The sequence below is a fragment of the Petaurus breviceps genome, unplaced genomic scaffold, assembly GCF_028583685.1.
Source record: "Petaurus breviceps papuanus isolate PSGF00001 unplaced genomic scaffold, PetGlider_PUasm1.0 47, whole genome shotgun sequence".
Lineage (NCBI taxonomy): Eukaryota > Metazoa > Chordata > Mammalia > Diprotodontia > Petauridae > Petaurus > Petaurus breviceps.
The window spans coordinates 8,494,552-8,631,859 of record NW_027186349.1 but is presented as its reverse complement, the minus strand read 5'-3'; the positions used below and the strand labels follow the sequence as shown (position 1 = coordinate 8,631,859).

The 137,308-nt window shown below is 38.2% G+C and overlaps 1 protein-coding gene across 1 annotated transcript; it reads left to right on the top strand.

Moving 5' to 3' along the window:
- Positions 1 to 41,507: 41,507 nt before the first annotated feature.
- Positions 41,508 to 130,773, top strand: BASP1 (brain abundant membrane attached signal protein 1). Its single transcript, XM_069101405.1, has 2 exons — positions 41,508 to 41,721; positions 129,151 to 130,773. The coding sequence occupies exon 2, from the start codon at positions 129,161 to 129,163 to the stop codon at positions 129,869 to 129,871; it is 711 nt and encodes a 236-aa protein (XP_068957506.1). The 5' UTR covers positions 41,508 to 41,721; positions 129,151 to 129,160; the 3' UTR covers positions 129,872 to 130,773.
- Positions 130,774 to 137,308: the final 6,535 nt, after the last annotated feature.

The following is a 137,308-nucleotide window of genomic DNA, read 5'->3' as shown; positions in this document are numbered from 1 at the left end:
GAAATAAGATATACAGGCACTGGGGCATAGAGATCCACAGGAAAAGTTGAAAGGGGTATGGGAGAAAATATGGGAGAGAGCAGATTGGAGGAGGGGATATCCTGTGGGACTGCTATTTTGGGGTGGTGGGTAGGGGAAAAACGGGGAGAAAATTTGTAACTCAAAATCTGGTGGAAATGAATGATGTAAATCAGAAGTTAATAAAGCATTTAAAAAAAATGTAACTAGATTTCACTGAGATTTCAGGGATAGTCCAAATATCCATCTATTTTTGTACAGCTAGTAAGCTAAGAATGTTTTTTTTTATATTTTTACTGTATTTAAAAATGTAAAAACAGGGACAGCTAGGTAGAGCAGTGAATAGAGCATTGGCCCTGGAATCAGGAGGACCTGAGTTCAAATGTGACTTCAGACACTTGACATACTTACTAGCCATGTGATTTGGGCAAGTCACTTAACCCCAATTGCCGTCCAAAAAAAAAAAAGCAAAAAAAATGGAAAAAACAAAACGTTCTTACTCCATTTGCTGCACAAAAATAGGCTAAAGGCTGCAGGCAGGTTATACCATTTCCTAAAGTATTCTGGGGCTTAATACAATCAACAAAAGTAACCTTGACATAATGGAGGACCTCATGCTCCATAAGAGATTTCTTTTATATGAACTTGTCCAGACCATCCTCTATCTCAGTTTTATGTTTCACTTGATATTGATACTGAGAAGGTCATTGAATAACAAAGTTATCTCTGTGGTTGCAATTATCAAGGAACCTTGTGTGATATTAACTCAATTACATTTTTGGTAATCCATGATATATACAGAAGGATCTTGTATTTTCTATGCCTTTTATTAATTGTATGACTATTAATATGTGGTTTGAGTTCTTTTCTCACATTTTCATCAAGGCCACCTTCAATGCACCTGTAGTACAATAAAAATGAGTATTTTATGGCTTAACTTTTCACATGGTAATGTCTATATCCCCACTTAGATAAGAGACAACCTAAAGATGAGGAGTATAATTAATATATTTTTGTCATCTCTATAGTTGGTGTCAAATTAAAGATTCTTTGGTTTGATTTCACTGTGAAAGTAATGACAGGGGGAGCATATGTGTATAAGAGAAGCTGTATAACTCAGAATCTGTGACACCACAGGTTTTATTTGGAAACAGGACAAATTACATTAGTGGAAAAAAATATATCTCTGTTCAATTATGCCAATTTGAAGTGTGTTCTGATATGAAAATGCATAATTTTAGAAGCTTATTGTGAAGATGCAGAAGTTTCAGTACACAACTCTAACTTTCTGTTCTGATATGTATATGGGAGTACTCATTTTAATTGATTGCTGCCAAGTTCAGAACTTTAAAAATGGGGGAAAAAACCCACCAAAGCTTTTTACGGAAATTAGAACCATAATGAAAAGAAATACTGTGATACATCACTTTGAAAATGATTTCTTACTTGGCCAAATCTGTGGGGAAAGGGAGGTAACTCTAAAGTGACTACAATTTGATTTGGATGAAATTTGCATGTTAGAATTAAAACCATATGTCCAACATGGTGCATCTCATATAACCTCCTTCTTTAGGAAATCCAGAGGAAGGCATATTTTAATCTTGCTACCTCTCTCTTCCTTGGCAGACAGGTATCCTTTATTAGCAAAAGGAGGGTAAATGGAAAGTTGGTAAAGTTGGAGAAAGAAGCATTTTGATTTTTTGAGAAGACATTATATCAGGTCAGATGGTGGAGGCAATTTGGATTTGGAAGAAATCTCGGAGTAGTTGTTTTCAGCATAAATCCTAGCCTAACAAGCTCAAAATAAGGAAACGTGCCAACTTTAGAGTAATTAAAGTTAAATTAACAAGGGGACCAAAATATGACATAAAATAAAAACTTTATAGTTAATGTCAAAGTACAGAAATACTTCAAACTCCCACACTCAACCCACTCTCAGTTCATAGTATGGGCTGAGAACAGAGCAAACACTTTCAAAGTTTCCTATTTTAGGGTCTGTGATGGTCCCTACTTGTTCCCCTCAAGCTAGTGACTAATTTTGAACTTCCTACATCCATAAGGGGTGAAAAACACTGATCTTGTCCATCCACATGAAGGAAAGAGAGTACAACTGTGTAGTTGAGGTTGGGGCAGAAGAGGTAGTGGGCAAGAAATGGAGAGAAGAAAAGGGTCTTTTGAATGGGGTGTGTGCTGGAGCCGTCTCAGACCGGCTTGCATGAACCAGTTGTTAAAGTGCTTGATTATTTAGTTGATTGTCTAGACTTAATGATGGAGAGAAAGTTAATAAAGCGTATTGAATTTAAAAGTGTGTTGTGTGCATGTTTGGGGGGGGAGGTTAGTTATTTGTTAAGTTATTTGGAGAAGCTAGTTATTAAACACTTATCTGCACACTCTTGTTCTATATCCAAGAGGAAGGGAACTAGAATCCTAGCTGCCGGCAGTTGTGTCCTCCATGGGATATTTGGGTCAGAGACCCTGAGGTACCCCACAACTTGAGACATCTGAGGACAGTTGCTATCAGAAGCTCATGCAAGAGAAAAGGTGTGTGTTATAACAATGGAAAGTGAAGGGGCCAAGATGTGAGAAGGGGACTCACAGACAGGCTACTGGAAATACAAGGAAAGAGCTAAAAGACAAAATTTCAAGAGAGAAAGAGTTTGAGAGTTTAAGCCCAGCTCCTAAGCAGATCAGTCCATAGTGAGACTCAAAAAGATAGAAGGGAAAATAAAAGACACAAAATAAAATAAATATTATATTTTACAAGAAAGGGATGCCCCCCCTCCCAGGTTCTGAGGAACAGAATTCTATGGTTTCTTCTGAGATTATGATATAAATCAAGAAACTCCAGAATTTTTTAAAACAAAAATAAAACTTTTAAAATAAGACATTAAGCTAGAAATTAGACAAGGAATTTAAATTCTCAAAGTAAAAATAATGAATGCAAAGTAGAGAGTGATTAATTTTGAACATGTCAGACAATTTCTCCAAAGGAATACAGATTCTTTAAAAAAAAATTCTCGAAAATAAGAAAATGGAAACATTTGACAAAAGATAAGCAAAAAATAACAACTTTGAAAGAACATATAAATTCTATATAAGTTGGAGAGGCTGACCCTGAAGACAGGATGTGTAGAGATACTTTAATGATCATAGATCTCTTAGAAAAAAACATAGTAAGTTATAAAACCTAAAAATAATACTATAGGAAATAATATAAGAAAATCACTCAGAGCTTTTGAAGAAAAAGAAAAACAACAACAAAATACTGATTGTTTGAATCTACAGATCATTGTTCGAGAAATATCCCTCACTTAAAACCTTAAGGCTTAGAGTTAAATCCAGAACTCCAATGTTTCTACTCTGCCATCTTGACTCCGCCCCCCCCCCCCCCCCCCCCAGAACTTCAACGTTAAAAAGATTCACAAGCAGCCAGGAGAAAAGAATTCTTCTATAAAGGAACAAGAATTTGAATGGCTTAGGATTATTTCATATCCATGAAGAATCAGAGAAGATGTTTGGAGTAGACTGTTCCAAAAAGCAAAGGAGCTCAGTATGTAAACTGTTACCCACATTTTCCTCTCCCTACCTCCCACCAAATAACATATCCTACAAGGCTGAACCTATTCAGACATAAAAAAGAGGAACTTGCAACAGTAGAGAAGCATTTCTGTAAAAGGAGTCAGAGGTATGCAGATAATTCAACTTTTAAACAGCCCAAACAACAACAATAATAATAGCTAACATTTATATGGCACCTAGTATGTGCCAAGCACTGTGCTAAGTGCTGAGAATACAAAAAGAAGCCAGATTTAAACTCAAGTCTTCCTGACTCTAGGCCTGGCACTCTATCTATCCATTGCGCCAACCAACTTCCTCTAAATAAGAAAAACATAAGAAAGGAGAAAGAGTCTGAACTGTCTCAGCAAGAACTCCATATTAGAGAAGATAACTCACACCTTGTCAAAGCCTTCCTTTTTTCCAATGGAAGTCTTACCCATAGGGTTATTACTAGGGATTCCTTTTTTTTTCCTTTGCCACAGTCACAAGCCTAGAGTTAAAATACGAGCAAGAATAAAGGCGGATTTTTCAGTCTGTCATTTATAGTCCCTCACAGTGTGACTTCAGCCTACCTTTCTAGGCTTCTGTCATTTCTCTACATCACACACTCCTTGTTCCAGTCAAACTGGCCTTCTTGTTCCCTGAATTCGTCATTCCGTCTCCCACCCCCACGTTTTTACCTAGGCTGTTCCCCATGCTAGGTAGGAATTCTTTACTTATACTCCTTAGAACTCTTAGCTTCCTTCACAGTTCAGTTTCAATGCCTCTTCCTACAGAGAGCCTCTCCTGATCTTCTGAATTCTTAATGTCCCCTCTTTACTTAACTTTTATTTATCAGCTTAAGTGCTGTATGCTGCTCCTCCCTTCAGTGAAATGCAAACTCTTTGGGGTCAAAATTTCTTTCTTTCTGTATTTGTATCCAAAGCACCCAGTAGGCACTCATTAAATTCTAGCTTAAAATTGAAATAGAATATGGCATCAATTTAAAAATAAGAAAGCATGCTGAATTATTTTTTATGTTATGAAACAATATATTGATCATATAGAATAGTCTCCTCTTGGTGACAGGACCAGACTTTATCAGGTTTTATACCTTCCTGTAGTCTTTACATGAGTTAGTTTACCTAAAAGTGACAAAGTCAGAGAGGGGCAAGGCTCCTTTGACAACTCCTAGTACCCCCTTCCCCCACTCCCATGAGTTTTCCTGGCTACCCAGGGGCATCAAAGGTTTCACCCCCATGGAGCCTGTGCCCTTCCAACTAGGTGTATGCCTTTCCCCAATTATTCCATGAAGACATTGAATGAACAAGTACTTCATCCCTGGACATTGCTAGCAGAGGGCAAGAGACTATCCCACTCTGGTAGTTTAAAAGGTGCAGTCAGTTCCTTCTGTGTAGCTGATGGAAAGAGGTTGCTGTCACCCATGTGGTAGGCAAGCACAGAATGTCTTTTCCCAGAAGTAGGCCCCTGGCATTTTCCACATGGTTGCCTCTCTTGTAGGTGACTTGGGAATGCCTCAAAGCCCTGTTACAAAAATATTTTTAAAAATAAAACATGTAACTTGATTTTAGGGATAGAGAGACTCGAAAGGAGGGACCTGGGGGTGGCTAGGTGGTACAGTGAATAGAGCACCAGCCCTGGAGTGAGAACCTGAGTTCAGATCCAGCCTCAGACACTTAACACTTACTAGCTGTGTGACCTTGGGCAAGTCACTTAACCCCAAATGCCCTCCAAAAAGCAAAAAAAAAAAAGAAAGAAAGAAAGGAGAGACCTGACCATTAGACAGAGCCTTTATAGGGGGCTCACCGCTAAGGAACATGGACGTTGAACCACCAGGAAGAAGGAGAGATTGAAGTCATCATGAATGACAGGCAAAGGAAAGAGAACTGATTGCAAGGAGAATGCATAGCCATAGAGAACAGATACTGAAGTCTAGCCAGCATAAGAGCCAGTGACCACAGTGATCTCCTGCTAGGATGGATAGATCAAGAAACCCATGAGGCATTCCTACAGAGAGAAAGTCAAGTTACCCTCTGGGCTGTTTGCTTACTTTAACTTCTTTGCTTCCTTCTAGGCTGGGGAAACTTAGTCTTTGATTTTAAATGTATGCTTTGATAAAAAAAAATGTTGGCTGACATACCGAAGCTATTGTACTTATTACTCATTGCTCATGAGTACAGAGCAGTGATTCTTTTCTTTTGCATGTGCTATATAGACTCTTTTGGCAATCTGATGAAGCCTGTTAACCCTTGCTCAGAATAATGTGTTTAAAAAAATTAGTAATTGGAGGAAATGCTAAATTTCAGTTAAAGGTTAGTGAAAATAAAGGTGTATTTTTTTCTTCATCAAGTTCAAAGATTTCCTGAACTCTGTCCACAAATGCCTTGAAAGGGTTTGTGGATCTCAGGTTAAGAATCACTGGCATAGCGGAAGGAGAGAAAGAAAAAATATTCCTTATTTGGGTGCAATGGAGTATCTTGTCAGTGGATACTGGCTTGAACACCCCCTATAGGACATCCCAATCAAAATATCTAATTTAGAATCACTGGGTAACTTAGGGGAGGTTAGTATTATATTTTACAGGCCTGCCAAGAATTCAAAATCAATATACCCCTCATTTAAGACATATGAGCTGTTGCGGCAGCTAGGCAGCACAGTGAATAGAGTCCTGGAGTCAGGAGGACCTGAGTTCAAATCTGACCTCAGACACTTAACACTTACTAGCTGTGTGACCTTGGGCAAGTCACTTAACCCCAATTGCCCTACCTTCCCCCCTCCAAAAAACAAATAAAAAGAAAAGAAATTTGAGCTGTTAAATATATCACAGGCCATAAGAGAAGGGTTTTTCCTCTGTCTTTTTGTTGGACACTGACATCTTGGTCAAACAGTGATTTGAAAAAAAAAGTCATACTCCCATAAAAGGAAGGAAAATAAGTTGCTTGGGAGGGAAAAGCCATGTTTCTGAAGAAAAGTGAGCTGCTAGGGAAGCTCATTTTATATTGGGGGATTGGGAGCAAATTATTCAAGCATGTTCAGATAGGTCTGCTGGCTCCACATTTGATTTTTCTTTTGAATGGAAAAGGCATTTATTAAGCATTTACTGTGGTGGATAATTAATAATAACTGAGGAAATAATCTTAGTTATATGATTTATTAGCAAAACAGGCATAATAAATGGGTCAGTGGATTCCCCAGTCAGTCCAAAGACCCTGAACACAGAGTGAGACAGATTTTTATGTATTAAAAACATTTAATCAAATAAGACCATTTAATTAAAAGAACACAATTAACAGGATATAAACCAGGATAGAAAATTAGGTCATCTGATTTCTAATTGGAGAAAAGATTAGGGACTTTCTGAGTTGGGAGGGGGAGAGAAAAGAGATGCAGTTCCCTGAAATCAGAAAAAGAGATATCTCACTCCTCCCCAGTGTCTGTATTTAATCAAAGGAACATGGAAATAATAATTGTTCAGTGTGGGGCCAGTTTTTAAAGAAGACATATGGGCTGTTTCATATGTATAATTGTGAGAAAACTCCTTGCATCAATCTTCAGATCTGATTGGGTTTCTGGTCAGCATAACCTAAGTCTTTAGATGAAGGTCTCTAAGCAACAGGTGGATGTGATCTAGCTTGCCAGGCACACAAGAATAGGTTTGAACAATGCATTAACGTTTTCTCACAATTCTCATAATTGAATCAAGCTTTCTCATAAGACAGAAACTGGACTAGACCCATAACTGAATAAAAAGGGAGCTGAGCTTGATCCAGAAATGAGTCAGTGAAGTTCACTCAATTCCCAAAATTCCCTCATTACTATGTGCCAAATACTGTGTTAAGTTCTTAGGATATAAATTTTTTTTAATGAAATATTTCTTACTGTCAAGAAGCATATATTCTAATATGTCTGGGGAGATAATACGTTGCGAGGAGTAATATCCAGAAGGATATTTTAGTTTAGGAAGTAATGGGGTAGAGTGGCACCCCATTTCCAGTAGAAACAGTAGCATTGCTTGGTTGTCCTTGTTGTTGTTTGTCCTTTGTTCTTGAAGAGGACCATGATATGAGGGAGGTGATGCTATGACATGCAAGTGAATTGGATTTAAGTGAGGTAGTGCTGTGCAAAATCACCAGCCTCACTTTCTCCTCCAGAGTCATCTGGGTCCAGTGGCACGGTATAGATCAGGGTGACTGAAGTTGGGACTAGATACAGTGGGTGACTGTGGCCTTTTTCAGGATAGCTTTGATTATGATTCCAAATCTAGAAAACTTAGGGTGGGAGGCATGGCTAAGTCTAGGTAGATATAGAGGGCTACAGGTCCCATGTCAGGAGTATTGGAGATGAAAATGTTTAATCATCCCAAGTGTGGTCTCTGGTGCATGCATCAGGTGCAGCAGGCAAAAAGTGATCTGTGATATGGCTAAAATTCTGGCTCTGCTTCACTCACACAACTGAATTTTTTCTCTCAAAGGTTTCTCAATGGCTTCTTAATCACCAAATCCAATGCTCTCCCTCCTTTTTTTTTTTTTAAGTCCTTCTTGGCCATCCTGAAGCAGTAGAATTAGCTATGTCAGAGTAGAGAGGTCAGGAAGACCTGAATTCAAATCTCATGTCAGATACTCACCAGTTATGTGACCCTGGGCAAGTTACCCAACCTCTGTCTCAATTTCCTCAAATGCAAAGTGAGGACAACAATAGCATCTACCCTACTGGGTTGTTGTAAGAATCAAATGAGGAGATATTAAAAAAAAAAGAAAGAAAGAAAGAAAATGTGCCTAGCACAGTGCCTGACACACAGGTACTATGTAAATGTTTATTCCCCTTTCCCTTCCCTTCTTATTTGAAACTATTGAGTGCAATGGACTATTTGAATCTTGTTTTTCTGTGCATGTGGGTCTGTGAGTCCTTTACTTCTCATGTATTTTCTCTGGGAGCAAACTATAGGCTTTGCTATTTCAGATACTCAGCTCATACACTGAATACCTTTGTGGAAGGAAACTGTAACCCACAAATGGGGAAACCCTAGATACAAGCCATACCTAAGTTTTATTTTAAGGTAGGGGTACTTGAGGAAGTAGGAAATGATGGGATTAAGACTGTGGGTGACTTTAGGACATAACAGGGATACCTATGAGAAAGTAGGAAGAAGAGGAGAATAGGAGAAGATTCAGAGTATTTTAGAAGAATGGGAGAAGATGTAAGAGCCCTTCAGTGTGGGGACCAAGGGGAAGAGAGGCAAGGAGGTTAGATCATAGGACACTCCTTCAGTTGGAGAGATCAGGTACTATCTAAGGACAACCCACCAAGTATTTCCTTCTCTTGAGCTCAGTCTTTTTCTCTGATTTGGCAATGCCTTTTTTAGCCAAGGACCTCTGGCTTTTTGCTACATGAGCCCATTCTTATTCAAAATAGACTATTCTACTGAGAGATCTGTGCTCACATCTTTCTTTTTTCTATCAGAAGACCCCCATGTGTTGGGGCGGCTAGGTGGTGCAGTGAATAAAGTACTGGCCCGGAGTCAGGAGGACCTGAGTTCGGTTCCGGCTTCAGACACTTAATACAAAAAAACTAGCCGTGTAACCTTGGGCAAGTTACTTAACCCCAATTGCCCTCCAAAAGACCCCATGTGCTCCCAGCTCTAGCCACCACAAGATCTACTCCACCAGAACCTCCAGCAACCTGATCCTTACAATCTGTCATCAGCATAGCATTTCAAACTCTAAGGACTTGGAATCAGGGGACCTGGGTTGAACTCCCAATGCTTATTTATACCTTTATGACCCTAGAAAACTCACTTAACTTTTTTGGGACCCAGTGTCCTCATCTCTAAGAGTTGGGAGTTGGAGGCTCAGCATATTATGTGCAACTGTGTGCCTTGCTCATCCGGACCATAAAAAATACTCTGATTTTGGGGAGAAGGTACTAGCACCTGGAGGAATCAGAAAAGCACCTGTGAAACAAGTAACACCTGAACTGAACTTTGAATAAAACTAAGGATTCTCTGGCTAATTTTTTTTTTTTTTTTGCTTTTTGGAGGGCAATTGGGGTTAAGTGACTTGCCTAAGGTCACACGGTTAGTTTTTGTATTAAGTGTCTGATGCCATATTTGAACTCCAGTCCTCCTGACTCCAGGGCTGGTACTCTATTCACTGTGCCACCTAGCTGCTCCAAAACCAAGGATTCTAAGAGAAGGGAGTGGTGAGAGAATATTACAGAATCTTTCTGGGTTTTTGTGACACTTTCTTTTGGTTCTTCTCTACCTGAGAGCTCCTCAGTTTCCCTTGCTGTCCTATCATCCACATCCTACTCTCCCCACACTCTGCCTGGGGGGAGGTGGGGAGTGGCAAAGGATTGTGCTGCTGGGTGCTAGGAATACCAAAATGAAAAACAATATGGCACCTGCCTTCAAGAGAATCGAAATCTAAGAAGCCGGGGGCAGAAAGAACGCAAGATAGATGCATAAATAAATATGATGTCAGTGTAAAAGTTTCACAATTTGAAGGTGCAAAGTTTACTTTGTGTAATTTCCCACTGTTCTAAACCAGAATATATGGGAGAATCATTACCAGACACTACCCAGTGGATTTCCTGTGTAATCACATGATTTACAAAACTAAAGCAGGAGGGGCGGCCAGGTAGCACAGCGAGTAAGAGCACCGGCTCCAGTGTTGAGAACACCTGGAGATCGAATCCCGGGCTCAGACACTTAGCACCCACCCAGAAACACCTGGCCGTGTAACCTTGAGCAAGTTACTTAACCCCAATTGCTTAGGGGCGGCCAGGTGGCTCAGTGAGTAAGAGCACCGGCTCCAGTGTTGGGATGACCTGGATCAAATCAGGGCTCAGATACTCAGCACCGCACCCAAAAAAAAAAACTCGAAATGACACGGAGAACAATTTACAAAACCCAAATTGTTTTAAAAAAAAAAAAAACTAAAGCAGGAAACAAATTTATTGAAAAATTGAAAGAAAAGAATTCACAACATAATTTTTCAAAAGATAAAAAACACTAAAAATTTAAATTTACTTATAAATCTTCATCAGGTCTCCCAGTCATCTCCTGTATATGTGTGAAGCTCCCAGCAGGAGGCAGTGGGTATCACTCCCCCACAACAGCTCAGCAGCTCCTAGGCTGAGGTGGGGAATCTTCATCTTCCCCTCTAGCTGAGGGAAATGCCTTGGAGGTATTACTGGCTTGTTTGGGGGACCAGTCAATCCTCTTTATGTCACAACTTTAGTGATGCCAGAAAGAGATTAGGAATCATCTGTTCCTCAGGCTATGCCCTTTTGCTACAAACCCTCCTGAAACTGGAAACAAAACTCCCATCGCTCTCTGTCTCTAGGGGGAGTTCAAGTCAGCAAAATCAGTTTCAGGTATGGTGAGTCCAAATCTTAATAGTCTTTCTTCATCAAATACCTGGAAGGAATTTCCCCTTAGCCTAGAAAAGACTTCCTACTTGTTCAGAGTTGACAAAATACTGTAGTTTCTTGCAAAGCATTTCTCTCTAAGCATCAAAGAATCTTTTTTTTTTTTTTTACAACAGGGTAAAATTACTCAAATCACTTTTAAGGTTTTAACTATCCCTATTGATGATTGGAAGGGCAGCTAGGTGGCACAATGCATAGAGTGCCTGGTCTGGAGTCGGGAAGGCTCACCTTTGTGAGTTCAGATCTGGCCTCAGAATCTGTGTGACCCTGGCCAAGTCCCTTAACCTTGTTTGCATTAGTCTCCTCATAAGTAAATTGATCTGGAGAACGAAATGGCAAACTATTCCAGTATCTTTGCCAAGAAAACCTTAAAGGGGTCACAAAGAATTGGACATGAGTGAATAACAACAACAAAATGAGAGAGGGGAAAAAATACATATAGACTTTAGAGTCACTTGGATAAAGGATAAAGCAATAAGTAAAGATTGTAGATAGAAAGTGGGAAGAGTAGTAAGGATGGGAGGTTAAGAAGCACTCACATTTAAGAGGCAGCAGAAGGATGTACCAGGAAAGAAGACAAAAAAGGTAGTGATCAGACACATAGGAGATAAGTCAAGAGAGAGTTAAGGAAGAAAATGAGCAACTTCTAAGAAAAAGGAGTGGCCAGTTTGGCCAAATTCTGCGGAAAGGTCAAGGAGAATAAAGACTGAATAAAAAACAAGACTGGTAATCTGACAATTAAAAGATTATTGTCGAACTTGCAGAGAGTAGTTTCAGTAGAGTGCTGGGAACAAAAAGTGAATTACAAGAAATTAAGGAGGGTTAAGGAAAAAGTGGAGGGCAAATCAGAAGACAGTAAGTACAATAAAAATAGCTATAGTCTACCTAGTATCTTAAGGTTGGCAAAGCATTTCACATTCATTATCTTCACAACTACCTTATGTTGCACCTATGTTAGTGACTTCTCCAGGGATCACATAGCTAGGAAATATATGAGGCAGGATTCAAACTCATGTCTTCATGACTCAATGTCCTATACTCTACTACCCCATTTAACTGACTTGATTTTTTTTCTTAAATTTAGCATAAGGGGAAGAGAAATATGAGAGAATAGTTTGATGGGCTGGTAGGTTTAACGGAAGATTCTTTATAGATAGGAATGGTATTTGTATTGTAGCTAATTGTATTTGTTGGCAAAAAGGGGAAAACAAAGTTAGGGAGAAAGAAGAATGATAGTAAAAAAAACCAGAGAGGAAAAAGGAGAGTATGGGCTCAAGACCACTGCATATTAGTCATTTTTGTTCTTCTCTTCAAAATCTTCAGAGGATGGAAAGTCTTCTCAAAAAAGGACAGGTAGAAAGAAAATTAATCACAAACATAGAGAGAATTTAGTGGAAAGAGCCCTGATTTTGGAGTTAGGGAACTTGGCTTTGATGATTACTATTTGTGCAGCCTTTGACAAGTCAGTTAACCTCCCTGGACCTCAGTTTCCTCATCTGTAAAATGAATAAGTTATGTTAGCTGACCTCTGATGACATTGCCAGCGTTAGAGCTTTGATCTTAATGTGTGTGGGCTCCCCCCTTCCCCCCCCCCCCCAGGATTTATTAATTGAATGTTTTCTGGATAGAGGCCTTCCCCTTGTGGCTGACTGGGAAAATAGCCTGGCAACCAGAAATCATGCGACATTTTAACCTGTAATATTTAATTTTAGACTTAGGCTATTCCTCATTGTATAGGTTTGTTTATGATTCAAAATCAAATTGAGTTTCATGTAAATTAATGTAGCCTTTGGGGCACAGGTATGGGGATGCATTTTGGGTCACAGTCAGGAGTTTCCATTGAAAACCACAGTGTTTTGGAGAAGTATTTGCTTAGTGGACCAGAGTTCTCAACTAGCTGTGTGACCTCAGACAGGTCATTTAACCCTCTGCAGGCCACATGGTCCTGATTTAGTTGCTGTTCGTCCTTTGTTCTCAAAGAAGACCTAGACATCAGGAAGGTGATGCCATGACTTTACAAGTCAATTGGATTTAAGTGAGGGAGGGCTGTGCAAAGTTACCAGCTCCCCTCTCCCCTCTGGAGCCATCTGAGTCCAGGACGACCAGAGATGCCTCCACCTCCCTCATTTAGTAAGGGAATCCTGGACTGACTGATCCTTGCAGTCCCTTCTATTACTAAGTCTATGAGTTTTGAACCTTAGAACTTGAGAGTTTTCACTGAGTTTTGGGTTTGAATCTCTGGCTATTTGGATAGAGGGTCATCAGCCTCTTGAAATGGAAATACCTATCAAGTCCAACATCAAAACCACTAGCTGCAGTCACTGGAAAATAGACATCATTAAGGGCGGCCAGGTAGCACAGCGAGTAAGAGCACCAGCCCCAGAGTTGGGTTGACCTGGGCATCAAATCCAGGCTCAGACACTCAGCACCCACCCACAAATAACTGGCTGTGTAACCTTGGGCAAGTTACTTAACACCAATTTCTTTAAAAAAAAAAAAAAAGAAAATAGACATCATTTAAGGTTATCTTGTGGCTTGCATTTATTTATTTTTATTGATTCTCTTCTGGAATTCTACTTCTAAAATGAAAAGTATCTTTTATTATATATCAACCAACTCGATTACTTTCAAAATTTCAAGAAATGGTTATACCAATTCATTAAACATTTATTTTATTTTTGGAGGGGCAATTGGGGTCAAATGACTTGCCCAAGGTCAAACGGCTAGTTTGTGTGTGTGTGTGTGTGTGTGTGTGTGTGTGTATGTGTGTGTGTGTGTATGTCTGAGGCCGGATTTGAACTCAGGTCCTCCTGACTCCAGGGCCACTATTCACTGGGCCACCCAGCCACCCCCCTAGACATTTATTTTATGTAGTATTGTATTTCACAGATTCTATGAATCAGAATAGATCCCGGCAGCCTTCCTTCAAATAAGAGGCAGGGGACCAGCTGTCAGATCTTCACTTGCTGCTGGCTTTATTAGCCATTTTAGATCTCGTCTTCCAGATCTCTCAGCTTACTCTCTATTCTGGAGAATATAGGAAAGCTCTGACTTTATTTTATATTTTTATATTTTATATATCTGACTATTTACTTTTTTATACTTCTATGGGTAATGAAATATTCAATAGGAAGAATTTATAAGTTATGTGATTTTCCCTGCCAAATAAAGTTTGAACTCCTTAGATTGTCATTTAAAACTCTTTACAACTTGACTCCAAACCTATCTTTCCAACTTTTGTTTCCTCCCTCCAACCTATTTTTTAGGGACAACTAGGTCACTCAATAGATAGAGTGCTAGGCCTGGCATCAGGAAGACTTGAATTAAACTTGAACTCAGAACCCTTGGTAGCTCTGTGGTCACTTTACCAACTTTGTTTGCTTCAGTTTCTTCAACTATAGAATGAGGAAAGCAACAGTGCCTACCTCTCAAGATTGTTGTGAGATAAAAATTGTATTGATACGAGGTACAAAATTTGACCAATCAACCAACTCTCTGAAAATTAGAAGGGGCCAAATAAAAGCTAATGACTCCATGAGACAGGAAATATTAAAAGAAAATTAAAATGTTGAAAAAACTGAAGAAAATATAAGGCATATCATATCATAGTAAAAAAAAAAAAGAGAAAAGAAACAAATTACCTCAAGATAATTTGCATGACTTGGCACCTTTCTCCAGGAGAGAAAAGAGTTCAAATAAAAAGAAGTATACATTCTTATTTTATTTAGTCTGAGAAAACATCCACTGAGAGTGACTCACCATATTCTTAACCTGGGGGCAAGGGGGTGTCTATGAACTTGTTTTATATATATGTGTGTGTGTGTGTGTGTGTGTGTATGTGTTTGTGTGTGTGTATGTACAGAGAGAGACTAGCTATATGTCAATATATTTGGTTCCCTTTATAATCCTGTGTATATTATTTTGTACATTTAAAAATATTATTCCAAAATGAGGCTCATAGGACTTCACCAGACTGCTGAAGAAATCCATGAAGTTTCAAATCCAAAAAAGTTAAGAAACCTTATTATTATAGAGTTACTTAAAAGGGCATAAAGAGGAGTCAGGGAGCCATAAAAATGAAGAGGTTTCCCACTAAGAGGGTTAGGGTTGCTCTGGAGTCCCCAAAATACCAACACGCTGGGTCCTGCCGAATTAATTCGACTCAAGTCTTCTCTCAGCCAAAGAAAAGTAAAATTTATTAAAAGTTCACTTGTATTAGACAGAGTAAGCCTGTGCTAGGTCATTCTATGGTGCTCTCACACATGAAGACAGGATGGGGTCTTATATGCAGAAGGTTGTGGGAAGAATCTAGGGGTGGTCTAAGGGAGTTTGGGGAGGGTCTTCAGGAGGAGTTAATGAGGTCAGTGAGTGATTAAGGGTGGGAAGTTGCTGGAGGCCACCTGGAGACCACAAACAATGGTGGGCTAGGCCAGTTCTAGGGTGAATCGACACTTTGATTGGGAAGTCTACTAAAAGAGGCTTGGGCTCAGTCACTATGTAAGTCTTATTGCCTCATGCAAATGCCTCATCAAATGGGATGATTTAATCAAGAGTCCAAGGAAGTTCCCAGAGCCTGTACCTCAAGGACTCAAGGAGAGCTCGAGGGGGCTCCCAGAGCCCATACCTCATCAATCCCAGCCAGGGTTGTATTATAAGTCCGAGGTAACTATATAAATTCCTGGGGAAGAAATTCACTCTGTGAATGGATTGTGTGATTTCCCTCAGAACTGTGAGTTCCCTCCCCACTTGGGGTTTTGGGGTAGGGAGTCGGGGAGTGGAAATAATCCCAAGGTGGAGTCTAGGTCCTGGGGGAAGATCACAGAATTTTCTGTGACACAGTAAACATGTTTACTTAGCAAGTAACCCATGTGAGATTTGGAACACTGCACTAGTGTCCCATACTGATACTGGACTGCCTATAGAAATGCATCACTTTATTTTAAATGACCTAAAAAGAGAGTGCAATATCGGATTTGACCAGCAGGTGGTAGACTCAAGTCATCAGTCAATCGGCCAGTCAGAGTTATTTTGCAGTCTGAGTGTTAAGGGAATAGCCTTCCTCAAATAATGACTGCATCCTCCCCGCCCCCCAGCAGTAATCCATCAACAAAAATCCAGATCACCACCCCACACCCCCTTCGCTACCGGTGAGTTGCACATTTTCAAATACCAGCAAATGAGACAAGTAAAGTCCATGCTGACCATGTTATTTACAAATTTTAAAGTAAAATTTTAAAAAAGTACTTAAAAGCAGGAAAGCATTTATATCCCCACAGAACTTGAAAGAGGATTGTATGTGCACTGTGAATGTCTATTTCAATTGTTTGCTTATCTTTTTTTTAAGTATGTAATTCCACATTTTACTTTTTAAACTCTTGGTTGGTTATGCTTCCTTCTGATTTTTTTTTTCTGTTCCCTTCTAGGCATTTAAGCAAAATATCTCAATAGCCTTTATTTTTTGGCATCACTGTTGCTAACATGTCCCCTTCTTCCCTCATTAGACTGAGAGAATGGGGAAAAATAACCCTACTAACAAGTATAGTCAATAAAAACGAATACATATGGTAGCAATGTCCAAAAACGTGTTTCCTTCTTTACCTTGATTCCATCACCTCTTTGTTATGAGGTGGGGAATACATTTTGTCATCTCTCCTCTGAAAACATGGCTCTTTGTGGCACTGATCAAAGTTCTTAAGTCTTTCAGAGGGGTTATCTTTTTTAATATATAGTGTTGTTTTCCTTGAATCACTTGTTCTCCTAATTCTTCTCACTTCATACAAACAAGGATTTTCTGAAGTCATCTTTTGTTATTTCTCATGGTGCAATAATATACATTCCTCATTCATATGCCATAATTTGTTTAGCTACTCCTAATTAATTATATTTCTCTCTCCCTCTTCCACACATACAATCCTTTCAATCCTCCCTGTAGAATTTTGTTTTGCTTTCAGCTATTCCCTCCCACAGGACAGATAGGTGAGGCAATGGATACAGTACCAGGCCTGGAGTCAGGATGACTCATCTTTGTGAGTTCAAATCTGGCCTCTGATACTTACTGCTGTGTGACTCTGGGCAAGTCATTTAACCCAGTTTGCCTCAGTTTCCTCATCTTTAAGACGAGCTGAAGAAGGAAATGGCAAGCTACTCCAGTATCTTTGCCAAGAAAATCCCCAATAAGTCTTGAAGAATTGGATATGACTTGGCTAAACATAAGCATACCTTCCCCAGTATTATTATTCCTCCCCCAACCCCAGTCCCTGTTTATTTCTCTATTGAGTATGATTTATTTCTACATCAAATTGCGTGTGTTCAAGCTGACTTTGTCCTTATGAGATTGAGGTTTATCTGATGCCCATTTTCCCATATTTTCCTTCATGTTTTTTTACTCTTCTTCTCATATTAAATATCTACTTTCCTGTATGATTATACTTAGCTGGACAAGTTATTCTTGGCTGTAAATATTTCTTTTTGACTTATGAAATATTGTTTTCCAAGATCTCCTTTCATTTGTAGTAGGAGCTGCTAGGTCTGGTAGGATCCTGACTGAGTTTCCTTGGTACTTGAATTGCTTCTTTATGATATGTGCAGTATTTTTTTTTCTTTAATGTGGGAGCTCTGGATTTTGGCTATGACATTCCTAGGGCTTTTCTTTTAGGGATTTTTTTTCAGGAGGTAATCCTTCTCTCTTCATATTGCCCTCTGGTTCTAATATAATTGGGCAGTTTTCAGTTGTGATTTGTTGAAATTTAGTGTCCAGATTTTTTTAAAAAATTATGGTTTTCATGTACTCTAATGATTATTTAATTATTAATTTTTAATTTGTTCTCCAAATTAGTTGTCCTATGATTCTGATCCAGTAAAACTACCCAGAGACTAAGTTTAGCAGCAGTCTACTGGTAAGGAATTAGCAAACCTCAGACAAGGAGGGAAGAATTTAGGTTTTTCTTGAGTTAGACACTTTGAGAACACTGAAAACTTGCAGGTCCTCAGCCTGAGCTGTCTTTGAGGTCCTGAAATAACTCAATAATCAGTTTCTAAAGAAAGCAACCACAGGATCAGTCCAGATACTCCCCCTGGAAGTTCGAAGAACCTGATCCTAAGACAAAGTACAAAGGCAGAAAGTAGTCGGAAAAAAATGAGAAGACAAAAAAATGAGTCCCATCATAAAAACATTGAGTTAACCCAAAAGAAGAGAATGACTCCAAAATATCCAGAAGCAAAGACTTAAAGAGAAACATAGCTTGGGTACAAGTTCAACTAGAATTCCTGAAAGAGATGAAGCATGAGTTTTTAAATGAGCTAAAAATCTTTTTATAAATGAAATGAGAACTCTAGAGGAAAAAATTAGGAAAAAAAAGAGAACTGTGGAAGAAAGAACTGGAAATGGAATTAACAGCTTGACACAAGAGGTATAAAACCTTGCCTAAGCAAAAAGTTCCCTGAAAATTAGAATGAACTAAATAGAGGCTAATGACTTCATAAGACAATAAGAAATATTAAAACAAAATCAAAAGATTGAGAAAATTAGAAAGAATTTCATAGCAAAAACAAACAAAAAATTATTTGGGAAAGATCAAAGAGAGATGATTTAAGAATCATTGGCCTACCTGAATTCTGTGATCCAAAAAGATCCTAGACATTATATTTACAGAAATTTTTTTTAAATTGCCCAGATTTCTTAGAACCCCACAGCAAAATGAGTATTGAAAGAAACTATCAGTCATTTGCTGAAAGAAACTCCAAAATGAAAGTTCCCAGGAAGATTATAGCCAAAACCAAGAGTTTCCAGGTCAAAGAAAAAAATACTGCAAGTAGCCAGAAAGAATTCAAGTATAAAGGAACCAAAGTTAGTATTGGAGATGATTTAGCCAAGAATCACCAAAAGGTAAAAATGAGTGCTCAATCATAACAGACAAACAAAGATAAACTGTTTACATTCTAATATGGGGAGATGATACATATGTCCCCTAAGAATCCTTTCATGATTGGGGGTTATAGAAGAACCTATAGAATCATAGACAGAGGGTCTATGAATGGTTCTGTTATGTTTTGATGATATTAAAAGAAGAATGGAAAGGAAGAGAAAGAGGAATACACGGGAATGGGAGAGAGAAAAGGGATGTAGAAAATTTTCTTTCATGATCAGGGTACATAAGTAGAAATCTAAAATAAGGATCAAGGCATTTGGGAGAGAGATTGACACTTGAACCTTCTCATCTAAACTGGGCAAAGAGGACATAATACACATACATATACACACAGTTTATATTTTACTCCATAGGAAAAAGGAGGGAAAGAGGAGAAGGGACAGGTAGGAACAAAAAGGTAGGTTAGAGAGAGAGTAAGCAAAACAAACTCTAAAGATATACGAAACTATTTAAAGCAGCTCTTTTTGTAGAACTGGAAATTGAGAGGATGCCCATCAGTCAGGGAATGGTAGGGGCGGCCAGGTAGCACACCGAGTAAGAGCACTGGCTCCAGTGTCAGGATGACCTGGGGATCAAATCCGGGCTCTGATACTTAGCACCACACCCAGAAATAACTGGCTGTGTAACCTTGAGCAAGTTACTTAACCCCGATTGCTTAAAAAAAAAAATCAGGGAATGGTCAAGCAAGTTATGATATATGAATGTGATGGAATACAATTGTGCTTTGAGAAATGATGAAGGGGTTAGTTTCAGAAAAACCTTAAAAAGACTTATGTGATAATTATTGCAAAAAAAAATCTAACTATGGTAAGAAATATTATCAGCATAAGCACCATGATTTAGTTAAAAGAATAAATGGCATTGTAGAAAAAAATAATATGATTGGAAGAAAATATGTAAACATTTCAGTATACTCAGAAATATCTATACTATCGAATGAGAAAGATGAAGTTTTGTGGGTATAAGCCAGAATTTTGGTTTCATCCTTCCACCCCTCTTTTCTACTGCCACATCAGCATTAGGTCCCTTCAGAGGTTTTCGACCTCCACCCTTGTTTGCAACCTTTTTCCCTCCCTTGCTTTAAGGTCTACCAAATAAGGACATGAACAATACCTTGGCTCCCTGTCCCACCTCCCAGCCAATAGGAGATAGTGGTGGGCTTCTTTGTTATCCGCCATTGGGTTAGATTTCACGCCAAGACTGAAAGCCCTCCTCCCAGCTAATGGGAAAGGGAGGGGGGAGAGGGGGATGGAGGGGGCTTGACTGCCTTGTTAAATAAATGCTTGTTCTGTCTTTTGTAATATGCCTCATTCTGCTGGTTCATACTGGTGGAAGGGACCCATTCTTCTCACGAGAACTGAATAAACTTCCTGTTCCTTCCTTAAGATACCTCTGACTTTTAATTTTTCTGGGTAGGGGATTTTTGGCGTCCCTGTACCCCACACACTATTAAAAGAATTTTATGTTGATTTAGAATTTTTTTTCCATAAAAGCTTTTTGTGATTGAAAAAACAAGACTCTAGTATATATATCAAAGTTTTATAAACTTAAGTTGGATGTCAGTGTGGAATGTTATATATACTGTCAAATACACTGTGTCCATTGATTTGGCTTCATGTTTTATTTGTGACAAGGGATAGTTATATGAAGGGGATGCTATATCAGGAAATGTCTGTGGGGAGAAATGGCATATTTTATTAATACTTTTGTTGAAAATATGACAATAAAAGCCATATAAAACGTCATAAGCATAAAAATGTTGTAATGCAGGATTATAATTATGAAAAGAGTGCTTGAGGCAGATAGAGCAAGTAAGATGATATGAGATAAGATACAGAGTGTGACCAGCTTGAAAAGTGATCAAAGAAGACTATGCCTTGAAGCCTCTCACCGTAGACTTATCTGTGTGCTTTCACAAAGCTCCCCAATTCCAGAACAACTCTTCCCCTCCTCTGTCCAATTCTCTCTGATTATCTGTATGATAAAGGTACCTCCAGGTGCCTGATATCCCAGGCATTTTGGAGCTTGCTCCTCACCTTCTCTTGTCCCCTTCCCCCTATTCCATAAAATTGTATTTTTATTTTTAGGCATCTAACCCCAATAACAGCCTTTGCCTCCTATGGGGAGCTGGGCCTGCCGCCTATGCTCTGACTCCCAAATGGAATAGAGCCTGTGGGGGCTCTGCCTCATGGGGAGCAGGCCCACTTGGGTGCATCACCCCAGTAAATGCCTTTTTTTAACTTGGAGACTGTCCAAGCGAATTCTTTCAGGACTATAGGACCCTCATGTCTATTCATCATCATTTCAGGTGGCACCCCAACATTCTTGGGGTGCACTTTGAACTTGTCACTACTATCACAGGACTATAACACAGTGCTTTAGATTATTTATACTGCCAGTGGATGATGAAAATGATGTTTATATGGTGTTTTAAGACATATACATTTCTATAGACATCATTCTTCTTATTTTTCAGACTTAAAAACCATATGGAAGCTGCAATCTCACCCTAGAATCTCCTTCAGTGCCTGGAACCTCCTCACCTTGGAACAACAATCTTTCCCTGTAGGCTTCTCAACACCAAATATCCTTTTCCCACATCAGACCCCTTTTCCCATTAGTGAGTTCCTTCAGGGCCTCCCTTTTGGTGAGGGGCCCAGACCTGCCAAACTTCATTCCTCTTCCAGCTGTGTTTCTGAGTTTCTGAACTTTAATGTGATAATATCTGGTCAGCCTCAAGCAATCCATGGGTCTGGGAACTTCGACAAAGTCTCAATCTACTTCCTTCCCCAATTTTCAGCTCCTTTTTCAGTGTTTTCTTCCTCCATTGAATTTAAGCTCCTTGAGGACAAGAACTGTCAGACTTTTATCTGAGATAGTGAATGCAGAAAATTTCCCCAGTCAATAGTTTCCTTTCTTCTAGTTTCATTTATTTTGTTTATGTAATGAATTCATCTTTAAAATACCTCTGCAAGGTGTTTCCTTTAATTACTCTTTAACTTCTTCATTGTATGACCTTTTATATGTAGACCAGTTATCCATTTGGTAATTATCCTGGTGTAAAGTTTAAGATATTAATCTAAACCCTTGTTTTCCAGCAAACTACTTCATAGTTTTCCACAATTTCTTGTCAAATATGGAGCTTTTCCTTTAGAAAATTTGTATAACATCAAACCATAGTACTCATGTGATTCTAGGTCCTACCAGGGGTGGGGAGTTTGCCTGAAGTAGGTCCTACCAGGGGTGGGGAGCTTGCCTGAAGGCACATGTGACCTTCTAGATCTTCGGCCTTTTGACTGAATCCAAATTTTACAGAACGAATCTTTGTGGCCTCAAGGCCATGAGTTCCCCACCCCTGTGGCCCATTCTGATCACTAATCTACCTTTTTATGTTTTGAACCAGAAATTCAATTCAATTCATAAAACATTTATTAAATGCCTACCATGAAGCATGCTTATATGTGTGTGTATAAATATAAAAACAATAACAGAAGAAAATAGTCTGCTCTCAAGGAGTTTATATTTTCCTGGGGTGAGGAATAACATGGACAGAGATAAACATGATGGGGTTGATGAAGCACAGGCTCTGGGAGCCCCCTTGAGCTCTCCTTGAATCTTTGAAGTACAGGCTCTGGGAACTCCCCTTGAGCTCTGATTAAATCGTCCCATTTGATGAGGCATTTGCATGAGGCCATAAGCCTTACATAGAGGCTGGGCCCAGACCTCAGTTACCAGCCTAGCCCTCCATTGTTCATCTACTTCCCACCCTTGAGCCTGTCAAAATATCAATCCACCCTTGACTGGCCTAGCCCGACATAGTCTGTTGGCTCCAGGTAGCCTCCTGCCACTTCCCACCCTTAATCACTCATTGACCTCATCTGTCTTCTCCTGAAGACCTTCCCCAAACTCCTCCTGTAGACCACCCCTAGATTCCTCCCACAACTTTCTGGATGTAAATTCCCATCTTCCCTCCATGTGATGTGAGAGCACCATAGAATTTGCTTGCACAGACTTACTCTGTATCTTATCTGTATACAAGCGAACTTCTAATAAACTTTACTTTTCTTTGGCTGAGAAGACTTGAGTCGAATTCATTGGGCAGGACCCATCGTATTGGTATTTTGGGGTCTCCAGAGCAATCCTAACCCTCTTTATGGGTAGCCTCTTCAGGGTGATGGGACCTGGATCCCTACAAGGAAAAGACCATGCCTTTGAAAGCAACCGAGTTCCTGAATTTTCCCATACATTCAAGAAGCTCTGATCACTGGTCCACCCCAGACTATTTGATCACCTGATTAGCTAACTTGACAGTTTCACTATAGGTCTGGGCCCACCCCAGACTACCTGCATATACAGACCACTCCTTAATCCCATCTAGATTACCTAATTAGCCTAGTGGACATTCCTTTCACTGTGGCACCAGGTGTACCTCAAACTACTTGCCAGTTCTTAATCTCATCCACATCCTTGTACCTTTTTGTATAGAAGCGTCTGTCTCACCTCCATTAAATTGCAGATTCATTAGGAACTCTGCCTAATTTGTATAGGCTTTACAATAAATTGCTCCTTAACTGGAAGAAGGTTTGAGTGTGTGAATGTAGCCCTGTACCCTGACATTTCAGGGTTCCCAGCAACCTCAAACCACATCAAATAGACGCAAAATTTATATAAACAAAATCTAATTTTAGGTGAATGGAGTTTGATTCAGGACCTTTTATTTTCACAACATTTCATCATTTCCTTTGAAATTCTTTACCTTTTCTTCAATTGTCTATTATTTTTGTCTAATTCTATAAAGTGGCCCTTTGGTAACTTGATTATTTTAACACTAAATTTGAAAATTATAAAAGTATCATTTTTTTAATGTATTGTCATGGCTCAGGCATGAAAAATGAACCTTTCTCTATTTCCAGTATTTATTTCTGTGAAGACTGCTTGGGAGGTGTATTTATACAGTATGACTTGAATGTGTCTTGGTAGGCCAAGTCCCAGACATTTAATTCATTTTGTACTTACTTTAAATGGAATCTCCTCTCCTCCCCTCCCCTCCCCTTTCCTCTTCTCTCCTCTCCTCTGATTTTATCCTGTGTGATAAAACCAGCTGTTTCTCCCTCAAATTCTTTTGCTCCTGCTGAAACAATACCTAGTTATGGTTTTGCTGTTGTCATTATAAAAACCTGTCCAATTTAGAGTTTATTCCCAAGAGTCTGCCTTATTCCTGGTTGTGTGGTGTTTTAAGTATTTATACAGGAAACTCTAGATTTGCAGACTCTAAAGTCTTGATTTCAAATATTCTTGGTGCACCTTGACACAGACTCAACCAGCTCGTGCTCCCCAGTAGTCCTCTCTGGCTCCAACCTTATTCCCCTACCCCCTCCTCCCCACACCAACATTTGACTGGCTGACAATTGCTTTCACAAAACTGTCTTCTTAAATGTTGCAGTTATATTAACAGGCACTCTCACAGTTGTAAGCACAAGACTTTTAATGACACTGAAAAAAGGAGAGCTTTGAAGAGAAAGAAAATAGCTGTTTGCCACATTTGGTGGGAAGCCTCTCTTGACTTTGTCTTTTCCCAGGTATTGCTAGGATTTTTTCTTATGGGAAATGGAGAATGCATTCATCCTAGCTTCAGGCAGCAAATCACAACTGGTTCAGTTTAGTAGCATGTGAATTTTAAAGCAAAAAGCTTATTTTTGATAGTGTTTGTAGACTAAAGAATTAGAATACAATAGATCTAAAAGATTATACACACATATAAATCAACATTATTCACCAACAGCCTTATGTTCCAGGGGAAGGCATTATGTCGTCAGTCAGTCAAGCATTTATTAGTCACCTACTATGTGCCAGGGGACACAAAGACAAAAGGCTTTTTGTTCCTGCCATCAAGGGGCCCGTGGGTAACACAGAAACAACTGAATGGATGGCACTTTCGATGGCATAGCTGCCCTCATCTGGCAAGGCCTGGCTAGCACTGCTCACTCTAAGGCAGGAGGGGCATTCCAACTAACTGAACTGAACAAATTTCTCCTTGGCTGCTAATACTCACTATAAACCTGCTTTGGATCAACATGCTTACCTTTATTCATCCATTACTCAGTACTGCCTGAATGACCTCTTCCTTCACCCCTTCTGGACATGGTTAGCCAAGCTGATATTGAGCTGACTCCTATGCCTGACTAATAAGCCTTTGGCTCTCATACTCAGACATAGGGCCTGTGAACCATGGCTCCACATACAGATAAATCCTTGAGTAAGTGCCTGTCATCATTAGCCAGACATATGCCTCTCCCTTCCCAGGCACTGAGCAGGTCAAGACAATGAGATGCAGACAACCTATAAATTCCTCTTGCATAAAGAGTAAAAGGTAGGCTAGCTTGTTAACTCTAACAACTCAGCTCATTTAATTTCAAGATCTGTATCTACAGAAATCTGCTCATTCATATAGTTGAGAAAATAGCTATTTCCACTTGGAGGTCTGATAGAATAACTCTTTTTAAAAAATTTTTTTAAAGCAATTGGGGTTAAGTAACTTGCTCAAGGTTACATGGCCAGGTGTTTCTGGGTGGGTGCTAAGTATCTGAGCCCGGATTCAATCTCCCTGGTCATCCCGACACTGGGGCCTATACTCTTACTCACTCTGCTACCTGGCCGGCCCTAGAATAACTCTTAACCCTTGTCCACATTGACATCCTCAAAAAATAAAATAAACTATAGATATCTGGGGACAAAACTAAAAACCAGGTCTTTAATCATAAAGAAATGTAGTTATTTAAAAACAATTCATATTAGGCAGAGTAACTAGATACAGTATTCCTTTAAAAAACTTGTTAGAATGACTGTTGTAACACCAGAGTAGATAGAGTGTCATTTATAAAGTCAACAATTGTCTGTTCAGTGAATTGCAGGTATACCCCATATGGCATCATCAATACCTTATACTCCAAACCTGGAGAGGCAGTTTTCTATAGCTAATAGCTTCAAAGTCAGAGGAACCTGGTCTCCAGCCTCACCTCTGACATAGAAAGGCTTTGTGACCTAGGGTTGAATCCACTGTTACCTCTCAGAATGCTCCCCACCCTCACCCCCAGTAATTCTCTGAGACTAAGTTACAGAGCAGGTGACTCATTTGTAGAGGGAATTTCTTCATCAGGAATGTATTATACAATGAAATGGCCAGTCCAGTCCCACACAAAACGAAAACAAAATTCCAGATAAATCAACCCTAATTCCACCCGGTTAAGAAAACCTTTATAATGTGACTCTGACCTGAGGCTGCTAGGGTTCCCTCAGGTGCCAATTTTAGTCTTTGTTCTTTGCCCCTACCACTCTTACCTGCAAGGTCACAGCTTCTAATTTCTACAAACACTTACTAAAACAAACACCCCTACACTACTCCTTCCCACCTGAGAAAAAAAAAATCACCCAGGATTCAGCCAAGTCAAAAACTACATCAGGGTGGCTAGGTGGTTCAGTGAATAGAGTGCTGGCCCTGGAGTCAGGAGGCCCTGAGTTCAAATTCGGCCTCAGACACTTAACACTTACTAGCTGTGTGACCTTGGGCAAGTCACTTAACCCCAATTGCCCTACCTTCCCCCCTCCAAAAAGCAAAAAAAAAAAAAGGAAATAAATAAAACTAAAGAGAGCCATAATGATGGGGTTGTTTAAAAATCACAAAGAGTTTGAAAAGGAGGAAGGGAAATTTGTCTTCTGAACCCAGACCCCAATTCTAATCAGTTTACCTCCCTCAGCCGCCACCACGTTGGATGGATTGAGCCTAAAGACTTTTGCTTTGGTCTGTTTGTCTGAGGAATAGATTTTTCTCTTCTGGCTGTGGAAATAGCTTAAAAAATTGTTGTTGCTGTTATTGTTTTGTTTTGTTTTTTTTTAAAGAAAAACAACAGGCTCATGTAAGAATTGCCATCTATACTTAGATCTTAAACTAGAGGCTACCAGATTCCTGAAGAGGAAACAATTAGCTCCTCTATCTATCTCCCTTTCAGGATGTAGTGAATTATTTAGCTCTCCATTCAGTCTGGGAACCGTCTTCTACTAGCCCCCAGGGAAGCTCCATTCACTTCTGCTTTTCCTCCAGTAGGTCCACACCTCCCCCGCCCCACCCTCTGGCTAATTTTTTATAACCTATATAGTTGTTGGTCTTTCCATTCCATCTTTGCAGACTCCATCATTCAGATGGACTCTGACTCTTTGGCCCTTTTCTATTGGCTGCTTATCAGCTGAAAACCTGGGGGAGAAGGGGTGGCGGGTGGGGGTGGGGGTGGGGTGTTACATGTTTACTTTGACTTAAATTGGTCAGACCTTGGAACTGTTAATGTATTCTAGCGTATTCCCCATGAATACTCATCATACTCTCAGGTCTGTGTAAAGACAGATTTCAAGGGTTTTTTTCTTCTATCAATAAGGTTATCAACAAAGGTCAAAAATACAATTTTTTATCATTTTTGTTAAAAAACCTAACTGCACTACCTCCTCTCCCCAGGTATTTCACCTAAAGTTGTGTATTTGAGGAATCATTTAAAATTAATGGAGTTATTCCTGTATGAACATTCTAGGTTCACTTAGCATAAATATCCTCACATGATCACATTAAGAAAAAAACAAATTAGCAATCACACATCTGAGACTTTTGCTTCTGTGTGTTTATTTTTTCTGGCCTTTGGGGATTTTTTATCAAGGGAAAAAGTTAAGGCCTTTCCACCTGTTCTGTTATGAAAAGATTGCTTAAGGCCAGTATACAGTCCATGGTCATAACCATTTCACCAGGGTCAAGAACATTCAGAAAGTCCCTCAAAAGCAGCAATCAAAAGTCAGAGTCAGGCTATCAAGATTAAGTTGGAAGCAAAGAGTGTGAAGGATTTTAGGAAAACATATTCAGTAAATGGAATTAAAGTCAAGAACAGCTGCTAAGCTCATTAGTGTTTAGGAAAGTGAAATAAAGTTGCTAAAATAAAGTTTTAAACACTAAAGGTCATAGATAGGAAAACTTGGAGCCAGGTACCATCTCTAATTGGCTCAGAAGTAAATATCTAACTATCTTGTTCATCTTACCCCAGGTCACAAACTCTTACCCAATTGACCTCCTTCATGATTAGTGATCTAATGGCTTCAAACTGGGGACAGAGCAGAGTTGGGAGAAAAGTACTTGAATAAGAATAGAGACTGGGTCCAGAACTGAAGTTCTACAGAGATGTACTTCCTGCAGTCTCTTCACCATGGGTCCACTGCCCAACCATCTCCACCCCATCAGAAACTAGGACTCCACTCCTAACCTGCCTTGTGCCTCCTCACCATTTCCTGCATCCTCCCTGCCTTACCCCACCTCCCTTTTCCCTTTTCCTCCATTTTAGTGCTTCTTTATAGGCTATTTTCTTCCATTAGAACATAAGCTCCATGAGGACAGGGATATGGGTACATGTCTGGACCCTCAGTGCACAAGAGTGCCTGACACATAATAAGTTTGATAAACTATATATCTATACATCTATCCACTGTCTATCCATCAATCTACTGTGTATCTCTCATCTGTCTGTCTACCTATCTTCTATCTGTCTATCATTTGTCCATCTATCCATCTATCTTAAATGGACTTGAGAATTGAATGAGAACAGAGGAAGAAATTAGGCCTGGAGTTGGAATTACAGAATACCTATGAGTCTCATATTGAGACTGTGTTTAAGCACAGGTGATATGGATATATGGCAATCAGCATGGTAAGAATGCTCTATTTACAGCCAGAAGTACTGGGTTTAAATTTTAGCAATTCTATTTACTAACTGTGTGACCCTGAGGGAATCATTTTGCTTTTCTGGCATTCATTTTTTATAAAATTAGGGAGTTGGACTAGAAAATCTTGGAAGTCCTTTCTCTGGTACTCTCAGGTTTTGATGGAATCCTAATAAAGCTACCCCCAGCCCCAACATTCTAACTTCCTTTTAGGCCCCACTGAACAGCAGGCCCACTCACTCCCCCTCCTCTGCCCCCACTCAATGTCCTAATTTCTTCACAGAGGCCTCACTGCTCACTAGAACAATTGGTGAGTTCACAAATTCATATTTCTCGCAGAAACAGCAATTATGTCTATGTGATGGGATCCAGGCCACTGCCTCTAGTTAGTCACTGACTCCAGACCCATCCCTCATATTTCCTATAGAAACAGCAGGTGCATCCATGCTCCCAACCACAACTACATCATCTAGTCTCAGACAGGACCATAATACTCAGCCAATCAGAAAGCAGCACCACCGAGATGCCCAAGCAGGATGTGGACTCCAAAACAATAGAAGGGACTTTCCCTAAGTAGGCACCTGTGCAGTAATAGCAAAAACTGTCCTTTAGGTGAACTTGTGATGTAGAGAGGCTTATTATGATATCATTATCATACATTACCACCCCCCATGGGTTTTTCTGTATGCATTGCAGTAATCAGGGCATAGTTCCATTGTGACTGGAACCCCTCCCCTATTACCTAATCCTTTAATAAACTCCTCCTGCCTTTTTAATATTCATAATTTTTGTTACATAATTACATCTTTACTCTATAAAAATCCATCTTGCTTTCTCTGAAGTTGCTTGTTCCTCTTGGAACTTAGAATGCTCCATGAGAGGCGTCAATCTCAATAAATGCCTATACTTGGATTAAAGATGGTCTGACTCTGAATTCTTTGAGATGATTCCACTACAACACATCATCATGAAACTGCAACAGTTCTATGGTTCAATCAATGATAATTATTTATAGAAAATGGTGAAATTAATCCTGAAGTAAGACCATCATTTAAGTGCCTAAAGACACTGGTAATGAATAAAGCCTATATATACCCCAGCTAGTTTGAAGTATAGGAGTGTGTATGCATATGTGTGTATTTGCTACAAACAAAAACTATCTTATAAATACTATCTTATATATACATATTCAGATATTTGTAAATGGTAATTTGTGACAGGTCAGAGATAAACAGAGGAAAAAGGATAGAAGAAAAAATATAGTGGTTTATAAATAGTAAGGAAGCAAGCATTTATCAAGTGCCTTACAAATATTATCTTATTTGAGACTCATAACAACTCTGGGAGATATGTGCTGTTATTCCCATTTTACAGTTGAGAAAACTGAGGCAGATCGAGGTTAAATGATTTGTCCAGGGTCACAAATCTAGTAGGTATCTGATACCAAATCTGAACTAAGATATTCCTCAGTCTAGACCCAGGGTTCAGACTTCTGTGCTACTTAGCTGTATATAGAAAATAGAAAGATAGGAATATGAACAGAAGAAACTTACTGGGGGGTGGGGGAAGAGAAGCATAATAAGATAAATAAAGGACAGGGCTAAGTTAATCAACACAAGATCTGGAGGACAGCAGAGTAAAAGATATAACTAGGTGAGGTTTCTTGGTAAAAGACCTAAGGCCAGTAGGAATTGTAGAGAGCATAATGCATATAAGTAAATCCATAACTTTTCTTTATTTTGGAATTGAAAAGAGGGGTGAAGAGAGAAGATCATGGTATTGGAGGGGCTGAAAACACCATGATAGTGCCCACGAGGAGATGAGTGGATCATTGGTAATAGCAGGTTAAAAAAAAAAAAAAAAAAAAGCCTGCCATTGAATATTTGCCTTTCACATAGTATAAATATTCCTTTGGTAAGACAAAGTTGGGATGCGTTTTTCATTTAATTTTTGAGACTTATGTTTACTTAGGCTTTTTTAGATACCCTTTTCTAGCAGAGAGGCTCCCAAAACAGGGAACTAGGATTAAGGAATTTCCAAAAGCCACATACTAGGTAAAAACAGGGGTTTGAGTTTAGATAGTGCATGATTTTTTTGGACTTTGCTTTGTCTTCTCAGAAATTGCCTAGATATCAAGTTTTAGATATTTGGTCAAGCGTGGGCCCTGATTAAAAGAAACATGCAGGGATTTCAGCTCTGTTTTTGAACAACAAAGTCATGGATAGGGTAGAAAAAGTCCCCGGATTTCTGTCTTCTCATTTGTTAACAGAAAGTAATTGTGTAATGGAGCCATGTAACAGAAGGAGAAGCCTTTATGACTTGGACATCTCAATATGTGTGTAAAAAAATGTTACTTGACTTCAGTGTATGAATAGTATACTTTTAATAGTAGTGAAACCAATCTGAAATGAAATAAATACAGCATTCTATTTGACCTTTTTGAATTCATAAACATGTTTGAGGTAAGCAGGAAACATGCACATTTACATGCTATACGAATAATGTGTCCTTGAACTATGCAACATATGGCTTGTAGTCTAGGTTTTGTTGAAAAAATACTTTCTTCCAGGCAGCAGTTCCAACTTTATCTTGCCTGTAGCAGATGGGATGGCCTCCTCCAACCCTCTTAATGGTTCTGCATATGTAATTCTTGAGGACAGAGTGTTTGGGATCATGCTATGTCCTAGAAAGAAAGGCAGGAACTCCATAAGAATTTAGGAAAAGGAATTGGAGGTAGGAGAAATAATTTAGGGGAAGACTGTGAAGGTGAACTTGAACTATTTTGCTACTCCTCTTCTCTGTCTTAGTTCTTTTCTCTCTACTTTTTCTTCCAGACCCTTTTAAAATTTGCTTGAATGTGTGTGTGTGTGTGTGTGTGTGTGTGTGTGTACAAATGTTTCAAATGCCATTCTTTCTTTGAACATTCCTTTACTTAACATTTTGGGTTGCATCTTGAGCTCCTTTGCTTTTCTGAACACATTATTATTCCATTCCCTTCTACGTTTTGTGATGGGTGCAGAATAGTCTTGTGTTATTTGAATTTCCTCTCCTTTATATTTGAAGAGCTTGCTGTCTTGCAAAATGTGTTTCTCATTGGAATTATTGACTTTAACCACTATATAAAGTTTGAAGTGTAGAATTTTTTTTTCTTCTGGAGAACATCTATAGATTCTTTCCATTGGCACTTCATTTTTTTGTCTTCTGAAGTTCCCAGAAGTTTTCTTATATTGCATCTTGCATTGTGGTGATCAGGTTTTTAACCTGTCATATTCTTCTGGGAGGTCTATGATTTTTAAGGTGTTTTTACACATCCTGTTTTCTAGATCAATGCATTTTGCTTATATAAACAACATGGGCTTGTCAACATTTATTGCATTTTGCTTCTCTTCTTTTAGATTGTCCTTTATTTCAATATATTTGTATTCCCAATCAATTGTTCTCTCTTTGCATTCTTGAAAATACTTGCCACTGTGAGCCAGTCAGTGAACTAATAAACATTTATTAAGCATGTACTATGTGCTTACCAAGGCACTGTGCTAAGTGTTGGGAATACAAAGAAAGATAAAATACAGTCCTTGCCCTCTAATAATATAATGGGGGAGACAATGGGTAAAAACAATCTATATACAGGATATATAGGAAATAATCATCAGAGAAAAAGCCTTCCTGTAGAAGATGAGATTTTAATGGGGACGTGAAGGAAGCCAGGGAAGCCAGGAAGCAGCGATAAGGGAGAAGAGCATTTCAGGCATGGGGAAAGCCAGTGAAACCAACCAGAGTCAAGAGGTGGAGTGTTTTGTGAGAGGAACAACAAAGAGGCCAGTGTCACTGGACAGAAGAGTATACAGTAGCAGTAGGAAGCCAATGTGTATGTAAGGTTTAAGAATGGAAAGGTGGGGTTGGGGAGAGAGGAGCAGACTGGGTTATGAAAAGCCTTTAACACCATAAAGAGGATTTAAAATTTGATCCTGGAGGTGATAGGGAGCCATTGGAGTTCATTGAGTAGGGGTGTGACATGATTGGACCTTGTAGCAGCAAGCACCCCAGCATTCCCAGGGTGGCTGCCAGCACAGGTTCTTGGATCTGCTTTCATAAAGGAAAGCAACTCAAAATGGGTTAACAAGCTTACTTTAATCAGTCAAATATGTATCGTTTACCTAGTTCAGGGGAAAAAAGTCAGCACCCCGAACTTCAAAGTATACAGGCAGAATTATCAAGACAGAAACAAATCAAGTATACAGCTTTCCAAACTGTCCAGCCATTACATCCATACCAAATCAACATCTGGGTTTCAACATCTGGGTTTTTTTCAAAGCCGGGGGGCTCTGGACAACAGCTAGCCCAGAGTTTCATCAAATCACAGAACACTTCTCAAAGTGAGCCCCAAAACAAAGCTACACATCAGGGCTTATGTAGCCTTCTCCTGGCTCAGAGAATGTAACAACCTTATTGACTCACTGGCCAATCAAGAAGTATCTACTGAAAAACAAGCCTCCCACCCCAGGCTCCAGGTGCACTTTAGCCTAGGGGCAGGGAAGATCTTCAAATTTACATTCCCATTACAGACCTGAACTTCAGGAAAATCACTTTGGCAACTGAGTAGAAGGAGGACTTCAGTGAAGAAAAACTTTCAGCAGGCGGAACAACTGGTACTTTATTGCAATAGTCCAGGTATGAGAAGATGAAGGCCTATACCAGGGCAGATAACAGTATCAGAGGAGAGAAGGAGGAATATTCAAGAGATGCTACGAAGGTACAATTGACTAATTTGGACAAGGGGCAGGGAGTTAAAACATCATGAGGAGTCAAGGATGATACATACGTAGGTTATGAGCCTGGGCGACTAGGAGGATAATGTGTGTTAGTGAAGTAATGGTTGGTTGGTTGCTGCCCTTTTTTATCAAAGAGGACCAAATTATATCACTATGCTAGAGTCAAGTTTCAACGTGTCCAACTGTGGCTGATCAGACCAATACGAGCTTAGAATGCTCTACCGTAGGTGGGGCACAAATAGTCTGTATGAACCTTTGGGGTGGATTCTCCAAATTTGCACATCCTACATTTCCTTTAAGCTGTTTCAATTTTGCTTTGCTCGTAGAACACAGCACCTTCTCTGATGTGGGCGTGTCACGCTGAGTGATCCCGTACCAGAGTCTCCCATGTCACACAAGCAATTCCAGAGTTCTTAAGAGAGATCTTGAGTTTTTGCATTCAAACCACAGTAGCCAGCCCGTTGGAACTGCGTTTTCCAAAGCAGAGTTTGAGTGCTTGGCAGTTTAGTTCGAGTGAGGACCTCAGGTGATCTTCAGAATCTTCCTAAGACAATCCAGATGGAAGCGATTCAGTTTCCTGACATGGTGCTGGTAGACTATCCAGGTTTCAAAGGTACACAACAATGAGGTCAGCACCAGGACTCAGTAGACCTTCAGTTTGGTAGTCAGTCTAATACCTCTTCTCTCCCACACTTTCCTTAGGAGCCTCCCAAACACTGAGCCAGCTCTGGCACTGCTTGTGTCAGACTCATTATTATCAATGTGTACATCTCTGGAAAGTACACTACCAAGGTAAGTGAACTTATCCACAGCATTCAAAGCTTCTCCATTTGCTGTAGCTGATGGAGCACCTGTGTTTTTTTGGTGTTAATTGTTAGGCCAAAATTAGAACAAGCAGCAGAGAACTGATCCATGCTTTGTTGCATCTCAGCTTCAGAGGCTGCACAATTATCTCCAAAGAGAAAATCATGCACCAACACTCCCTCCATTTTGGTCTTGGCTTGTAGCCTTTTCAAGTTGGAGAATTTTAGTAGCTGACCTTTTCATCGTCATTGAAAGCATTTGACAACAAGGCTGAAAATATCATGCTAAAAATTAGCACAGGAGCAAGCACACAGCCTTGTTTCACTCCATTGGTGACTAGGATGGCATGAGAACATTGCCCATTATCTAGAACCCGAGCAAGCATGCCATCATGAAATTGATGTGCAATGCTGATGAACTCCGGGCAACCAAATTTTGACATAATTTTCCATAAGCCCTCACAACTAACAATATCAAAGGCCTCAGTCAGATCTATGAATGTTGTGTTTTCTCTGTTTTGCTCCTGGCATTTCTCCTGGAGTTATCAGGCAGCAAACACTATATCGATTTTTCTTTGGCCCTTTCTGAAGACACACTGATTCTCAGGTAGATAACCATCTTCCAGGTGAAGGATCAGCCTATTATGGAGGACTCTGGCAAGAATCTTGCCAGCAATGACTAAAAGAGAGACTCCCCTGTGATTGTCACAGGACAATCTATTTCCTTTGCCTTTATAGAGACAGACAATGGAGACATCCTTGAACCCCTGGGGTAAACATCCTCTTGCCATATAACCTGAAAAATTTCAGTCACCATTTGTATGAGCAATGGACCTGTTACCTTTTAAATCTGAGCTGGACAAACTCAGGATAGTGTGTGTTAGTATAGTAATAGTTTGGAAGAAGGAAGAGTTTGGGGAAATGATAATGAATTCCGTTTTGTACATGTTGAGTTTAAGGGATCTCCAGGCTATCCAGTTTGAGATGTTAAATAGAGATATGGTTGGTTGGTTGGTTGTTAGAGATATGCAACTGGAGATGAACAGAGAGGTTAAAACAGGATAAGTAGAGTTGAGAATCATAAACAAATAGATGATAACTGAATCCATGGGAGCAAATGAGATCACCAAGTATTACAGAGGAGAAAAAAGAAGAGGGCCCAGGACAGAACCCTGTGGGATGCCCAAAACTAAGAGGTATGAGTTGTATAAAGATTTAGCAAAGGAGATTGAGGAGTGGTCAGATAGATATCAAGAGAACATGAGAGAGTAGTATTTCAAAAACCTAGAGAGAAGAAAGTATCAAGAAGAGGGTGATCAAGAGTGGCAAAGGCTGTACAGAGGTCAAGGAAGATGAGGACTGAGAAAAGGTCATTGGATTTGTCAATTAAGAGATCACTGGTAACTTTGGCCAGAACAGTTTCAGTGGAATGATGAGGTTTGGAAGTGAGATGGTAGGAGGAAGTTTCTTTTTTTTAATTTTGCTAATTATTTCTGCTGTGCAGGCCATAAATGCTACCGTTTGTTTCCTTGTAGCTTTTGCTTCCACATTTCTCATTTTTTTTTTCTTGAATTAGCTGGAAACTTCTCTGTGATTCCATACTTTCTTGGGAATCCATGTTTCTCTATATCATCAGGTATTGGTTCAGTTTTTAACTGAAGTCTCCTGAAATCTTTGGTGATTCTAGTACTTTACTGGTTTTATTTTCTTATTACTTAATATTTGAATTCTTTTCCTATGATGGTAGATTCCTCCAGGGGCAGGGCCTCAAAACTATAGCAACTTCCTTTCGTGCTAGGGAATTAACTTTTTACCACAGTTCCTTCCCCAAGTGACTTGAAAAGTTGGGGACAGGAGGGAGAAGACTTGACTTAAGCTGAATTTTAGTCCCCTTTCCTTCAGGTGTGGTGCAACTTATCACATATGTGCTTGTGTCCTAATCTACTTCCTTTTGTTTTTTAGTTCTCTGAGTGATGATACAGGACAGAGCATGTTCTGCCTTCCTGTACTACCCTGAAAGTGAGTGGGTAGATTGGAGATCTGTTGCTTTTTATCATAGAATGGTGGGGTGAGGTTAGCAGTAGAAATATATTGGCAAAAACTGCAGCAACAAAGAATTTGCTGAGTGCACCTCAGAACATAAGCTGATGGGCTGCGTTGTGTGCTTTTTCTTTTTTTTTGCTTTTTGGAGGGGGAAAGGCAGGGCAATTGGGGTTAAGTGACTTGCCCAAGACTACACGGCTAATAAGTGTTAAGTGTCTGAGACCAGATTTGAACTCAGGTCCTCCTGACTCCAGAGCTGGTATTCTATTCACTAGGCCACCTAGCCTCCCCGTGTGCTTTTTCAAAGTATGGTGGATGGTGTGGGGAGGGTTGCTAAGTGAGAGTATTAGGAATTATCCTTCTCTGAGGTTAGTTCACAAGGCTTTTATTGCCTTGGTAGGGTCCTTGGTGTCTTGGCCTGTGGAGAGTCCAATTGCTTTAACTCTTGTGTATGATTCCTATTTTGGGGAGCTTTTAAGAGTTTGTAAGGATTGAAAAAATGTCTAATTTTCCATACCATTCCTTCCAGGCACTTGCTTTGTCACTATCATTCTTCAACAAGCTCTTTTTGGAATCTTTTTTCCATTAAATTATATCATCTCATCCAAATTACTGTTGGCGTCAGATACCAGTCTTTAGGAAGCCATTTTATATTCTTCAATGACTTTAACCCCAGTTTCACAGTGTTCTTTAAGATGAACTATCCTACTTTTAAGATCCAGGATTCTAAAGGCACCTTCTCTGTGATCAGTCTCTTTTCTCCCAACCTCTTCCACTGAACTGATTCTTCATCTTGAGCATGACCTCTGTCCCCTCAATCCCTTCCATTCCTTCTCTTCTCTGACTTCACTTCCCACATATTGTTGTATTGGGTCTAGGTGGATGCTAGGATTGTGTGCTGGGAATGAGTGTTTCACTAAATAATCCAACAAAACTTAAGTTGCTACTATGTACAATATGGCGTAATGGTGCTTCAGAAAATACAAAAATAAGGGGAATTTCATTTCTTCCCTCAGAGTAGATTTCATTAAATATCTTGATCAACTGATCTAGTTAATATGGCTGTTCCATCCAAATATTTAGATCCATCAAGTTTGCCTATACTGTTTGACTCTCATCTATGTCATTCTGCAAAGTTGCCAGTGGGAGTCTGCCCCAGTGTGCTAGGGGCTTTCTTTGATTTTTCTTGTTATCAAGAGGATATCAATGGATCACATAAGCCTTTGGTCAACTCTTACTTTCACCATGCTATTGAGGTTTAGGGATGCTGGGACCCAGAAATGATGACACACAGGTCCTGCCTGAATGAATTCAACCTAAGCCTTCTTTCAGCCAAAGAAAAACAAGGTTTATTAAAGATCTGCCATGTTGGTCAGACTCTTAAGGAATCTGAATATTTATATCACTAATGCAAGCAGACCAGATTGTATCTGAGCACTTTCATAGAAACAAGATGGATCTTACATACAGAAAGATGGGGGAGGGATCTAAGAGTGGCCAAATAGTCTGGGGTGACTAGAAGAGGGCTCTAGAGAGGATGATCATGGGAATGGCCCCAACCAGCTAGGGTGACTGTGAGGTAGCAGAGAAGGACTGGGAACACCAGGGACCTAGACCACTGTGACCAAGGGAAAATGAGGTCTAGAAAGAATCAGGGGTGGGATGGTACCAGGAGCAGAAAATAAAAAGCCAGTTGACTGGGATGGGTAGATACCAGATCAAGGGAGAAGATTCAAGGAGAGTTCCTGGGGGTTTTCAGAGCCTGTGCTCTGTCAATGTGACCAGCCATTTAGCTGCAACTTCCTTCTGCATTCTAGTTTTCTTTATAACAAGAATGGTAAAATTGGTACCATTCAATTCCTTAAATTCTATGTCTATTAATTGGTAATAGCTAACTTATGAAAATTGTGTGATTCTTAATGCCCCCTGCCACCTACACAGGGCAGAATGCCATTTTGTATATTTTTATTTATTTCATGGGTTGCCATGGTCCAGTTGAGCAGCCCACTGGTGACAATCTCAATAACTGTAAAAAATCAACTGTTAGAATGATTCCTCTCCTCCTTCCATTGAATAATATTTTAAATACCCTGGAAAAACTTTCAATTAAAAACTTTGTCATGGATTCTTTAGTATAATTTTTTTGGTCATAAATTTATATTTGTGCATATTGGTTATATTTAAAACAAGGCATACCAGCATTTTAAAAGGACAGATTTCAGTGTAAAGGAGTCCAAAGTCCGGGGCTGAGTCACACCTTTGCCTCTTTCATTGTGAGGCAAATCAATTCACTTTAATGAAACTTCCATTTTCTCCATTTCCAAAATGAGGATAATACTTACGCTAACACATTTGGCTCAAAGGACACAAAGTGAATAAAGTACTTTGTAAATGTAAACAATCATTGTCATTTTAAATGATAAAGAACTTCACACAGAGTTTAGGTTTGGTCTAAGAAAATATTTGAACCATTTGTAAGATAAGAAAAGTTCTCATGAAGGTTAAGTTTTTGAACTTAGGTTAAGTCAAGGTTTGGCAATAAACACAGGCAAAATACATTCTTAAGTATTTTGTTGTAGGATTTGTTGTTTGATTTTTAGCAAATAGAGAACCTCAATAAAACATTATTAGCTTTGAAACTTGGGGTGGTGGTGGTGCATATAGGGAATATGTTGTTTGACTATGCAATTTTTCAACCTAGGTTTAGTTTTTCTTGTTTCCTCAGGGTAAGGAGGGAGGTGTGGTGTGAGAAAGAGAAGGCAAATCTTCATGAAAAATAAAATAAACTTTAATTTAAAAAGGAAATCATCAATCTTCCTAAACATAGAAGTTTCAAATTCATTCCTCTGCATTCTCTAAATCAAACCTTTTCAGCTTTTCTGCACCCCCATAAAAGAAACCAGGATTCATTAATTTGTCTAGATGTGTGATTGGAAACTGTACTAAATGAGGATTTTAAAGCTATGAAGTTGTTGAATTCAGACAGCCTCTTGCATGGGAGTTCAAGGAAAAGCTTCCACTCAGGATTAGTTATGCTGTTAGACCATTATTCCATAAAAGCAGAGACCCCTTTTCAAGCTTCAGGAGGAGAGCTGAACATGACAGAAAATGAATTTCAGTGGACCAGTCGTTCTCATTGTTGGTTTAAGGATTTCCCCCCCCTCTAGTTTCTATGGCAACAGAGGATCTGTATTCCAATCACATGCTCAGAAAGGGTTGTTTTCCTCATCATGAAAAATGAACCTCTACAAAAGATTGTACTTAATAAGAATTTCATAATGTTAAAAACAACATACACATCTGAAGGATATCAGGAATCTTTCACTAAATGTGAAATCTAACATAATGAGTTGCTTTTGTTGTTTTGCCATATTTTAATAAATAAAATACCTCACACTGACTTAGGCACAGAATTGAAAAAATGTGGTGTCCAAAATAAACAAAAAATAACTTACCTACTAAGACGAGAAATCAAGAAACCAAGGCTTAAAATGACGAATAAGATTGACTAGTGTTAAGAAAATGGGATGCTTTGCAGGGAGGTGTATATGATTTACCTTCCTACACTCCAATAACATTGATTTTTCTGCTGCTTTGCTCAAAAAACCCGAAAATTTCATTCCCTGGACATAGTGGAGAAAACTGTTGCCAAATTGCATACAGTGATAGTCTAATTTAACTGTAAATAAATTACCGACACAGTAAATAAATGTTAACATTAGAAGCATCTAAGGTATCACAATGCAATCGTAGAACTATTTACATGGTCACGATTGAGGTATATTAATGTATTTTGTTTTTATCCTTTTCTTTTTTTAAATGAAGGACCCTTTCTTCCCCCTTCAAATTATGCAGCCAACCTACTTAGAAACTATTTTCCACGTCAATAAAAGGACTTACCTTTTCCCAACCTAAATGCGGATATTTATATCCTTCATGTCTACTTCCTCCTAATTTTAATTACATTTTATTGCACAGACTCTGGATGGAGACGGCCACTTCTGAGATACAAATTCCTGTCTAAAACCCCGCTCCAATTTTGCAATTAATCAATAATCCAGTTCTTCCTAGAATTTGAGGGAAATAGAAACGTTTCGGCAGTGCAGGAAGGGGGCGCCAAAATGCCGCAAATGTAAGTTCAAGTCCAGGACTATGAAGCCTTTTACCCCGAAGTAAATTTCCCTTTAATCAAATCTAACAGATGTTAATTGAAAATTTTCCTCCCTTTCCTTTTTTATTTCCTTCTTTCCAAAACGGAAGCCAGGTGTGCAGTACTTCCCAACATGCTGTATTTAGGGGATTAATTGGTGTGTAGGTTTTTACATACTCGTGGCAGCTTTTTGCCAACATTAACTTGCCACAATTAGTCAGAGGTTGAAAACGTGCGGTTCTTAGCTGGACAGCTGCTAGATGCCTAGAAATAATCCCTTTATTTAAGGCGTGGCTGCTTATCCCTCTTTTTTTCTTTTTACCAGGACAGACTCGCTTGCTTAGCTTTTTTCTTCTTTCCTAATTCCCCGTGCCACTTGTCTTTGGGGGCTCCGGGGGCTAAGCAGAAGCACTCTCTTTCCAAGTCACAATCCAGACACTTGTCCGCATTTAGCCAACCTATTCCTCGACCTCTCTTTATCTTCCCCGAAGTTGGAAGAGCCACGCTGCCGAGCCTCTGGCCTTCTGGGTGGTTCGGGGTTAAGTCCATCTCATCTACAGAAGAGAAGAAAAAGAGCGATGTTTGCGGCCGTAGTGGTCTCAATTTCGTGGACTTAAGTTCCTCGGTCTGAGAGAACAATAACCTTCCAGTAGCCCCCCAAACACCAGTGTCTTCCCACGCAGAGGATTTCTGGGCAATAGCTAGGGAGAAGAAGCTTCTTTTCCCGAATGCTAGGATCCCCGCTAACTGGTAGCACTGTTGAAAAGGTTAGCTGTTGCAAGCAAGGTAGTAATGGACCTTGCGTCCCAGAGCTCTTAGCACCTCTCTTTAAAACGTTGGGTCTCGACGCCCCCTTAAGACTGGGTGGGAGCGGGAGCGGAGTCTTTCCAATAAATAAAGCAATTGGGGGGGGGGGCGCAAACACACTCAGAGCTGGCGTGGCTTTTGAACTACCCATAGACTGTTACCAAGAGGCGAAGGGGGAGGGGAGGCAGGCGGGGAAGAGGGAGGGAACGAGGGAGGGGGGAAGGGAAGGAGGGAGGCAGGCGAGGGGAGGGAGAATGAGAAATGCAGAGGCAGCAGCGGCGGCGGCAGTAGCAGCGGCGGCATAGCTCCAATAGGCTTCCCTCACTCCAGTCTCCGCTCTCGAGCCCGGGAGAGACATCGCGCCACCCAGCCCTAGTAGAGCGGACCCTAGGCTCCTCTAGTCTCTCTTGGTGACACCAGGGCTCACCACACACACACCGAGGGGGCGGAAAAGAGAACAAATCCAGGTAAGGAGGAGCATCTCCTTTCTACCATTTACACATTGCATACATGGGGAAGCATTGCTTTGGAGCCCCTTTGCCTCCTGCCTCCCTTCCTCTTCTTCCTCTGCCCCCGAACCCCTTCTTTCTTCCCCCGGAGCGGGAAGGTGGGGGGCTGAATTTGAAGGAGTGGAATGGGGGAAACGCCTCCACATTCAAACAGAGGAGTCGTCTGGCTGGGCTCAGAGTGAGCCTCTGGTTTCTGTAAGGAGAGAGCTATCAATTAATGCGAGGGTTCCAATCGGATAGAAATAATTGCTCAAAGTTTACACTATTTGTAAAGAAAGGGAGGCAAGGATTGGGATGGGAGTGATTAAAGGGGGGGGGGTGGGGGGCCTTAGTGGGTTGGAGAGCATAGCCAAAGAGGGAAGCTATTGAATATAAAAAAATAGACACACACACGCCTTAACTTGGGTGGAAAACAGTTTTTTGAGGGTTTAAAAGAAACGTGTAATTGGAGCGAATTACAATTTGAAGAAAATGCTTCATGCTAGGGGCATGGCAGAGAGAAAAGATGGAGGGGCTCGAGGGGGGGTGGGGGTAGGGAGGGGGTGGGGGGGGGGGGGGGGGGGGGGGGGGGGGGGAGGAGGGGAGAAGAAATGGGTGATCTTTTGGGAGACAGGAATAGGGTGCTGCTTTTAGAAATTGGCTATATTTACCTGTGGCAATTTTGGGATCTTTGACTTTGGAGAGCCAGGATATCAAGGTATATAGGCAATAAAACATGAATCTGAAAACGTGCTTAGCCCATAGCTCTATCCTTCAGCATGGCAATATATTATTTCCACTAACCTATTGTGATTGTTGGACAATTAATATATCCTTCCTGGTGTTCAGTAAAGGCGCTCCGTGTTTTTAATTCTGTGACTGGTCAATGTGTATCTGCTTGGAATTGACAGCATGCTAGCTGCACGGAAACGGGGTTTAATCCCACTGTGGTCAACGCTTTATGCAAATGTTTGAGGTTTAGCGGCTTGCGCCTAAACCGAGCTAACGCTGCAACCAGACTCCGGTTCCCGCCCTCCTCACCCTCACTTCATTTTCTCCCACCAAACCGGCCCTCCTTCCCCCCCCTTCCCCCCAACCAAATTCGCCGAGCCGGTTGACTATCGCGTTTCTTAATTGCTAGCAAACTGCCTGGCTCCGAAGCGCAGTTTTCCCATGAATATTCATCGAATGCTATGCTGGGATCCTTATCCCTTTCCTACCATAAAGATTTCAGCCTTGAAACTACATGGACTCCGCCTGTCCATGTAATTTTTTCCTGCACTGAAGTAAACAGCATCTATACATTTTTAGAATAATCTGTATGAATACTATGACCCTATTTCCCCTGAAGCTTCTTCCCAGATGTTTAGTTTGTTGAGTGAACACTCAAAAATCCATGTCTTTCTTGTATGTCGGGTTGAATCTACCCCAAGATACTGCTGCTCTTGCTAATAGACCAGTACTGCGGTGAAAATGAATGAAACTGGACTGTAATTACCTATTCCTTTGTCTTTGCCTCACGCATGCGCCAGAGAGCTGGGTGTGGAGAGGGACATAGGCGGCTTGATCTCTCCATCACTAACCGAGCTCATATCAGAATCGGTGGAACAAAGGCCTAAATGTTGCATTAGATCCAGCGATGTAATGGCAGGTCTTTGGGGGAAGGAGGGAAACGTTCTTTTGATACAGGATGTCATCTCTTGCTTTCTTAATGATGAATGTGAAAATGTTAATTTTTTGTAAATCCAACTGTATCCCTAAAATATTAAAGGTGGGATTTACTGTATTCTAATTTTTCTATGCTTATTAATAATGACAGCTTCCCAACCCCCAGTACTTTATTACAAGTAAAGGTACTATTTATTAGTATCTCTTCATCCTTTGTCCTCCACACGTGATTCTCTATTGGATTATTTGATTAAATCAGATCTGCTGACCAAGAAGTGATCTGGGTGTTGCCTCTGGCATCACTGCTCTGGGAAGTTTACTACTGGAAATCACACAAACAAGATGGCCTTCAAAATCTAGTGAAGAGAAAATGGTTACCTTCCCAAACATGTAGTTTAAACCTTCCTATGTTATTTTCATTTCCACATTATTGATAGGCTGGGTCCTTAAAGAATAGCAAAACGGAAATGCTAATTGACTGTGGAGACATTTGGAGTGAGGGTAATTGTTCCTATATGGTTTCATAATGTCAACAAGGAGCATGGCCCAAATCAAATCACGTTGATTGCTGGGTGCTCACCCTTCACCAGATTCTTAAAATTTATTCTAGCTTTAGGCTTATAGATTTTTGTGGTCTTAAATACATGCCTCTTAGTGTGCTTACAAATTTACAAAGAAAGATTGCAATTTTATATAATGGTTGTATCTTGATTATGTAGCTGAATGGGTTAAGATAGAACTTGCTTATGGTAGTTGATTATATGGTTCCTTTGACCCAAAATTTCTGCATTCACCAGAAGTTTCATATGGAATGTCAGGTCACATGTCTTAAATTCTGAGAAGGAGAAAAAGAAGCCCAATAGTTCCACCACTTTGCAGTCAGATGTTTAGGAGGGCCATCCAGGATTGGAAGGGCAGGGTGCATTTTGTTTTTTGTTCTTTTATACAGTCCTAAATTCAGTGAATCTTGGATTTTAAAATAATCTTTTTGTTCAGTATAATTGACCAATTGCTTTATTTTCCCTTTCCATGTCTGGATTACTTCTTGTAGTTTTTACTATTCCTTTGCAAGAAAATAGGTGAGGAAAAGGAGTTAAAGTGGAGACAATTGCCTGCATATATTGATAGCCAATTAACATTTTGCTAGTGATATAAGATTGAAAGATTTATTCTTGTGCTTTTGCTATGGAGTTGAAATAGACAATCGTTTTCCAGATACACCTGAATTTGAAAAGTTCAATTGAAGAAAATATGAACACCAAGGTTTGTTTAGGCAGTTTTGCCTATCTAACCAAGATGACTTGTGTTCAAATCCAACCTCTGACACATTGGCTATGGGGAGGACACTGGGCAAATCACATAACTTCTCAGTGCCTTAGGAAACCCTTTAAGACTAAATTCAAAGAAGGCACTGACCTGCATTGGTGGATGGAGATTACTCAATCAGTCCTATACCAAATGAAATCACTGGTCTAATTTCTAAGTTTTTGTGATTGCTCTCAAAGTTGAGACTTGGCTCTGTATCAAAGGCACTTAACTTTAAATCGAAAGGCTTGGGGGTGGTGATGTGGTGGTCTTGATTATTTTACAGAACAAACATAATGTCTAAAAATGATGTATTTGTCTCTCCAGTTTTTATTTCAGATAAACCACAATTCATGGTCAAGATAAAGTGTGCCAATACTGGGGACAAGTATGACTTTTGGGAAGGAGAGATTTATCTCTGTAAACCAAAAAGATTTTTTTGTAATGTATAGTATTTGTGTTTGTATCTAACTGCATGATCCAATTTGTATCAACTTGAACTTATGATTCAGTAATTAAATTTTGTTAAAATAAAATTTATTTTATGACATAAATCCAATCTACCCTAGGATGTTGTGTTGCAGTATTTTCATGCTGCGTTTGGAACTTGATTGTTTTTTTTTTAAGTTTTTTTTCCTCTTATCTTAAAAAAAGGGACTATCCAGGTTGCTAATGTGCCAGTCCCCCATGGGACCCACTGAAAATTACCAACCTAATTCCCATTTTAAAAACATGTTTCTTTTAGAAACTTAAGAAAAAGGGATTCATAAGAACTGCTATTAAACTAGGCTTATCAGTGGGATAAGTAACAGGATTTAAAAAATTGGCCATGACATTCAGATATAAATAATGTACACATATGTGTTACATACATATAGAATATGTTATACATTTTACACACATGTGTGTCTATATATACACACATCAACTAAAAGAAATTGCTTACATATATGATGACCTAGACTAGCCCCATATTCTTCTCGGAAGGACTGTGTTGATCTAAGTTCTTTCTGGGACCCTCTAATCTTGTGGTACAAACTTATTAATTTACCTCCCTGTCTAACAAGATTACTATTTACTTAATGGTAGCCTCACCTGGTGAAACTAGAGTGCAAACAGTTCAGAAATAATCTTAAGTATGTGGATGAGCTTGTATTGCCTTTGGGCACCCAAAAGATTATCTTTGATCTTGGTTGTGAGTGGTTGGTAAACCTCTGACTTTATTAAGTCAAACTCAGGGCACAGCTTGCTTGCTGGGCCTTAGCTAGGGAAAATAGGGTGTCTCTGAATCGTATCTTGACTAGTCTCAGTAGCTTTTTTTATTGTGTCTTTATGAATTTAGGCAAGGTAATATGCATTCTCCTTTGGCTCAGTTATGGCAAACTTCTGTAAATGTGTAGCTGGGAAATGGTCTTTTCTTATTCTAATTCTGTTTGTTGGAGACTTCCTTGGTAAGTTTCTTTGACACATTTGTTCTGTTAAGGTATCACTCTGGAAATTCTATTTGTCGGTTACAAGTTATGGAGTAACACATTTCATAGTTACTGTATGCTCAGGAAGTATTCTATTTTATGTTTCGTTCTCCGTACTTGAAGAAAAATTTTAAAGTTTCTCCACACAAGTTGGAAAGCTGGGAAGGTGCTTTGATGATTCTGTCTATTTTCTGGCATGGTTCTGTGCATCCAAGGTGCTTAATGAATGTGTGTCAAGGATGTGACTTGGAGAATAAATGTAGATAGAGTGTCTTGAAGGGGCACAGTTCACATGGAGTAAAGAATTTATGACATCTATGTTACTGGTTTTTCTTCACTGGGAGCCCTAATGAATAGAAATTTTATGCAAAATGACTCCCCTTTCAAAGCCCTGAAGATTCGACTGACTTTAGCCTAAAGCCACTACTTTCTTGAACACAGGCTATAGAAACAGAAGAAACTGATCCTGACAAGCCAAAGCAATCAGTGGCAATGGGATTGGAACGAGGAGAGAAATCTAGGAATAAATTCCTGAAAACATTAGAAATGGAAACCATCTGCAACACAACAGGGGCTCAGCGCATAAAGAAACATTTTTCAAGATAATATCAGAAAATGGTGTTTTGTTGTGAATGAAAAGCACTTATGGAGCATATGTCCCATATCATTTTAGAATTTCATAGATTTGCTCTTTGATTTTTGGTCCTTGTTTGGACTAGTAAGGCACAGAAATTCATTGTATTTACTGGATTCCAGTGGTTTTATGAATGTCTACTCTTTTAAGAATGACTTGTTCTTTAGAGAATATTGCTGTAATTTTTTGGATAAAGTGATATTGGGGGTGGAAAAGGGTAAAAGGCCTGTGATTTATGAGTGTAGACATCCTATAACTGAATTCTATAGTTCTAATGTCACCTTTTCACCAACTGTGCAAAAGTTAGGCATATTTATTTGTTTACCCATAATAGATACCTTAACTCATTTTCCTTTTGGGTGTAGGCTCACACATCTCTGAATGCAATCCTTGCACTTACTGGGAAATAGAAATAGATCATTCTAAAGAGTGGCAATGTGGTCTAATCGATAGAAAACCCTTTTAAGCCCTTGTCTTGCTGTGGAGGTGACTTTGAAAAATATAGGTAGGTGATCTCTTCAGTAGTTTCTTTATCTCTAAATTAGGGGAATCTGATGTAGCTCATAGAATGGCATGTGGATTTGGGGAACAAGCTATTTGCCCAAAACTTAAAGAGTATGTGAAGGATTATAATGTGAAATTAGCCTGGAAAATTTCAGTGTGGAGCTAGTGGGGTGAGGGCTTTAAATTCCAGGCTGAGGGTCTTTCATTTTAAGGGATCACTGAAGGTTTTTGAGGAGGGAGACAGGGTCAGATCTTTTCTTTAGAGCAGATTATTTTGTTATCAATATTGGAATGGAGCAGGAGACCAGAGGCAAGGAAATTTGTCAGGAGGCCATTAGCATTTACAACTCTTGAGATCCTACTTATCAGTATGAAGGGAAACCCATATTACATTAATAACTGATTTGAGTATTTAATTTACTTAAGCCCCTGAAATGAATTGGTTAACTTCATTGCTAAGGGAGTCAGTGCCATAAGCATTTGTAAGAAGCACTCTAGTATTGTCAATAAGAGTTGATAAATCAATCTAGATTAAAACATTCTACTTAAATTGACACATTTCTGGCCCCATCCACAACTATGAATAATTTGGGGATGATTTTTTTCTCGGATTTCTTCCTTGAATTTATGCTTCTACCTACCTAGCACTTTCATTCTGTATTACTGTTTGCATTTTTATCAACTTAGTAATGGTACAAAAATATTATGCCTGTTGCTTCACAGTGGTTTCTACCTAGAGAGATAGTGGTTCCTTTTACTGTCCAGAGGAAAGATCCTTTGGGTCTGATATAGAAAATGAACAAGACTCTTGAGTACAATTCTTAAAATTTGGTTCATGCTTTAATTCCTTATTCCTTTGCTTTATATTTTTCAGTTTGGGTAAGGTGTTTGAAGGTGGGTGGGTTCCACTTTTTGGCACCTAAGGCTATTGTTACTAGAATTCCACTTCTTACATAGAATGTTGGGTGCAAGGAAATTTATATTTATAGATAGCTTGTAGCTAATAAATTGTAGGCTCCGGATTAAAATTAGGGTGTGGTATCCTGGCTAAGTCCCTAGCTTTCCCACATCACTATGCTCTTTCATTAGCAGTTCTTTCCTTTTTTACTCTTGGTGGTAGGTGTTTAAAAAATTCTTATTGAATGACTAGCCCCCACTGACAATCTGGGTGGGAGCAAAGAGAGTACTTAACTCTTCTTTAAACCAAAACCTAACCACTAGTATAAAAGCTCTGAGCCTTGGCTCTTTCTTGTGTAGTCTTTGTCTAAGTAGATCTTTGTCTTACAGTTCCTTAGTGACAATTATCATCTTCCCAGCTTTGTGGATAAAGAGAGGAAAAGTTGAGCCAGTCTTAGGAATTTCAAATATTTTGGGTGGGTCTGTCTTTTGGAATTGGTCTTCACATTTTTGGCATTTGAGGGCTGGGGATGTTAAGTACAGACTGACCCAATAATTACCCAGTTACTTGTTTTTCTGACGTGAAGCAAAAAGGTTTTTGTCACCAGCATGTTTTGGGAACTCCAGCAAATTATCCAGAAAGGTTTAGATGCTGAAGTTGTACTTGTTAAATATTGCTAATTTACTTCTTTTCCATAGAGGTTCATCAGCCATGTGAAAAGTCTTGAGGTTGTGTTGGAGGTGATTTTGCATTTCTGAAGCTCTCAGCTTTTTAAATTTCAGAGGAAAATAGAGTTTTTAGGAGTTGAACTGTTTAAAGAGGGGAAACAAACTACTTTTGTCTTATTTAATGTGCACTCCAAGTGAGACTAATTTTTAGTCGTGCTGACTTGTAACCTATATCCCTTTACATATATAATCTCATCTAAGTGAATATTGTTCATTATAAAATTGAAACAGTATTAAGTATCCATATATAAAATATATTTCAGACAATTAGTAGCTCTGTGACTCAACCTCCCAGCCTCAGTTTCCTCATCTAATAGCACGTACCTCATAGAGTTGTAAAGATCAAATGAGTTCACTTGTAAAGTGATTTGTAGATCTTAAAGCACCATAAAATGTGCTCTAAGAGTGTGTATAATAGTGTACATGTTGTATAAATTGGGTTGAAAGAAGTTAAATAAATGCATTAAAGTGGCAGTAGATGATTATGAAACCAGGTACTCCATTTTCCATACAAAAAATAGCAAATACCAGTTTTGACCCAATATCCTCTTCCATTTTTCTCTTAGAACAGGAGGAGATGAATCTGTTTTAGATGCTTGCATTCTTTTTTCTTAAACTCCCAGTTACTCTTAAGTGGTGTGATGTGCTGGGAATTCTCCAAATAAGCACATGGTAGTTAACGTAAAAAGAATGTCCTCTATGTAATGCTGACTGCTTTTGAAGAATGTCATAAAGACCAGCAGGGGCACTTCTTGCTGTTGAGTCAGATTAGAAAAGATCCAGGTATTGAATTACTGAGAAAATGTTTATTTTTTTTTTCTTTTTTGGAGGGGGGAAGGCAGGGCAATTGGGGTTAAGTGACTTGCCCAAGGTCACATGGCTAGTGTGTCAAGTGTCTGAGGCAGTATTTGAACTAAGCTCCTCCTGACTCCAGGGCTGGTGCTCTTTTTTCACTGTATCACCTAGCTGCCCCTAATCCCTTCATTTTAAAGATTAGAAAACTGAAGACCTAAGAAATGAATTTAAGGTCATACAGCTATGATAACATTGGATCATACATTTAGAACTCATCCAATGTGACCTCATTTTATAAATCTATAAACTGAGTCTCACAGTTTAAGTGCCTTGCCTAAGATCACACATGTGCATTTATCTTTGCCATTAGTTTGACATTTATCCCTTAATGTTCTCTATTGAAGTTATTTTCCCCACATTCATGTCCCTTACTAAATCCTTAATTTCTAATTTACAATGTATATCGACTATACAGGAGTTTGTGTGTGTATTTTTTGGTTCTATCTTCTTTCCTTTTAAAAATAAGAGCAAAGATGAAAAGATGGAGAGTTTGAGGAATGGGGCTAGCTAGATGATAGAGTTGAAATAAGGGCAGTGAATAGTTTCTTGGAATATGAGACATTCATGTTTGAAAACATTAAGCTCCATTTTCCTTGGGCCTGGTGCAGGAGTGAAATTCTTAGGTTCTAGAATTATTAGGATGGAAAGAGCATCTGAGGTCTTCCAGTCCAGCCTTCTCCAGCATGAGACCACCTCTGGTATAGTTCTGGGGTTGTTATGGAAATATTTGGGATAGATGTCTTTTTACTCTGAATGCCATTTGTTATCAGGGTTCATGTGTTAATGCTGACATTCTTAAATTTTCCTCAGCTTGGAATTGTGACCTATAAAAAACCCTTCAGTTTAACTTGGTCATGGAATTTGGAGCTGGAGGAAATGTTAAAATTCAGTTAACCCAATTCTCTCATTTCCAGATGATGTAACTGAAGTCCAGAGAGGGGAAGTCATGTAGGTAATAAGTAAGCAGAACTAGGATTTGAACCAAGATCTTTTGATTTCAGCTCTTTTCAAAATACTATGCTACAGATATATAATCACAAACGTAGATTTAGAAGAGATTCCTAGACACCATCTAGTGTAGATAGCTCTCTTATTTTACAGATGAGGAAACTGAGATCCCATGGACATTAACTGACTTCCCCAAATCCACAGTGGCACTAGGTAGTGCCAGAGGCAGCGTTGGAACACAAGCCAGCTAACTCATTCGTTATATCAGGTATAATAGTTTAATCATAAGGATGCTGAAGTAAACTTACTTAAGTAGACCCCTGGATTTTAGACAAACTAAAATACCATTTAGGTTAAATTTTAAAATAACCTTAAAATTTTCTAATGATTCTCACTCTGAATAACCTTAATTTTAAAGGTTATAGATTTTTGCTTCATATTTTGAAAGCACCCATTTTCCCATTTAACTTTAGTGGTGGTAACCACACAAGCTCTGTGGCTTCATCATGGTCTGGAAATTTGGGTTTTCAAAGGCTATGCTACATGCTGGGATAGATACTTCCAAACTGGAAATGCTTTTAATTAACTATAAAACTGAAAGGCTAGCAGGTTGGCAGCTAGGCAATGAATAATTTGGCCTTGGGAGAACATAAAAGCTTAGATAAGAGAAAACTTTGTTCAAGCAAATTATTTTTAGATAAATATTCCACTAAATAGCTGTTTCCATAAAACAATTGTTCATTTTATTGTGAAGCTCTGGGATCAGAATAGGAGTTGAGTAAGATTGTATCCACAAGAATTAAGACAAATTTTGGGGGGAATTATATTAACATAAAATAAATTAATTCTAAGACACCAAAGTAACCCTTATGCACATACAGTAAATGATTGTTACATTTTTGGACCAAACCAGGTGCTCATTTTGATTTGAAAACCAGTACAGTTTATTGAACAGACTGAGAACCAACCTTTTTAAAGACTTGAGGAGAAATATAAATCAGCTGTTCATTGGATTAAGAAAGTGAAATAAATCCCAGTTCTTCTCTGAACTCAAGTTTCCTGTATTGCTTCAAGAAAAGAAAAAAAGGAAGGAATGAGCTAACTTGGACTCTGGGTACAGTTTGCTGAAACTCTTTTCCATTAAGGAAGCATAATGCTCTACACAAATCCTAAACCATTTTTGGGAAAAAAAAAAGTCAAAAAAAATCCTGTGAAATCCTCCACAAATCAAGGAAACTTCTACAGATTGCTAGCCTTCTACAAAGGCAATTTGTGTGTAGACAGCTCTCATTGTATTGTATTTAACATATATGTTTATATAATATAAACACTTCTGCAGTTTAAATTGACCTTGTTTGCTCGAACTTGGGTTCATGCACATTCATGGACTCTTTAGCCAAAAGTGTAAAGAAAAGGTCAAGTGTCCAGTTTGCAAAAACACTTGGTACAAAATGTCTAAAATTTAAGCCTACAGCTTCTAAAATGTTAAAGTGGTAAAAATGGTCAGTTCATATATCATTCCATATGTATTCTCAAAGATTGCTTTTTAGTTTTAGTTTTTAGTTTTGCTTTTAGTTTAGTTTAGCTTTTAGTTTTGAGAAGTTTCTTAACCTGGTGCCTGTGAATTTATTATATAATTTAGTATGTGTATTTAAAAACATTCTAAGAAGGGCTTTACCAGATTGCCAAAATACTCCATAACACACACGTTAAGAACTTTTGCTTTACAGTATTCTTGCTTACTGAAGAAAACAGGTGGGTTATGGGAGTTAGGGAGGTCAGTGAACCAAGATTAGGAGATATTTTACCTTTTTTGACTTGGGGTAGGTTGGGTGACCTCCAGGCTGTTTATCAAATCCTCCAAACCTGCCCTGATAATACTTTTCTTGAATCTTCCCAGAATGACTCATTTTTCTGTGGCCAAAAAAAAAAAATCTTAACAATTAATGATAACAATAGGTCCTGGGGCTCCTCTTAGTTACCAAACCTCAGTGAATAATGCCCTATTGATGGAGATTTATTGTGGCCTTGCGATTTCCTCAGTAGCCAGGGAGATCTTTTGTTCAAATCTCCTCCTTTGATACATTAGTGCTCCTACAACGTGGCTTCAAAAACAATTTACTTGCGTGAAGCATGCTCTTTGCTTCTCTTAAAGAAGCACGATGACTTGTATTTTATACTAGTGTAATCTTGTTCTGTAGATAAAAGATTAACACAAGTTTCTTTTTTCAGTGTGACTCAGCCCTTAAGGGGAAATTATTTACTGTAAATAGGCTACCTCACTCAACTGAAAGACTGACCTAGCTAAAAATCCAGCTGAAATAATTTTTATTTAGTGGAATGGTTGGGAAGACATATTAGTGAGGTATTTATTTAAGATAAGGTAATAGTGTCCTCTGCAATTTTGCCCAATAGTGGTCATACAAACAGTAGTCCTTTGGCGACAGACTTGGGAGTGCAGGCAATGGAGTTCATAGCTGGACTGCCACTGAAGAAAGAGAAAGGTACTCTATATTCTGGTGAGGAAATGAGATCTCATAAATCTCAACAATATAGACTTAGGGTTGGAAGAGGTCTTCTAGTCTTTTTTTGCCATACAGGACATTTATGCCTCAGGGAGGGGAAGTATCTAACCCAGTTCATACCTGTAGTAACATCCAAATCACTATGGTGTCTCTGTTATATTCAGTGTATAATTTAGCAATGGGCTAAATGTCGAAGACCTTCTTTGTGCATAATTCAGTTACCATCTTTCTAAATCAATAGAAGGAACCTCAAATGATCGATCTAGTTTAGTAAGTCTCATTTTACAGTCAAGGAATAAGAGGACCAGAGAAGTTAAATGTAAGACCACATAATAACAATAACAATAATAATAGCTAATATAGCACTTAACATGATAGACACTGTACTTTATAATTATTATCTCAATTGATCCTCACAACAACTGTGAGAAATAGATTATTGTTAAGCCCATTTTACTGATGAGGAAACTGAAGGAAACAAGAAGGGTCACATAGTGTCTTGACATCAGATTTGAGTCCTGATCTTCCTGAATTCAGACCCAGCACTCTATCCACTGTACCTCCTAATGTTAGTAGCAATTTTATAACATAGTGGATAGACTATTGGACTTAAGTGTTAGGAAATGTCGAGTCGTTTCAGTTGTGTCTGACTCTTTGTGACCTCATTTGGAGTTTTCTTGGCAAAGATAGTGGACTGGTTTGCTATTTTCTTCTCCAGCTCATTTTTACAGATAACAGAAACTGAGGCAAACAGGGCTGAGTGACTTGTCCAGGGTCACACAGCTAGTGTCTGAGGTCAAATTTTAACTCGGGTCTTCCTCATTCCAGGGCTGGTGCTTTATCTAGTTGCTCAAGAATCAGGAAAACAGTGAGTTTATATTCTACCTCTGACACTTAGCCATGTGACCCAGGTTAAATTAGTTAAACTTTTTCTGTTTTCCTCTATAAAATGGGAATAATAATAGCACCTTGTTGTGAGGTTCAAATGAGATAATATGTAAATTACTTAATCTTAAAGCACCATAAAAATTTTAGCTGTTATTACATAGAGGTCCTCTTAATCCAAATCTATGGCCTTTACTCTTTTACTATGCTGGATACCATGAAAGGAACAGGTAAATTGAACTACTAATTTTTTTTTAAAAAAGGATGATTTTTGTTATGGAATTAAAAAAAAATAACATTAATGATTTTGGGCTTTGAATACTACATTCTTCCAAAATATGTCTGTTCTTCACAAGAGTAACATAAGGGATTCTGGATCGGATTGCAGTTGCACAAATGGTCACTGGTTTCATCTGCTCTCTTAAGAGCTCTTATAATTTTGAACTGCCCCCTTTTTCCCCCACCCCATTCCCCAATCAGGTTAGAATTCAAGCAAGTATTGACAATGGCTATGCAAATGAAATGCCTATCACCCTTCGTGGGCTGGACCAAGTAAACTCAGGATAATTTTACAGCAAAAATATTTCCAGAATCACTGAAAGAAATGTGGTTAGTTTTGAAAAACAGTCACAACTAAGGGAGAAAAGTACACATATTTCCCCCCTCTAGTATTAAGTAGGTTGGCAGCAAATTACACAGTGGTAAATAGGTTGCATGCCCCAACAAGTTGGCTATCTATTCTGCATAGCATACCTGGTGGAGAAATATCTGGCAAACAGCAAAAATATTTTTGAATAATTTGTAAACTTGGTGATGCTGGTATGTGACTTTGGGGTGGAGTGAAATTTAAATTTGATTCTGGTATTCACCTATCTTTCTAGTCAGTTAACTTTATGCAGCATTTCTTGTTAAATATCAAGTTTCTTTTTTTGAAAATGGCCTTGCTCAACCCAACCTTCAGTACAATATTAGTTAGCATTGAAATTTTTCAAACCCTTGTTTTACTAACAAGCATGAAACATCAGATAGATTTGAATAAAAATATTCTTCATTTTCCCATGTTTTTACTTTTCCTCTCTGATTTGAAATTAAATATACTGAGCAAGAGTTGGTGAGGTGTAGTGGAAGTGGGTCTTGGAGTCAAGATCTGGTTTTGAGTGCCTGATCTGAGGCTTTAGTAGTAGTGCAACCTTGGTAGATCTCCTATCATTTAACTGCAGAAACTCAGGTTCCTCTGTAAAAGTTCTTTTTCTTTCTGGAAAATGTGGGTATTGTGGTTGTTCAGTTGTGTCTGACTTTTAGTGACCCCACTTGGGGTTTTCTAGGCAAAGATACTGGAGTGTTTTGCCATTTCCTTCTCCAGCCCATTTTATAGATGAGAAAACTGAGTCAAATAATGTTAAGTAAGTGACTTGCCTAGGGTCACACAGCTAGTGATTATCTGAAACTGGATTTGACCTCATGTCCCCTTGACTCCAGGGCCGACTCCAGGGCCAGCACACTAATCCACTGTGCCACCTAAGCTGCCCCTAAAATGGGGATGATGTTTATACTCCATTAGGTTGTGAGGAAAGCAATTTTTCCTTGAAACACAATATAAGTGTGAATGTTGTTTGGATAATTGCTCCACCCCAGGGGTGGGGAATCTGTGGCCTCCAGGCCCTCAAGTGTTGCCCTTTGACTGAATCCAAGCTTCACAGAACAAATCCACTTAACAAAAGGATTTGTTCTGTAAAACTTGAGAAGAGCACACCCAAGGACCTAGGAGGCCACACTTGGCCTGAGCTGCAGATTCCCCACCTCTACTGCTGAGATCCTTCTATGGGGTAACTTCTCCCACCTTCATCCTCTTCCTATCTTCATCCATTTGACTGGAGTTCTGGAAGTCTGGAGGCTATATAATAAAGAGGTTAGTTAGTATTAGCTAATGGGCAATTGCCCCTTGGCTAGCAATTCACTGGACAAAGGGAGACATATTTGGGGCAGCCTTAGGTCTGGCAACTGAAGAAGCATTTCTGGTGAGGCAGCAGGGCCACTTGCTTTATTTGGGAGGTTCAGTAATAGGGGTAGACTGTCTGGTTTTTGGGGTGGGGACCTGCTCCTACCTGGGGGCTGTTAACTTGTTAGCCTTAGTGTATCAGGAATTGCCAAAGATCCTGGTGGGATTGTTCCTTCTGTAGTTAATCTCATCAGAATGTCCAGGTGGGGGGAGGGGATCTCAAAGATATTGGAGGCCTCCCTCTAGGTAGAATCAGGGTGCTTATCTTTTTTTTTTTTAAAGCAATTGGGGTTAAGTAACTAGCTCAAGGTTTCATGGCCAGTTATTTTGTGTGGGTGCTAAGTATCTGAGGCCAGAACCGATCCTGGGTCTCCCAACTCCAGGCCGGTGCTCTTTTACTCACTGCCACACCTGGCCGTCCCATAGGGTGCTTATCCTGTTGAATAAAACCCTTTTTTACTATTAACTTTCTTTGGCCTGCAAGTTAACTGTTTCTTCTGGAGACGTTTTCCTCAAACTCAACACACAGGTTTTATTCATTTCCTCCACAATACTAATAGTAATATAGTTGCAGGTCATGTGAACAAGTTTTTTTTCTTTTTGGCCTAAAGAACCACCACCAGTAGAGCATTTTCTGAGGTAGGGCCAAGGGTGGGGAGTGGCAAAAAGTGGAGAGGAAAAAGAAAGTAGAAGAAGCAGAAGAGTTAAAGGGAGGACAGATAAGAGAAAGGGAAAAGTGAATGAGGGCTACCAGGGCTTCACAGTCCTAGGTAAAATATTAATAGATATTTGATCTTTTTTTGTGGACTTGAGTAACATTTTAAAACCTTAAAATTAATAAAAAAGAAGTAAAAGAATGGTGCTTCTCTGTTTATTCCTGGGCTGTAAAAATCATTCTGATGGTATTATAGTGGCATTCAAGGGATTCTAGCGTGAGAGGCATTTCAGTTAGGGAAATTGGGATTCTTAGTGACTTTGTGGATGTGTCTACATAAAACGCTTGATTTGGGAAGTTATTTTTTTTTTTTGAGGGGGAAAGGCAAGGCAATTGGGGTTAAGTGACTTGCCCAAAGTCACACAGCTAGATCTCACAGCTAGTCTCACGAGTGTGAGACCTGATTTGGACTCTCTGTGCTCTATTTACTGCCCCACCTAGCTGCCCCGGGGAAGCTGCAGTCAACTTTTAAAAAAGATTTTTTACAAATTTGTGTGTATTCTTAATAATTCAATAATTCACCCTTAGCTCTAGATTTCAGATCCCTTTGTAATTTGCTGATGCCTATTACAATAAGATATCAGTTAATCAATAAACATTTATTAAGTGCCTGCTATGTGTCAGGCACTGTGCTAAGGACTAGTGGTTCAAAAAAGGCAAAAGACAGTCCCCTGGGCTCAAGGATCTTATAATCTTAGTAAGGGAGACGACATGCAAACAAATATATACCAAGCAAGCTATATATAGGATAAATAGGAAATAATAGAGGGAAGGCAATAGAATTAAGAGGTTCTGGTAAAGGCCTGCACCAAAAGATGGGATTTTAGTTGGAATTTTTAATGTAAGCTAAAGAAATCAGTGGATAGAATTGAGGAAAGAAGGCATTCCAGGTATGAGGGCTAGCCAGAGAAAATGCCCTGGACTGGGAGGATTATCTTGTTTGTGGAAGAGTAAGGGGGCCAGTCAGTGCCTCTTGATTGAAGAGGGTGTGGTGGGGAGTAAGGTGTTCTGAATACCTGGAATACCTAGAAGGTTCTAGTCTTACAGACTAGAATGGTAGGTTATGAAGGGCTTTGAATGCCAGAGCATTTTATGTTTGATCTTGGAGGCAAAAGGGAAACCATTGTTATTTATTTAGTAGCTGGATGACAGACCTGAGCTTGAGGAAAATCACTTTGGGGGTCAAATGGAGGATGGACTGGAGCAGGGAGAGACTTGAGGCAGGCAGACCCACCAGCAAGTTATAGTAATAGCCTAGGTGTCCGAGGGCATTCTTGAGAGATGTTGAAAGGTGAAGTCATCAGTCTTTGGTTACAGATTAGATCTTGGGGAGATGGAGTGAGGGAGATTGACCAGTCAAGGGTAACTAGGTTTTGAGCCTAAGGGGCAGGAAGATGGTGTTGTTGTTCTTCATGGTATAGGGAAGGCTGGAGAATGGCAGAGATTATGGGAAAGAATGAATTTCTTTTTGGACAAGTTGAATTTCAGATGTCTATTGGACATCCAGTTCCAGATGTTTGAAAGGCAGTTGGAGATGGGAGATTGAAGGTCAGCAGAGAGGTTAGGGCAGGATAAGTAGATGAGAATCATCAGTATAGACATGATAACTAAATTAAAGGAAGCTGATTCAGATCACCCAGTAAAGTACTGTAGAGGGTGAAGAGAAGAGGACAGAAAACCCTGAAGGGACACTGACAGTTAGGAGGAGTGATCTGAATTAGGATCCAGCATAGGAGTTTGTTGGGCAGCTGGGTGTTACTGTGGATAGGGCACCAGACCTGGAGACAAAGAAGACTAAACTTCCCGAATTTAAATGTGGCCTCACACCTTTTAACCCTTTTGATCTCAGTTTCCTCATCTATAAAATGAGCTGGAGAAAGTAATGGCAACCACTCCACTATGTTTGCCAAGAAAAACCCAAATAGGGTCACAAAGAGTCTGACACAACCGTAGTGACTGAACAACAAAGGAGAAAGAGGAGTGGGTCAAATGGGTAGAAGAATCAGGAGAGTGGTGTCCCCCAAACCCAGAACATAGTAGATCAAGGAGGAGAGGGTGATCAAACAATGCCAAAGGCTGCAGAGAAGTCAAAGAGAGTGATGATTGAGAATAAGCCATTAGGTTTGTCAAGTAAAGAGATCATTGGTAATTCTGGAAAATTATAAGGTCAAAAGACAGAACATAAGAGAGTAAACATTAAGAGAGAAAAAGGAGAGAAAATAGATACACCTATTGTAAACTGCCTTTTCAAGCAGTTTAGCTACAAAGGACAGAAGAGATAAAGGATGGTAGCAGGGATGGAAGGATCAAGTAAGAGTCCTCTCCCCACCCCCCCAGGATTGGGAAAACAGACATGTTTGTAGGCAGTAGGGAATTAGTAGACAGAGAGAGATTTGAAAATAAGTGATAGAGTACGGATGACAGAGAGGGCAATTTATTGGAAAAGACTGGGTGTGCTTGGACCACTGGAACAAGTAAAGGGGTTAGTTAGCCTTGCTAAGGAGGAGGGCCACTTTATCTTCTGAGACAAGGATGAAGCAGGAGAGAGAGTGGTGATGAGAGATGAGGAAGAGGAAGCTCATGTTGATTGGATTCAATTATTTTCTGTAGAAAAAGTTCTCAGTGGGGAGATTTGGGGAGAGGGAGCCATGAAACATTTGAGGAAGGATGGAAAGGAGGAAGGGTTTAGAAGAGCCTCTTTGGAAAGTGGGATGGTAAGTTGATAGGGAAGGCATAGTAGAATTGCCTAGCAGCAGATACTCAGAATTTTGAATATTTTAATGAATAATAAGATAATCTTTTATTCACAATGAATTTCTTTAACAAGCAATACATTTATAACCTTAACTAAACTACTCTTGTTCTAAGTGAATTTAAACTGTATTGTCATTAGGATTTAAATTCTAAGTTCAAGGGACAAGGACCTGTCACTATTGGAGTGAAATTCATAGTGCTTATGGGCACTGAAGGGAGGGAAGGCTGGCCACCAGGCATTGAGTGGTATTTATTGCTGCTCACTGACATTGAGGTCATAGGTTACACACCTCAGGGCCAGCTTACCCTTGAGAAACAACCTGAGGTAAAAGGGCTACCTTCCCTTCAGCTGAAAAAATTATGAGCCAAGGATTTAGAGAATCAGGGTTTGCATTCTGATTCTTGTCACTCTGTGACCATAGGCCAGTCGCTAACTCTCTGGGGCCTCACTTTCTTCATTCATCTGTGAAATGAAGGGGTTGCATTAGATGATATCTAAGGTTTCCTTCAGCTCCAAATTTATGATTCTGTGATAATAAAAACATCACACCTCCACTCTTTGAAAGGACAGTAAAATAGACTACTTTGGAAAGTTAAGTTAGACAAGAAGTAATCTGAGTCATTAGATAGCTAATGGAACTACTAAAAACTCCAGACCTTAACTTAGCATGAGCCTCTGCCCATCTCACAGAAATGTAGGAATGATGAACTAACATTTGGGTATTATTTCATCTGACCCTCCTCTCCCCCCCTTTACAATAAACTACAAATAGGGAAAATGGTTTTCTTTAGCTTAGCTACATAGGAATAGTGGTTTCTTTTCAGAGTCACAAAATGTTTTCTGGCTTTTTCCCTCTTTTTTGAAAGAATTTTATTGATGTGTTTTGTTTTTACATTACAGATATCTACAGATTTCATGAGAAGTCTCATAACAGAGTGAAACCGGTTTATGTAAAACCAATGTCACCAAAGTGACTTCATCTGAGAATACTATGCAATGTTTCACGTCTGTAAGCACTCTCTCTTCCCCTCTCACCTCTTAAAAAAATTGAACAGAAAATTGATTTTTTTTCTTTCCTTTCTACCTCTTACCACATTAGGGGAAAAAAAAGAAAATTTCTTGCGAAAAATATTGACAAATGCTCTCATTGGCTTTATGTATCATAGTTCTTACAGCTCTCAAAATTTGTATTTATAATATAAATTGTTCTCCTGGTTCTGCTAATTTCATTCTTCATTGGTTTAGAAAAATCCTCCAAATCATTCATTTTTATAAAATTAATATATTGTAAATTATTCTGGTTCTGTAACCTGCAATCTGTATCAGTTCATCTAAATCTTCTCCTGTCTTCTTGAAATCATCTACTTCCTCTTTCTGTATAGAACATTAGTACTCTATTGTATTCATATGCCACAGCTTATTTAGGCATTCCTTAATTGATGGGCATCTTCCTTCCTAGTTTCTTGGGTTTCTCTCTCTCTTTCCCACCACAAAAAGAGCTGCTATAAATATTTTTACACAAAAAGGGTCATTTTTCATTCTGATTTCTTTTTTTTTTTGGGGGGGGGGGGGTTTACAGGTTTCCCATAACTTAGTAGAATTTTAAGGTTTTATAGTTTAAAACTACACTAAAACTTTTGGAACACAGAGTATTTCTTGAAAATGAGACCTACCAGATCCTCTCTGTTCTTTGATCATAAACTTCTCTTATCCATAAATCTGACAGCTAAGTTTTTTCCTTGTTTCTGTGAAGATTCAGTCAAGCTAACAAGAGTAAGTACCTGTGAGTAGGGTTCTATTACCCAGGGTTCCTTAGAGGACTGGCAGGCTCCTTCCTGTCACTCATAATTAAAGTACGTTTATTTTGTTTGTTTGTTTTTTGCTTTTTGGAGGGGACAAGACAGGGCAATTGGGGTTAAATGACTTGCTGAAGGTCAAATTTGAGCTCAGGTCCTCCTGACTCCAGGGCCAGTGCTCTATACATTTCAGAGGCTGAGGAGCACAGTGCCCCACCCTTATCCTAGCTGCCCAAGCAAAAGTTGACTGATTGCTCCTATGACCAACAAAACAATGATCCATTCAGTTCATCTACTCCTCCCTAAAAATCCTTACCTGTTTCTTCTTAAGCCAAAAACCTGTGCTTTGACCTACAGCATATGCTTATTTCCATCCAGGTTTTAAAAGTGGAAATTCACACACACACACATAACTTCTGACTATCCAACCTAATAAAAACATCCTATTGGTAGAAATGTGAAGAAAACTAGTTACATAGCATTAGTTAAGGGGTTTATTTGTTTATGATGTGATCATTTATATCTAGGTCACCTATAGATTTGGAGCACATCTTTGTATAAAATATAAGGTGTTGAAATTTATTAAATTTAAATTTAAGATACTAAATTTTTATTAAATATTAAGTTTGTTAATTAAAAAATCAACCACCCTGATCGTCTTGTAGGGAAACTTACATTATACCTATTGTGGAGTAGGATGTACTGTAACTTGTTTGCAGTGAGAAGAGCCTTAGACAGGATGACTTTCCATATATGACCAGGATTTTCCCTCTCTTGTAGGGTGCTTAATGGATAGATGAGGAACTGATGAACTCCAATTAGTATAAACTTTCGGTTTCCAGGCAGTAACTCTACTAGTAATTGCTTCAGTTCTGAGACATTAACAAGCAATTAGTACTAATGACTCCCACACTGTTCTTCCTTCCCAAGGTTGTGGCTCCAAAGAAAAATTAAATCCTGTATTCTTTGTTGGGAACTAAAATGTATTACATTGTAGATCTCAGTTTCTGCAGTACACTGCTATGAGTGAGGAGTCAGGAATAAATTGTGGAAATGTTTCTTTCCCCTAAGTCTGCAGACCTAGCAATAAAATAGGGTTGATAAATCAAATAAATACTTAAAAAAAATATGCTCACTCCATCACCACAGACTTTGTAAAGTTAGGCTAATAATGCTGTTAGCTATTAAAGTGCCCTGCAGTTGACCATATTAGGAAAATGGGGAAAAAAATCATTTAGTCCCTGCTCTGTGCAGTGGTAATGGCATGGTTTGCATGTACCAGATGCTACCTGAACTTGAAACAAATAAATGAAGCTTTTAACACGACTGTCCTCTGGCATGCATGTATGTAGCAGCAAGCACCCCAAGCGTCCTCAGGGTTTGCTGCCAATATAGGTTCTTGGATCTGCTTTGATAAAGGAAAGCAACTCAAAATGGGTTAACAAGCTTACTTTAATCAGTCAAACATGTGTCATTTACCTAGTTCAGGGGAAAGAGGTCAGCACCCCGAACTTCAGAATATACAGACAGAATTATCAAGACAGAAACAGATCAAGTAGACAGCTTTCCAAACTGTCCAACCATTACATCCATACCCAATCAACATCTGGGTTTTTCAAAGCCAGGGGGGGCTCTGGACAACCAGAATCCAGATCAAATCACAGAACACTTCTCAAAGTGAGCCCCAAAACAAAGCTACACTTCAGGGCTTATATAGCCTTCTCCTGGCTCAGAAAATGTAACAACCTTATTGACTCACTGGCCAATTAAGAAGTATCTATTGAAAAACAAGCCTCCCACCCCAGGCTCCAGGTGCACTTTAGCCTAGGGGCAGGGAAGATCTTCAAATTTACATTCCCATTACAATGTATAACCAAATTAAGGAGTATCATGAACCCAAAACCTATTTGAAATGGGAAATTGAGTTCATGGATGTGATGAAATTTTGGCCAAATTCTTATGGGTTTGATTTGGCAAAGTAAATGTCTGCAGTGATTTTCCACATTTCCATTTTGACTGTGATGGGAAGGGTTGACCTTTCAGCTCCTCTCTCATAACTTAGTATCATTGTCCTTAGTTTGAACCAAGATTATAGTGGAGAAATATTTTAATGCAAATGCTGAAATTTTCATCAAGACTAAATGTAGTTTACTCAGGCTGATCCTTAGAGGTTGAATAATTTCTGCTAAATTGTACCTTTAAATATATGTGCAATTCTTTAGTAGGGGACTATAATTTTTTGGGGAAAAAATCATTATGGGGAAGCTTAATTTGGTCAGTTTAAAATAAAAATGTTACACTTAATCTGCATTGTAGAGTAGGTAAATATTTGCATATGACTGCTTAAGAATGAATTTTAAAAATATTTAATAAGGGTGTCTTCATTAAGATCATGGGGGGATAGTGCCATGTAATTTTTATGCTCTAATAGAATAGTGTTCTGAAATGCATTTAACATGACTATTTTTGTATTGGAAAATTAGTTACAGATAAGGAAACAGGTCTAGAGAGATCTGGTGATTTGCTTGGTGCTACAGTGGTAGAACTAGGATTAGAACCTGTCAACCCAGCTCTTTCCAAAGCTACCTAAACTCCTCTCCTTTTGTGAATACAGCTTTCCTTAAATCCCTTAACTAATGTTATATAACTTAAGTTTCTTCTCATTTCTACCAATAGGACGTTTTTATTAGGTTGGATAGTCAGGGGGTGTGTGTGTGTGTGTGTATGTGTGTGTGTTTGTGTGTATGTGTGTGTTGTGTGGGTGTGTGAGTGAATTTCCACTTTTGAAACTTGGATAGAAGCAAACATGTTGTAGATCAAAGGACAGGTTTTTTGGCTTAAGAAGTAACATTAAGGTTTTTTGGGAGGGCTTAGATGAAATGAATAGATTGTTGTTTTGTTGGTCATAGGAGCAATCAACCATCCTTTGCAAGGGCTGCTAGGATAACGATGGGGCACTGTGCTCCTGGGAGTTTGCCTTGAAAGTGCTTTAATTAAGAGTGGCAGTCTTGGAAGGAGTCTGTGACAGTTCTCTAGGAAACCCTGGGTGGTGGAACCCCTGCTGGTGAAACCCTGCTAGCAGGTATTTACTCATGTTAGCTTGACTGAATCTTCCCAGAATAGGGGTGTTTGTGATAGTGAACAAAAAGTAGAATAGTCCTGGTTGGAGATTTGTTACATAGAAATGTCAAGGGTTTCAACATTGCAATGGAAGTTGCTTCTTACCTGTTATCTCTTATTTTTTAAAAGAATGACTGATCTGTGGGGAGAAATGGCTGTGATAGTAATGGAATGTGGAGATTCCCCTGTCTTGGGCTTGGTTTTCAAGTTGATTGTGTTAAAACCCAGAGCTTGTTGATCCCACCTGTGGGATGGACTTGTTGATGTGAAAAGAGGGTCCTGAACTGGGCGGAGCTGGTGGTAGATTTGGAGAGACAAGAGAGAGGCGGAAGACCTTTTTTGGAAGCAGCACCCACGAGGAGGCAGGGAGAGAGACTAAGAGAATTGCTGGTGGCCGCTTTGAATTGCCCCTGACTTTTGAGACCTGCCCCCTGAGCTGCCAAGGACTGAGGAGACATGGCTGTTTTGCTGGTACTTTGTCTGTCTGTTTTGATGTTCTTTTGCCAGATTTGTCCACTGGTGAAAGACAGTCCTGTTGTTGAAGAAGTCCTGGAACCTGGCTGTTCGCTAAGAAGGCCTGAGATTGTCCTGCAGACAGAGAGTGAATACTGTCCACTGGTGAGGGACAGTGCTGTTGTTGCAGGGGTCTGGAGACTGTCCTGCAGACAGAATGAATACTGTCCACTGGTGAAGGACAGTGCTGTTGTTGCAGGGGTCTGGGAGCCTTTCTGTTGGTTCAGAAGCCCTGAAGAAGGATTTTCTTGTTGTATGTTTACAGAAATCCTGGGAGAGGGCTTTGCTAATGTGTTCAGGGGTTCTAGGACTGTTCTACAGACAGAGGATGAATTCATGAAGGGACTGGCAATGTATCTTATGGCCTTGCTAAGCCTTGTCTCCCCAGGAACTAAGATTGCTGAGAACTTGCCTCCTGTCAAGATGAAGAAAAGACCTCCATTTGGGTATTAAGTGCTGTGTTTAAACTTGATGTAACTCTGGGGTAGATTCAATTGTGATCCAGGGGTGGGGAACTTTTGACCTTTTTGTGCTTTGTGATGGACCAAATGAAGGTACAGCCTAAGGGTGGAGAAGTATTTAGAACAGAGACTTTGTAATTGATTGAATGATTGGAAGGTCCTGGGGTGGGGTAGTGCTTGGAGATTATTTAATCACACTTAGTAAATGCTGAATTTTGAATGATGTTATGTTTTGATCTTCTCTGTTCTTGGTTTGTCACTGAATAAAATGGAGAGCACCTATGCTGGTATTTTGAACCTTGGGAAGTTGCCTTTCCTTGGCATTATATTACAATGGCATAGATAAGTTGCAGTAATATTGACTACTTTACAAAAATTATTATAACATAAGGTGAGCAAACTTGACTCAGTTTACTGGCAGTCATGTTTTGGTAAACATGTTAGACATGTTCTCATCCATATGTAATATTACATTTGTGTGTGAAATATTTTACCTTAATGCAATATATTTTTTCTTAAATTAAAAAGCCTTCTAGGAAAGTGTCTGAATGTTGTCAGACCCAGTGAAATGAATCCACCTTAAAAACTTTTATTAGCTGTTTGGTCCAGTCTCCCTCCAGTAGGTTTGTATTCAAGTCCCCAGTACTTTTCTTGCTAGCATTGTATAAACTGGGCAAATTATTCTATGCCCCTGAGCTGTAGTTTCTTGTCAGCAAAATGAGGATATTAGTACTATTTGGTAAGAACTTACTAATGGTCTTCTACTACCCAGTTACTTAGAGAACTGACCAGTAGCTTGTGGTGCCATCACTGTAATTAAAACACTTTCAAAGGAAATTGCCAGCAGCCCAGAATCTGTTTTTACTCTGGATGCCCATGTAAAGGATAGCTGATTATGCCCATGACCAACAACACAATGATCCTATTCTTTTCAGCTACATATAATCTATAATACTTTCTTGGCCAATAGTTCTGACCTTTGATCTATACTGTGCTTGGTGATTCTACTTGCCAAAGTGAAGAACTGCCTCATTTATACACATGAAGTCATAACACTACTTTTCTTTTTTGCTTTTTGGAGGGCCAATCACAATTGGGGTTAAGTGACTTGCCCAAAGTCACATGGCTAGTAAGTGTGTCAAGTGTTTGAGGCTGGATTACTATAGTTTTCTTAATGTCATAATCACATTAGCTTTTTGTTTTGCTACAGAATCGTAGGTTTAGCGCTGGAAGGGGTCTTGGAGGTCATTTCATCCAGTCCCCTCATTTTACAGATGAGGAAACTGAGGCCCCTCCACCCCCAAGGTGAGAAAAGGAAGGGTAGGAATTAGAAATTTGGATATCATTCCATTAATAGAGGCAATGAATAAATTCTAGGCAGGATATGAAAAAGATGGAAAGAGGAGCAGTTCTAAGTTGACCATCGTTGAAATAGCAAGTTGGGAGAACTGGGTTTTAATCTAAGGGGAAAAATCATTCTATCTCTTGTCCTAGATAGTAAAATGGAAGATACTGTTAGGGTACAGTGGTGATTCACTTATTTTCTCCTGTAGTTTGGGTATGAGGGTGTAATGTAATATCAAGCAAAGGCAACTTCCCAGGTTCAAAATACCAGCATAGGTGCTCTCTATTTTATTCAGTAACAAACCCAGAACAGAGAAGATCAAAACATGACATCATTCAAAATACAGCATTTACTAAGTGTGATTAAATAATTTCCAAGGCCTACCCCACCCCAGGACTTTCCAATCATTCAATCAATTACAAAGTCTCTGTTCCAAATACTTCTCCACCCCTAGGCTATACCTTAATTAAGTCCACCACAAAGCCCCTCTTCTCAAATGGAGATTAGTTTCCAAACATAAGTAAAATACATTCATTTGCTCAACCATAGAACACAAAAAGGTCAAAAGTTCCCCACCCCTGGATCACAATTGAATCTACCCCAGAGTTACATCAAGTTTAAACACAGCACTTAATACCCAAATGGAGGTCTTTTCTTCATCTTGACACGAGGCAAGTTCTCAATCTTAGTTCCTGGAGAGACAAGGCTTAGCAAGGCCATAAGATACATTGCCAGTCCCTTCATGAATTTATCCTCTGTCTGTAGAACAGTCCTAGAACCCCTGAACACATTAGCAAAGCCCTCTCCCAGGATTTCTGTAAACATACAACAAGAAAATCCTTCTTCAGGGCTTCTGAACCAACAGAAAGGCTCCCAGACCCCTGCAACAACAGCACTGTCCTTCACCAGTGGACAGTATTCATTCTGTCTGCCGGACAGTCTCCAGACCCCTGCAACAACAGTACTGTCCCTCACCAGTGGACAGTATTCACTCTCAGTACTGTCCCTCACCAGTGGACAGTATTCACTCTCTGTCTGCAGGACAGTCTCAGGCCTTCTTAACCAAATGCCAGGTTCCAGGACTTCTTCAACAGGACAGTCTTTCACCAGTGGACAAATCTGGCAAAATAACATCAAAACAGACAGACAAAGTACCAGCAAAACAGCCATGTCTCCTCAGTCCTTGGCAGCTCAGGGGGCAGGTCTCAAAAGTCCAGGGCAATTCAAATCGGCCACCAGCAATCTCTTAGTCTCTCCCTCTCCACGAGGTGCTGCTTCCAAAAAGAACTTCCGCCTCTCTCGTCTCTCCAAATCTACATCACCAGCTCCTCCCACTTCAGGACTTTCTTTTCACATCAACAAGCCCATCCCACAGGTGGGATTAACAAACTCTGGGTTTTAATACAATCAATTTGAAAACCAAGCCAATACAGGGGAATCTTTAATTGCCATTACTATCACAGAGGGCAAGAGGAGAGACTTGCTGATTGACCCAAGTGAACAGGCAGGCACATTACAATTGTAGGATTGTGTTATTATTGATTGAGAGTATGGGTAGAACCAAAAATAAAAAAGGATCCTAGATTTAAGGGATTTTAGGCGTTATATTATCTAGCTCCCTCATTTTACAGATGAAGAAACAGGCTTTGAAGTTTTATGATGTTTAAAGTTTACTGTTAAATCTGTATGTCATTCAACAGTAGTTTAGTTCAAAATATAGTAAATTGGGTTTGTAGGATTCATGACCTATATCTTAGCTAATGGAAAGAAACCTTGATAAACAGTCTAAATGTGGATAAATTTCAAATCCTGTTTAAATGAAGTAGTTAGCTCACAATTATGGGTTTCTTTCCCTCTGTCTTTAAAATGAACGACAGAGCTTCCTTATTGACCCTTGAAAACTTGCCAGTGGAATCTTCTAATCCATGCCAACCTTTCATGGAGGTATTCTAATGAAGATTGATGTACCCACCCAATTAGGGATATAAAGAGTTGTCCTTTCAGACTCTTCTGTTCATTTAGACTGCTTTTAGTTAGTTTTTTTTTTTTTTAGAACCAAGGCATGGCCTCTCTTGGATGTTATTAATCAATGTGGATTTTCGTCATTTGTGGATACGGCCCTCCCTACACATCACTACTGTATACTCTTCTGACAAAATATCATGTGTTCCTGGTTATGCTAAATCAGTTAAATGATTTGTTTATATAACCTGTACATTGTTGGCAAACATTGATCTTTCAGTCAAGTAAAGAAGCAAGTACCTGGAGTTCTCATGTCAGTGTACCACCATTTTTCAGATGTTTATCAGTCTGACAAAGCAGTGGAGAGGTAAGTTGGTCAAGCCAATCTAGGAAACAGAAGAAACCTGGAGAGGCAAGATGGACAAGCCAATCTAGGAAACAGAAGAAACCTGCTTTCTAGACCCTTCCTTGTCACCAGGGAATTTAGTGAATAACACAGTGGATATTTTAGTTTATTAGTTGTTGATTATGTCTCTATTCTTTATTTAATCATTCATAGTTCTCTTTGAGGGATATAAGTACGAAGTTATATTCTGAGAATCTGGAACTTTTCATTCAAACACAGCATGGAAAAAATTAATAGGATATAGAGTTGGCATGATATGGTGGGTAGGCAGATCTGAGTTCAAATCCTGTCTGACGCTGGCAAATTTCTTAACCTCTGTGCCTGAGTCAATGCCCTAGGCTTAGGTTCTGGAAGGCTTTCCGTTGTTTTGCAGTCTTTTATTCAAATGGATCTGAGACCTTATTATGGATCCCTAGTTTGCAACTTATCTGTACCTGCCTTCCCCTCCAGTTTCCCACTTTTGCTGTTGGGAGTCTTCTTTGCTTGTGCCTCTTGATTCTTTGATGACATCCTTTATTTGGTTTTTATCTTTTTCATTAGTAGTTCACATAATGTATCTTACCTTGTCTTTCACTCACCACGCTCCTCTCCTTTGTTCTCTGAGTGATAATCTTAATGCCTCACTCTTGGACCTGAAGTCGATCTTGCTTTTTTTTAAAATTTATCTATTCCTTCATTGATTTATTTTAAGGCTGAAATCTATACCAGATGATAGCATTTCCTGGCAGGTTCTACTAGGACACAAAGGTTTTAAGTAGGGATATTGCTACAGACTTTTGAACCTCATTTGAAGTGTTGAGAAACTCATCACTAGTACGCTAACTGAAGCTACCAATGAAACAAGGAAACATGGCAAAAGGCCCCCAGTCTTCTGTGACCGTTTCTACTTCTACAATTACTATGACAGAAAATGTGCCAGGGAAAATCTGACAGTTTTTAGACCATTTCTAAAATTTACCTTAGCTGTTGGTACTCTAAATGTGAGATCCTTCTCATAAAATCATAGGGTCATAGATTCATAGATTTAAAGCTAGAAGGGACTTTAGAAATTACCACTTCAGGGGCATCTAGGTGGCACAGTGAGTAAGAGCACCAGCCCCAGAGTTGGGAGGACCAGGGATCAATTCTGGCCTCAGATACTTAACACCCACACAAAAAAACTGGCCGTGTAACCTTGGGCAAGTTACTTAACCCCAATTGCTTTAAAAAAAAAAAGTTACCACTTCAATCTTCTTTCCTCCCATTTTAAAGATGAGAAAATTGAGACATCGAGAGGTTAATTCACTTGCTCAGGGTCACATATCTAGTAAACATCTAAAGTGTGGTAATTTAACATGGAATCTTTTAACAGGGAGTCTGGCCTCATGGACATACTACTGGAACAACCGAAACTAAAAGAAAGAAGGAATTTGTAGTTATATAAACTGGATCACTGGTTTTCCTTGAAAGGGAAACAAAAGGAGCTGGTTTTTACTATGTACCCAAAGGCACATTTAATGAGATTGTTGGTCACTTCCCACACAATCTATTTTGTATTAATAAAGTTATGATGTCTAGCAACAGAATCCAGTTCTATAAACTTTCATTGATCCCTTATTATGTGTGAGACCCTGTGGATATAAAGGAAAAAACTGCCCTTAAGGAGCTTAATTATATTAAGTTGGACATAGCACATAGATGACCACAAGGGGAAGTAAGGAAGGAAAGAACTAATAAATCAGAGGATCATGTTTCTAGGAGGATGTGATAAACACATCCTTCTAGAACAGATTCTTAGCAGAAGGTGAAGTTTCTAGGTATTCTAGGGGGCCATTTGTCATTATAATCACAAAGTCTTCTGTTAAAAAAATTATTTTGTTGCCATTGTGTATATCATTTCATCATTCTTTGTATATTGTATCAATGTTTATAAATCTCTTGCCTTTCTGAATTATATTTGTTGTTTCTTATTGTGCTGTGATATTCAATTCATTCATACACCATCATTGTTTAGCCATTCCATAATTCATGGATTCCTGCTCTAATTTCACTACCATTTTTTTTTTCAGTAGCATAGACAACTCTTTAAACTCTTAAATTGCAGGGAAGTTGTTGATTTGCATTGGTAGATGAATTTTTAATCTCATCAACTTCTTTTCTCATCTCTACATTTTTACCTTCTGACTATCCAGCTGCTGGTAGATATTTAGAGAATATAAATTAATGTTAGTAATTTGTTTTTTGAACAAAGATATAGAAGGTAAATCAGTGAATATATTCTTAATGAATATATTCTTCCCCACTGCTTATTAGTGTGACTAATCAAAAGTTATCTTTCTAAAAAGTTATTCCTTATTACAGCTTATGTTAAACTTTTTGAGCTCATATATGGGTTCCATAAACTTAAATCTTCTTAAGTAAGCTTTTGTTTATAAAATAATACTGGGTCAACAAATATGTTGATTTGTTTGCAAAGTAGTATAGGATTTTTATCTCTTTAAGGATTTATTTGGATAGTTTGACAGTCCTGAGTCCTGAGGCCATCCTATGGAAGACTCATCCATTGCCTCAGGTCAATGAAAAGAATGTGGGAATTATGTTACAGATATGTGCATTCTGGCATATAAGTAAATAGGTTAGTGAGTCAGATTACTTAGGTTAGTCAATCAATTGACAATGTAAGCTCTTAACTAGAACCCTAACAAATTTATATATTTTACAAAAACTGGTCAGAAGAGACACATTTGATTTAGAAGCACCATTACTTTCAGGAGAAACCTCTTTTTTAAAGTTTTCCTGGGCTATTTTGGGACATTGGCACTGGAATATGTGCTTTTTCTTTCCTATTTTAACTTTGTACCTTAGTCCTAATAATAACACTAGCACTAGGCAAACTAGAGATCTTTCAATCCAATGTTTGAAAGCACTGAGGAGGAATAACAGTTGACATTGATATACTCTCATTCATTTCTCAAAACAAAGAATTTTTTAAGTGAGTGGGGGAAGTTTGCAAATATAGTATCACCCCCACTTTGCAGATGAGATGAGGAACCCAAAACCCACCTTAGTGGGCCTAATGACTAGGTTAAGTGATACCCAAGGCCACATAGCTAGTAGGTGTGTGGATCAGGACTCAAATAAAAATTTTCCAAGTCAAGTTTTCTTATTAGAACAAAGCTATTCTTCACAGAAACAGTGAATTCAATAAATTCCAGTCAGTCAAGGACATTTATTGAAGGCCTGTTACAATATATCCTGGGCAAAATACTATTGTACTGATAATTTTTATCTTCTATATAAATCTATAATGAATAATTTCAATTTTAATCTAGTTTGTTTTACAAGAAATATGAATCATTAGGTAAAGTTTCATATGGTGATTGTTATGTATCTATATGTCTACTCACAGATTAATGTGTGTGGGGGGGTGTAGTAATCTGTTGCAATATCTACATGCCTCAAACATTAGGACTTTTTCTTTAAAATGTGGATTTTTTTTGTCTAACATCACTGTAATAGGATTAATTATGATGGAGTGCTTTGTAAGTTGTAGAGCTTTCAGGCCCCAGTTCGTAATCTTGATGTCATAGAATCAGAGCTGAAAGGGACCCCAGAGGCCATCAAGTCTCTAGATAAGTAAACTGAGGCACAGAAAGCTTAAGTGTTTTGCCCGAGGTCTCTCAGATAGTGTCAGAGACAAGATAGACCCTAGCTCTGGAGTTGATGCTTTTTTTCTTATACCTTTCTCCCTCACTCCATATATTTAATCAGTTTCCAGATCTTGTTATTTTTAACCCCCTCAACATTTCTCTAGTCAGATCCCTTCTGTCTACTAATATAGTCTTATTTACCTCTCATCTTGACTATTGTAAAGAGTCTCTTATTTCAATAAGCAGTCTCTAATCAATCCTTCCACAGAGCTGCTAAAGTGACTTTTATTAAAGCATATCTGACCATATCATCCTTACTCAATAAACTCCTGTGGCTCCCTATTATGCCTAGGAGAGTAAGCTTCTCTCTGTCTTTTAAAGGCCTTCATAGGCTGGTCATGCCATATCGTTCCATCATATTATATATCGTGTATCACTTTTTTTTTTTTAAAGCAATCAGGGTTAAGTAACTTGCTCAAGGTTACACGGCCAGTTATTTCTGGGTGTGGTGCTGAGTGTCTGAGCCCGGGATTTGATCTGTTTTATGGAGCTGGTGCTCTTACTCGCTGAGCCACCTGGCCACCCCTAAGCAATTGGGGTTAAGTAACTTGCTCAAGGTTACATGGCCAGGTGTTTCTGGGTGGGTGCTAAGCATCTGAGCCCGGGATTCGATCTCCAGGTCGTTCTGACACTGGAGCCGGTGCTCTTACTCACTGTGCTACCTGGCCGCCCCTCATGTATCACTTTTATAATATGACCTTGATATATTATAGGTCACGTTTCATGATGCATCCTATGGTCCAGCCAAATAGACCTTACTGTTCTTTGCATGTTACACTGTCCTGACTCTGAATCTGCACTGACAATCCCTCATGTGAGGAAACTGAGGCCCAGAGAGGTTATTTACTCATTGTCTCACAGCTACTGAGCCAGGGGCAGGATTTGAACCCAGGTGTTCTAATTCCAAAGCCAGTGTTTTTCCTCCTATACCACATGCCACCTTTACATGAAGCTTTTCCTGATTTCCCTTAACTGTTAGTATTTCCCCTCCAAATCAGCTTGTATTTTTTTTTGAATATGCCAATATGTGCACATTTTAGCATTTTGAGGGCAGGTATGGTTTCACTATATAATTAGGGATTTCTTTTGCATTAACATATTGAGGGGGAGGAAATAAGTATGTATATAGTGCCTACTGTGTGTCAGGTACTGTGGTAAGCACTTTACAAACACTGTCTTATTTGATCCTCACAACAACCCGGGAAGATAGCTACAATTTTTGTTCCCGTTTTACAGTTGAGCTAGTATCTGAGGTTGGATTTGAACTCAGGCCTTCATGACTCTAGGCCCAATGCTTTATTCACTGTGCTACCAAGCTGCCTTCACACATATCTTATTTCCTTCAACTTAGAGTGCCCAATTTTTTTTTATAGTATTGATAAACAGAATTCCTTAAAAATAAACAAAAAACACATCTAGCTAAGCTATTAAAGCTTGTTTAATATCATGGTTCAAATTCAATTCAACAAATATTTATCCTGTATGTCACACCATACACCTGAAGGAGATCCAAAGGTCAGCCCGATGTCCTCTGCCACTTAATCTGGCAACTTGGTGGCAGACTGAATCAGAGTGTAAGTCTGGATGTGGTGTCCACATCATTGATTTCACCCCAAAGGAATGGGTGTCGATGTGGCAAACTAAACTGGGAAGTCGAAGACCCACAGACCCTCTGAAGTCTATTCCTGGGCCATGGACCTTTACTTATCCCTAGGAAAAGAACCCTTGAACCAGGTAGTAGAAGTTTATAGCTTGGAGAGGCCTTAAAAGATCACCAGAGGCAGCTTGGTATAATGGAGAGTACGATGGGGGGAGTAGTTAATTTGGAGGCAGTGAATATGAGTTATAATAAAATAATAATATGCTAACATTTATATAGTGCTTACTGTTTTCCTAGGCACTGTGCTATAACTGCTTTACAAATATTATCTCATTTGAGCCATGCAGCAACTCTGAGGTAGATGCTATTGTTAATCCCTATTTTACAGAAGTCTTAGGTGAAATGACTTTTTAAAGTCATATAGGGAAAGTTGGTGTTGAGTCATATCCATCACTTCATGAGCCCATTTGGAGTTTTCTTGGCCATGATACTAGAGTGGTTTGCCATTTCCTACTCTAGCTCATTTTATAGAGGAAGAAACTGAAGCAAACAGGGTTAAGTGACTTGCCTACGGCCATACAGCTAGTGAACGAGTAAGTCTAGATTTGAACTCAGGTCTTCCTGACTCCAGGCCTAGCTCTTTAACTGTTGCTCCATCTAGCTTCCCATAGGGATGGTAGTTAGTGACAAATATCTATAAAACAGACAGTGCCTTCTAAGGTCTTTCCCAACTACAAAATTCTGTTATAGGTAAATAGAGACATTACTGTTTTTCCAGGGAATTACAGTTAGAAAAACAAAGTTGTGGTTTTTTTTCATCATGTTAAAATTCAGAGTTAAAAGCTGGGAGTTATTTTCCATTTCTTTTTTAAAGCAATCAGGGTTAAGTAACTTGCTCAAGATTACAAGGCCAGTTATTTCTGGGTGTGGTGCTAAGTATCAGAGCCCGGATTTGATTCCCAGGTCATCCTGACACTGGAGCCAGTGCTCTTACTCACTGAGCCACCTGGCCGCCCCTTATTTTCCATTTCTAGTAGAGATGTGCTTCTAGTTTTGCCTGGATTAAATGTGACAATCACTTTTTCCTTCATATTGAAGGAATGTTGAACTAGGAGATAGTATCCTATGGTGGAAAGGACACTAGACCTCATTTGAGATTCTGTCTCTGCGAGCTTCATCATAACTGGAATCCCTTCCTGTCAAGATAGTTGTAAGGATCAAAATGAGGTAGCATAGATAGGTAAAGCACCTTGTAAATTTTAAATGTTAGTAAAATTTAAATGTCAGTTCTTGGTCTCTTGTCTTGTGCCACTGACTAGCTATGTCGACCTCTTCTCTAGCCTTTGGGTTTTTCTTCACCTATAAAATGTTGCATTTGGAATAGATGATCTTTTAGATTTCCTTTGGTCTAACTTGCTATGATTTGTAGGAAACTCAAGACATTGATCTCAGACCCTTCACTCTGAATGTTGTAATCATGGGTGTTGGCCTTCAGGTCAGCTGGTTGGGTCAGTCACTGAACATACATTTATTAAGCCTACTATGTGCCAGGCACTGTGTTAAGGTCTCACATAGTATAGTTATTTGGTGACTGCTAAATAACTATAGGCTTCCAAGCAAAAGCCCTGGGTCCCTGGGCTCCGATGGGTGGGCTTTTACCTCATCTTGCCTGGAACCAGGCCTCTAGGTCACTTTAGGGGCCATTTCCAAACCAAACCTCTCTGTGTTTTCCCCCCTAATTATCCTGTTCTCTCCCTCCCCCAGCTTCCTTTGTGTGTTGTCTTCCTGCTTTAGAATGTAAACTCCTTTGGAGCCAGGATTGTCATGCTGGCTTCTATTTGTTCCTCTGTGCTTTTGTAGTGCCTGCCACATAGTGAATCCTTAATAAAAAAACCATATTGTTCATTCATCCATGGGCTGCCCTTTGAGTTTATTTCTTATTGTCTAATCCATTCTTTCTCCTTGGTCTAATAAACTTTTACTCTTTGCTAATCTTATAATGGAAAGTATAGAAAAATCAAAGCTGAAGTGAAGAAATTCTCAATTTATCAAGAAACTTCCTTTCCGTAAATGCACATGGTTGGACAGTGACAACACACAGGAGCAGTTTAAGGGGGAAGAAGAGAATAGAAGTTAAAACAGCTAAAATGCTTTTGACTTTCCTATACCTGGCACATGATGGGGGGTGGGGGAAGAGGGAGAACAACCAGACCAGTTTGTGCATTTATATCTTTGCCATTTGTTATGAACAGCCTGGAATTCAGAGGAGATCCAACAACCACCTACTTGTGACTAGAATGAGTGATAATCTTAGGGCTAGATGGCTATATATTATGGGTAAATTTCTTGACACTTAGTTTTCAGACCAGCTACAGAGCAGTACAAAGTAGAGAAACCTGAAGGGGAGGGAAGAATTTTCTTACAATGATTATTAGTTTCGATCCTCATAAAACTCTAGTATGATATAACCTGACTGAGCTGGAAGAGCTTATGTAGTCCAAACTCCTTCACTTTGTGGATGAACAAAGGGGGAAGGGAACAATTAAGTGCTTATTGTGCACCAGGCACTGGGGTGCAGAGAAAGGCCAAAAATGATTCCTACCCTCAAAGAGTGCATTCTACAGAGGAAGAGAAACATGGAAAGTAACTAGGCATATACATGATATATACAGAGTATATGGAAGCAAGTCTCAGAGGGAAAGGTACTAGCAGCTGGGACAGGGTTGGAGAGGATGCTAGGAAAGGCAGTAGGTAGGATTTGAGCTGAGAACTGATCGAAACCAGGAAAGCTAAAGACATGGGTGATAAAGGAGAGCATTCTAAGCACTGGGGAGTCAGTGTGAAAACATGGAGACCAGAGAGGGAGTGTCTGTGGGGAGAGGAGAAAGTAGGGCTTTCTAGCCAGATTACTAGAGTGAATGGGAGAGCAAAGTAGAAGGAAGACTGGACACAGGTAGGAAAGGGCTAGATTGTGAAGAACTTTAAATCTTAAACAAAAGAGTTACATCTGAACCTGTATTTTAATAGCGAGCTCAACTTTGCTTAATAGTGGGGAGTGACATGAAAAGGTAAGAGGTTAAGTATCTTGAGAAACACCACATAGTTTGTTAGCGAGAGCTAAAGTGCAAAACCCAGTCCTTCTACCCCATTATACCACTCTGCAAGTAATTTGTAATTAGTTTTGAGGTGAATATTGTGAAATGCCCAAGCTAGTGATGTCCGAATGCCATAAGATCATAAAGAACCCATAGTGCCATCTTGAACTTCTGCATAAATTAAAGTGTCCTTACTTATTTCTCACATTTGTTCTATTTGTTTTTACCCTGACCCCTTAAACTCATGAATTGCATGGCTTGACTGCTTGCCTGGACTTTGGAGCACCTGCCTTGCTCTGCCTTCTATGACTAGCTTCCTTTTGGTTTCTGACTCTTCACCTGGTTTTTGACTCATTTGAACTTGTTCTGTCACATGTTATTCATGTATAGTCTGGTTTTGACTTGCCTACTTCATTTCAAGTCTGCTCTCTTAAGTTTTTCTCAGCATTCTTGGTTCTTAAATCTACCATCTAAAGCTAAGCATGCTTCAGGATCACCTCAAGGGCATATATATATATGCTTCCTTAGGTTTGGGAATGTGTGGCATGTGAGGAAGGAGACTAGGGACAGAATATATTTCAGGTATTCAAAGTCTAATTTGGATTTTTTCACTTGCCCTCCCTCCTCATCAGCCCATGGTTTGGCATGTACATACTCTAGGAGTCTTTTATTCTGGTCTAGGTAGGCATCCTTGTTCAAATCATGATTACCCACTTATTGCTTTTTTAGTTAGTGCATTTTTCTCACTGCTTCCAGGGTTTGAAATAGAAATTCCAATTCCTTGGAATAGCAATTCCTTAGCAATTCAAATTCCTTGTTTTTCAGATGAGAAAATTAAGGTTTAGGTGGTTTGTCCAAGGTCAAATAGATAGTGACAGAGAAGGGGGGTAGGGTGTTTTGAGCAACTGAGGTTTTTTTTTTCCTTTCCTTTAAGGCATTTTCTAAATATGTATATTAATAACCTTCTGGCAATATGTGTTTATGATTAAAATACCATTTTTTTATAGTCATTCTAAATTCAGTATGAATTTGAGTGCCTACCATATACCTGCCCTCTTTTAGGCAATATAGAGATAGAAATAGTATTAAGCAATGTGTGCCAGTTGCATAACAAACCAGGATCAGAGCTTCCTCAGCTTGGCAGTGGACTCTCAATAGGGAGGAAGACACATTTTTATGCCTTAAAAACAACAGGATATAAACCAAGATTAGGTAATCTGATTCCTAATTGGAGGAAGAATTAGGGACTTTACAAGTTGGGAGGGGAAGAGCAAACAGGTGCAATTCTCTGAAATCAGAAAAAGGAGTGTGTCACTGAATTCCAATGTGTTGTCCACATAGCTGCTAAAGTGAATTTTTTTTGGCTTTTTGGAGGGCAGTTAGGGTTAAGTGACTTGCCCAAGGTCACATGGCTAGTAAGTATCAAGTGTCTGAGGCTGGATTTGAACTCAGGTTCTCCTGACTCCAGGACCAGTGCTCTATTAACTGCGCCACCTAGCAGCCCTAAAGTCATTTTCTTATAGTATGCCAGGCCATATCACTCTTACTCGTTAAAAAAAAAACAACACAACCCCCCCCCCCCAAAACAAAAACAAAAACAAACCCTGACACCTAGAGTGAATAAATGGCATGATGATAGCTAATAGTAATAATAATAACTTATATTTCTAAAGCGATTATGTGTGCCAAGCACTGTGCTAAGTGCTTCACAATTATTATCTCATGTGTCCCTTGCAACAACCCTGGCGAGTAGGTGCTATTATTATCTCCATTTTACAGATGAGAAAACTGACTTGTTCAGGATCATAGCTAGCAAGTATCTGAGGTCAGAATTGAACTCTGCTCTTCCTGACTCCAGAAATGGCACTCTCTCCGCCTTCACCACCTAGCTGCCTATAAAAGATGTGGTTCTTGACTTTAAATAAAGTGTGTGTGTGTTGTATATATACATATGTGTATGTATATGTATGTATATCTATGTATATACACACATACACTAAGACTTTTTAATGTTTAAATTCATTTCAATGAAATATCAACTTCAAATGGTATTTTATAAAACTAGCCAGAAGTGTCATTTCAGAAAATGGTGCCCAAACCAAACATGCTTACTCCTGACTCTAAATTTTTCCACCTTCTTCCCAGCAGCCTTGCCCCTGGAATGGATACCTTTTCCTCTCCCACTTTTCAGCTTCTTTTTATTTGTTTTAGTCCATTAGAATATAAACTTATTGAAGGTAGAGACTGTCTTTTTTGCTTGAATTTTTTTCCCAGCACTTAGTATGGATGACTTATAGTTAAGCATTTAACATTGTACTAGTCCCTGAGATACAAATACAAAAGGAGCCAGTTTCTGCCATTAAGCAGCTTACATTCTAATGGAGGGAGAGTGGAGGCCAAGGATCAGAGTGATTAACAAATGCTCACTCACTGTAATGGGAATGTAAATTTTGAAGATCTTCCCTGCCCCTAGGCTAAAGTGCACCTGGAGCCTGGGGTGGGAGGCTTATTTTTCAGTAGATACTTCTTGGTTGGCCAGTGAGTCAATAAGGTTGTTACATTCTCTGAGCCAGGAGAAGGCTATATAAGCCCTGAAGTGTAGCTTTGTTTTGGGGTTCACTTTGAGAAGTGTTCTGTGATTTGATCAGATGAAACTCTGGAAAGCCCTTGTCCAGAGGGCCCCCCCCCCTCGGCTTTGAAACCCAGATGTTGTTTGGTATGGATGTAATGGCTGGACAGTTTGGAAATCTGTCTACTTGATCTGTTTTTGTCTTGATAAAGACCTTTTTCCCCTGAACTAGGTAAACTATACATATTTGACTGATGAAAGTAAGCCTGTTAACCCATTTTGAGTTGTTTTCCTTTATCAAAGCAGATCCAAGAACCTGTGTGAGCAGCCACCCTGGGGACGCTGAGGTGCTTGCTGCTACACTCACGTATCCATCTGTACATCTACCTATCTATTCATCTGTCTAGCTAGCTTGCTATTTTGATAACTAGCTATCTAACAGGTATTTCACTTGTAATGTGCTGCTAAATTCCTTCTACTTGAAGGCAAATTTTGAATTGGATGTAGACTTTAGGAAAGCACTTGAGTCTCTCAAGCTGCTCTCAATGGAAAGCTGGAGACATGTTTTCTAGAGGATAATAGATGTATTCGGAACTGGTTAAAATGAGTTAATTCATGGTTTTATATTGACTTGTAAGGTCATTGGTAGAATACCCAAGGATCTGCTTTTATCTCTAGGTTGATATAACACACACACATATTATTTGGACAAAAACATTTATTAAATTTTTAATCAACCTAAAACTGGAAGGGGGGGCACAACTAAGACATTGTAATGGCAGTTATAGATCAAAAAGGTCTCTATCAGAACATTGGGTTGAACTGAAGAAGGTGAAATGGAACAGAGACAAATAAAAAGTCTTATACTTGGGTTCAAAGGATCAAATTCTCAGGTACAGGATGGGGAGACCTGATTAGTTTGTAGTTCATCTGAAAAAGAGCTTCAGGTTTGATAGGAGAAAATAGTGTGTGGCAGAAATCTTATGAGTACATCAAGAGAGGCACAGGCCTGGAATTAAGGAGGCGAGTCTTGCTGCCTTGGTTATACCACATTCGGAGTATTGTGTTCAATACTGGGTGTTATTGATAGGTAGAAGGGCAACCAGGATGGTGAAGGTATGTGAGTCTCACTTCCAATGAGGATCATTTGAAAGAACTGTGGGATATTGAAGCTGCTAAAGGGACAACTTTGAGGACCTGGGTCTGGTGTGGAGATTATAGCTGTCTTCCAAGTATTTTAGGGGTTGTCTCCTAGAAGTAGATTTCACTTTTTCTTCTTGACTTCTAAGGTCCGAACTAAGACAATGGACTGAATTTGCCGAGGTAATATTCAGATTTGATATAAGGGGAAAAAAACTCCTTAAAAATTAGAACTATTCAAAAATGGAATAAGTTTCCTCAGGAGATAGCAGATTTTTTATCTCTCAAAAACTTTAAGCAAAAGCTAGACTAGATAACTGGGATGGTCCTAATCTGGTATATGATGAATGAAATTCTTTTTCTCTGACCTTCTCTCCTGAGTAGCAAGCTTCTTTATGGCAGGACTGTCACTTTTGTATTTGTATTCTAGGACCTAGGGCAATATTTGGTATATAGTAAATGCTTAATAAATGTTTCTTTTTTTCATTCATTTTGTGTTCCTGCTGCTGCTGAAGACTGCATTCTCTCTCTATATTACTGTTACTGCTGCTGCTATATAGCACTTATAACAAGATTTGCCAAGCATTTTGCAATATTATTTTGTTTTAACCTCATAACAGTTCTAGGAGGTAGGTGCTATTATTACCTCCATTTTAAAGATAAGGAAACTGAGGCAAATAGAGGTTAATTACCTTGCCCCTGATCATGCTGCTAGTAGGTGTCTGGCCAAAAACAAAAGGTTAAATTAAATCTCTTGGTGAACCTTTTTGAATATAACCAGACTAGTTTTCAGATGACATATGGTCCAAATGCCTGGTCCAAAATCTAAATGTCTCCAGTCTGTTAGGACCCTCTGAGGCTTTTGTTCTGCTAGCATGATCATTAAAAGAACCTGGATTCACTTCCTTGTAAGTCTGAACCATTGAAGTAGGACTTCAGTCTATCCTTCTTATGAGTAGTCTAGTATCTTAAGTGCTTGTCATCAAAAGGCTGAGATTCTGATCTCTGCTGTAAATGTAACTACTGCTTTGGCATGAGCTTCATTTGGCCCATTGCTTTGTCAGTAAAGCAGTCTCTAGTAATACCCCTTACATGCTCATGTATTGCTTGCTCCCCATGTTTTTCAATGCCCCTTTTGGGGAAAATTACCCATAAGCATGTACTTTGCAGTGATTATGTAGTAAGCTTTATCCACTTCCTTTGATATGAAAGTAATTTTAATACTTTAAAGGTGTTTCCGTCATGTGCTGTTGCTATGGATATAGCTAAGGATTAGTACTCTGGGATTTAGAGAGCTGGAAGGGGATAGACTTTAGTGCACCTAATTCAACTCCTTCATTTTATGGATGAGGAAACTGAGGCCCATAGAGGTTAAATAGCTTGCCTACAGCCATGTAATAGCAGAGCCTGGTATTCAAACTTGTCTTCTCATTCCAAATCCAGGCGTCTTTCTCTCTGCCCTCCACCACCCAACTTAATATGTGTCTCATGAGCTTTATTGTTAATATGCTGAAGGTGCTTAAGAAGAGAAGGCTTTTCTACAGACTGTCATTTCAAGGAATAAAAACTCCTTTTCTTTCCTTTTGTCTTAGTGGCTGGAGAAACATAAAGGAATTAAAAAACAAAACACAGCACTCAGTAACAATTTATGATGTGTAAAGCAGTGTGCTAAGTACTGGTGATGTAAATAGATTAATAAATAGAAATACAAAATTAGGTACTTAGATTTGATATTCGTTGTTAGAATCTCTCATTGTTTCAACTTTTGGACTTGTATTGTACATCATGGAAAGAATTTCGTTCTGGATTTACAGCCTTCCCCACAGTGAAATGGAAGACAGTGTGTGTTATTGTAGGATATAATATAATATGTTTAGTGATATCTGGGCCTAGATTTGCTACCTAGCCTTTGAAAAGAAGTGGTGTCCTGTTGTAAAGTGTGCCAACAGCTTTCCAAATGTGTTTGAGGGAAAAGCTTTAGACTCCAGGATGGCAAAATACAATTTCCGGAAATTAGTTTGCCTTAAAATTTGTATGGTACTTCACAACTTTTGGGCCCTGTTGAGTTTGTGCCATACTCTTGTCTCCTTGATTTCCTTTCTCCTGATCCACTCTACACTATCCTGAAATATCTGAAACCCTCACCAGTTGCCTTTTTGTTGGATCCAGTACCATTATTGTTTTTCCTGCCTTTTTTTTTTTTTTTTGGCTAAGCCATATTGCTTTCTTTATTTTTTCTTTTTTTTTTTTAAAGCAGTTGGGGTTAAGTAACTTGCTCAAGGTTACACGGCCAGGTGTTTCTGGGTGGGTGCTAAGTGTCTGAGCCTGGATTCCATCCCAGGTCATCCTGACACTGGGGCCGGTGCTCTTACTGTGCTACCTGGCCGACTGCCCCTTGGAAAAATTTCAAAGTGATATTATTGTATGCTCTGTTCCCAGGACAGTGTGCTAATAGGAAGTCACCTTTGTTAACAATCATGAATTTAGGTTTCATATTAATTAAGGGAGAAAACTACCATTTAGGTCATTTAATTAGGCATTTTCAGGTAACCAGTTGTAACTGACCTTTAAAATCATTTCATAATACTTATATACTGAATAATTAAGGTCACTCCTTACTGTAGAATCTTGGTACCTTGACTCTCTCAAGCCTTGTGCTTAGATAAGTCCCTTGCCAAGTCTAACTTCTGTTTCCATTTTTGTCTCCTTTTTTTGTCCCCAGTATAATCTGTCCTCCTTCTGCTGTAATTTTTCCTTTTCATATCATGCTATAACTATATCCAGCTGACATCCTCAATTCTTTCCCCACCCCTTATTTTACTAATTATTTTCTCTGATTATCCTCTTTAACCTCCTAATTAATGTTTTGTATGATACCTTCTTATCCTTAAAGCAAATGCTGGAGAGCATTCTAGCTATTGCTATAGCATCTTCCTTCATTTAAATCTAAATACCTTTTTATTTTAGTCCAGTGTGAGCTTGTGCTATTAGAGGTCACCTTATCTTATTTTAGTAGTCCTCTTATTTTAGTAGTCCCTATTATTATCTATTTACATATATTTTTATTGCCATAAATATTTATAGTTAATATCACTAGCCAACCTGGTGTAGGATTGTGGTCAGCAAATTCACTGGACATGGAGTATTTTTCCAGTTCTGTTCTTTTGTAGTTCAAAGATGGATGATCAGGAATTGATATTTTGACTTTATTTTATTTTTAATTTGAAAGAACTAGACAAGTGCTTCAAAACTGTCCCCTTATTTTAAACCAAATTTAGGGTTTGTGCATAGAAACTCTTGTTTCTATGAAATAATTTTGTAAATTAAAAATACAGTAGTAAAAATGATAGCATGTTAGGTGACTTGGACAGCCTCTTAGTAGGATATGGAAATGAGGTTGGGGCAGTCAATTAGCATTAATTAATCAAAGTAATTGCTTACTCAGTTTTAGGCACTGTGCTAAGCAAACAACAAAGGCAAAAAATAGTCCTTACCCTCAAGGGGCTTACTTTCTGAAGGGGGGGCATTTGAACTATGTCCTTCTTGCTTCTTAAGTTCTTTATTTTTTCCACTTTATGATGGTTTAATTAGATAGGACCATGAAGTAATGAAACAGGAGAAATAGGAAGACAGTAACCTTAATATTTTATAGTGCCCCGTTGTCATATTTTTCTGTCCTTTTAGAATGCAGCACTTTTACAGAAGTCTTAGGTTTATGGTAATGTTCTTGCTCAGTAGGGCCTCATACTGCTATAATGTGTTTAGATCAGATTTTTCTGAACTATAAAATAAATATGTAATCATAATCATACCATATTTACAGTCTTTTAGTGAGCTCAAAGTGATTTACATGTTGCATCATTTATATCATCAATAAGACAAGCCAGGGAGAAAATTACAAGTTACAGAACTGCAATATTTATTCTCAATTGCTTTTGTTTGTTGTGTCAGCTAGCCAGTTCTGTTCCCTCATGAAAATAATGGAATGTTCTAGAATCTAGATCAACAGTTCTTAAAGTGGTCCAGGGACTCTAGGGGGTTCCTGAGACCCTTTTAGGGGTCTGCAATATGAAATAATATTAATTGTTATAATAATATTAAGACATTATTTGTCTTAAAACATTAATCCTTTTCCACACTACATATCTGTGTGAGTCTGGATTTTCTTTATATGCTTCAATCAAAACAATATTGCAACTGATTAAATGTAGAAGCAGATATGAGAATCCAAATATTTTTTATTAAGTCAGACATCAAGAGTATACAATGGGCCTACAACTAAAAAGCTTGAGAACCATTGGTCTAGATGTTATTGTTTAAACTCAAATGTTCTGTGATGGTAAAGGTAAAAGATGGTATAACATTTCAGAGTTTTATAGCATCTCAGACATGGTGATAGGAAGTGTGGCAAGGGAGTAGGGCACAAGATTTTTCTGACTTCTTTAAAAGGTGAACCATTTGGGTGGCTAGGTGGCACAGTGAATAAAGCGCCGGCCGGAGTCAGGAGGACCTCATTTCGGTTCTGCCTCAGACACAACACCCACACAAAAAAACTAGCTGTGTAACCTTGGGCAAGTTACTTAACCCCAATTGCCCTCCAAAAAGCAAAAAAAAAAAAAAAAAAAAAAAAGTGAACTCTTACATAACCAAGAACATATTGGGTTTTCCTTTACCTATGTATCTTTTTTTTAATGGCATTAAGAAATAAGAAAATAAATGTATTCTAGAATCCTAAAGGGAAGAAAATGGAAGGTAGTAGAGAGGGTGGTGTGCAGAGTCCTGGTTCTGATTTCTTTTGTTTTCCTGCTTGTAGGTAATAGGTGTGCCCACAGGGGCAGAGGATCAGCTTGTCTGGAAGGCCCCTGAGAAGTAGTATTGGGAAAGAAGGTTAGAGTTGCATCTTAGAAACTGACCCAGAAATATTGTCAACCTCATCTTCCCCAAGGAACTTCTGGTAAACTTAGTCCAAAGGATGTGGTTCTAATTTTTCTCAACAGGGAATGTCACAGGGGTTCTGCTCTATTGTGCTCCAGTCAAATCTGGGTATTCACTGCTCCCTGAATTGACTGCACTTTCTGTCTCATCACCTTTATTTACCCAATTTCTGCCATTTGAAATGCTTTTCCCTTCATGTCTTCACATGTAAAAATATTCAACTTTTTCCCTTTGAAATGCCACCTTTATAATGAAACCTACCCTGATTTTACAACCACCAGCTCCTTCCCTCATCTGATTTCACACTTCTGCACCTCCATAGGTTTTTTTTAACTTTTCATGTGACACATTTTTCATTACACTATATTAATTGCTGAATTTCTTATCTTCTATATCTAGATTGTAGGTTTCCTGACTGAATGTTCCTTATCTATATTTCTTTATCTATATCTATCTATCTAGATTGTATGTATGTATTCCCCATAGGACACCGCACATTATGGTCATTATGGACCTGCCTTGGACATTCATTTCCTTAAACCGGCTCCCTAAATGATTCTTGGCATTTGTGGAAGATTTTTTTTTTTAATGTTGGGAGTTCAACTCTTATCCCTCCTACCCAGTACCTACTAAATTACAGATTCAGACTCTCTCCATCCCCACCCCCCAAAAAAAGTCTAGAGGAGAGAACTAGGCCCTGAAAGGAGATATGTGTATATATGTGATACACTTGTGCAAATTCCTCTTTTACCCCCCCCCAAAAAAAAAAAGACTTGTTTCTTAATCTTTAAACATTCCTGCATGTATTTCTGCTTGGTAACATTGCTACAAACCAGAAAGTGATCCTGACTAATCCTTGTAACATCCTTTTGTCATGAATAATGTTCTTGTTTTTGATGGTTGAAACTGAGTCACTGGTTAAGGAAGCTTGTGTATGGCCATAGAACAAAGCTGGAATTAAATTAAAGGGTTTCTAGCTTCCACTATTATCTTGTGACCATGTAAGAAGAGAAACTGACTGTAGTATCTTTATTTAACAAAAGGGTGATACATGCTTGATTCTTGCTATTCCTTTTACTTTTAATATTGTAGAATATGTGTGTATTTAAGCCTTCACATTTTTAACCTAATATATACATGTCTCATTTCTACTACGTTGATTGTGAAAGAAACATAAATTGTGATTATTCTTTTGTCATCTGATGCTTTTATGTCGTCCCCTCCCCCACCTCCCCCAACCTTGGCTAAGTAATTGTAGTGTTTGTGACTGATTCAGAAATAACATCTCTCCCTTAAACTGGGTAAATATTTACTAAGTGAATCTTAATATTAATTAAAATTACTAAGTGAATATTAATAAGAACTGTGGCTAAGGTGTTTACTATTTAAACACCTTGACTAGATGATTAATGCATGAAGTAATATAGGAATGTAGAAAAATATGAAACAATAAATTGGGACTTTGTTCTCCGAAGTCTAAACATGTGACCTTGAGCAAATTACTTCACTTGTCTAGATTTCAGTTTTCTCACTTTAACTTAAGCTTTGAGGTTCATTTCAGGTCCATTTTATAAATACTACAGCTGTCCATGATGGTTAATGTAATTTTGTCAATTGCCCCTCAGTGCCGCCTCGACCCCCACCCCCATACCCCAAGACTCTGTTCCAACCCCTCCTCCCTATCTTTTACTTTTTAATCCCTTTTACTTAGTGACCTCATTAATTTCCGTAGCTTTCATTACCATCTCCGGGCAGATATCTGTTCTATATATCCAACCCTACTTTTCCTCCTAAACACTGGTCTCCTAGCTGCTGATTGGACTCTTCTCAGTGGATATTCTAAAGGCTTCTCAAAACAGTGGATTATCTTTCCTTCCAAAATCATCCTTTTCCTGAAACTTATCTGTTATTGTTGATGGTACCAAGTTCTAAGAGGTTAAACAAAGAAAAGAATCATATTTAGCTTGCTGTAGAACAATTCAGTTCTATTCCTTTTTTTTTTTTAAAGCAGTCGGGGTTAAGTAACTTGCTCAAGGTTACACGGCCAGTCATTTCTGGGTGTGGTGTTAAGTATCTGAGCCTGGATTTGATCCCCAGGTCATCCTGACACTGGAGCCGGTGCTCTTACTTGCTGAGCCACCTGGACACCCCTAAGCAATTGGGCTTAAGTAACTTGCTTAAGGTTACATGGCCAGGTGTTTCTGGGTAGGTGTTGTCGGAGCCCGGGATTCCATCCCAGGTCATCCCAACACTGGGGCCAGTGCTCTTACTCGCTGTGCTACCTGGCCGCCCCAATTCAGTTCTATTTCTGACTTCAGTTGTCATGTTTTAGTGGGAAGGACACTGCAATATGGAGACTTGAGTATTGAGTAGTGCTGGTTCATACTAGCTGTTAGCAAATGTGATTTGAACAAATCACTCAAACCTTTTGAGCCCCATCTATAAAATGAAGAGGGTAAAATTTATACTGCTCATCTCCCAGAGCTGTGAGGAACGTGCTTCATATACCTTAAATTCATATTCTCTTCTACTATTCTCTTGTGATGCTTTAAACTAGAGCACTGGCCATTTTAACAGGTAATTTTCCAAAGACCTCCACAGTCCAATTTACACTGTTAATGTTCAATTTCAAGGACCAAAAATCAAATAAGGCACTAGGGTTATGAAGACATGCAGACACAGAGCCCAAACCCTGATGGATCTTGGCCTCAGTCCTTAACATTTAAGAGTTGGAATCTGCTGAGCATCTGAGATTGAATATCTGGTTTCAGGCCCTTGAAAGCTTGAACTTGGAGCTTCTGTATTAGGGAGGAGAGTTATTAACTTTACTGCCATTTTTTGGGTACATTATATACTGTGCACTATGGAATTAGACACATAATATCTTTAGGATTCTGGGGTAGAGTTTGTGGGAGAACTTTGGACTAACCAAAATTCTTTCCATGATTATAGTGAAAAGTACACTGCATATTTAACCCAAGAACTAAAGCAATTTGACACCTATTAATGAGCCATGATTATATTCGTGGTCCAAATACTCCTTAAAATCTCCTCTTTCTTCCCCCTCCCCCCAATTCTGTGTGAATTGAGAGTAATCTTGGGCTGGCTTAGTTCAGAGAGATGACAATTTGGCATGTTCATGTTTGTAATGAAGGGATAGTGATATCATGGGATATGTTATGGGGGGAAATAGAATCTTTGCCAGATGTAGGAGCTTAAATTCAGGATAGTGATTCTTGAGGAGGGATGACATGGAAGGGTAGAGAAACTTTTGAGAGTTCCCAAGTGGAGAATCAGAAAGTCATAGAATTTTGGAGTTGGAAATGATCAGAGCTCCATTCTCAACTCCCTCATTTTACAGAAAACTAGGAAACTAGGGTCCAAAGAGATTACAGGACTTGGCCAGGGGCACACACAGTGATGGCAAAGCAAGCTGTTTTCTTATTTTCTGCCTCAGTGTTCTCTTTACTATATAACACAGAAGATGTATAGAGTGAACAGGTTACAAGTGTCTAACATAATCTGACAAAACCTTTGTGTCACCTTGGCCAGGAGTGGCTACCCCTGAGTGTAAGAGAGGTGTACTTAGCACCCCAGGTTGGAACTGGGAATTAATTTTTCTTTTTTTTTTTAAATTAAGTTTATATTGATCTTTTCTTTTTTTCTTTTTAAAACATAATCATAGTTGTCCCATGGAGGGGTCATCTCCAGTCATCCTGATCTATATTATGCTTCTGGACTCAGATGGCTCCAGAGGAGAGAGTGAAGCTGGTGACTTTGCATAGCCCTCCCTCACTAAATCCAATTCACTAGCAAGTTATGACATCACTTTCCTGATGTCATGGTCCTAATGAAGGACAAAAAACACTATCTCATATATTTGTCTCCCTGAGAGTCATCCCATGACATGTACTACTTTTTTTTTGAGAGGGAAGAATAAGCCTTCATTATAACTAAGTCCGAAAACATTTGCAAGGTGTCTCAACTCCATAAAGGGGTGGGTTGGGGGTAAGTTCTTGTATCTCCTTATTTGAATCCTGTTTGAGTTTTAGAATTTGTTACATATACATTTCATTTTTTTCATTGTGAAACAATTGAACAAGGTGTCAATTTTAGTGGTTTTTGTTCTTTGCTTGTTAAAGTTAATAAGTAACTTGTTGAAAAGACATTGTCGAGGAAAGACTTCTGATTGAGTCACTCTTGGGACCTCAGTTTTTCTTGCCTCTAAAATGGGAGGATCGTATAGTAGTAAGTATAGTTCTCAAATGAAATAAGGTAAGTAAAGCACTTTGTGAATCTTTTTTTCCCCCCTTTTGGAGGGCAGTTGGGGCTAAGTAACTTGCCCAAGGTCACATGGCTAGTTTTGCGTGTGTGTGTGTGTGTGTGTGTGTGTGTGTGTGTGTGTGTGTTAAGTGTCTGAGGCTGAATCCGAACTCAAGTCCTCCTGACTCCAGGGCCAGCGCTCTACTCACTGCACCACCTAGCTGCTCCAACTTTGTAAATCTTAAAGTACTATAAAAATGTTACTTGAAGTAATTGTCTGGATGAATGGTTATTTTGTTCTAGATTCAAACAATATTCTTTGCAATTCTGTGGCTGCTTAAGAGAAGCATTAAAAGGGGGAGGGGAAAAACAAGTCCATGGGATATCCTGCTTTTGTGAGAGTTACTATGTATGGATAGAAGTACCATAATGTTACTGACTGTAGTCAAATACTTATTTGATAAACTAGAAGGCTTTTTTTGGTGGTAGTAGAGGTGGAATATTACTGTGCATCAGAGTCATTATTTGGAACATCATTACATAATACAATAGCTTGTAATAATAGGTTGTTGGTTATCGAAATGTCAGAATACATCTTCCATTGTATATTTACATTGGGCTTTGTAATCATTCATTTAAAAGCCTTTCACAAATTGGCTCCTTCCTACAATCTTATATTTTTCTTCCCTCCATGTATTTTACTGTCCATTGACACTGGCTTTCTTACTGTTCCTCACACAGGATATTTCATCTCCCAACTAATGCTTTCTCTGGCTGTCTCCTATGTCTGGAATGTTCTCCCTTCTCTCCCTCAACTTTCAAATCCCACCTTCTGCCAAAGGTCTCTCCTTGTCTTGTATAAATGTTGTTTGCATGTTCTCTCCCTTACTGGAATGTGAGCTTCTTGAGGGCAGGCACCATATTTTTACTTTGCTTTTTATCTTCAATAACTTTGGCAGCTGAGTGGAGGATGAACTGGAGTGGGAAGAGACTTGAGACAAAGAGAAGGCTTAGGGTGGAGTCTAGGTGTGAGATGATGAGAACCTACAGCAGGCTGGTGACTGTGAGTTGAGAAGGGGACACATGAGAACTGAGGTTAAGGTAGAAAAGACTTGGCAAGAGGTTAGATGTTTGGAATCAGTTTGAGAGACAAATGGAGTATGGCATTGAAGTTTTGAGTCTGGGTAATTGAGAGGATAGTAATACCCTGAATAAGGGAATTGGAAGAGAGGGAGGATTTTGGGGAAAATATAATGAGTTCTGTTTTAGACATATTGAGTTTGAGAAACCTATGGAAAATACAATTTGAAATGTCCAATAAGTACTTGCCAAGTTGAGGACTGGACTTTAGGAGAAAGGTTAGCTCTAGCTTTGTATATATATGTAGGACAAGCATCATTATTGGGCAACCTCCTCTCTTTTTCTCTGATCTTTTCAGGTATCTTCACTGAGACTCTTAGTTTCTAATGTAATAATCATCTATTTTCTTTTTAATCAAAGTATTTCCTTTTTTATTCCTTGGAGGATCACTCTTGGCTGAGGTATGACTGAGGCTGAGGCATTTAATAAAATATCATAAAACATCTATTCAAGCAAAGAAGACTTGTTAATCCTATTTGATGACTTTTCCTATGAGACTTATTCATTTCTGTCAGGCATCTATCTAGACTGTGATCACTCTATCATAACAACATATTGCCCCTGTCTGATAATAAATTCAATTTGAATGCCCATATTTTATGCGCTTTGTATTCGAATCACTGCTTCCCCTTCATTTTCACTTCTTAATATACTTATTCCTCTATCCCCCACCTTCTTATTTCTTGAGAAATGAGACTTCTCTTGGAATAAATATTAAAGAAGAAAAAAAAAGAGGGGCAGCTAGGTGGCACAATGAATAGAACACCAGCCATGGAGTCAGGAGGACCTGAGTTCAAATCTGGCCTCAGATACCTGACACACTTACTAGCTGTGTGACCTTGGGCAAGTCACTTAACACCAATTGCCTCACCTTCCCTCTTCCAAAAAAAAAAAACCCAACCCAATAACAAGAAGAAAAAAAGAACAATGCAATCAGATAAACCAACACATTGACTTTGTTGGACAGTTTTTGCTATATTCTATGGTATAGTCTGCCATCTTTGCAATGAAGGAAGGCTGGCTCATTTTTCCAACTATTCTCAGGTTACAGGCTCAGTCAAAATCTGTTTTAATGTTGCTGTAATAGTAATGGTCTTTATTGTTTTCCTATTTCTGTGTACCTTACTCTGTATCTGGGTGTTGGTCAGTTTTCTCATGTTTCTCTGGATTTGTCATTCATCATTTCTACATTCTTTCTCTAGTACATTCATATACTACAATTTGTTTAGTTATTCCCAAATCAGTGTGTATCTATTTTGTCTCCAGCTTTTTCTACTACAAAAAAATTGCTGTGGTGAGTAGTTTGGTATATATGGGATTTTTCTTTAGGCAATCTATTTTATTGGGGAAAAAAGAATTCACCAAGAACAAGTTTATACTGGCAATTTATTTTTAAACAATTAATGGGGTGTATTTTTGGGGTTGGTTGATTTATTTCTTTCCTTCTAATTCTCTGCACTGTTTACATCTATAGTTCCTTTAGATGAGAATTTACTTTCAGAAAATCCTCTATCAAAACTGAATTATGCATAGTATATACTACCAAGATAGCGTGATGGTCATGGATATAATGTTGGACCAGCAGTCATACCAGGGTTCAAATCAAGCCTTTGACATTTACTAATGTTGTGATCATGTTCAAATCACTTAGCAAAATTTTTTTTAAAAGTTGAGAGTTGGAAGGAACTTCAGGGGCCATTTGCTATAATCCATACATGAAAGGGAGCTGTACTATAATATATCTGGTAAGTAATCATTCAGTCTGCTTGAAGACTTCTAATTATGTGGAATCTAGCATTCTTTACATGAAGTATTCAACTTTTGTTTGACTCTAATCATTAGGAAATTTTCCCTACCATCAAGTGAAAACTTTTTTCTGACTCTGATAACTCTCTTAACACTATAATTTGTGTAGGAAATGTTGCTTTGCTGGGAGGGAGTTCTAAGGCATCTGGTTTGACAGAGTTATCTTTCTATATTTACTCTAGTCTCTGTATGCTAGACCAAGGAACTAAATTTATATATTTATATAGAAAGCTGAAACAAGGTTTTCCAGATGTGTATTTGTAAAATTGTTATAAACATAGTTTAATGGTTGAATCTAGCCTTTCTTCTATTAATTTTTCTTAGTAATCAATAGTTATAAATACTAATATATTCTCTATAGAATTCTTAATAGGCTAAAAAGATGCTCAACATCTGTTTATACAGTAAAATTTCATTAATTCCAGTCTATTTAAGAAATGATATTAATAGGGTTGTACTCAAGTAAGACCTGAATTCCGTCATATCTGTGACACATACCAGCTTCATGACATTGGACAAGTTGCTTAAACATCTTCATCCTCAGTTTTCTCATCTCTAAAGTAAGCATAAGACACAGTGTTATAAGGCTCAAATGAAAAAATATATTCGAGCACTCTATAAATAAATACCAGTTATTTCTTTCAACTAACAGAGATAATCTGAAGCACCAAAAAGTATGAATTGTAGGTGATTTCTTAAAAATATACTTTTGGCCTAACTAAAAACTCTTGTTCTCGAGTTAACAGAAAATAAATGACTTGCCTTCGGTCATACAGCTAGTAAATATCTAAAGCTGTGTTTGAACTTGGATCCAATCAATGCTCTATCCATTGGGCCACCAAGCTGCCTCTTATAGTGCATAAATTTCTTTTATATGATTAATTTATGTATAAATATTTTTATATAAGTGATATTTATAAAGTGCTTGAAGATGCTCAAATACCTTTATTTACCTAAAGAATTTTAAAAATTCCTCCTTAATTTTGTTCAATTCATAAGCTGACCAAGCAGCATGACAGAATCAGAGGACACAGAGACTAAAAGAAAAGTCCAAATAATTCTTGCCCTTTAAGGAGTGTACAGTCTGTATGGGGAAACAGTGTTATGCAAATGAATGAATCTTCAAATATATACACATAAATATAAGAAGCTCTACTAGCAGTGAGAAGGGTTTTAGTAAAGGCTTCATGTAGGAGGAGGTAGGTCCTCAGCTGAGTGTTTAAGGAAATTAGGGATTCTTAAGGTGAGAAGAGAAGGCATCCCAGGGGTATAGCTCTGGTAAAGACACAGAAATGGAAGATAGAGGACCTGTCTGAGGCAATCAGTCAGTCAATAAACATTTTTTATAGATGTATAGGAAAATAACCAGATTTATGTAATCCATGTAAATTTATGTAAAAGATGAATAATTTGGCTGGACCAGAGTATGTATGTGAGGAGGGAATAATAAAAGAATGTCCCAAAAGCTAAACTTTATTAGCTTAAAAAGGCATTAAAACTTTTGGGATACCTTGTATAATAAGTCTGTAACGGTAGATAAGACTTAGATTGTTAAAAACTTTAAATATTTGGCAGAGAAATTTTTATTTTGTCCTGGAGGCAATAGAGAACTATTGGAACTTTAGGTCAGAGAGGTGCCATGTTCATGCCTGTAGTTTGGAGTTATCACTTTGGCAGTTATGGGGAGGATGTGGGAACGAAGAAGTAAGTTAGAAAGGGGAAGGATTTGAGGCCTGATAGAAATAAAAATTCCTGATTAGTGAGTGAGGTGATAGGATAGGTTGATAGCTAGAAGAAAATTGGAGAGGAACTTTTCCCTTAATTAACTATTAAGGGAAAACTGATATTTATGTAGCAAGGTTTGCAAAAGTTTCTATACATTATCTTCTACTGGTTCCAAGCAACATGTCTATGAAGTCTAATTTTTTTTTTCATGAGGCAGTTAGGGTTAAGTGACTTGCCCAGGGTCACACAGATAGTAAATGTCAAGTGTCTGTTCAGAGGCCGATTTGAACTCAGGTCCTCCTGACTTTAGAGCCCGAGCTCTATCCGCTGTACCACCTAGCTGCCCCTATGAAGTCTCATTTTAAAAATTGTTATTGATAGGTTTTGTTTTTTATTACAACATTTACAGAATTACTTTCACTCCATGAGAATTCTTACAATAAAACAATTAAAACTAATAACACAGTGACCTTGTCTGAAAGTGCATTCAACATTCCACATGTTTAGCACCCCCATCTCTCTCTTTTGAAACAGAAATCTTTTTTTCTCTCTACCATACCCTGAGAGAGAGGGAGGGAGAGAAAGAGAGAGAGGATAAGGAAATTCCTTGCAAAAATATATATAGTCAAGTGAAACAAATTCTTATTTTACAGATGAAGATAGTGAATTGTTCAAAGTCAGTCAGCTAAAGAATGTCAGACACAGGATCTGGATCCTGGTTTCCAATGACTACAGGTCTAACAATCTATCTACTTGACCACATTGCCTCTTTAATGATTGTGATCTTTAACACATGTTGAAAGCATTAATTCTTTAAAAAAAAATATTAATTCAAAATTGTTTGCAGTTCAGCTAAATTATTTTCTCAGTAAAATATGTGTGCAGAATGAATTTTTCTGCTCTAGAATTAGGTGTTTTGGGGTTTTTTTTGTAGGTAAGGTAGAAGGCACTTTGTTTCTGTAATCCAATGCTGCCAACATTCCTGGGACTCCATTTAGAACCTTTGCTTCTCTTGGCAGATATTCACCTTCCAATGTCCAGGTGTGTTCTCAAATCAGGTATAACCAGCTTAATATGTTTGAGAGCTGGAATATAGTTGATTTAACTACATATAAAATTGACCACTGTAGGAAATGGAAGGACACACAGACCATAGAAGGGAGAAACACAGCTTGCTCATTAGTTCCTTTACTATAATTAATTTTGCTAGATATTGACCATTAAGAGTTTCTCCCCCTCCCCCCCCAGATAAACCACCAGAGAACACATTTATTGAATGTATGTTGCATGAATAAGCTAATTACCAGATACTTAGTTTCATTTACTTTCACTAAGGTCCTGCCCTTTCTCTTGTCTCATTATGGTGTGAAGGTGACTGCTGAGTTTCTGAAGACTTTGTGAGAACACAAAATTTGATTGTTCTTACAGTGAAAGAAAGGCTTTGGGCATTTGTTCACAGATGGTCTCTATATCTCTATCAACATGACCAGCCTGACTGAGTTTAGAGATGCTTAAAGATTTGACCAGTAAGTGATGATACCTTTTTTTTTTTTTAACTTTTTGGAGGGCAATTGGGGTTAAATAACTTGCCCAAGGTTACGTGGCTAATTTTTTTTTTGTGTGGGTGTTAAGTGTCTGAAGCCAAACGGAACTTGGGTCCTCCTGACTCCCCTGGCCAGCACTTTACTCACTGCGCCATTTAACTGCCCTAAGAAGAGGTACTGGTAAGGTACTCTAGATGTTTGTGTGTGATTTTTTTTTTTTTTGGAGGGCAATTGGGGTTAAGTGACTTGCCCAAAGTCACATGGCTAGTAAGTGTGTTAAGTTTCGAAAGCCAGATTTGAACTTAGATCCTCCTGACTCCAGGGCTGGTGCTCTCTATTCGCTGCGACACCTAGCTGCCCCAAGCCTAATTTTTTTTTTTTTGGCCTTTTGGAGGGCCATTGGGGTTAAGTAACTTGCCCAAGGTTACACGGCTAGTTTTTGTGTGTGGGTATTAAGTATCTGAGACTGGAACTGAACTGACTCTGGGGCCTGCGCTTTACTCACTATGCCACCTAGCTGCCCAGTGATGATACCTTTAGTGGAATACAAGAATAAAATTGCAGCTCTTTGTTGTATTGAGTTATTTTCATTAATTCAGATTCTACTGGTTTTATGTTTGATGATAATGCAGAGTAGAACAACTTTGATGCTTTGATTTGGATCTGGGATTTCTTGGCATTTTATGTAGGCCTTCAGGAAGGCAAATCACAATCTGCCCACATTTTATCCTCTGTGACACTTGTCTTCCCATAAATTCTTTACAGGGAGTCTAGGAAGTGGGGCTGGGGATGGGGTGGGGTGTTAGGGAAGCCATTCTCAAGATTTCTAATTCTTACTAAATCAAAATAAGGGATAAGCAGCAAGATTTGGGATTACTATGCTGTGTTATATTATGAAAGTCTTCTATAAATTGTCATTTTCTAAGTAATCTCATTTATTATAATCACTCTATGGCTTATTGTCCAATATGCTAAATATTGAATAACGACTCACGTTTTTGGAGCACTTCAAAGGTTTGCAAAGTAATTTCCTCACAACAACACTAAGATATTAGTGATCCGAGTACTAAATGAATAAAACTTTTTTAAGTCTTCTCAAATTTGGATGTTTAATGAGACAGGCAGAAATTCTTTTTGTTTTCTTGAAAATAGCCAGATCTTTCTATATTATTATACAAATCTGTGAGTTTTACAAGATCACTGTCAGTATTTTTTAGTCTGAATGATGAATCTTGCATAATTGGAGAAATTTTACTCATCTAAGTGGCAGTGGATTGAGTGTTCAAGTAGGACTTGTACTCAGGAATGTCTAAGTTCAAAATTCTGCCCCTGACTTAGTAACTTTGTAACTGCAGGAAAGCCACTCTCTGTGTCTACATTTCTATAAAATGGAAATAATATCACTTACTTCTCAGTAAGGGTCAAATGAGATGAAGAGCTCCTTTGCAAGCAAACTTTTAAGACTATACAAGACTATAATAAGCTGTTACTATTACTCCATGTGGTTCCTAGCCCCAGGAAAGCTTTCCTTTGAAGTAAATGAGTATGTAAAGATGACTAGAATGCAGCACAGTAGAGAGAGTGCCAGACCTGGAGTCAGGAAGGACCTGACCTGAGTTCAAATCTGATCACACACTTAACTAATTGTGTGATCCTATGAAAATCACTTAATCCTGTTTGCCTCAGTTTCCTCATCTATAAAATGAATTGGAGAAGGAGTTGGCAAACTACTCCATTATCTTTTCCAAGAAAACCACCGAATGAGGTTACAAAAAGTCAGACATGACTGAAGTACCTGGATAACAAAGATGACTAGACAAACTAAAATAAGAGTATAACTGTAATTTTATATCTATCTATCTGTCTGTCTGTCTGTCTGTCTTTTTGTCTATCTTTTGCAGGAGAGGGGCTCAGTGAATGAGAAGGACTATATCCTTGCTTTCATTGAGATTATTTAGTATTTCTTATCCATTGATAGTCTATTCTTATTTTAGGCTTTGACATGGAATGTTGCTGTGAGTCTTTTCTCAGGTAAAATGTTATTTTGCAAGTATAGAATTACTAGTCACTTGCAAGTCAATAGAGTATTTTACTTGTAGACAATCTAAAAAGAAATTATTTTTGTTATAGAATTCTTTGTTGTGATTGTATCATTCCTTCTGATTAATTTTCAGCATGATAGATTTTTTTTTTTAAATAAAGGAGGTTTTGCCTTCTCCAAGGCGAAACATTGGTGATAATTGGTAGTGTTTAGGACTGATGTTCTGGCATCCCTGACTCAGTCCAGTATGTTTTCAAAGTTTGTCACACTCACTCTTTTTTTTGGGGGGGGGGGGGCAATTGGGGTTAAGTAACTTGCCCAAGGTTACATGGCTAGTTATTTTTTGTGTGGGTGTTAAGTGTACTTCAGTTGCACATAAAAAGTCTTGGATAATTCCTTTAGTCTCTTAACTTTAACTTGCTATGATTTTAAGCTTAGTTTAATTGATAATTGAACAAGGAAATGATGACTTTTTCCCCTTCTGGTTCAGCTTAGTTGTTTTTTTGGCTGGTGCTGATGCGAATGATGATTTAGAAAGGATCCCATCCATTTCCAAGTTAAAACCTTCTTCCCCCCCAATTTAACAAGTCATAGCCTTTCACTGTGGGATATATTTTAGCATCAAAGAGTTCTGTTAAGGAAATGAGTATTTCCTTCTCCATATATACCGATCTGAAGATGCTGGCATTATGAAATCTCTTGCCACACATTCAATGTCTAGCATTATCAGGAAATGTTGTAACACACTTGAACACATATACTCCGTTTTTGACACTATTGCCAGGCAGGAAGGTGGGAGTGAGTGACTGGATGGCTATAAATAGTAGATGACTTTTATCACAGGAAGTAGCTTCATTGGTGTATAACTTTTGCTAACGTACCAGGTAAAAGTTGTATTAAGCAAACCTTTTCTTTCAAATTATCTATACAGTTTCTTAATTGAAGATGTTTTCTTGGGACTCATCAAAGTATGCCTCCTCACATATATTTAAAATACAAGAACAAACTTTATTTGTGCTTGATTTATGTAGTTCCTGCTCTTATTTTCACAAAACATACTGTAAAGTTTTGCTGGAGGACACCCAGTTGGAGGACTCGGGGAACTTGGCAATGTCCAGAGATAACCCAATCTACTTTTGGACAACTCTAAGTATCAGGAGGTTTTCCCTTTCATCAGGTCTGTCTTTGCAGGTGTCACCATTCCTAATTCTGCCCCCATGGGACGGAATAAGCAGAATAGGCTTAATTCTTCTTCCATATGGCAGCCCTTCAGATATTTGAAGAAAATTATCATGTCTCTTTGATGTCTTCTCTTCTCAAGGTTAAATGTCCTCAAGGGCTTTTACTTTACTCTAAATGTTTTCTAGTTCATCAGTGTCTTTCCTAAAATGTAGTAGCCAAGACTAAGCCCAGTCTCCCAGCAATGGTCTGGTCAGAGCAATAAAATTGTTGCCTCCCTATCACTGGACATCATGCTTTTCCTAATGGAACCTTAGCTTTCATTATTAGGGTTTTTTTTGCTGTTCATATTACACTGTTGACTCAGGGCTTTTTAGTGACTAAAACTTCTAGAACTTAGGTGAAGTGTTGGCATCTTTTACTTATAAAGTAATTTTGAATATAGAGATCAATGTAGCTTTATTAGAGTCAAATATTCAGAATGTATTTTTTAAAAAAATTCTGAATCTGTCAGTATATGCTTTGTGCCATCCATCCAATGATCTGGTGATTTTTACCTAGAAATCTCTTTCATAGTTTAGAGTATGTTTATAGATGGGCAGTTTAAGAGACCAACAGGAATTATTTTGCTTCATAAATTTGCTGAAATAAAATTGCCTGAAATTTTGAAAATAGATGAATTATATTTGGCATACTGCAGGATTGGGGGGAGTGGGTAAAAGGGAGAGAAAATAAATTTTCATTGAATGAAAATTATTAAATTGATTTAAAGCAAAAATTTAGGTTCATCTCAATAAGCATAGGTAGGGAACTTGGATTCACTTCTACCTACATGGATAATGGAATATTATTAAACTGTAATTAAGGAATAGGAAGAATTCAGAGAATTGTGGGAAGACTTATATGGCCTGAAGTAGAACCAGAAAAAGAATATACACAAAGTATCTAATAAAGTAAATGGAAAGAACATTGCCACCAACAAACTCTGAAACTGAACATTGTGTGATTAATAGTATAACTGAGCTTGCCCCTGAAGAAAATGTGAAAAATGTATTTCCTTCCCTTAGAGAGGTAGGAAAGTGAGAAAGTGGAACATTGCCTATATTGTCAGACTCAGCAAATGTATTGATTAGTTTTGCTAAATTGCTTAAAAATTTTTTTTGTTGTTACAATAGATTGCTATCTGGGAAGTGAAGAAGGGAGAGATTTGTAAATAAAGATGATGTGTGAAACCAAAAGATAGGATAGCATCATAATCTGTGTAGGAGGGAAACTAATTTTTATATTTTATTTTGCTTTGCTTTTTGATTCTGACTTTTGCTTTATGCTAATATTGTCTCCTGGTTGACCTAGTAAAAGGTTGTGATTATGATGGAGTTGCCTGAGGTTTTAAGGGATTTAGTTCCTAAAGGGTTTAGTTAAGTTCCTTGCCCAGAGATCACACAGATCAAATGAATCAGAGGTTTCTTTTGAACCCTTTGTGGCTCCATTTTCCGAATTCCATCCACTGTACCAGACTGTCTCTATAACCAGTAGGTATCTATCCAAATTCAGGGTTAAGTGGGAAGAATAGCTATATACTTTGAGGTATACTTTACTTATTTGTCCTTATCTGACTTTTTACTGGACCAGTCATATCAACAGAAGGTGAATACTAAAATGAACAACATTTTAATATTATCTCTTGATATTAGTTTAATTCTGAACCAGATCTGAGTTGTTTATTGTTATTAGATGGTAAGAAGGAGGAAAGGACACTGTGAAGACTTTTATTTACTTGAGTTTAATTGCCGCCTAAAAGTAGGCATGAAATCGTGCAGTTGGCATTCCAATTCCTTACTTAGGTTCTTTGTGACTGGGTTATGTCTCTTAATGTTGCTTTAAAATTATATACCAATGGTCTAGAGCTGCTCTGATAGAAAAAAACCATTTTCTTGAGGCTGGGGAAAAGATGATTTCTCATAATTATGCCCTGCAAAGTTCATATACATGCATGCATCCATATATACATACATACATGCATGCATACATACATATGTATCTCTGTAATTTACAAACAAAATGTCTTGCAAAATCCTTCATGAAGGAGCTGAAACATTATTTGATTCAAATGAATATTGCATAAATTATGTAGATCTGTTAGCTCTTATTCTAAAGAGATCATGTCTATGTATATATGTAGTGTGTGTGTGTATTGGCTAGTAGATGAATGATTGGACAGAAGAGTGTCCATAAATAGCACTGGATTCAGTATTTCTGGTGCCAAAGTATAAGATTCATTTAAAAAGATAATAAAAACTTTCAGATAAAAGGTGCTCTTAGTGACCTGAAGGAGAAATATCATTTCATCCATGGGGATAGTCTCTTTACCAAGGCAAATTACAATCCCCTAGACTTAAAAGGGGCATTTAGTTAATTGCTCTGGCCAGTAATCTGGTGTTGGTTCATTTACATTTAACCTTGCACTGCTTCCACTTGAAGACTTTCCAACTTGGTATGATCTTGTACTTGGCTGGCGTAGCCACAAACCTAACACAAAGTGCAAAAAATGTTAGCCATCACATACCGTGTTTCCCCGATAATAAGACACTGTCTTATTATTTTTTGGGGCAGAAAAACACCAGAGGGCTTATTTTCAGGGGAGGGCTTATTTTAATGAACATTGACAGCAATTTTAATAAACAGCTCTCCTCCGCGGCACTGCTCTCAATGGCACCAGCAAGCAAATCACTGGGGAAGAACAGGATGACGCGCTCACTGCTGCAGCTCTGATTGAATGCAGCTTGGAGCGCAGCGTGCATTTCAAGGGGGGGGGGAAACGGTGCATACAGAGGGTACCGTAATGTAGCATGTAGCGCAGGGGATCACCTTCACTACAGTAGCAATCTCAATAGGGCTTATTTTCGGGATAGGTCTTATTATTGGGGAAACACGGTAGTATTCAACGAAAAATCATTTTCATGGCCTTTTCAATCAATGTTAGAAAACCAAGACAAACACAAGGAAAAAGAGAGAACCCTTATTCCCACCATACTGATTCACATGTGAATAAAGTCTTTTGATTATTATTTTTCTTTTTACAGATCATCTTTCCTTTAGAACATATTGCAATAACGTTCACTTTCTGAGTCATCCTTGTGTTCTGCATCTTTGGCACCTACCCTTTTCCAATTTGGTGCTTCTGTTCATATTTTTATGAATTTTTTAACAAGACAGATTTTACCCCTTTGGGAACACCTGCTTCTTTTAAAAGGCAATTTATGCCACATGGATGACTTTCTAATGGGCTGTGCCACAGTAGTAACACTCTAACTTCTGGCAACCTGAGCCCCTTCAAACACAGCTCAGATTGTGGTGGTAGAGGGTCTTGAGCCCTGGCAACAGCTGTCATCAAGCCCCTACTTCTCCACACACAATTATTTATTGACTTTTCACTTGGCATAAAGAAATTTACTCAGAAATTTATCTGCAAAGATCTGGAAACAAAGTAGGTACTCATTTGTTAGGGAATGACTGAAAGTATAGTGTATTAATGTAATAGGAAATTTGTACAGTAATAGATGATAACTATGAGGAATTTGGAAAATTATGGAAAGTTATAAGAAATGATTCAGTTATATGAGCATAATCCGAAGAACTATATACCCAGCAACTACAGTATTGTAAACATGAAGTACACAAAAAAAGCATTTATAATCTGAGTTATAGTGATAGCTAATCTGAGCTCTAATAAACATAAAACCATCTCATCGGCAGAAATGGAGGAGTATTACTGGGACAGAATATTATATACATTGTGAGATGTGGTCACAGTAATGGTTATTGATGCATAGCTATTTTTCTTTGTTACAAGAGAGGATTCAGTTCTTTGGGGGCAAGTGAACATATCCAGAAGGAATTGTGATGTAAAAGGCAAAAACTTCAATAATATTTATGGTTATCATTAAAAAAAATTAAACTACCCAAAATTTAACTCAGTGCATTAAATGATATTCATAAGGCTTTTTGCTGATATACAGATGATCAGGAAAATAGCATACTGAAAAATGGGTAGAAGTTGGAATTCTGTTAAGACAAGAGTAGGAAAAGTGAGTTTGACAATGCAACATTGAGGGGGAAAAGACAAATTTAGAAGGAAATAAGGAAACAGGTTACAGCACAGTATAATGATATAGCTTCATAATGATGACCCTAAATCATTATTGAAAGGTTAAATTGGTGCAGCTCGGTGGTGCAGTGAATAGAACAGTAAACCCAGAGTCAGGAGTACCTTAGTTCAAATCCAGGGTCAGACACTTGACACTTACTACTTGTGTGACCTTGGACAAGTCATTTAATCCCAATTGCCTTGCCTCCCCTCCATCCCTCCCCCCCAAGATAAATCATGTTTGGTATCTTCTATTTTAAAAAAATAGGAAGTGTATGTAATGTATCTTAGACATGTGACCTTAAAAAATAGTTGGCATTCTGAAAAAGATAAATGTCAGGGAGCAGTTTATTCTCTATGAATGAATATCAAAGAAATGAGACCTTATTACATTTATCAGTAGCAATCAAAATAATTGTAAATTAAGTGTTGTCTTTCTATGGAGGTGAGCCCTGAAGAATTTTTACTTCTCTGTGTTGCTAAGGGTGATATTAGAAGGTTTGTACATCTATGTTTCTCTCCCTTGTTCCCCTTCCCAAATCAAATAGCTATTTATTATGAATGTGGTCTGTTTTCTTTAGTTGCTTTCTTTTTTTTTAAACCCCAGAGGCAACCTTATTTATTTGCTTTCTTTGCCAAGTTCTCATGGCCACTTAACTAGTTAACATGGACTTTCTAATCAGATCACAGTCTTATCATTTCTTATTTGTGAGTTGCTACAGAAAAGGGAAAAAAAGTTTGACCTTCCAGTAATTAATTTTCCAAAGTTAACTAGGCTTGACCTCCTATGTGTACACTATGGAACATAGTTGAAAGTTTTCCTGCTTGGGAGGAGGACCTGCCAGGTCTCTCTTCTGTTAGCATAGCTTTTGAAAATCTAGGGTCATTGCCATATCACAGTGAAGAATCGGAATAGGACTTTTTGGTGGTGGTGGTGGTGGTGGGGGGGTTCAACCTTTTTTTTTTGTATAAGCAGCAATGAGATTTATTTAAAATTTTTGAGATGTTTAGTTGCTTGAGAATGATAGATTGGGGAGGAAAGATGAGTAAAAATGGTTTTGGACAGGTTCCCTTTCCTGAGCTCTAGTTGTGGTTCAGTTATACTCTATAGAGTTATTGACTAAAATGGCAGGTGGAACACCATTCTCTTCTCCCCACCCTCCCTTATTAAAATGTTGTATTGAAGGGCTTTTGAAAAGACCACTGGTTAAGTGCAAATACAGAATGAAGTGCAAAACTGTGACTCTAAAAACACATCAGGGTATTGATAATGAATAATGCCTGTGTTCTGATAGTATTTACTGGATGTGGTAAGATGATTTTGAGAATTAAAAATAGCCCTTACCTATTGCCTAGCATACAAACAACCTTAAATATACAGAAACACACTTAAGTATTCTATATTGACCTATGTAGTTTATTCAGAGCTCTGTGATGAAAAGAAAGCTATTTAAATTCAGAAATAACACCTTACATAACTCTTTTCTATACTAGGCATAAGTGATTTCTTAAAGTCAAATTTGTGTCAAGATTGCTGTGATTTCTCATTCTTGTTTAAATATATAAAGGACCAAAATGGCAGAGGGAGAGTTATTCATCTATATGAATGTCAAAGGTATGGCATTCTCATGGAATGAAAAATGAGTGGATTATTTGACCCATTTTATTTTAGCCCTGATGTCAAGTGGAAAACTTTAGTGCACAAATTTTATATTTAAATATTTATCAGACTAGCTTGCTCAAAAGCCAGTTTGGTTTTCATAGTATGTCTGAATTGGGAGGTTGCATTGTTTCAATACTGTTCTTTTGTGGGTATGTTGAGCACTAAACTAGCCTCCATGATGTTAAAAAAAGACATACTATTTTCTCCTTGAAGCAACTTGTATAAACTGAGGCCTCTAAGAGGATAAGTGACTTACCTCTAAGTCTTATAACCAGGGAGTTAGACTGGGAAATAGAAACTGGATCTCTTGGGTCCAGCCCATTGTTCATACTTGGAAGGCAAAGTATAGAGTTTGTGCCCTTGTTATCCATCACCCACCCTGAAAAAAATTAAAGAGATTTATGAACAATATGGAAGTCAGTGTAAATGAAAACAATAAAACACAGATTATATACATACGTGCTCAGGTGAGAGGCTTCTCTCTATAGAGGAATGACCAAATTCTTTAGTAATGGAAGAACATCAATAAGGAAACTGTGCTGATATTGTCCAGAAGAGAAGGAAGTAAATGTTTTATTTCTAAATGGAGTTTTTTTCTTTCAAAAGGAAATTATCCAAAGCTGGTAGGACCATAATTCAGAACAAGAAAGGACTTTACAAGTCAGCAAATCTCATTTTATATATGAAGAAACAGAAACAAAAGAGTAGGTCACATGGGCAATGTCTGAGGCAGTATTTGAACTTAGATCTTTCTGACTCTGACTCCCAAGCCTAGTGTCATCTCTGCTGTGCCATATAGCTTCCTCCATCAGGTCTGGGACGTTTTTTCCATGAGTATAAAGAAACTTTTTACTATTAGTGGACTAGAGTCAGATGCTTTTAACTTTTATTCTGAAGCATCATTAAGAAATATTCTGCAACAGATTACTTTATATTTGTTTACTTGTATATATAACTTCCCAGGTAGAATATAAGCATATAAAGGACTATGTAATTTTTGTCTATTGTATCTATAGTGCCTTACACCCAATAGGTGCTTCATAAAGTGTTTGTCAAGTTATCTAGAATGATGATTTTTTTACAAAGCTTTTCTTAAATTAGTACTTTGAATGAATGAATAACAATGCATTTATTAAGTGCATTCAGATTTCTCTCTCAATTTGTAAGCCCTGTCTGAAGGAGTTTACATTCTAATAGAAAGGACAACACCGGAGTGGTATTCTGAGAAGGGAGTTTTGGTGTGGGAAGTCACAAGGATGATGAGTTGATGCATAGGGCCCAGTGGATCAGCTCACTATGTGTGACCCAAAACAAGCCACCTAACTTCTCACTGGTCTAAACTGTATGTGTGTTTCTGTGTCTGTCTATTTCTGTTCTCTGTATTGGTCCCTGTTCCAATTTAAATCAATGCATTTTCTGTTTATTTTACCTTTATACAGCAGGCTCTTTTAAAATTCTAGTATGTTAACCTAAAAAATATTAATTCTCTCAAAACAGCAGTTTCCCTCACCCTTTACCCACGGAGGAAAAAAAGGAAAGAGTTGTAATGTGCACAGATAAAGTAAGGTGTAAAACAAGTTAAGCAGCCATTTCAACAACTGACTAGTGATTTCTTTGCAGTGGAATAAATCAGATTTGACAGCTTTCATCTAAGAAAAGGGAGGATAGGACCAAAAGAAGAGAGGTATATTAAGAAAAGGAATAAACATGATAATCGAGGCTTTTTGGGGGTGTATAGCAGGGTACTGAGGGAGAATTTGTAGTGACCCAGTACCATAATGATTATTTTTCGGTTACAAGTGTTCACCAGATTGGGATGTACAAGCCTTTTGAGGCCCCGGAGGGCGATTCAGAACGCACCAGCGATCCTTTGAAGCCAAACTTAGATGACCTGCTTTTGGGGAAAATCTAGGTGATGCCGCCCTTCTGGGGAAATCCCTAGTTAGGTCTTCATGGACTCTCCTAAGGTGAGAATAAAATGAGGCTGGAACTGCCCCAGCCAACCTGGAGAGCAGCCAGTTTATCTAGCCATTTTGTTCCAGGGAAGCTAGTGATTTTTATCTTGAGATATCTTTAGAACAGCCCCTTTGCTAACCTAAAGTGTCAAGGAAGTCATTGAGAGGAAGAGTTCAGGCAGAAGTGCATTGAAGCTTCTTCGGAGAATTTTCCCATTTCTTTCTTCCTTTCCCTCAGCCCAGTTCCTAAACTTTGTTGGATATGGTCTTTCTTAGGACCAAAACAAAACTGCTTTAAGGTGTGTAGCTAGAAATAATAACATCTCATTTCTATCCTCACAGCAACCCTGGGAGGGATAGCTGTTATTATCCCCTGGCAGAGGTTTAAGTGACTTGTCTAGGGTCACACAACTACTAAATATCTCAGGCCAGATTTGAACTCAGGGCTTTCAGTGAGCCGTCTTACTCTTAAGATTCACCATCAAAGTGAGAACTCTCATTTATGTGATGTTTACAAAGCAGCCCTTTCCTCATAACAACTATGTGAGGTAGGTAGTATAAGCATTATTATTTCATTTTACAAATCAGGAAACTGGAGCTTAGGTTAAGTGACTATCCATGGTTACATAGTCATTGTCAGAAACAAATCCAGTGCCCTTTTTTGGTTATACCACGTTCCCCTTTTGGTGCTAGCAGGGATTAATACTGGATGGTCCTAGAACTTGTAGATACAATACAAATGCAACTGTACTCAGCTGTTCATTAAAAATAGATGCTTGGCCCTCTAGAACAATCAGCCTAATAATTTTCTCTCAAATACAAATGAGATGTAATTGAATTACAACTACTCACAAATGGCTAAATTGTTCTAGATGTGTCATCACTGAAAAGCCAGAATGTTCATCAAAAATATTTAATCAGTTGTTTTAGAAATTGATGTCTATTTTTCCTTCCTCGGGACTCCCTCACCCCTGCCCCCAGATGTTGGCAATACTTCTAAATTGCTAAATAAAAGCTTTGACTGAGTCAGACTCTGAGAACAAAAAGTCCACCAACGGAAGTTCTCACAATGCACTGATGAAATTTGACAGCTAAGCGTAGAAAACATTGTGTCAGAGCATGAAGGGGAGGGGACATTACAAAACCATCAAAACGCACACTGCAGGCTTTTCCCTTATACCTTTATTCCCCTTTCCCTTAAGGGAGGAAAATCCTTTTTTAGATAGAGTTGACCATTTATAGTAGAGTTTGCAGAAAATCCATCAAAGAAAAGAAATTTTGCTGTTGTGCATTTTCTTCCTCCCCCCCCCCCCCTTTCCTTTTCCCCTCCCCAACACTTTTCTAGAGTTAATTGAATTTATTCACCCTCAGGAGCTCACAGCTGAATTTATGTCTCTTTTTTCATTCTCTAAAATGGGTGATGCTATTTCTCTTCCAAAGTCTTATTACTTCAATAATGGGCTCTAACTTGATGTCTTTCTAACTAAGTAAATAACAAAATGGTGTGGGGCTATTTTGTTTATATAAATAATATTTAGTGCAACTAATTAATTTTGATTTTACTTGGAAATTGAAGAATGGATTGCCCTGGTAAAGATGGATTGTATGTTTTTGGTAGAATTGAACTGTATATTTAGTCCTGTAAAATTAGAAGGCTGATTTATAGACTTGGAATTAAACTATTTATAAATAAGAATTTGGGGCGGGGGGGGTTTGGACACTACTAATTGTCATCATAATAATAGTTTCTATGTAGTTTTCTAAAATTTGTAAAATACTTTGCTAGGATAATCTCATTTTAGCTGGATAACAGTCTTAGTATATGGATACTACTGGGTCTATTTCCCCCCTTTTATAGCTAAAGAAACTAAGTTTTAGAGGTTAGCTACTTGACCTTGTTTATTTGAATAGTTTCAGGGGTAGGATTTGAACAGAGGTTTTTATTAGTTAACTCTCAAGTTTATCACTCTATTTACTAATTAAGCAGCTTTTTATATAGTAGGTGGCATTTTAATTGGTGTTAATTGACTAATTTCCCATAAATCAATGAATAGATGACATTAACTTAACTAGTTACTTAATGGTAATCCATATTACTTAACCTGAGGGAACTAAGGGTTTTAAATTGGTTTATCATGTACTATACTGTATTTTTTCACTAATCATTTCACTCTTGGTTTAACATAGGAACTAAATTTTAGAAATTTTAAAATTCAAATTTGGAAGGGATATTAGAAGTCATCTGGTCCCTCTCCTAACCTCTTGGGTCCTTTTGTGTCTAGCAGGCTACATTACCTATTCAGTAGATCCTGGTTGGTTGTTTGGAGTGGAAATGGGATTGGGCTGAGACTTGGAAACTAGAGGACTGGGGTAATTGGGAAGGTTCTTGGTTAGTTAGAGTTAGATGGAGGTATAGGTTGGGAATTAACTGAACATGGCTAACACACAGCAAAACTTAAGGTAGGTATTTCTATGGAGAGGGCCTTGTTTAGGGTGGGGCCAGGGAAGGAGCAACAAAAAGGCTAATAGGGAACTCTTTATCATAAGTCTGACCTAAGTCACTTCTGCCTGGAAATTAGGGGAGAGTTGTAAAAATCTTAATCATCTCTGACTGATCTCTTAGAATCATTGTTGAGAGCCTGGCATGAGTATCTTTTTCTAGTCAGATTTCTAATTAGGTACATTGGAGTCCTCTAAAACAAGGTTTTGGTATATTCTTCCCTCCAGCCTCCCTCAGATACATGTCCTCCGTCTAGGTACAACCCTTACTGCTCAACAAAACTGAGGATTCACATGGCTCTCTCGATATTTGAATTCTTTAAACAAATTTCCTCCAGCAGCCAAAGGAAAATGCTAATAACAGTTTTACTAACATTGGTCACCAGGCTTACGTGTTTACTAATTTCAGGATCTTTAATTTCTTTGGTGTGAATTCTCCCTGCACTGATATTAATCACTATCTGTTTGTAACTTTTGGAGATGGAGAGTTGCTGTGGTGGAACATTTCATCTGCCCAATGGGCAGCCCATTGGTGAACCCCTCTGAATTTAGTTAGGCTGATCCTTAGAGAATAAACACACTTCATCCGTGGGCCATGTGTAAAACATTCCAGCACTGTCATAACCTTAGAGCTTAAGTCATCTCTACAGCAGGATGAAGCTTTGGAATTTACCCAAGTCTTGGGTAAACTCTCAAGATTTACCAAGTATTAATTTCCTGTTTGTTGGTTGTATCATTGTATTTTAATGAACAGTTTGATTTTGCTTTTTTCTTCCTGATTCTCAATGGTTTTCTGAGGCAGCAAGGTGGAGTGATTAGAGTACTGGCTTTGGAGTTAGGAAGAATTACTGGATTTGTAACTCAAGTCAAGCTACTTAACTCCTTTAGAACTCAAGTTTCCTCAATGATGAAATGAAGTGGTAGAACTCCATGGCCACCAAGGTCCCTCCCAGCTCTAGGTCTTTGGTCACTTAGTTATATAGTGGCAGAACTGAGATTTATATTGGGATCATGTGACTCCCAAGTTCAGCCTCTGAAATCATTAGGACTATAGTAACATATTTAGAACTAACAAATTCTCTTAAAAGTCCACTATCCGAAAGTTGATTTACCAATTTTCAATATATTTTTTTGTTCTGCTTTTTGGAGGGCATTTGTGGCTAAGTGACTTGCTCATGGTGACACAGCTAGTTTTTGTGTTAAGTGTCTGAGACTGAATTTGAACTCGGGTCCTCCTGACTCCAGGGCTGGTGCTCTATTCACTGTGTCACCTAGCTGCCCCCCATTTTTTTTTGCCTTTTAGAGGGCAATTGGGGTTAAGTAACTTGCCCAAGGTTATACATCTAGTTTTTTGTGTGTGGGTGTTAAGTGTCTGAGGCCGGAACCGAACTCAGGTCCTCCTGACTCCAGGGCTGGCGCTTTACTCACTGAGCCACCTAGCCGCCCTTGCCTCCAAATTTCCAGTATTCTTGCTGGTGAAGAAAAAAATAATACAAACATCAGCTTAACCTCCTTGTCAATGGAATTTCTTGTCTCCCAGAAGATCTAAGCTTTGTGTAATAATAAGGATATTTATGCAAATAATCCCATTGATGATATTGTAGACAGAAATGGAAAGAGCTTTGATCAGACTAAAGTAGTTTATTTCATTGTTAGATTTCTCAGGGCTAAGAGTCAAGATTTAATCAAGACTTTAAAGAAGAGAAAGGAGGTTACCCTATAATGCTTTGGAAAGGAGTATTTTGTTTTAAGTAGTAAGTAGGTGAGTTTTTCTTGTTATACTTTCATAAGTGTATTAACAATAATACTAACATTTAGCTAACATATGCCAAGTGCTTTGCAGTTAAGAGACTGGATTTGAATTTGGGTTCTTTGGTTACTTTTGGACCAGATTTTCTGACTTTTATCTACTGTCTCACCTAGTTGCCTATCATGGATTGGTTCACTAGCATCATCTCTGGAAGGGAATATATCAAAGAAATGTATTTCCAGGTAAAAAATAGGCTAATGCTATAGCAAAATAGGGATAGCCAATAGATAGTTTCTGTGTCTATGATAGACGAAGAAAACAGAAGGGAAAAACCCCCAGCACGTTGAGTAATTAATGCATGGGAGGACTTCAATGAAAGTAGCACCTGGTGGGTAGGCATGGGATGGGTTGTAATCTATTGTAGGGACTAATCACATGGATAAAATCCCAGATGCATTGGAGTACCATATTTTAGGAAAAGAAATTGAGCCACTAGGCATGGGCCCATGTGAAGTCACATAATAGAGAAGGAAAAGGAACCAGTCAGCTTTCAAAAGTTGATATGTTTTCTGATATACTTTTTCATTATTTTACCCACACACATTTGTCTCTGCCTTTCAGAACAGGGTCAGTGCTATCCTCTCAATGTGGACAGACTGGGGACCAAAGTGACGAACTGAAATTTGTCAAACTTTAACATAAGATGGATGGATTTTAGAATAGAGGAATACAAAAATTATCCCAGAAAGGATATTCAGCACAAAGACTGAGTGCAGGGTAGAACTGTAAAAAATTGAAAACAATTAGAACAGCTTATAAAATTCCATTATATCACTAGAGATTGTAAAATAGTTGTAGTTGGAATCAGTTATAAGAAAAAAAACTATTAAAAAAGAACTATAAGGATGGTTCTGGAGTGCTGCTCAGAAGAGACTGGTGCTGTAGGAAATGAAAGGGACATGGTGATTTAATTTTTTTATAGTTTACTTATTTTTACTTTTCAACATTCACTTCCATAAGATTTTGGATTTTAGTTTTCTGTTCCTTCCTTCCTCTTCCCCCCTCCCCCCACAAGATGACATGCAGTCTGATATCGGCTCTTCTTAAATATTGGTATTAAACATTTTCACACTGACTTGATTTTGAAAAGGGCACTAGAAAATAAAAAGTAAAATTATAGTAGTCCTTTTCTATGATGACAATAATAGCTCACCTCAGATAATCCTTAGTTTATAAAGTGGTTCCTTCCCAACTATTCTGAGATTGGTAACCTTACTATCCCTGCTTTACATATGAAGAAATTGACAATTAGAGAGAAGTGAAGTGACTTGGTTTCCTTTACAATCTAACACCTAACTTTTGACTTAATGTTTATTATTTTTTCTACTAAACCATACTTTATACCTCTTGCTATTTATTAATTAGTATTTAGGAAAAAATGGCAGAAATTTTAAGATATCTGAAATTTTGTCAGAATGATACTGATACCCAACTTCATGTCTCTGTAGCATCTCCTATAGTCTTAATGTTGGACGAGACTTCAGCGGTTATCTTGTCTAACCCATAAGACCCCAGGAATTCTCTTTGGCTCCTGAATAGTTTATCTAAAATCTTCTTGAAGACCTTTAGACATGATGAACCTCTTTAATGCGCCCATTCCACAAACAGTTTACTTATCTTCTGAAAAGTTAGGAAGGATTGTGCCAAAGCTGTTTTGTTTGTTACATATATGTAAAGAAAGCTTTCAAAAGTTCTTTTTAAATGAATGATTTGCTATTATTTTGGAGGGTAGGGAGGAGGAGGAATTGATTATCTTCTCCTTATACTAAATATCATTACTTTGTGAGCTATTTTTCTTCTGAACTATTCAGGAAAGAGAAACATTTGGAGAACCATCAAAGTGTGATGTTTTATAACTTAAAATGGGAAGAACTCATCTAACCAAAATCTCTGATCTCCATGCTGTACATAGAACAAAGAAAAAAACAACTGTAAACTTTAATAAATCATTTTGTTATAAAATTATAACATATAAAATTTAACTTACAAAATTATACCCCAAGTCCAAAGTTAGCATTAGTGTATTATATACCTTGATTTTATATAGGTCCCCATTGTCATAGCATATAGAAATTCATCATCACTATATCATAAATGTGACCTAAAACTAACCTGCAGGCAGTAATAAACATTAATTAAATATTTAATTAATAGCAATGATGTTTGCTTCCTTAGAATCAGGAAGGAATCACAATACAGTTGAGACAGTTTTGAGTTTTGTTTCACAGGGCCTGAGTTCAAATCCCAGTTGCATTATTTTGTCACCTGCTTGGTCACGGGCAAGTTATTTATTTTCTCCAGGTCTTAGTTTCTTTGTCTGTGAAATGAGAGGGATGGATTAGGTGACCTCTAATTACACTTCCAGCTCTAAGTCTTAAGATCCTATTAATTTAGGGATGGAGGGATGATTAAATAAACCAGCTCTCTTAAACACACACTCTTGAGCTCACTTTCAAAATCACTTGTTCTTGTCCATCTAGGACTTTTCTGTGGCTAACAGGTAAATGCCCTTGAGATGCCTCCAATTATTATAATAGGTATCCCCTGTTTTTCTGTCAGTTTTTCAGTTGTGTCCAAATCTCTATGACCCCATATGGGGTTTTCTTGGCAAAGATCCTGGAGTGGTTTGCCATTTCCTTCTCCAGGTCATTTTATAGATGAGGAACTGAAGTAAATGGGGCTAAGTGACTTGCCCAGGATTGCACACCTACTAAGTGTCCGAGGTTGTATTTGAACTCATGAAGACCAGTCTTGCAGACTCTAGGCCCTACTCTTTCCACTGTGGTGCCACCTAGCTGCCCCAGCTACTCAGTATGTACTGGCCATTTTTCTTTTTTTTTTAAAGCAATTGGGGTTAAGTAACTTGATCAAGGTTACACGGCCAGTTATTTCTGGGTGTGGTGCTGAGTATCTGAGCCTGGATTTGATCCAGGTCATCCCAACACTGGAGCCGGTGCTCTTACTTGCTGAGCCACCTGGCCGCCCCTAAGCAATTGGGGTTAAGTAACTTGATCAAGGTTACATGGCCAGGTGTTTCTGGGTGGGTGCTAAGTGTCTGAGCCCGGGATGTACTGGCTATTTTTGATGATGGTGTTTTTATTGAAAAGCATTTCTAATTATGAGTATTAAACTAACATTTCAGATCTTACTTTCCTTCCTCTTCAGTTTATATGAAGCTCTATTCAATATCAGATAAATAAAATAAGAAATAATGTAAAGCTACTGAAAGACTTCCTGTTTCTCTCTACTGACATGGCTATTACCCTACTTCATGTCCTCTTTACCTCTCTCCTGAGCTATTGCAGTCGCTTCCTAGTTGACCTCCCTGCCTCTAATTCCTGTTAGACACATCTGCAGAAGTGATTTTTCTAAAGTGCATATTTGACCATATTGCTTTCCTACTCAATAAACTCTGATGCTTATCTAGTGTGCCTCTAGGGTCAAATATATGCTCATCTGTTAGACCTTTTTTTTTTTTTTTTAAAGCAATTCGGGTTAAGTAACTTGCTCAAGGTTACACAGCCAGTTATTTCTGGGTGTGGTGCTAAGTATCTGAGCCCGAATTTGATTTGATTCCCAGGTCAACCCGACACTGAGGCCCAGTGCTCTTACTCGCTGAGCCCCCTGGCCGCCCCTAAGCAATTGGGGTTAAGTAACTTGCTCAAGGTTACATGGCCAGATGTTTCTGGGTGGGTGCTAAGTGTTTGAGCCCGGATTTGATCCCCATGTCATCCTGACACTGGGGCCAGTGCTCTTACTTGCTGTGCTACCTGGCTGTGATCTGTTTTGACTTTTAAACTACTGAAGAACTTGGCCCCAAATCTACCTTTCCAAACTAATTATATATCACTTCCCCCTCCCCCCCCCCCCCCATATTCTACAGGCCACCCAAGTTGACCTTCTTTCTACTCCTCACTCCTGAAATTCTATCCCTGGCTCTTTTTTGCACAGACTTTCCCATGCCTTGTGTCTCACATCTGCCTTTTAGAATTCCTTGGTCTCTTCAGAACTCCTTCAGAACTTCAGAAATTGCAATTTCTACCTGGAATCTTTCCTGATTCCCCATGCCTTTGGTTGGTGCCTTTACTGACAACTTACACCACAAATTGTATCAAATTCTCACTACAAATTTATAGATGATCTTTGAGTAACGTGGTCCAAAAATTTATCACCCAGTGGCCAAGCTTCCAGAGATGAATGTCTCTGAACTTTAAACTAGGTTATCTTCAAAGACAGAGTTTTTGCAAGGGCTTTCTGGTTTGGTAGAATTTTCCAGAGCTTGGGGCTTTGCCACCATAATATTTGAAACTCTGTTAGAGCAGGACCTCATTGGTAATCAGATTGTTCAAAATAACATACAGTGGGGCATATGAAATGTATTTTTTTCTTAGTTGCCAGCTACCTTTTTTGGGGGGGGCGGGGCACAGTATAGTACAAGATTAAATTAAACACTGACCCATTGGTCTCAGTGTATTTTGTCTACTGCTAGAGTCATACCAGAATTTGGATTTCCACTTCCCATTTCTTCAGGCTCTAGCAGCAGCAAAATATTAGGTCCAGTGTGGGAGTAAAGAAAGGGAAAATAAGGGGGCAGCTGGGTGGTGAAGTGAGTGGAGCACCGCCCCTGGAATCAGGAGGACCTGGGTTCAGATCCGGCCTCAGACACTTAACACAAAGAATAGCCGTGTGATCTTGGGCAAGTCAGTTAACCCCAATTGCCCTCCAAAAATAAAAAAAAAAAAGAAGACCCAACAGATTTTTCTTTTAGTTGTTTTACACATTGGTTTGCCATTCTGGAAAGCAGTTTTGGAACTATGTCCCCCAAATTTTTAAATTGTGAATACTCTTGGAAACAGTGATACCACTACTAGGAAAAGGTCTTAATATGTACAAAAACGTTTATAGCAGCTGTGTGTGTATATGTGGGGGGTGGGGGTGTGTGGCAGCAAAGAACTGGAAACCAGTGGGGAATGACTGAATAGAAGATGGAAAAAAAAAATGTTATGGAATACTACTATCCTGAAGAAAGGGGTGCTTTCAGTGAAACCTAGGATGAACAGAATTGGGTCGAGTATTGACAAAAGCATGGCCCTGTGAATTTTAGATCTCTGCCACTTTTAAGTGGCAAGGATCTAGGATTAGGAATTTGATAGAATTTTGACAGCGTTTTGGCAGAAGTGAATCTAGCATACTTTTTAGTTGATTTGACTCAGTAGCAGAGGAGAAAGTTGTGGGGTTGTGGTTTTTTGAGGGGGGAGAGGGGATTTCCTTTTTGCAGAGAGGGTATAATCTGTAAAGAGGAGGACACACATGACCAGGCTTTCAGTATTCTCAACCTGTGGAACTGCACATGAAATTTTTACTCTAAAAAAAGTCCTACATTTGCATGTCCCAGAAAATTCTTTATGTGTGAGCATATGTTCCAAGACATTTGCAAACTCATTTTAAAATGCCGTCTAAACTTGGACAAAATAATCTGAATGGTAGGGGAAGAGTTTTCTTTTATGAGGACAACTAGCCTTTATAAGTGATTTTAACTAGAAACTGTTTAGGTGTCTTCATGTGTGTGTGTGTGTGTGTGTGTGTGTGTGTGTGTGTGTGTGTGTATTCCTTAACTTCTGACAACTTGAGGTGGCTCATAAATACAAAAAGAAAAGTCAAAGTGGTTTTGCATTTCCATATCACTTTCTTCTTTGAGGCTGGGATTCCAAAAGAAAGAGTTTTTTGGTATTGTCATTATCCCCTTGGTATCCCTTTCCTTGACTATTAATTTCCTTTTTTTTTTAATCCTTTGTAGGGTACGATAGCAAACTGCAGTCTCTTCAATGTCCTAATTTATATAGTTTTTCATATCCTAAGTCTTAAACCTATTAACTCAAGATTTGTTAGTATCAAAGATTTATTAAATATTTGAATGCCAGAATGTATTTGTCATTGTTAAAACAAAGAGTAAGGAAGACACAGTCTTTTCTTCTTGGGAAATTTGTTTCTTGCAAAATGTGATTAGAATTTATTTAGTGTTCTTTGCACAGTGGTGGAACTATCCACAGTAGGTAAAGAGGAGATACCCTAACAACTCGCACAACTCCCACACAGCTTTATCCCAGTGTTAGTGCAGGGCTAAAATTATTTAGCGGACTTCTGCTTCCTTTTTGAGAGGCAATGTGGCATAGTGGACAAGGCCATGGACTGGGACTCAGGAAAACCTTGCTTCAGATTCTGTCTTAGACACTTGCTTATATGTGTGACCCTGGACAAATCATTTAAACTCTGTATCTCAGTTTTCGTATCTGTAAAATGAGAGGGTTGGTTACATTCATTGACTGCCAAGTTTCCTTACAGTTCTAAATTGTTTGTAGGGTTACCTAGAGTGGGGGCAGCAAGATCTGTTGTTATATGGATTTCCTTGATATGTTTTAATATGTTTGGATGAAGGTAAAATCCAACAATTTATGGGCTTTAAAAAACTACTAAATATGTACCAACAGGCTAAAGTAACTATAAATATTGGGTGCTAGGTGGCATAGTAGATAAAAGTGCCAGGCCCAGAAATCAGAAAGAACTGAGTTCAAATTTGTACTCAGACATTTACTATTACGAGTTACATGACCATAGACAAATCACTTAATCCTTATATGCCTCACTTTCCTCATCTGTCAAATGAGCTGAAAAAAGAAATGGCCAATCACTTCAGTATCTCTGCCAAGAAAACTTCAAATGGGGTCACCAAGAGTTGGATGGGACTGAAAAATAACAACTACAAGGATCAGTAAACCAATCAGTGAATCTTTAAAAGACCAGCATTCCTTTGTACCAAAAATATAAAGATTAGCATATGGCTGATCAAGATTTTGCCTACACTTTCCCTCCTTAGACTAAATGGTTTAAATTGGAATTTATTTAATAGGCTGTGCTGATAGGTTGAGGTTGGATTTAAAGGTAGGAATTAAATCATGTACTTATCATTGCCAGCTGAAAGTTCTAGATAACTTCATGAAGTTTGTACGTATAGAATATCTAAGAAGTCCACATCTGCCCCATTTGTGCAGTTCCTAATAATTTCCTGCCACTGGTCTGAAGAGATATTAGGCCATCTGTGTTATGGAGTCAAACCATTTGATTAGTGAATTGGCCTTCATTTTAAATAAATATTTTACAGGAAATCAAATCAGAGTTTGATGTTAAGCAGGAGATAAATACACACTGCCATTCTTTTCTCCAAGTTGGGACTAAAGGAAGAGGGAAAAGTCTGAGTTCTCATCTTCTCCTATGATGGTTGAGAGTAGCATTTGCCCTTAGGAAAGGACCTGACTAGGGCACTTCTCAATTTTTGCATGTGCCCCACTGTCTGTCATCACTGCTTCTTCCTTTCATTACTAGGTAAGAAACATACTAGTACTTGTTCCATCCCTTAATTTTATACTTGACTGTTCTAATCATAGTTTCTTTAGTCTTTTGCTAGGCTACAACTTAAATAAATGATTTATTGCAAATTAAGAAAGAAAAATGGCTAGGCAATGAGTTGTCTTTTGGAAGTAAGATGGCAAAGCAGCTTTTTTTTTTTCTTTTGCTAGCAAAGCAGTTCTAACAACATTGTTTCAGGGAGTAGATATTTAATAGAAATGTACTTCATTCAGTTAGAATAAGTGCCTACTAAGTGTTAGACATTGGGATTAGGACAGTTAAAATTAAGCAGTCCCTTCCTTTAAGGAGATTGCATCCTTTTGGGGGAAATAATATGTACACATATAAATAAGTACAGGGCAGTTCAGATGATGGGAATAAAATGTGTTTTGCAGCATAAATATATGTTTTAAAAATTGAATTGACCAAGAACTATTTTTGGCTCCCATTGAAATCATCACCCTCATTTTTCCTTTTCCCTCTTCCTTTAGTCCCAACTTGGAGAAAAGAATGGCAGTGTGTATTTATCTCCTGCTTAACAACAAACTCTGATTTGATTTCCTATAAAATATTTATTTAAAATGAAGGCCAATTCACTAATCAAATGGTTTGACTCCATAACACAGATGGCCTAATATATATTGGTCACAGCTCAGTTTGGAGGGTGAAATAAAATGGCCCCTTAATGTTAGAAATGGAAATATGTTAAATAACCTCTTGGTTTTCCTGGTAATTTTCTAAAACCTTAAGTCTTAAAAAGAAGTCTAAAAACACAAGAAAAAAGAAATGTGTCTTTGACTTCAGTCATTGGAACACAAGTCATTTTTGACTTTTCTAAAATAGTACTTCCTCTAACTTACTTTCTGACATCTAGTTTGGTAAGAGAAGTGATACAATTGATATATGTATACATATATATGTGTGTGTGTATATGTATGTTTATAGCTTATAAAAGTACTTTTCCTTTTAAGCAGCCCTATCAAATTATGCAAATATTATTGCTTCCATTTCACAGACGGATAAACTGAAGCTTGCTATAGCTAGTAAATGTCATAACCAAGATTGGGATGCAGATATCCAAATTCAGCAACCTTGAAATTCTTGTTGAGTATAGTCATATTGATCCATTGTTTATTGTAGTTTTCTAATTTACAGATTCATGACAGTATGCAAACCCTTTCTGAAGAGGTTGAAGATGATTTGTGCATTGGTTAACTGATTGTTCTGCTTTAGTTAGGAGTAAAGAGAACTGAAGATATAATGAAAGTTCAGTGAAAGGGGAAGTGATTTGATATTGTTTCCTTTGTTGTCACTCAAACAATATCTCAACTAAGGAAGCAGCTCATATGATGTCTGACCCAGACTTTTTAACTCTGTCTGGAAGATTATTTTTGGCTATAATGAGTGGTTTGGTGCATGTGTTTAAGTGCCCATCAGTGTTATAATACCTAAAAGATTCTTCTTCCTAGTTAAAAATAAATTGAAGGCTCCCCCCCCCCCCCTTTTGGAGGGGGGAATGCAGGGCAATTGGGGCTAAGTGACTTGCCCAAGGTCACATGGCAAGTAAGTGTTAAGTGTCTGTGGCCAGATTTGAACTCGGGTCCTTCTGATTCCAGGGCCAGTGCTCTATTCACTGTGCCACCTAGCCTCCCCTGAAGTATCTTAATGGTTCTATGATTTGTCTTCTTGATTACCTTGGGGGGAAAATAAATACACACACACACATTCATATTTGCAAAAGTAGGTTTTTAAAATATTGGTATTGTTATGACAATGTAATTTTCTCCCCTCTCCCTCTTTAGAGTGGGGGAAAAATTAGTTTTAGTGCAAGACTGAGGCAAAGACAAGGATACAGAGTAGGTGGGTCACTCATTAGGTCAAAAGTAGTTTTGTATGGGTCTTTTAATTCCGTTTTTGTTTTATTGTCACTTTGGAATAGCTGTAAGCATAGTAGGTGACTTAAAAAATCAACCTGGATTTTCCCTACCTCTATTCCCTAGCAAGTCAGTAAACCACTTTGTCTCTGACACTTATTTTCCTCCTGTAGGAGGCACTATGAGATGTTTTCATTGAAAGTACATTCTAAGTGTAAAGTGTTATAGTCATACAAAGTGCTATTATAATGGTGGTAGAACTCACAAAAAGGCTTTCATTCTGCCATTCTTGGAAACACCTAGGAGACTAGAATCACAGTGAACTAACAATTTAGATTAGTAATGGTAGAGCTGGAAGGGACCTTAGGGATGTACAAATCTCACTTTTTGCAGTAGATAGAATTTTATCTAGATTTTAGTAAAACATTTGTTCCATACTGGGTGGTGCAATGGATAGAGTGCTGGGTCTGGAATCAGGAAAACTCATCTTCCTGAGTTCAAATCTGGCCTCACTTCCTGTTTGCCTCAGTTTCCTCATCTGTAAAATGAGCTGGAGACTTGATGACAGACCACTTGTATCTTTGCCAAGAAAACCCCAAATGGGGTTATGAAGGGTCACACATGACTGAAATGGTTGAACAATAACACTTCTAGAGAAGAGAGAGATATGGGCGAGATGATGAATTAGATGGATTATACTTAAGAAATGACCCAGTTCAAAGAAGAGTTGTTAATATTATGATGTGAACTTAGCAGACAATCCTCAGTGGAGTACCCTAGGGATGTGTGCTGTTCGACATTTTTAAAAAATCAGTAATTTGTATAACCATAGATGACATGCTCATAAAATCTGCAGATGACACAAAGCTGAGAAGGGAGAGCTAACACAGGATGACAGTCAAGATCTGAAAGATTTTTATAGGCATTCAGCACTGGGCTGATTCTAATAAAATGAAATGCAATAGGAATGGATGGGAGTCTTACACTTGGGTTCAAAAAGTAAGCGTCCAAAGTAAAAGAAGGGGAGTTATGGTTAGTGGGTTATAAGCTCAGCATGTTCCAGTGTGATATGGCAGTCAAAAAAGCAAATGTAATATTATGCTACATTAAGACAGGGATAGCCTACAGGAATTAAGAGAATGCTACAGTTTAAAGACATTTATAAGTTGGAGAGCACCTGCAGAAGATAACCAAGATGGCAAAGGCCCTTGAGTACATGGTATCGAAGGATAGATTGATGGAACTAGGGTTTTGTTTTTGTTTTTTTTTTAGCTTAGAAAACAGAAGACTGGGCCAGGGGAGGTGAGGAAACAACTGCTGTCTAAAGAGCTGTCATACGAAAGAAGGATTAGACTTAACCTGTTTAGCTCTAAAGGACAGGACCTTTGGCAAGGGGTGTAAAATTTAGACTTGATGTCAAGAGAAACTTTCGAAGCATTAGAGTTGTCCAAACATGGAATGGGTTGCATTAGGATGTGTGGGAAGGTCCTCCTCCTTGGAAGTCTTCAAGCAGAGTCTCATTAACCTCTTGGTTGTTGGGTGTGTTATAGTGGTGATCCTTTTAAATACGTTAGTTGTACAATATGGTTTCTGAGATCTCTTCTGACTCTGCAGTACAGTGATTTTTTTTTTTTTAATATGGGGTTGATTTTCTTTAGTTATTTGCATTTCTTCTTCTTTTTGCTTTTTTGGAGGGAGGAAGGCAGGGCAATTGGGATTAAGTGACTTGTCCGAGATCATGGCTAGTAAATGTTAAATGTCTGAGGCCTGATTTGAATTCAGGTCCTCCTGACTCCAGGGCTGGTGCTCTATTCATTGCGGCCACCTAGCAGCCCCAGTCACTTGCATTTCTTGAGTTATACCTATAACCTACTACATTGTTAAAATACAAATAAATGGAGGCCAGATGATGGTTTCCTGTACCTACCACTAAAATGTTTTGTTTGCTACAGTTTTTATAATAAGAGTAGTTTTTGCTGCCAAGTCACTTTTTAGGCTGAGTAGATTTTGTCCAAATAGGTGATAATGACTTAGTCCTAGGAAGTAAAAGAAACAAAAGCTAAGTATTAGTATTGTTTATCAGTTCCCTTTTCTCTTCCCCCTCCCAAGAATTTGGTCATATAACCCCAGTGGCAAATAGTTTATTGAGCAGGGAAATAACATGGGCAAATATGCTCTAGAAATACAAGTTTGTTAGCTTTTTAGAAGTTGGATCAGAAAGAAAAAAAAAGTTAAGGTTCAAGCAGACTTTTACAAGGTTGCTGCAAAAGTGGTACTGAGGGTCTGAATTTAGAATAGTTTTGGTTTAAGTGAAGAGATGGGAACAAATATGAAGAAATGTTGAAGAGGTAAAATCTTTTTCTTCTAGTTTTATCTTTGAGTGCCCTTATGATAACCTTAAATCTCTCACCAAGCTTTCTATGTTTGCGTTCTATTTTTTTATGAAATACTTATTAGTGTCAGTTATGTCCAATTTAATAAACATTTATTAAGCCCCTACTATATGCACCTATTGTGCTAAGAATACAAATAAGAAGAAAGATAATTCCTGCAGGTCCTCAAGGAGCTTACAATCTAGTGGAGGAACACAATACAGAAAAGGAATTTGAAGTGGGGTGGGATGGAGGGAAGGGGGAGATGAGGTGGGGTCCTGGGAGTAGAAACCAAGCAGAACCACTGATAGAAAAATGAAGAGTGACATAGAAAGTTCTGAGCCTTCTATTAAGGAAGACTTTGGGGAGGAGTTTATTCTTTCTTCCAACCCTCCAGTCCAAGGGAAGAGTCAATTGAAGGAGTGCGGTGAGATTTCTGAAGATCACCTTATCTTGGGGAGGCATAATGTTCTGGGAAGTGGAAACCAAACAGAGCTGCTGAGGGAAAATGGAGAGTTGACTAATCTTCAATTAGCCTTCTTTAAAACTTTAAAGTTTAGGGGCAACTAGGTGGCTCAGTGAATAGAGCACTGCCCTTGAGTCAGGAGAGCATGAGTTCAAATTTGACCTCAGACACTTAACGCTTCTTAGCTGTGTGACCTTGGGCAACTTAGTTAACCTCAATTACCTTGCCTTCTGCCCGCAAAAAAAAAAAGAAAAAAAATTTTTTTTCAAGTTTATAATCTAAACTGGTATTGACTTTAGCTGCCATAGGTATCTCACAAGTGTTTGGAAGCTTAAGCAGTTTCTAAACTCTTGGGTGGTTTATGACAATCTCTGCAGATAATTCCCCAATCTACAGGTCAAGTTCAAGACTGTTCTGAGCTGCAGTCCCATATCACCAACTTCTAGTTGTCTATATCCTTCTGCATGACCCATAGACATCTCAACATATCTAAAGTACAACTCATTATTTCTTTCCCCACCAACCATTCCAACTCCTTTTATTAACTTCTCTTTTACTTTTGTGGGGATGCCACAAAATTCAAGTTTGGATTCCCAACCATTCAAGTTTGTAGTCTTGGAGTGTTTATTGACCATTTACTTTCCTTTAGTTCCCATCAGTTGCAAAGTCTTGTCTACCTCTAAAATATCTCTGACATCAATTTCCTCAGTCAAGTAGTGATTATTTCTCTAGCATTTATTAATTTTTCATTATATGTCAGGCACTGTGCTAATCTCTAGGGATGAAAAGAAAGACAGAAGACAATCTCTGCTTCAAAGGAGCTTGTGGTCTAACGAGGGGGCACAACATGCAAACAATTATGTCGACCACATATTCACAGGATAAATTAGAGATAATCAATAAAGGGGAGGCAGTAACCTTAAAAGGGGTGGGGGGATCAGCAAAGGCTTCTTGAAGAAGGTGGAACTTTAACAAGTGAAAAAAGATGGGAATAGTCATTGTTGGAGGGGTTGTGATTCCTTTTCTATTAGTGGAACTGTGAATTGGTGCAACCATTCTGGAGAGAAATTAGGACTTATGCTAAAGAATTTTTTTTTTATTAAACTGCCCCATACTCCTTGACCCAATCAAATCAGCAGACATCAATCGAGTGCCTACTATGTGCCAGGCACTGTGCTTTAATAAACACTATATAAAGGAAAACAAACAGGTGTGCATTGACCTGGGGCTAAGCAAATAGTGGTAATGAGTATAATTAAATATGATTATCCTATAAGAAACAATGAATATGAATACAGAGATGGATGAGAAGACTTAGAAGAACTGATGAAAAGTGAAGTAATCACAATCAGGAAAATAATGTACACAGTTGCTACATATAAATGGAAAAACAACAACAAAATTATCAAAATGCTCAAACTTGGTCTTAAAGAAAATATATTCAAATGCATCTCCCTTTTTTGCAGATATGGAGTCTATATAATTATGGAATTTTGCATATTATGTTGATTTGGTTGGTGTGTTTATTGATTTTGTTTGAACTGTTCTCTCCTTTTTTGTTCTTTAATATATGGATATTCTTTTATCTGGGATATTGGGAAATACAGGTGATATAAAACAAAAGATGAATTTTCAGTGTTTTAAGTGTTTCTAAATTGAATTGGAAGATGGTATTCCAGATAGACTGAATGATTTGAGTATAGGTACTGAGACATGAAAGCAGAGAGAGAGAGATGATGGCAGGTAGTACAGTTTGGCTGGAGTATATGGTATATGTGGGGATGTGATATAAGACAGGGCTAGCAAGATAGGAGAACCTTTTACACTAGGATAAGGAATTTGAGAGGCAGCTCTACAGGCAGTGAGAACATGGGGTTTGTTTCAACAAGTTGGGTTTGTATCATCAGAAAGGGACTGATCAGTTATGTTCTTAAAAATTAGTTTGATAATAAGTGATATTAAAAATGTGGTCTCTCAGGCAGACCTATTAGTATGTTAGTGGAATATTGGAATGGTGCTGATAATTAAGAGCTGTGCTGCCAAGGGAGTGAGGTAGAGGGAGGAAGTGATGGATGTTAGAAGTGTGGTCAAGTCAGCAAATGAATAGGGGAGATGGAGAAATAGTCACATCTAAGAGAGTTTTGAACATGGGACACGGAGTCAAATAGTGATGCCACTGATGGGAAAGTAGGGTCAAAAAGGGGAGCAAATTTGGGAGAAGAGATGACAAATTTGTCTCAGACATTTTGAGTTTGAGATGCTAGTGAGAAATATTGGAAATGTGTTCTAGATCATGGAAGAGATATCAATTTAAGAGTCACCTGTATAGATTTTAATGTCAAAGTCATGGGGTAACTTGGGATTGTCAGGGGAAAGAATCTAGAAGGAAGAGGGCTCAAGATAGATCAGAGGGAAGCACCTGTCTTAAGGGTTTGGGAAGATGAAGACTCAGAGGAAGATCAAGGGGTAGTTAGCTAAGAAAGGACCAAGAAAGAGTGTGGTGTTCTAGAAAACTAAAGAAAGAATGAAGGACAACTACAGCTTCAGTCCAGTGGGATGTTCCATTGACTTACTCTGAAGTATATTGAGTTTTCTTGTGAACATTTGGCAAATGAAGCCCTCACATCTTATTTATTTCTTTAAGGCCCCTACTTTATGAAAAAGGAACTGGTCATCTAAAGAATCAAATGCCTGGCAAGTGAAGGGACTGTGTTGTTTTTAGCTCTTGTGACTAGACAGGACTTTAATATGTTCAAGAAAGAACCTGGTCTCCCTTATCCTCCATTTTTCCACCTCCCTCCCTGCAGTTTTAGAGTGAATTAATAAAAAAACAAGAACATCTACTTCAGGTCTTTCTGTCTTAACTTGTGGTTTTCCACAATGGGAACTGAATCTGATTAATATAATTAATATTTCTTGTCTTCCTATTTTTGGCATATACATACATAAATATGAAGAAAGAAATAGAGTATGGCCTTAACTTGTCTTATAAGATTTAAATTTTTAGTTAACTAGAATCACATGTTAGTAACCCAATGCTGCAACTCCTGGGGCCGGAGAAATATATTTCCACACCTAATTTGTATGTGTTGATATGTATGCCTTTATCATCAAAGTATGTATGCACAGGTATGGTTTTTGAATTTGTAGTTAGTCACTGTGACCTGATGTCATTTTACTAACTGATTTTTTTTTACAAGTTGGCATATCCTCTATTAGGGCACGGGAAGTATTGTGAATATGACTTGTCAGTTTTTCCATTTCTTTGTGCAGTGTGCTGTGGCCAAGTGTCATGTCTCCAGCAATCAGAGCTAGAGTCATATTTGCTGACTCTACATGTACTTGGGCCAGTTAAAAATTAAATCAGATTGTTATAAACCCATATCTATTTCAAGGCATATTATTTATTTAAGTAATGACTTCTGCCTTAATTATAGCTCTTTATAAAGAAAGTGTATTTGTGTTTCACACTAGGAAGCCAGATTGAGCAGACACTTTCCAATGGGCGTAGGGAAGGGGGGGGGGATGGATATATGCAGTTCATTTGTTTGCTACTTCATTTCCTTTCAGTGGTAAAATATCTTTGGATGAGTCTTTCTTTTCTGTTGCTAATGAAATGTATGAAGAAAAGACTAATCTAAATTTGATACTTAATAGCTCTGTGGTTATAGTAATTTACAAGTGCATACGTGCAAGTTACTGCATCTCTCTGAGTCTCATTTCCTTCATCCATAAAATGACAACACTAGACTGGATGACCACATAAAGTCCTACCTTACTCCAAATTCATGTTGTCTTATCCATTGTTGATTTTTATCTATATTCTGTAATCTCCATTGTACCAAGAATGGTGCACATAATAAATCTTTACTAATACTGTATGGGTGAGAGTATATTAGTCAGGCAGGGCTGGGGAACCTGGAACCTTAAGGTCATATGTGGCCCTCTAGGTCCTCAAGTGCGGCCCTTTGACTTGAATCCAATCCCCTTAATAAAAGGATTTGTTCTGTAAATTGAGTAGGCAATTATATAGGCAATGGGAGCAATGAGTTTGTACCAGCAAGTTGGGTTTGTAATCAGAAAGGGATCAGATATCCTTAATAAAAGGATTTGTTTGGTTATAATTCCCTACCCAAGGACCTAGAAGTCCACATGGGAGGCCCGAAGGTTCCCCACCTCTGAGCTAAACTAATGGGTGATACATCTAAAGATTTGACGACCTAGCATATTAGCAAGATTTCCATAGGCTTCATCTTTTAGTTGGTATATGGCTTGAATTTCTATCTCCCCCCCATTCCCCGCCAATCTCATTGGTATATGCTTTCCTTTACTGACTTAAAAAAAAAAAAAAACTCTATCCAAAACTGAAGTACTTTTCAAAAAGCAGCGAACAGAAATCTACACTAGTTGACAAACTAAGTATAGTGGGAGTAGACACTCTATTTTTAATGGCCTGGACTATTGTTTGACTAACACAGGTCCTTTGTTAATTGCAGGGTAGGTTGAATGTCTTCTGTTCTATTTTAGCCTAGGTATTCAAATACATGAAAATGTATTTTTGTGTGCGAGTAAGAATAAGAGAACTTCTAAAGACTCCAAGTCTTCTGGGATTGATTTTTCAAATCTATGGTACATAATAGTTTGAGGTTTTCATATGGAGGTCTATTTTTAAAGCATGAAGCAGTTTTTGATTCGCTATACACTAAACCTGAGATGGCTGCTGTTGCCATTTTAGGCTTCTGGATTCAATACTTCGTGTTTGCTTTAACTGGAAGAGACGGCACAGTGCTCGCTGCTAACTTGAAAATCAAATATTTGTTCCATTTTCCTTTAAGACTGACAGCTTAGCTCTAATCATTGGCACTTTGGGCTCAGCTTATTTACCAAGCTGACTGGTCCATAGCTGTGTAACTGAGCTGTTTACCTTTGAAACTAAAGCCTCCCTCCTTTTGTTTTCTCACTCTAAAAAAGAAATCTCTTTTTGTTTTTCTGTTGCAGAACTCCAAAGATGGGAGGCAAGCTCAGCAAGAAGAAGAAGGGGTACAATGTAAACGATGAGAAAGCCAAGGATAAAGACAAGAAGGCTGAAGGAGCTGGTGCAGAGGAAGAAGAAACTCCCAAGGAGAATGATGAGACCCAGACGGTGGCAGAGACCACAGACGTGAAGGAGAACAACAAAGAGGAGAAGACTGATAAAGATTCCCAGGTCACTGCTAACAAGACTGAAGATAAGGAAGCCGAGAAGGATGCAGCTGCTGGCAAAGAAGAGGGTCCGAAATCAGAGCCTGAGAAACCAGAGGCTGTCCCTGATGGGAAGGTGGAGCCACAGAAGGATACTGAGCAGGAGCAGGCCGCTGCCTCTGCCCCAGCGGCCAGTAGTGATGCTTCTAAGACTTCGGTGCCTAGCACTGAGGCAAAGGTCTCCCAGTCTTCAGAAGCCACAGCAACTAGTAAAGTAGATGACAAGAGCAAAGAGGAAGGGGAAGCCAAAAAGACTGAGGCTCCCGTCACCCAAGAAATTAAAAGTGAAGCGGCTCCAGCTTCAGACTCAAAACCTAGCAGCAGCGAAGCTGTGTCTTCTTCCAAGGAGACTCCAGCAGCAGCGGAAGCCCCTAGCTCTACACCTAAGGCCCAGGAACCTGCAGCCCCAGCAGAAGAGATTAAACCTTCTGAGGCTCCGACCGCGAATTCGGATCAAACCATAGCCGTGAAAGAGTAACATGGACAGCCTATTGAAAAAAAAATAATAATGATAATAATAATAATAATCACTTAAAAACAACCTGTGTCTCTCTCTCTCTCTTTTTTTTCCCCCCAGCTATACTAACTTGTTTCAAATTTGAAATAATGATATGTATCGCCCCCAAAAAAGGATATCCCATCAAGGGAGGGAGGGAAAGGGTGGGGGAGAGAATCCAAATAGTATTTTTGTGGGGAAATATCTAATATACCTTCAGTCAACTTTACAAATGAGTCCTGGATTTTAAAGATGGATGTCTGAAAGTACAATACATCTTTTGTACCTGAACTGCTGTTAGATGCACTCCACCGATATCAAAATCTCTTTTCTTCTGTAATAGGGTTTGGGAGTGATGTGTTTGATTCTGCCCACAGGGCCTGTGCCAAGGCAATCAGATCTTTATGAAAGCAGTATTTTCTGTGTTTTTTTTTTTTTTTTATTTACAGCCTTTCTTATTTTGATATTTTTTTAATGCCGTGGATGAATGCCAACTTTCAGACAGTACCCACTTAGCTGTCCACATTTTTTCTCAATGCCAATCCTCCATTCTTCCTCTCCAGATATTTTTGGGAGTAACAAACATTCTCATTCTACTTAGCCTACCTAGATTTCTCATGACGAGTTAATGCATGTCCGTGGTTGGGTGCACCTGTAGTTCTGTTTATTGGTCAGTGGAAATGAAAAAAAAAATCTGCGTTCATTGCAGTTCCAGTTTCTCTTCCATTCTGTGTCACAGACACCAACACACCACTCATTGGAAAATGAAAAAAAAAATACACAAAAAACCAAGAAAAAAAACAAAATGTACAATGGATGCATTGAAATTATATGTAATTGTATAAATGGTGCAACAGTAATAAAGTTAAATAATTTAAAAAGTTGTACAGGCTGTTAGTTTTGTTTAGGTTTTCTTCTTTCTCTTAAGATATTCTTGTAATAGAACTGCTTCTGGGATAAACATAATATTGCATCACAAAATAATATCCAGAGATTGAGAAAATACATCAGTCATCCTGAATGTCATATTAATGAAAAATCAGTGTGCTTTAATGAATACTGAAACAAATTTGATGACATCAAAGAAAATAATTCTAGGATCAAGGAGAAATATTTTATATTTTAGAAAGATTTTATTTTATTTTATTTATTTTAGAAAGATTTTATATTTGGATGCTGTTTAGTTAGCATAAGCAGAAAAGGAGAGGGAGGATGGATGTAAATTTTAGGGGCCTCAGTAGCATGTTCTACCGAGGCCTGGTGCTGATATCCAGCTATATTCTGCTTATGTGGTATAGTACATGTAACATTATATATCACCGTTCCCAGTAAAACAAAAACAACATCTTGAATGCCACCATTTTCAGCCTACTTTAGGAGCGGGTTAGTAGCCACAGCATGTAAGTAGAAGAAGCACAAGTAGTCAGGTATACAACAACAGGAACTTTTTTAAATTATGAAAAAATTTGAAGAATTTTCCATTTTTATTTAGGATAATGATTCTCAAGATGCTAGCTTACGCTGATACCAAATACTAAAAATAATGTTATTTTCAACTTAAAAAGAAACAAACCTTAATATTCCCACATATTTTCTTCTACCCAGAGAAAGCAAATTGGAGTTTATATTATTAGTTAGAAATCATTCTCCCCCCACCTCCCCAATATGTCCTTTTACTGTTGAGCTTAGTGAAAGCCCACAAAGCTAAATTTGCAACTCCATTCAAAGGTACATTACACTTTAATATATTTCCATTTTTGCATGTCATGTTCTGTGTGATGAAATTGTATTTAAAAAACAACAGTTCAATACTTGACTTACTTTACCACTTTCAAGATTATCTCAAATCAGCATTTCTATCAAATAAAATCCTGAAGGAGGAGTTGATAGGGATATTAGAACTATTTCTTATCTGATTCTGCCTTTTAGTAGTTGGTATCAGAAGAGGAAGACATACTGAAACTTAAATAGGCAAATAGTAAGCCAAGAATGTTTGTTTTAGGCCTTTGAATAGCCTTCAAAACACTGTATCCTTGACTCTTTATTAAAATTGAACTCATAGTGCATGTAAGTACAGCAAACAAGAATGAGTTAAGTAAATGAAGCCTCCAAGTAGCTCTTTTTAAAAAGGGGGATTCCCAGGCTTTGCTACCTCACAGCATTTTGGACCAGCCACCTTGTTTTGCACACAAGGAAGTGGGGCTCAGAACCTAAGTCACCTTATTCACAGTGCATGCCTTTTTAGCCACGAGCTCGTGCAGGAAACCCCAGTACACCAGCAGAGCCTTACTAATTTGTATTATGCAGTGACCATAAATTTCTGCACATCGGTCTTCACAAGAAGTTGCATATTGATGCATGGACATTAGTAAGTAGTTTTAAATCTTTTAAAGGTTTTTTGCATTTATAATGTGAGCAAATTCACACAAAACGTCGTTGCAATTAACCAATTTATTGGACTGTAGTTGTTAAGTCTCTTAATTTTCCTGTTAATTAATGACTTTTGTCCTTGAAATTTCTCTAAAACGTAGGATCCATTGCTGGAAAGAGCATCAGAGATCATTTAATCCAATCCCCTTACTTTATGGGTAAGAAAACTGAGGGAGGTTCAGTAAAGTTAATGACTTTCTCAATGTATCACAGGTAGGAAGTTAGGATTAGGATTTTATAATAATTCTAATTATAAATTCAGAGCCCTTTTTATACTTAAATGCTTTCTCCTGTGGATTTTTTAGATATAATTAGAAACTTGAAAAACTTTTTCTTGAGTAGATTTTACAAATATGGTTTGGATCTTAAAAATAGAATTGGGTGCCATCTCTCTGGCAGCTTTGAAAGTTAAATTTTTTTCTTTTTTGCTGGAGCCCATCCTTTAAGAAAATTACAAGATCTAATTTTAAGTTGATGGGGATGGAATTAAGACATGTATAGGACCTTTCAAGTCGTAACCATTAATAATATTTGTCATGTAGGTAAGTAATTTATATGTAGTCATGTTATAGTAATGAAAAGGATACATCCCAGTGATATACTTCACTATGAGAAGAAACTCAGGAAGAAATAATGTTGATGGCATATGGATGTTTTATGAGGCCTGTATTTCTTTTATGTAGGGCCAGTTACTTCACCTCTGTTGGCTCATGTAGGTAGGGGAATGATACGCCTTCTCACAGTGACAAAGGTACCAGCTGACAAGCCATGGCAGTACCCATGATTATGACTCCCCATTTGCTAGTCAGACCAGGCTTCTCCATCACTACTGACATGAAAGAGAAGATGGAAATTAACTCTTAACCACTTTTGTGAAGTTGAAAACCAACTTTGTTAAAATTTTGTTACAAGATTTATTAAGGTATCATTCATTACTGGTTCCTGCCACCATTTTTAATATAATGACTTTATTTGAGACTTTTGATCCATCCTCTTTTTTTTCTCAGTGTTGACAAAATTAAGTTTACATTATGTTGTACTCTAGTTTGTGTTTCTATAAGAATTTCAAGCTAATTCTGAAGTTGTTTGCCAAACATTCTCTTTAATAAGAGAAATATACCAACACTTAGTAAAATGAGCACAGTGCCCCCAATTATTGTGGAGTGGTAGCGTCTTTTATTCTTGTGTTGGATGACTACTGTATAATAGAACTTAGGTGTGTCTTTGTAGAAAATAGATTTAAATTTGCTTGATTTAGATTGTTCTTGACATCATAAAGCACAGCAAAAAAGAAATGTTATGAAAAGATCAATGTTCCACTAAAGGAAGTATATATTTAAAATTCACAATCTATTTAAGTTAATTTTCAAGTCCAGGCCCATTTACAGTTATTTCTCCCTCTGCTTTTAATTTTTGATATGTTAAGCTGATAAAAATTATTTCTAAAGAAAAACATTTAGTGAAATTGATCTTTAGGTCTCATTGTTGAAGCCTCTGATACTATGAAATTGCACAGGAGAAGAAATATACAGAGGAAATAGAACCATCTATCAAAATATGCTTCATTGGCAGATAAGGGCAATGTAGATATGACATACCTTTACTGAAGTTAAATAGCATGTTTCCTACTTCATTTTGAAAGTGCCTCTTCAAATTTCTTTTCTGGTGTATCTTTTGTGTCCAGAGCAAGTTCACTTTTTAAGCATTTTTCATTTTTCTAAATTAGTATGTCCTATGCTATGTGCCTATTCCCCTCCCCACCTCTCAGATAAGAGAAACTTGCAAAACTGACAAATGAAAATGTTGATGAAGCAATGTGGACCAATTTTGCTGGATTCAGAGAATACTCATGTGACCTTGATAAGGATTTCTTTTTAGTCTCAAATTAAAGGAAAGCAGAAGCACTCAGAAAATGAATCCAGGTAGTAATTAATCTCAATACTGCAGCAATTTGTATACAAAGAGGGAAGGGAAGGTATATAAGATTCATTTACAAGTCTGCTTCCTGTAATGGTGCACAGGTAATGACACATTGTCAGGTTCCAGGCATCAAATACATTCACAGTTCAGTATATTCCACTTAAAAAACAAATAAAAAGCAGTCAGTGGTGAATAGTTTCCCTAAATTTATCAAATATTTTTCATAATATGTGAAATACACTTCAAATATAGTTCTCTAATTTTTTTTTTGGAGGGCAATTGGGGTTAAGTAACTTGCCCAGGTTACAAGGCTAGTTTTTTTTTTTTGTGGATGTTAAGTGTCTGAGGTCAGAACCGAACTCAGGTCCTCCTGACTCTGTGGCCGGCACACTTTACTCACTGCGAAACCTAGCTGCCCCTGTAGTTCTCTAATTTTAAATAAAAATTCTCAATAGGCTGCAAGTAGATCTTCTAATAAAAATGAACATTTATTGTGTGCTATATTGTTTTGAGAATTTAAGAAAGGCAAAAATAGTTCTTATCCTCAAAGAGCTCCAAGTTTAATGGGGTAGAATTATTCCAGGTAGAAAGTTTATGAGGACTGTAATGATGAAAACAAAAGTCTACAGATTAATATTTTTTTATTTTAAAATGTACTCCAATTCTTGGTGGTGAGAAATATAACTGAAGAATGATGGAAAGGAATAAATTCAAAGTTTTGTTGAAAGAATCCCATGTCCTAAATTATCTGGATTGCTGCCTTAAGATACATCTCAAGAAAAAAAAAAAAAACAAAATAGCCCTTTAAAAATTGTTAAATTGCCTTGGGTGGTTTTTTTATTCCGGTAGTTTTGGCCGCCGGAAAAAAAAAAAAAAAACCAACAAACACCAACAAAAAACAGCCCCAAGAATAGAGCTAACATTGAGCCAGAACCACCCACACCAACATACGAGAGTCTGAATATTATGCAAATTCTTTAAGCCACTTTTTTAAAACTTAGGGAATATGGAGAATGTACTTTGCTGGCTACCTTTTCTGCTGTCTCTCCTTTCAGGGGTCAAAGGGGTCCTGAAATTTGGAAGAAATTGTTCTTTCCAGATAAGAAGACACAAAATTACATAAAGTCAATAGACTACAATGATGAGATGTAGATTTCAAGACATATAGTACAGGTTGGTTATCTATGTGAGGGGAGTCAGAACTCCATTTTATCTTATTGCCCATTTCCCATTCATTCTTTTTCATTTCTCCTTTTGTCTTTAATCCCTTTACTGGGATTTCCTACTACGTAGCAACTTGAATTAATTTTTGTAATGGTACATACTCTTAAAGTCTTTCCTCCCTCCCAGAGAGGTGGAGATCACAACCCTTATATGCTTTTCTAGAAGTAACTAAGGTGGAAAAATGTATCAGCCTGTGACCATTTTGGTTTGGTGAGCCTTTGGGAAATCAAGAAGGTACTCAGATAAAATAAGAACCATCCTTCCCCTCCCCAACTCCCCCCCCCCCAGTTTTGAATTTCTTAAAATTCTATAAACCCCAGTGGTAGGAAAAAAAAGCAAATTTCATCTTTCCCAAACTCTTAGTCCTGGTGAGCTAGAAAGGTATGTACACATGTTTCACATTTCCTTGGATTTTATATCAAATCAGTCCATTTTTACTTTTTAAATTTATTAATTTATTTATTTTTACTTTTCAACATTCACTTCCATAAGTTTTAAATTTTCTCCCCCTCCTTCCCCAAGATGGCATGCAATATGATATGTCAGCCCATTTTTAAAAAGCAGGACTGGGTTATAGGTACTCTTAGGATTCCTTTGGATTTAATCCATATGTTTTGGGACAATAGAAGAGAGAGTATGCTTATAAGAAACCAATATTAATAAGCATTATTAAAATTAAGATTGTAGTATCTAATTTATTTCCCTGACTTCAGAAGTCATAATCAATAAAAACAGAACAAATATATTAATTTTTCACTTTTGTTAGCAAAAGTGAATTTTTCTCCTTTTTTCCCATCTTTATATATTTTGTTACATTTTGAGTTCAGCATTGTCTCTCTCCCTCCTTCCACACCCAAACTAGAAAAGGGTGCCATTTGACACAGATTTATAAACATACATAAAACCATACTTTGCATACTTCTATATATCAGTTCTTTCCCTAGAGGTGAATAGCATCTTCTTTTAAAAGTCTTTATAGTTGATCAAAATATTTAAAGTACTCAGAATAACTTGGTTGGCCATAATTATTCTTCAAACAATATTGTTTTTTTTTATCATATATAACATTTCCTTGGTTCTGTTTACTTTGCTTTTCATTATTTAATGTAAGTCTTTCCATATTCTTTCTAAAAAACAACTGCTCACATCTTACAGTAAATACAGTAGTATTCCATCATAATCAAACCACAACTTGTTTAGCCATTTCCCAATTAATGGGCATCCCCTCAATTTTGAGTTCTTTGCCACTATAATATTTTGCCACCATAAACTATACCAGCACTTTTACTAGCAAAAGTGAAATTAACTATTGCTACCACTCATTTCTAAGGCCTCAGTATGAGTTTGAAGGAGAATATCCAACACATTTTAGAATCTGAAGTCTTTCTGTTTCTGTTTCAAAATCTAAGTGGGTTGTTGGACACTTAAATATGAGGCTTTGGAAATAACAACGTGAAACTAAAACCTACCTCACAGGGTTGTTGTGAGGAAAACATTTTGTAAACCAATAATCGCTAAAGAGTTGTGAGCCATTAATAAAAGGGGCATAGAAATTAACCTTTATAGGATTATGTTCTTAAGGTGAGAAATGAGAAATCTACTTTCAAGGTAGAAGTCCTTTCATTTTCTTTTTCTCTTTTGGTCCTGACTTTTATAAACCATTTTTGCCTGTAAAGAAAATTCTTCAGGGCAGCTAGGTGGCTCCATGGATAGAGCACTGGCCCTGGAGTCAGGAGAACCTGAGTTCAAATCCGGACTCAGACACTTGACACAATTACTAGCTGTGTAACTTTGGGCAAGTCACTTAACCCCATTTGCCCTCTAAAAAGCAAAAAAAAAAAAAAA

Coding starts and splice junctions, on each gene's coding strand:
- BASP1 (XM_069101405.1), top strand. CDS start 129,161: ATGGGAGGCAAGCTCAGCAAGAAGAAGAAGGGGTACAATGTAAACGAT.